General features: G+C 42.3%; 6 protein-coding genes, 1 long non-coding RNA gene and 1 other non-coding gene across 11 annotated transcripts; 4 read left to right on the top strand and 4 right to left on the bottom strand.

The window, feature by feature from the left end:
• Positions 1-11,460: 11,460 nt before the first annotated feature.
• PNLDC1 (PARN like ribonuclease domain containing exonuclease 1) lies at positions 11,461-21,594 on the bottom strand. The gene is made up of 19 exons (XM_072332752.1): positions 21,418-21,594; positions 20,945-21,002; positions 20,750-20,823; positions 20,386-20,419; positions 20,124-20,247; positions 19,387-19,475; positions 18,820-18,920; positions 17,999-18,078; positions 17,145-17,282; positions 16,425-16,494; positions 16,071-16,156; positions 15,831-15,886; positions 14,423-14,490; positions 13,947-14,000; positions 13,690-13,732; positions 13,058-13,157; positions 12,393-12,568; positions 12,131-12,229; positions 11,461-11,607 (listed from the first exon to the last, which is right to left on the bottom strand). The coding sequence occupies exons 1-19, from the start codon at positions 21,491-21,493 to the stop codon at positions 11,535-11,537; spliced, it is 1,599 nt and encodes a 532-aa protein (XP_072188853.1). The 5' UTR covers positions 21,494-21,594; the 3' UTR covers positions 11,461-11,534.
• Positions 21,595-21,864: 270 nt separating this feature from the next.
• MRPL18 (mitochondrial ribosomal protein L18) lies at positions 21,865-24,245 on the bottom strand. Its single transcript, XM_072333626.1, has 4 exons — positions 23,640-24,245; positions 23,261-23,444; positions 22,234-22,468; positions 21,865-22,070 (listed from the first exon to the last, which is right to left on the bottom strand). The coding sequence occupies exons 1-4, from the start codon at positions 23,701-23,703 to the stop codon at positions 21,999-22,001; spliced, it is 555 nt and encodes a 184-aa protein (XP_072189727.1). The 5' UTR covers positions 23,704-24,245; the 3' UTR covers positions 21,865-21,998.
• Positions 24,246-24,412: 167 nt separating this feature from the next.
• On the top strand, positions 24,413-31,686 carry TCP1 (t-complex 1). Its single transcript, XM_072333623.1, has 12 exons — positions 24,413-24,594; positions 25,505-25,590; positions 25,960-26,088; positions 26,577-26,674; positions 26,959-27,069; positions 27,599-27,780; positions 28,397-28,523; positions 28,859-29,034; positions 29,668-29,791; positions 30,555-30,747; positions 31,016-31,179; positions 31,392-31,686. Exons 1-12 carry the CDS (start codon positions 24,522-24,524, stop codon positions 31,603-31,605), a joined length of 1,677 nt encoding a protein of 558 aa, XP_072189724.1. The 5' UTR covers positions 24,413-24,521; the 3' UTR covers positions 31,606-31,686.
• On the top strand, positions 25,034-25,169 carry LOC140250857 (small nucleolar RNA SNORA29). Its single transcript, XR_011903312.1, has one exon. It is a non-coding gene; the product is annotated as a small nucleolar RNA SNORA29 (small nucleolar RNA).
• Positions 31,687-31,698: 12 nt separating the features above from the next.
• ACAT2 (acetyl-CoA acetyltransferase 2) lies at positions 31,699-39,537 on the bottom strand. Its single transcript, XM_072333625.1, has 9 exons — positions 39,278-39,537; positions 39,022-39,156; positions 37,981-38,162; positions 36,955-37,072; positions 36,054-36,197; positions 34,963-35,085; positions 34,510-34,664; positions 32,542-32,652; positions 31,699-32,044 (listed from the first exon to the last, which is right to left on the bottom strand). Exons 1-9 carry the CDS (start codon positions 39,324-39,326, stop codon positions 31,877-31,879), a joined length of 1,185 nt encoding a protein of 394 aa, XP_072189726.1. The 5' UTR covers positions 39,327-39,537; the 3' UTR covers positions 31,699-31,876.
• A 3,316-nt stretch (positions 39,538-42,853) lies between these two features.
• WTAP (WT1 associated protein) lies at positions 42,854-65,888 on the top strand. Of its 2 annotated transcripts, none has more exons than XR_011903246.1 (8): positions 42,854-42,993; positions 46,378-46,415; positions 46,504-46,559; positions 50,951-51,009; positions 52,560-52,687; positions 57,930-58,662; positions 62,811-62,965; positions 64,659-65,882. XR_011903246.1 is itself a non-coding variant. In XM_072333624.1 (8 exons), exons 2-8 carry the CDS (start codon positions 46,386-46,388, stop codon positions 65,240-65,242), a joined length of 1,191 nt encoding a protein of 396 aa, XP_072189725.1. In that variant the 5' UTR covers positions 42,854-42,993; positions 46,378-46,385; the 3' UTR covers positions 65,243-65,888. The 2 variants fall into 2 exon arrangements, 1 of the variants encoding a protein (XP_072189725.1); XM_072333624.1 differs by having other exon boundaries at positions 57,930-58,108; positions 64,659-65,888.
• Positions 65,889-69,306: 3,418 nt separating this feature from the next.
• On the top strand, positions 69,307-78,142 carry SOD2 (superoxide dismutase 2). Its single transcript, XM_072332612.1, has 5 exons — positions 69,307-69,412; positions 69,910-70,112; positions 73,230-73,346; positions 74,635-74,814; positions 75,915-78,142. The coding sequence occupies exons 1-5, from the start codon at positions 69,384-69,386 to the stop codon at positions 76,058-76,060; spliced, it is 675 nt and encodes a 224-aa protein (XP_072188713.1). The 5' UTR covers positions 69,307-69,383; the 3' UTR covers positions 76,061-78,142.
• A 16,732-nt stretch (positions 78,143-94,874) lies between these two features.
• On the bottom strand, positions 94,875-99,181 carry LOC140250615 (uncharacterized). 3 transcript variants are annotated; one of them, XR_011903217.1, is made up of 4 exons: positions 99,108-99,181; positions 98,113-98,207; positions 97,259-97,395; positions 94,875-95,660 (listed from the first exon to the last, which is right to left on the bottom strand). It is a non-coding gene; the product is annotated as an uncharacterized lncRNA (long non-coding RNA). The 3 variants fall into 3 exon arrangements; XR_011903215.1 differs by lacking the exon at positions 94,875-95,660 and adding an exon at positions 96,036-96,318; XR_011903216.1 differs by lacking the exons at positions 94,875-95,660; positions 98,113-98,207 and adding an exon at positions 96,036-96,318.
• Positions 99,182-126,836: the final 27,655 nt, after the last annotated feature.

The raw sequence follows: 126,836 nt of genomic DNA, 5'->3' as shown, positions 1-126,836 counted from the left end.
ACTGTAGCAGATAATGAGACATCAGCCACACAGGCAGGCAAGGCCTCTTCATCAGGGTGCACGTACCCATACTCCAGAAGTCCGTATGGTATACTTCAATATTCGTATACATATCTTACCAAAATTAAACTGGTGTTTTGCAGGTAACAGGTAGGGGAGAAAGAAGACACAATAGGAGACTAAAGCATAGTTGATGGTTTAGGCGCCATGCTAGTGAGGGCTCAAGAGCCACACAAAGCATAGTGCCAAGCGGTGGGACTCATCTCCTGTGGTGGGCAAGTCATTGCAGCCTGCATCTGCTGGATCACAACCACCAGTTAGATGGCTGTATTGTGACAGAGAAGGTGATAGGGGAGAACACAGGCCAGGGCCTGTAAACGTGCATGTTTATTTCCTGACACCTGTATAATAGTCACCTGTGGTTCTAGTGAAGATAATGAACTGTAGTACAGAATTTGCTAGCCTGACAACAGGGAACGAGCCCCAGGCTACTTAGTGCTTCCCCACCAGCTTGGCGATCCCAGCTAACTAGTTTTACTGGGGGGTTCTTGTATCTTCCCAGCTGTAAGCATCCCTGAATGTGGGATCCTGATGGAGCCTCTGCTGTGGGGCACAAACCACTAATACTTCTGAAAGGCAAGCTCAGTGCAGCATGGCTTACATTACATCATCTATGTCGATACATGTGTTCAGGCTCCTCCTTCGATCAAGGCTTTAATGTTTCAGTCTTCACATTTTCATTAGCTGGAAAGAAACAGTTGAGAGGATGGCACTGTCTGTCACATGCCTGCAAATGCAAATCTTCCTTGATATTAAACTTCAGGTGCAGGTTTCCTGAGGGTGTGTTGTGCCAGGCAAAACAATGCCAGGCTTTTCAAGCATTCAGCCCATTGTGTCAGTTGTGAAACATACTTGCCCAGTGGAAACGTGTCATTAAGTGTAATTATACCTTCTGGCTTCAAAGAACAGGCCTTTATTTTAATGCAACAGGAGGCACATGCTCTGCTCTAATTCACAGCCAAGAGCACTCTCAACTACAGTAACCCCCTCAATCTTTGAGTGGCAGTACTCATATTTTTGCTTGTTCCACACATATCTCAAACACATTCCTGTATGACAAGTAGATCAGCCACTTGTATCACTCTTAGACATTCTTGTTGTAGTACCATCAGGCAAGTTATGTATTTGTGCTTTGAAAAGCCTTTCTTTCCACAGAGAATGTTGCATAAAAGTGCTCCTGGAATAGGCACAGGTGGCCCCTCCCTTCTAGGGTCATTTATTTCTCATATGCCAAAGCCAAGCTGTTTGTCTCAGATGAGGAATTGGAAACACTTCTGGGGAAAAGGAGGGAAACCATTTCCTTTTTGAGCCTCAGCCCTAGACTGTTCTGCTCTTGGGTAACTTCCCAAACTGATGGATGTAGAAGCCAGAGATGCCCTCTTGGGGCTATACAAAGGCCTAGATTGCCAAGTCTTCTCTTTGACAGCTGATCTGAAAACAAACAGAACCTTAAAATAGTATTTCTACCATTGCATTGGCTTCAAATTTTCAGCCCTGAGTTGAACTGGACCAGGAAAAAGGGGCAGAATGAGCAGTACTAAAATGAGAGTTGTGCCTTCTTTGTCCTCCATTTTACTCCTTTGTTCACAGTTTCTATTTGTTTATTATTTCCTCTCATCTTCCTTTTGCCTGTGTCTTGACTTTTTTGCTTTGCCCTTGCTCTCATCGCATACTTGGGCTGGAGTTCTCTCAAGATGATGTTAACTTCCTTCTTGTGACCACTTGATTTGCCAGACAAGGATTGAGAGACTGGGGAAATAAAATGGGAAGAATGATGGAAAGGACAAAAAGTGGTGTGCAAAATCAATACAGAGAGCATGCATTTTCAGTATCTCTCTGTGATCTCTCATCACTGCACTTCTACCCAGCATGTTTCTGCATGCAGTCAGTCACACCTTTCTCCTTAACACCACCAGCAATAAAAGCTCTTCTCTTCCTACACATTCATTCCAAATATCACCCACCAACTGCAAGGGCTGTCCTCACATTCTCTTCCACAGTGCTCCTTCTGCCTCAGCCAGATGACTTACTCTGTCTGATTATTTACATGAAGTCTTTATTTGGTACAGGTCTTCCAGGAACCAGGCACATAGGCACGCTCTCACTATGAGCACGGCAGATGTTACTAAACATGTAATTCTTTAGATAGGCAATTACTGTTATCTTAAAAAAAAAATAAAAATAAAAGTTAAAAAAAAAAAATGCTGGCATTATTTGAGATAAAATAAATGATTTTCAAGTGAGCCTGAGAAAAGAGAAGTCAGGCCGAGCTTGTTTTCCAAGTGTAGCAGGCAGGCTTAATGAGTGTTTTCTGTCAGAGGTGCAATGGGTAGACGCTAGTGAGGAATAGTTTCTGAGATGATTATGAGAGTATTTTCCTCAGTACTTACCAAAATCAAATGCTCACCTAGCAGTGGTCAAGGGATCACTTGGGATTGATATCCCTACATATGCATGGACAACTGTCTTTCTCTCTTCCCAAGGCAACCTCAAGCAAAATTGTGAGAAGACAGCTTGTCTGACCCAGCAAAGCATCAGAAAGGAGGAAAGGGAGGAAGGGGAGGAAAGAAAAAGGAAGGAAAAGAGTATATTTTCATTTTTGTCTGTTTTGGAGAGAACACTTTCTGCTCTTGGGAATTCCAGATTTGAGCGCTGTGTCTGTGGCACTGTTATTAATAAAGTCTGCTTATTTAATCTGTTCATGGATATGTCTGGGACTTTCCATTCCTGTAAGACCGGTGAAGCCTTGAGTTTCCTATTAATTTGATTTAGCACATCTTGTCAGAGATGTCTAAGGAAGAAAAGAGCCATCTCCTGCAGAATCCTGGAGTCTGGAGCTGCCTTAAATATTTACAAAAGCAAATGTGTGCCTTTGTGCCCACAGCTCCTCTTCATGGGAGCTGAAAGAGCACACGAGGCTCCCCAGAGCCCCACATCCCACCTCTGCAGGGACAGCAGGTGTGGGCACTGCCAGCGCAGGAAGGGAGATGCAGCAAATGCCTCCTGTCTGACTTTGCTTACAAAAACGCAAGTAATTTGAATTGTGATGCTGGTTTGCTTATTGTTTTTAAATAATGCAATCAAGCACTCAACTTTCTCTGAGTCTTTTAAATTAATTTTTTAATTAACCGAGGGTACAATTTAATATATATAAGCAGCCTAAAAGTTTTGCTGTTTCTTTCAAAATTCAGAGATAAAATGCACCAAAATGAAACTCAAAATCTTTTTCTTTCTTTCTTTCTTTTTCTTTTCTTTCCTTCCCTCTTCCCCCCAGTCCTCACTTTTAGAGACTGATGGTGAGATTTGGCACTGTATTTCAAGCACATTATGCTTCCTCATTTATGCTGACTTAGTCTTGTTTGTTGTGGTACAGATCCCCCAGGCCAAAACAACCACCAGCAAAGCAGCCGGCATGGTAACACAGCCCTCAGAACCGTGGATTCCTCCCAGCCAACCCCGATGCTCCTGGACACACACTACCATCACCACTTCTCAGAAGCTAATGCAAGGCCATGGCTGCGCCTCTTGGACAGGCACCGGCAGCGGGCCAAGGCAGGTCCAAAGCACCGACTTAATTTCCTTCACAACTTTTGTCCTGTGAAGATACCATTGCCTTCCTGTTGCTGTAGCTGTCTAACTGAAGTGTGTGCTCTCCAGGTCAAGCAAGCTAATCCTTTAGGAGAAAACAACGGGAGCAAGGGGCAAAGCCCAGACTGATCTCATGCAGGCACTCCCTGCTGATGGAAGAAACATGAGCTTTCCCTGTGCTTCTTTCTCTCTGTCATTTCCAGAGAGGCCTGGGTGAAAGAGCCTCTTGACTTTGGAGCACGTAAGGAGCAAGTGTGAGATGTGCTGAAGTCAATCTGGCATATTAAAGAACGAATAATGGAAAGGTTTCTTTCTGAAAGGGAAGATGTGGAAGGATCACATAGCGCACAGCCCTGTGTGTGCAAAGCAAAGTCCAACAAGGCAACAGAAGAGAAGTGGCAGGAGGGAGGATGGTGCCTTTCTTAATTCCCTAGTGCGTCTCAGGGCTGTGCTAGTGCACAAGGTAGGCTTTTCAACAGGATGGCTCTGGCATTGAAAGGCATTTGCAAAGCAAAGCGGTGCCATCAACAGAAATTCTATTCATTCCCCATCAAAACTCACTTCTGCTGACATTTGTGACTATTTTCAGTTGCTACAATTAGCACAGCAATTCTTGCAGAAATTTCCTTCTTTCAAGTAAATATTTTACTCTTTTCCTAAGGAAAGGAATTTTAGAGAGCACAAGACAGTAACACAGATGAGCTCTCACGTATCTGCAAGCTTCCCTCTCCCATCTTCTGTTGGATATTGAGAATAATTGAAATAAGCGCACCAGAACTGAAGGAATCTGTGCTGCACACCCAGCTAGATCCTTGCAGACAAATTACAGCAAAGAAGCTCATAACTTGCATGGAAAATGTAGATCCTAATCCTGCAAAGTGCTGAATGATATTGGCTGTTCTTACCATGAAAGCAATAAGAGATGCTTGGTGCTTTGTAGAAAGTTGGTGGGTTTTTTGTTTTTTGTTTTTTTCAAAGCCTGTGTAAATCTGGGCAAACTGCACTAGGCAGCAAAGAAAGCAAGATCAGATGAGACTGTTACATACTTATCCCTGTGTGTATGTATGTATTAAAACAATGCATTAATTGTATCATTAACACCAGTGACAAATCATTTTGATTTATGACTTTGTGTGCTCTATAAAAATGATAAACGTTTGGATTACATAAACATGGCTATAAAAAGCTGTCATGTCTTTTCCTCTGATGACAGTTACGATATTATCAGTCTGGTTTTCATGAACAGTACTTAGTAGCTGACTAAACGTGTGGCAATACAGATAATTAGCTAACATTTTCACATTTGCTGGGTTCTTATCACAAAAGAAGTATTCTTTGTCATTTCAGGGCTGTGTGTTATTAATACCTATCCACAGAAGTAAGGTCAGTAGGTCCACATCATACGGGGTTTTTTTTATTAGTTATTTATTTGCAAGCTCTGCTATTTAAATGAAAATATCTGCTGTGCTATCAGCTCAATACGGCCAGCCTGGACATTTACACAATTGGCAGAATTTTATTTCTAACCCTTGCAGCAGCCCTCTCTAATGAGTAGATTTCTCCCTGCAAGGAACTATTTTTACTTTCCCCCTTTTATGCTTGAGATGAGATCTTTTTCACCCACCTGCAACAAGGAACTGGGAATCACTCAGTACAGTAGTTGTAACAGGATATGCAGAACAGAATGCATAGCAGCTTTAGTTCTGATGTGTTCAATAAACCTGTCTCTCCTTTGGTGAAGTAATTTAATTAACATAATATTCACAGACTGTATCTATTCTCTTCCTAATGCATGGGACTCATAAGAAATTAATTTATTTAAAGTCACTCTAAATTATAATACCTAGTAACCTGGAAATTACCTGATTAGGTGCTGGTATGTTTTCACTAGCTGCAGTAATGCGAACTGATGGCAGAATATTCATTCCCCTCCTACCCACAGAAAAGAGCTCTTGATCAGCAAAGCCTAAGTAGATCAAATCCAATGCTTGGAAAACAGCACATTGTTTCTGAAGGCATCTTTGCCACTTAGTGCTTCCCATGCCATACTGGGTGTAGGTGGGAGTGGTATCATTCTCTGCTTTCTTTGTTTCAAGATGAAGGGGAGGAGACCTACTGCTTTTGTCTTACAACTGTCCATGGCACAGTGAGTTTGTCATTCTTTCCAGCTGCTTTGTGCCATGCGGGCTGACTCTAGTGGACCCACAGTCACCTGTTGAGAAGAATTTCTCAGATATCACTGCTCATCACTGGGCATAGTTCTCTCCACTGGGGACAACACCGGTCCCTTTCTTCTGACAGCCATCAACACAGAGCAGTGTCTGCACACCCTGCTCCTAATGTGGAGCCTCAGCCTGCAGGTGTGCTGCTTTCCTGATCACCAGTGGGATAGAGAACTTCACCAAGTGAAGGTCTGCCAAGCTCTGCTCTCTGAGGGCTCTGGGATAAGCAGTGCAATAGTTACCTCCTAATTTTACCCTCTCTTCATGGTTCTCTCATCTGATGTTGTTCACCACCGCCCAAAAGAACAGGCCACAACAGAGGCCCCAGGTGAGACTTTATATCATATATCATTCTCTCCATCATGGCATTCTTCATCTTTGCCATGCCCATTAGGCTCAGGAGCATTTTGAAACATGGGATTTCTAAATCATTGTCATTCAGACTAGTTTACACTTCTGCTTTGTCCAATCCCATCAGTTGGAGCTGCAGCAGTGCAAATGCTTTGGTCTGTCTCTGTGTGGGGCATGGAGAAGGATGAGGTCTGGAAGCCAGTTCAGATAGCAGTGCAGACAGCCCTGAAAGGTGGGGCAGAGACGGCCATTTGAGATCAGGAGCAGAGTCAGGATTGAGTGGAGAACCCAGGACCTCAGGCAAGAGGTGGGTGTGCATTTTTGACTTCTTGGGACTATAAAAACAGTGAGCCACTATGCAAGAAAACTTCTGAGTCTTGAGCACAAAGCGAAGTGAAGGCCTCACTCCAGCATCTGGGCAGTGCAATGGGAGCACGCCACCAGCTGCATCTTTCAGGAAGGAGGACACAAGCTGGGCTTGTGGAGGCCGAAGTGCAAAGCACATCTTGGACTGCAAAGTCTCTGAGGGTAGCCATGGAGAAAGCCACCTATGTACACTAACCAGAAAGACCTGTTCAAAAGCTGGACCACAGAAACTGAGCATGGTGCTAAAGGCTGTGAAGGACAGAGAACAGCAGGAAAGAAGCACTGCTGCTGGCTGCAGGATGCCCACCCCTCTTGGGGGCTGTGCCAGTCCACGGGCCTGTCTGCTCAAAGGGGCTGTGTGGGCCTTGTGCTGGCATGGCATCTTTTGTCTGGTGCAGATCAGAGGGGGTGTGAGTAAGAAGTATCTATGGGATTACGGAAGAGCTCCAGCTGCCTTTCTGTACCCCATCAACTGCTTTTCAGCTGTACTAATCGTAGAATGGCTTGGGTTGGAAGGGTCCCCAAGTATCATGAAGTTCCAACCTCTGTGCCACAGGCAGGGTTGCTAACTGCTAGATCAAGTACTTGATCAGATTGCCCAGGGTCCTATTCAACCTGGCCTCAAACACATCCAGGGAGGGGGCATCCACAGCCTCTCTGGGAAACCTGTTCCAGCACCTCAATGCTCTCTCAGTAAAAAACTTCCCCCTGACATCTAGCCTAAATCTCCCTTCCTTAGGACCATTCCCCTTTGAGTCCCAATGGGGTCTCCCAGAATCAGAGACTATCAGGGATTGGAAGGGACCTTGAAAGATCACCAACCCAATCTCCCTGCCAGAGCGGGAACACCTACATCAGGTCACACAGGAATGCATCCAGACAGGTTTTGAATGGTTCCAAAGAAAGAGATCCCACAGCCTCTCCCTGTAGCCTTTTTTCCAGGCTGATCCATCCAAGTTCCTTCAGCCTATCTTCACAGGTGAGGTGCTCCAGCCCTTCAGTTATCTTTGTGGCCCTCCTCTGGACCCTCTCCAAAAGTTTCACATATTTCCTGTGTGAGGGGGCCCCAGACTTGGATGCAGTTCTCCATCTGGGGCTTCACGAGGGACAGAGTAGAGGGGGATAGTCACTTCCCTCACCCTGCTGGCCATCCTTCTTCTGATGAATGGCCTTCTGGCCATGATGCACGCAGGATATTCATCAAACTATGAAACATAGGCATCCCTCATCCATTGTGATGCCCCCAGCTGCAGGCACCCTGCAGCATCACTCACTGAGTCCCACATGTGTCCTGTGGCATCAGTTCCCATGACCCAGCAGCCCTATTAGAGCAATGACATCAAGTAGCTCCAGTCCCGCATCCCAGGGGAGGGGCAAGTCTCAAGTGCTGTAGGCAGCTTGTGAGAGCTTGTGAGTTTGGAAATCCTCTTCTATATGCAGGAACAACTACCTCTGCTGAAGGTGTTCCAGGCACAAAAAGAATCAGCTCTGTGGGGTAAGTCAATGTTGCACATCCAGTTATGCTGGCTGTATTTTTTTTAAACAATGGGAAATTATAGCCAGCATGACCTTTGGTAATCAAAAGCCAGAGGCAAAGCAGAAATTTCTAGCAGCGTCTTTTAAAACAAACCCAGAACACGCCACAGCTGCACCCAATCACTAGTGCCAAGTCTTAAGAAACAAATAAAATATTCTGCATTAGTTCAAAGTACATAATGAGGGATTACTGATGATTCTTCCATTGATTTCAATGCTTAGAAATTAAGAGTAACCTCAGGGGTGTCAGTGGTATTACTATTTGGAGTTGCCATTGAAGCAACGAGCAGCAAAAATGTTTGCTTCTTCCATTTATGGCACAATAGATTTTGTTTTATTTTTTGCATAATTGAAGGCTATTTAGGAATTGGGCTCTTTTTTCATTAGCCCCGCTATCAGTACAAACAGAGGGATGTAAGGATGGATCACAGCCCTGCTGAAAAGGTACTGGTGGATGGCCATGAGCCAGCAATGTGCTCTCACAGCCCAGAAAGCCAACTATGCCCCGGGCTGCATGAAAAGAAGTGTGGCCAGCAGGTTGAAGGAGGTGATCCTGCCCCTCTGCTCTGAGATGGTGAGACCTCACCTGGAGTACTGTATTCAGATGTGTAGTCCTCAGTACAGGAGAGGTATGGACCTGTTGGAGCACATCAAGAGGAAGGCCACAAAAACAATCCAAGCAATGAAACATCTCCCTTACAAAGGCAGGCTGTGAGAGCTGGGGCTCTTCAGCCTGGTGAAGAAAAGGCTCTGGGGAGACCTGATGGTATTTTTATTCTTTTAATGTGAGAATACTGAGCTCCTCTGCTCCAGACTTCCACTCTGAGAGTTTAGCAGCAGGAGATGCCCTGAGAGTATACCCAGTGGAACAGAGACATTAACTCAGAAAATAAAACGTATCTAATCAGGAACATTTGACGAAAAGGAAGTATATCAAGAATCAAATTGTTCTTAGAAACAGATAAATTCTGACCCAAAATGTTCCATTTGCAGGGTTAGATTTTATCAGAGATCTTTACAATTGCTTCACTGACTGATGGAATTATTCTTTCCAGACTTACAAGCTAAAGTAAAACTTCCTAACGGTGCTGAGGTTCACAATGACTGCTATTAGGGACTTTGCTGTGGTTTCAGCCCTGACTTCAGGACGCAGCAGGTTTGATTTCTGAGCTACCAGCCCTCAGAGCCACTCAGCAACTTTGAGGTGCACCCCTTGAATGCTGAAGTGATGAGGCAGGTTGTGTCACCTCAAATAGGTTTCACAAGAAGAAGTGCCCCCACTCCTTGTAGAAGGCATGTACGAATGTGCACCACGAGAACTACTTCCAATACTTCCAACTTTGGTTAGTAACAATTTCCTGGTCTAGAGAAAAAACTACAGCTGAGGTCAGAATGGCCATGTTGGCATGTTCAGGGAGATTCTGTCTTGATCTAAAGCTGCTAAATATGAAAAATCTGTTCCCACAGCTAAAATTTGCTGCTCTGATTTGCCAGTCTGGCCCCCAGCTAAACTGTTTCATGGGAATCGACTGCTAGTACATCTGACTGATATCTTCAAAAGGATCAGTGTGAGTGACCCTGGGTTATTACACGCTGGCAACTTGTTTCTGAAAGTCCTCCCCCAAGGGAGGTCAGAATATATATTCAACCTGCTCACATTTCTTCTTCATGTGCATAAGCTGAATGCAAATTTAACTGATAAATAGTAGGAGTATCTAGTGGATCTACAGCGTTTTAAGATCTCCCAACTCTAATGCAGGAAAGCCAAGTCTTGATTTGCTACAACATTTTACTTCAGAAGGCAAGCTTGTGCCTTAGCAGAGGGGAAAGCATTGTCAGACCTAAAGGGCTCTTTCTCAAAAAGGGGTGAGAGGATCTCTGCCTTACTCAGAAGCAAAACTTGTTTGAGTAGAGGATGAATGAGAGAGAAATCAGTAGTGCTAGGAGCTGATTCACTGTTTGTGTCATTTGGAAAAGGAAACGCGAGAAAGGAACCCAAATTTAAAGACAGCACAATCAATTTCTTCGTTACTTAAAGTGCACGGGCTCTTAAAGGCTGTGGTGCTGCTCAGAGGTAACAGCTTCTATTAGCTCACACTCCCTAGACTGTAAAAACGAAAAACAAGAGGCTTTATCTCCCCCACATTTAAGTAGCTAGCTGAAAGTAAGAACTTTCCTAAACCACACAGTTCAGAGCCTGTGCTTTCCTTGTTTCAAGGGGATCCCTAGTGATGGCAAAAGAATGACAGAATAAACAGGGACACACTTGCACTGGTATTTAAAGGAATGCTGTGACAGAAAACCCCATTACTGAAGGGGTTAAAAAAAAAAAACAAACAAGGTCAGATCTGTTACTTGCCTGGCTGGGAGCTATCTAATGAAATGAGAGCTGCAAACCACATGCTGTGCTGAGCTCAGGAACCACATCTGAAGATACAGTGCCCTTTTCTCTGGCACATCATCAGAGCAGCTAACCATAAGCAGCAGAGTGCCAAGCACACTGCAATACTGTCGTTGCTGTAAGGTCCTCTGCAGCAGTAAGCATTTTAGAGTAAACTTAAATGCGGATTCTATATTTTATTTGACTACAGGCATGGTTAAATTAGGTGCTGACCAATGAAATCTAACGACTTATTTGGACATCATGGATCAGCAAGCTGTTTTTAAGAAGGAAATTTGTTTTTTATATGTATAAAAAAAATAGTTCTTAAGCTTGTAGTCCCTGGGCTGACAAATACAGCAGCTGTATCACAGAAAGTGATGCACACCTCGTGGTATCTTTGGCTAAAGGAGCGCTCACATGCTGAGCACTGGAAGCAAAGGGAAATCGATGCCAACTCACCTGACTTGTGTATATTCTACAGACTGGAAGTCAATAAATTCCCTTTAGTTGTGATTATCTTCAGCTCTATCACTGAAAGACACAACACCCACAGCACCGCAAGTCATTTTATATTCTCCATAATACTTCATGAGCCTCCAGAGTGGTTTCTGCATCAACTCTGCCTGTTTCCAATTGGTAAACAGTGACATTTCCCCTGCTTTACAACCGCTGTTAAAAATAGTCTTGTTCATTTCATAACTTCCAGAACTTCAGCACAAATGTGTTCTATGCAGCAGAGCAAGCACTGAGAACAATCTGGCTTATGAATAGCTGCAAAGAACCAACAGAAGATCAAAGTAAATCAGTCATAAAAGAACAATCTGCACCTCTGTGCTTTGAACAGATTACAAAGGAACACAAACTGGACCCAATACATCCTGTTTGAAAACACTTTTCCAGGAAGGCAATTAAAAACACTATTTCTTTTTGCTTGTACTTTATTGAATGAAATGAAAATGAAACAACAAAACAAACATTCGAAAAAATAGAAAAGGATCTGTTCCTCACAGCTCATCTGAGAGAGTCCTTTATGGCGAACAGGAAGGAGCTCTTCCGAGCACAAAGGCCAACAGAGACCAAAGTGCCACAATACCAGAGACTCTAAAAGGCAAGAATGATAAAATGCTGTTAATTTTGTTCTTGTTCAAAACTGATTCTTTTCCAGACTGTGTCAGGCCATAAATGCACCACTGACAAGCACTGCTGTCACTGCCTCTCCAGAGACGTACTCTGAATATGGAATTCTTTCCTACTACTGAGTTTTCAGCTCTTCTATAGAAACTAAAAACACAGCCATCCACACCTGGAGACTCTGCCTCTTCCCACCAGGCTCAGAGCTGGCACTGCAGATAATCAAGGTCATCCTCTGTCTGTTACCATAGCACACGGTTTTGTACTATCTGTGGGGAAACCTTCCCTAGTTAATAAAGATCGAGATTAATGTCCAGCTGCCCAGGAGTGAAAGCTCACAAGCAGCAACCCACAGTCAGCACAGGAGCCTGCTTCTGAATCCCCTGTTCTCTGGGACATGGTTGGAGAGTGGCAGACTGCTTCTGTGGCAGGGCCCAGGCACTGAAAGAAACGCCTTTCCCTCCCTCCTCCCCATTCATGTGATGTAACTCACTTTAACAAGCAGTTCACATGCGGAGAGTGCCTCCAGTGGCTATAGACAGAGATCTGCAGCTTAGGGTGATCTTTGTAATCATGAAGAACACGAATGACACTGTAAGGAGGACAGATGACATTAACCACAACTCACAGGCTGCTTATGGAATCTCACAGATCAGGGCAGGAATCTCTCTGTCTAAATAGAGTGATGCGGTAGGGAGTGGGAGAGAACTTGGATGAAAGGATTAAGGTACAGAAAGGATTTTCTGTTTACTTACTTCTTAAATCTATTGGAGAGCAAAATGAATTGGTTCTCTGAAAGCCGTCTGATATCAAAGCGACAAAGAGGCTGTAATTCCTGATAGATCTGCCTTTCATTCAGCCGTGGCCAACCTCGAACACAGACAACCAAGGGAGGGGGGTATCGGCACGAAGCATCCTCCCCAGAAAAATTCTGGAAAATGTGCAATACTGAGACATATCCACGTCCAGAAATACTGCAGAAACACCGCTAACAGTCAGAAAACATGCAAAATGCAAGGCAAAAATAAGACAGTCCTCTGTACAATACAGCTGACGGTGTGAGATTACGTTTCTTTTGCCCTAGGATTTTTTCTAAATGTGAGTCATAAAAGCAAACTCACAATGATCGTGTAGGGAAAAAAAACAAAGAGAGAAACAACAAGGTCTCTGCCAGAGCACAGCAAGTCAGCACAGCATAAAGGGACTGATGCCATCTTACAGTATAACATCAACAAATTCCATAAGGCAGGAACTGAACTCAGTAACGTTTCGAAAGGTCATCTGTGCCACCTGCACGGAGACAACTTCTGCCAAGGTGGGCCCAGGTAAGGGTGGATTGTTCTCCTCTAAAGAATGCATCAGCTGGGCTACGGACCCACATATCCCACCACCAGGTTACAGACCTGCAATTCATACGCACAATGCTTAAGACGCCACCTCGGATGAAATTCACCTTGTTCAAATACTCGGCTAATATGGTGAGATACTGAGAGAAAGAAGAATTGGCCTTCGCTGCATCACTACATCAGAAAACAAAATGGAACAATGTTTTGTTTCTCCAGCAATGCACTTTCTGAAGCACAGAGCCCTAAATTAGTGAGAAAATGTGTATTTCGAACCTTAGCATCATCTACAGAAGCCAAAAAGCTGCAAGCAGAGGGAAGGGATTTGAAGAGCGACTTAACTGAAGTCACTGAATCACACAGATTTCAAAAGTGGAAACTAATGGAAAATGATTTGACCCTTAACCAAGTGAACTGACCCCGAGAGAGCTCGTCCAAGGATCAAGGATTCACTGCGCCATTTCCCAACCTCTGAGCAATTTCATGGCCGCCAATTTCATTTTCTTAAATGTCAGCTTTGACATAAAGCTACTACTTTCAGATTTATAAAATAACAATCTAATTAGAACAGTGACATTTTCGATAACGCTCTCTTTTATCCAAAAGGAAGGCCTGACCACAAAACGTCAGCCAGAGCCAACTCACGACTTGTATTCCGTAAGACCCATCCACGTCACAATATCTTAATAAACCTTTAAGCTCCACTCACTCTGTTGATCCGCACAGCAGCAGATGAGCTGACTTCAGAAGGACTAGGAGGAACAACGAGGTGGCATTAGAACAAAAATGGAGAAACACAACTAATGGAAATTTCTTTAGGAAGTACAGAACTCACTGAAATTCTAAATTACTGAGAACATCATATAAATAAGAGCTACTTACCATTAAATAAACAACAGAGCCACGGAGCAGGAAAGAAATTGTCACATTTGAACAAAAGTTTCAAGTGTTGAAGAAGCATTTTACCTGAACCACAGAGAAATGCATCATATGCTGCCTCATGAGGAGCCTTCTTCTCAGCTGTAAGTGTCCAACAGAATCAAAAGGAAACAAACACCTGCAGCACACTGTGGAAATTGCTTGGCCACAGAACCTTCATGTTTGCAGGATCCCCATTGCTCAGCTGTTCCCTCCCTCCCCTTAAAGCCCTTACATCCTATGGCACATCTATGATTCTACCAAGCATTTTAAAATGACCCCAACAAAAAGGCAGCACCTATACCAACGTCTGAAGAGCTCAGTGAGATGCACATAAAGAACAAAACTAATTTTCACAAGGACCTAAACCAAATTGTGTTTAATGCTATTGACGGCATGGGAACTGTGTATCAGCAGCTTGGTGTAAATTCAGCAGTCCTACTCGTATTCACTGATGCTGTGCCTGTGGACATCCACAGAGTATAACAAAAACCCCGACTTGGAAGGTGTGCTTAAAAGCGTACCGTATCGCGCAGAGTCACTTGCAAGAGCAATCACTGGACATGCTGGATCCATGGGATTTAGGTCGCTGCTGGAGACAAATGGAGATGTAAGATTTTTGTCCTTCCTCGGTATGTTAGAGACAAAGTTACGTGCCTGTTCTTTAGTAACCTGTGGCTTTGTTTTAGAAAAAGCTACTGAACATTTTAGAAGGAACTTTTAAACTATCCCACAAGAAGGGTGAGATACTTTGCTGACTTAAACTAAGTCCTAAATACTACCTCAGTCTCTTCTTCCATTCAAACCTGCAAAGAAGAATATTTGTTCTAACCACACACAGAAACGTGAATTAAACTGAAAATGGGCCAGCAAAAACTAATTTAGAATTAATTAGAAAAACTAATGGGCCAGATTAAATTGATACCCATGGAATGGGTGAAATAAAACAACAAAAGACACAGGACCTCTGAGAAACTGCAGTCTGAAACAGCTAAAAACAACACCACCACCCACTACAGAATAACAGCAGTTTTATAAGCTCTAATTCTGTATCTGATTTTTGGGAGTGGGGGGGTGAAGGTTACAAGGAGAAATTTTGCTTTTCCAACCAAGTATTCACAATGAACACAAGGAATTTATCCACACAACAAGCATAAAAAAGGTTAAGTGTTCTAATACACCATGGCTAAGCTGATGGAATACAGGATCTACTGATTATCCAATAGATTATTGTACTTAGCGTTGCTGCTTTCAGCTAAGTCCTAAGAGAGGTCTTTTCCTGAGAGCAGGTATTTGAAATCAGTGTTTTCACTGAGAATTGCAACTCACTCATTTCATCACATGCCATCAGCAATATCCAGCTGCACAGCTGTGTATAAGGTTATTTGCAAGAAAAACCTTGAGACCAATTAAATAAAGGTGGAAAGCTGTTACAAAGTTATGAAGTCCTGCTTGGTATTTTGGAATAAAGGAATCTCTACAACCATGTAACTAGAAGCACAGAATATCTCAAGTTAGGAGGAGCCCACAAGGATTATCAAGTCCAACCCCTGGCTCCACATAGAATTCAGTCCCTCTGTCTGAGAGCTGTGTCCAGCTGCTCCTTGAACTCCAGCACTTGGGGCTGTGCCCACTGCCCTGGGCAGCCTGTTCCATGCTCACTAACCCTGATACTCTGCAGTTACACAGCAGAAACTACAATACATCTTACGAACTCCAGTCCCATAGTGCTATATGAAAATTGACTTTAAAAAACATATGCATATATTCCACAATTATTTTATAACAAATAGGAGCAAATCTTTTGCTCTTAAACTTAAGAAGACAAGAAACAAGCTTGAAAGCTTTTGGGAGGAGGCAAACTATGAGCATACAAAATATTTTTCCCACAAAAACAAAGGGACTACAGAAGCTTTATAGCCCACCACTGACCTGCACAAGACCTCATACACCTCCAGAAGATTAGATACCCGAGGAAAATGGTAGTTCTGTAAAACAAATCTAGGTTAGAAAACCACGTGAGTTCATTCACTGATCCTGCTGCCTCATTGAATGGGATCTGAAATCAGACCGTTTCAAGGCAACTCTGTGACCATCGCACGTTCAGGAAAGGTATCATCTTTACTGGATGAAAGAGATCTAAGCCCACATAGAAAGATCTTCCCATCTCACCTTCCAGATAGATTTTGTTACAGTCTTGGTGTCTATGAGGACAGGAAACAGGTGGTGAATATTCTTTTTAAATTCCTCATAGCTTTCTGAAAGCAAAGCACACAAATAAAGACATCATAAAAATGAGCAGAAGCCAATGGTATTTCAAACAGTGAAGAAAAGCAAGTGTACTCAGAGCAAAGATGCGCTGTTCGGGCAGGACACAGAAGAGACGGATGACCAGCACTGCTGCTTGCTAAGCTTTGCAGGTGGCTGGGGTAGTGAAGGGCCACGGTCTCTCACCCTCCCATTCCTGCTGCAAGGGCAGCTGCTGAGGGCACAGGTCCCGGGGACAGCAGATATGCACAGCATTACCTGGCAGGGGGTTGTAGAACTTGTCATGGAGATGACAGAGGTCCATCAGCATGTTGTGTCCCACCAGGGGCTATTGGAAGAACAAACGTAACAACAGCCTGTTGAAACACAGTCTTGCAGAAAGACTCGGACATAGCCAAACTCAGGCCTGCTCAACAGCTGTAACCTTCTCTTCCCAAAAGTAATTCAGGTTGCATGACTTATATCAAGACTAGAACTTTCAGGAAATCAGACTTGCGGGCTCTCTGAAGAGAGATAGTAGTATCTCCCAGTGACCAGATTTACAGTCCTATCCAGAGGAGAAGGGCACTGTCTTCTTATCACCCATAAAGCTCTCCAAAGCTGAAATTCATTCAATAATCTGGATAAAGAACTGCTGCAAAACCATGACAAGAACACAAGGATTGTCACCTGTAATCCCTACAATGGTCTGTGTGGTCCAAGAAACAGGTCTGCCATGTGTTAGAAATCTTAACTCGTCCAAAAGACAAAAATCTGCTCAGCTTTCTTAGATGGCTACTCATACTGTAACAAGGATCGAACACTGCAGACTTTTGTGTTTAACTCAAGTAGACAACAGACAACTAAACAGGATGGTTCACTGAATGAGCTCAGTCATTTAATACAAGCGACTTTATATTTTATCACACCTTTACATTCAGAGCAGCAAGTTAAATGATTAAAAAACAAATAAATGAGAGTAGAGATGGGTCATTTTACCTTTTTAGCTTTAACAATTATCTGGAAAAGGTTGGTAAAGCCCCGGGCAGATGTGAGAATGAGCTCCTTCTGGCAGGAGTCATAAGAAGAGCTTTCCAGAAGGTGACGATGCTGTGGACTCACTTTTTTCACCACTACCTGAAAAAAGACAGTTAGCAGATATCAGCCTCCCACACTACTCGTGTGTACTGCATTGCAGAGGACTCAAGATCCACTTCTAGGCTATGAAAAGTGGAGGGGGGAAAAAAAGAGAAAACACACATCCCTGGGGCCTCAGAACAGCCAGGTTCACTACTCTGTATTGAGGTCAGTGCTCCAGTAATATGAGACCTCTTCTAATGGTGCCTTATTAATGCTTTTCTTTTAAAGAGAATTGCTCCTACCATAGATGTTTTGCACCACAAATAAGCATAATTCAGGGTAACTTTGTGTTCATATTATAAGTTCATGGCACAGAAAAACAGGAAAAAAAGAGCACTGTACAAACTGGACCCTCAAAGGCAGTGTGCTTCAGGTGAGCGGGCTGGGTAAGTCTGTCACTCTACTGACAATGGCTATCAAGCCAAAACAGAACTAAAGCAAAGCAAAAAAGAACAACAACAAAGCCCTCTGTAATGCATTTGTAAGCAACTGACTGTTACCACTATTGTGTCACACTCTAAGATGTCTGCAGCCATAGGTTTAATTCAGAAAATACTGTATCAAATGGAAAATACCAACGTAAAGATGAAAAAGGCACATCCCACTGAAGCTAGACATATAAAAGTAAAAAAGCTTCAAAGCAACTACACGGCAAATGTCGGTCCTACCTAAGTAGAAACTCCCTTTTCAAAAGGTCCAAGGTTACAGCTCACCTCCCTGTCTCCGAGAGGCTGCGTCCAAACGTTTGGGAGAGCTTGTCGCAGTACCAGTTGGACATCAAGCATCTGAGAATCTAAGACAGGATAGAAGTAGTAAAAACTTGAGAGGTGCAAATAATTCTATTCAGGAAAACATTTTTTTCTAGACAGAAGGACTAACCAGCTGGTTCTGCTCCAGGGTACAAAAAACAGTCCTGAATGATACGACCTTAGTGCATTCCTGCACATGTGGTGACAGCAAAAAATAAAAGAGAAAAGTCACATGGAGAACTTCAGTCAAACAAGCTTTTGGGAGGACAAGGAAGAAAGGAAAAGACCAACTGAAAATGAGTAGAGAGAGGAAGACAAAAAAAAAGGCTGCATTTGCAAAAGGTGTCAGAGTAACATGGGCTGCAAGTGGGCTTCTACCCCCACTAGCATTAGGTGCCCTGCGGTTTCATGAGCCTTTCCTGTTGCTGCACAAGGGTGGTAATATACTTTGGATGAAGACCCATCTACTTCTAAATCACCCTGTACAGAAAACAAGCTCACTGCAGACAAATCCAAAGCTTTCCTGTTTCAGAGCAACTATGAATTCTCCAGCTGCTACTCTGAGGCACACAATGGAATCCAGTGACTGCAAAGCAAGCTGTTCTGGTCCAAGCACCCAGACATCCATCTCCGCCACGGAAAAACCCAATGCCACAATGACACAGAAAAACAGAGCTCAGAGACAAATTCCTGACAAGAATGGAGGCACGATAAAGGGAAGAAAAACCAAGATGTTCAGAAGCGAAGAAGCCACAAAGAGCCCATAAGAAAGCACCATTTCATACCGCTCAGATCCTGCAGAATCACTGTGTCCCCTTCCTTGGCTGCTGCTATCCAACAGGTCACCTCATCAATAGCCTTCTTCACCACATTCATATTCAGATCACTAGAGCAGGATCAGGGAAGAAGGAGAAGTGGGGGAAATCGTTTTGTCTGTTTCCATTGATGGAAACCTCACACCCTGCCAAATATCCAGATTGTATCCTATTATCTTTTCCACCTAAGTATCAGGAAGCACTTCTTTACTGTCTAAGTGAAGAAGCACTGGAATAGGTTGCCCAGAGATGCTGTGTAAGGTTTTTGAAGATCTCCCTCCCTCTCTGGTGATCTTCAAAAGCCGCCTGGACGTGGTCATGAGCAAACAGCTCTTAGTTTCCCTGCCTGAGCAGGGGTTGGAGCACATTACTTCCAGAGGTCCCTGCCAGCCTCAGCCATTCCGTGATCTCAGTCCTTCTCAGGACAAACCAGCAAGGCATTCAGATCAAGAGCTTTTACTCATTTTACAAAACGTGATCTGAGAAAAGATAGCTGTCAGCAGTATCACTATGGGAGCCACCTCTCTGAATACTCACCTGCAGACTTTCCAGCTACCTTCTAGGAGACGCTGGCTAAGGATCTTCTCCTGTAACTCATTCATGTACGGGATTCCATCTTTCAGGAACTGAGGGAGAAAAACGCCAGGTTGATTCCTCTCCCCTGGGCTTTCTTGCACCAGGTAAGAGAACAGCATGGCCAGGTTCAAACCTGGCATCTATTACGGACATGAGGGTATGCCTCATTTTAAAAACAGCCTCTTTGTTGGTAATTCAAGATACGTGTTTACATATAGGAAGACATGCATTTTTGTTGTGCTTTCACTTTTCCTTGGAGATAACTCACATGTCAAGACCAAAATCACACTGTGTATGCTACCTGCTTACGATTGCTAACAGTGCTCCTATGCAACAACATAGCCTCAGTTTTAAGGGAAATCTGGCAATTGAAAAGATGCAGGCAAACTGAGAGCTTCCCACACTCATGGTTAGCAAAGGCACCTCTGGAGTCACTCTACTGACTTGCAAGCTCACCAGAGATGCCTCTTGTTCTTCAGAGATGGGAAAACGTGCCTTAGGCTGACAAAGACGTGGTTATTGACCCTAAGGCACTTCAGAAAACCACTGCTCCTTCTTCCCGTTGATAATAAGCCACACTATGTATTCATACATTAGCAAGAAGCTTTTTAACCCAATTGTGTGGACATTAATACTAAGTTTTCCCATAATTGCACTGACTTCCTCTGTTCTAGATTCCTGGCACAGAGACTACCTACCTTATTATAGTCAAAGCCATAGTGAGACAGGAATTGGATGCTAGATGCAGAGAGGGTGAGTTCAACATCCGTAACTCCCAAAGTTGAGGGAAAGAGAAAGAAATTGTATGAATGCACCACATACCTACAACAAGAAGGAAAACTCCACTAGAAGACAAGAAATTGCATAACCCTTCCCAAGAGACTTGTGCATAACAGTACAACCACACTGCCTTCATTTTAAAGGGTAACTCCAAGGCTATGTGGATGCATTTTTACTTACTTATTTGATTCTTCTTCTGAGAATATTGCCAGCCCTGCCAGAGAGAGAAACTTCAATTGAAATGGTGATGTTGGGCTGACATCTACAAACGCTGTGACAATTCATAATGTGATGACCCTGAAGGAGTGCGCCTTTCTCACTCACTAACATCAGACCAGTGAGAAGTATATGGCCCACAAGACTTCAGGTTATTTACAATATCAGAAAGCTGATTCTATTAAACTTCAGAGAAGGTCACGCAACCAACCAAAGCAAACCAACAGCCCCGTGCACAAAACACAAACCCAGCTGCCTGCAGGGCTCAACAGAAGGCTGGAGATGAGGGGGACAAGGGAAGGCTGCTTCCTGCCAGCATGGCACTCACCCAGCTGCGTGATGGTGAAGCGCTGCACGCTCTCCCTGACCTTCTGGTACCGCTCAGCTGGGGAGTCAAACAAGCTGATAGATAATAAACGGGGTGGGGAAGGGGATAGAAGTAAGAAGAGTTGCAGTGCACAGCTTCGCTTCCACAACACCCGAGCAGCAGCCCTTCCCTGAATGTGAAGACCAACAGCCTTACCTGGGCTGGTTATTTTGTTGGAAAGCTGAATATAAGCCAGTAAACTCCATATCCAGGCCTGTTATGAGAGAAGGAATTCCAAAACCACGAATAAAAACACTGAATAAAAGAAGCATGCATTTCACCAGCATCTGGGCATGAACCTCCCCTGAAAGCCAAGAAGAGCAAGCTCCAAAGAAAAGAGATCCACTGCCTCAAAAGCACGACTGCATGAGGGCAGCAGAGCCTCAGAGCAGGGTGCTGCTGCAAGCCAGGAGACGGTTCATAACATGAGAGCAGCATCCTCTGCCCTCCTGTCTGCCACGGCGTCTTCGTGGAGAAGAAGCTGCTGGACCGCCTCTCAAAGCGTTACACACAGCAAGAGAATAGTGCTCAGGAGGCGCAGCCCCAACCAGGAGCAGGCCCGAAGGCGGCGGGGCCGGCAGCGGCCACACAACAGAACCCCCCGCCGCACCCAAGAGCGCAGCGCTCACCCAGAAAGGCGGCGCGGCCGACGCGGTCCCGCAGGCAGGGCAGGCAGCGAGCGAAGTCTGCCGCCCCCACGTCCATGGCTGCCGCCGGGCAGCACGCTCCGCGCAGGCGAGGCAGCACCGCACCGCGCCACGCCTCGCCCGAGAGGCTGCCGGGCCGGAGCAGGCGTACGAAGGCCGGAGCGCCGCGCAGCTGTGCTCATCGGCCTGCAGAGCCGCAATATCACGCAATAAGGCTATGAGGCGCGATTAGGGGAACGGCAGCTTTTCGGTTTTCTTTTTCACGAGGCACTGCACAAAACTTCGTTGCTGTTCTAAACTTTCTAAACTGATTTTGCTACATAAGATGTACAGGGACCAAAGTGATACAGCTGAACCGTGACTGTTCCATTCCACTTTTAGAAGAACAGCGTTGGTACGATAATCAGGAATGAGACACTTCTGTATATCTACAAATATTTTATTATTAGATGCCACGTTGCACCGTGTTCCATCTCCTTCCATTTCCAATCCCTGGCTGTGCCTGGACCCACACCTAAGGAAGCGAGTGCTGTTCCTTGGAAGCTGTCCCGATGGTCTCTGTGTTATTGGTAGATTCTCAGCGGCTCCCGCAGAACGACACCACCCTCCGTCATCGCTTTTTCAAATGCCTGGATCTTGTTGGACAGACAAGAGATGCGAATAGAGAGAAAGCAGTCAGCACCCAAACATCACCACGGACATAGTGCGTGTAGCTTGTCAAGGCTACCTTTTGGACATAAATCAGTGCTTAGAAATGGGAAAAAGGGCAAATGGAAGTACAAGGAGACAAATACTTGCCGAGTCACAACGATGCTCCCAAGGAATAACAGCTTTAAAGTTCACAAAGTTGATCCCTGCTTCCAAACAGCGCTGTGCCATAACACGGCCAAGGTTTCTGCAAGCTGTGACGCCCTTAGGACTGTACAGGTGCCTCTTTATAGCCCACTCTCGAGTAGAGGCAGATAACACAACGTTGCCATTACTGCGTTCCACAAAGGCTTCTACATAATGCTGTGTCCGCTCCAGCCGTAACCTGGGTGAGGGAAAAATGGAACACGCAGTATGACGTCTTTCCCAGGCCTAAAGAGAGAATGCACTGATATACGGTAAGTAACTGAAGTTATTTGCCTTATGAGATAGCATTTGGTGCACTGGAACTATTAATATAATGATTTCTTCATATTGCTTTTATTAACTTGGCAGGCTTTTTTTCTTACTCTATTTGGACATAAAACAGGACTCCTTTGACCAGTTAAAGAGACTGTAGTTCCAAGAGTGACTTTTCAGTAATCACGTGCCCAAATATAGTGCTTCACACGCACTCAGCCCAAAGTCAAGCACTGTGCATCTGTACAACGCTGTGCTGCTGTCTGCACGGGGGAACTGCTCCAGCTGAAAAGCAACCTCAGTTTTGTGTCATACAGCCTCTTGTAGCCTGTTACTATACAGCTGGGAGCAAACTGTCAGGATTGGAAAGAGGACAATCAGTGCTGCTAAGCCATAACAACTACAGTCTATTAACAGCACGGTATTTTCTATTGCGCTATCTGGAAAAAAACAGATTTCCAGATGTGAATGAACTGCACGTAGTTGTTCTCTCAAGAAGAAAATAATGATATTAAATATCAATATTTGATCAACTTTTGTGTGATGATAATCTATCACTCTCTGAACATAAAGGTATCTATCAATTAAGAAACAGCAGAAAGGTTAACTCATTCAATAACCCAAGAAGTACAACGTATGGCAATTACACATAGAATATATGTTTGTAATTCTTATTTATTTAGGAGTCTTCGCCTCCTCTATTGACCTTCTGACTCACCTGTGCCAGAATTCACGCTTTGGCCATGTTGTCTTCCAGCCACGCTCCTTCCTCGCGAGTGCCAACTGCTCCAGGTTCCGAGGGTTCCTGTTGGTGAACTCTGGGGAAACAATCTCATTCTCCCTCGTGTCTATTTCACTCTCAGCTTTGAGGCCAGCTGTAGTTGTTGATGCATAACGGAAACCTTAAAGGAAAGCAGGAATAAAAATAAAGAAGGGACTGAACAAACAAACGAAACCAAAAGAAGTTAGGAACAATACGGCATCCGTTACCGGCGGCGGGACGGAGCAGCCGAGGCAGCCGACCCGGCAGCACAGGGGAAGCGACGCCTCCTACCGGAGAAGGCTGCTTTGGAGAGTGGCAGAGCACTCGATCTTACCCGCTCCGCGCGCCCGGAGCCGGCCAGCCGCCAGCAACGTGCAGCCGCGACCGCACAGCGCCATGGACAGCCGGCGCCCGCCACGACCTCAGGCGACAGTCACCTTCCGGGAGCTCAGAGAGCACTGGGCACCGCCATCTTGGGTGAGGGCGGCACCTTCCCCCGGAAGCCGAGGAGCACTTCCGGGGAGCAGTTCCGCCCACGGGGCCCTGTCGCTCTGGTCGTAGCACGCCCTTTCCGTGTTGGCGGCGTGCGGCTGCGGGCTAACGGGGCAGCCCCGGAGGGGTAGCGGGCTTTGAGTGCTGGCCTCTTGTGGCCCTTGTCTATGGCTAGAAAAGAAAGTAGGGGCTGAAACAATACAAATCTTGGTTTTGCGACTAAGTGAGCAGTGAATTCCCTTAAAAAGCGAAGTAACACGTAAGACCATAGGCGAAAGCATAGGAATGCCACACCACGCGATCGGCGTTAGGTTTGGACCCCTTTTCCACCCGCAGTCCGTGGCAGAGCGGCCCTGCGCGGCCGCAGCCAGCCATCCCCAGCTGCAGCAAGGTCTGCCACAGCCAGCGGCCCCCAACGGCACTCGGACGGCAGTCGGCGCGCATGCGCAAGGCAGCCTCGCGCCGCCCCAGTTTCTAGAACCTCCTAGAAGCGCTGCCGGCTCTCCTCCGGTCCAGTGGCTTTGTTCGACCGCAACGACCAATCACGGCTTGAGACTGGGCTGCACCGCGCACCCGGATTGGACGGGCGGCTACAGCCCCGCCCCTTCAGCGCGCGGCCTGCCCGCGCCCGTCTCGGGCGGAGTTCCCGGCATCCATAGCGGCCCGTTGGCCATTCTGCGGCTCGGCGCTCCGGCTGCTTCTCGCGCCGCGGCCTGGCGGGAAGATGGCGGCGATGGAGGGACCCCTGGCTGTGTTCGGCGAACGGACCAGCGGAGACACCATCCGCACGCAGAACGGTAACGGCCGCGTGCGCCCGGCGGAGCCCGCTGAGCGGGGAGAGAGCACGGAGGTAGTAACATGGCGGTAGTAACATGGCGGTAGCCATGTGCTTCCCCGCCCTGGGCCTGCCGCTCCGTAAGGGTGCTGCCTCCGTGAGGGCGGGCGGCTGCCGGCCTGGGTGTGTGGGTGTGTGTGTGTGTGGGGGGGTTTTGCCGTTCGTCCTTCGGGGAAGGCTACGCATCACGGGATAGTCTGTACTTCTGACAAGGGGAAAAGAAAAGAAGACGAGGAGTTGCTTTCTGTTGATCGTGAGGGTTGTACGGATCTGATGTACACTTAAGGTCCAGATTAAGATCCAGTCTGAGATGCTACACGACGGTAGCTTCTGTAAAAAGCTCCTCTGAAGAGCAGTAGTAATCCTGTTTGAAACTCGAAGTGAGGGCCTGCATTGCAGCTATTCCCATTATACTACCACTTTTTCAATCTCCAGAGGAAGTGGCTATGCTTGTGGGATAGAGGAAACCTTGCCACGGTCTGAAGGAAAAGGTTGATTGTATCTTTTTCCTATATGAAGTTGGCAGAACATCACGTGAACAAGCTGCTACCTTGGATGTTCCATTATTATTTAAGTGCCCGATGGCCCCTCACTTCTGACTTTCATGACTTCAAGTATTTTATGCTTCTTACAGACCTAACTGAGGCAAAGATATACATTATTAGTTGTTATACATCTTATGTTATATGGTTGTACCATGGGTCTGTGCCTACATTGGTACATGCTGCATGTATTTCATACAGCTTAATACCTGTAAACCAAACTAGATTGAAACACGATCCTGAGTTAGTTTACTTTATCTAAAGTTTCTAAAGCACAGATTTCTCGTGCTTTTGGTTTTCTAAAATCTTTTTTTCTTTTCATTTATGCAGTTACTGCTGCATCCGCTATTGCCAACATTGTGAAAAGTTCCCTGGGGCCAGTTGGGCTGGATAAGATGTTGGTGGATGATATTGGGGTAAGTAAGCGAAGTGGGAAATGTTAGGAAGCTTTTAATTCTTGTAGCAGTGCTTCCACCTTGTGTAATTCCTTGGTCTCACGTTCATGTACCTGTTTGGTCTTTGTGTTGTGTGGAGAGGGAGTGGGAGGAGAAGAATGTCAGTAAAATAATATATTCAGGCGGTTCATGCTGTATCACTTCCTTTATTTCTGCCCTCGTAACAATGGGTCACTTGGTTAGAAAGCAGCAATAAACCTTTGATATAAGTAGCCATTTCATAAAACACTAAAAAGAAAAATCAATGTCCTGTTTTGTGAGCGTTGTGAAACATAACAGGGAAAACAACAGACACATATTTTGTACTAATACTTGATTTTTAAAAACTAGGATGTGACCATTACTAATGATGGTGCAACCATTCTGAAACTGCTGGAAGTTGAACATCCTGCTGCGAAAGTCCTTTGTGAGCTGGCAGACTTACAAGACAAAGAAGTTGGTGATGGGACAACCTCAGTGGTATGCAGAGAGTTTCATAGGCAGATGCAACAAATGTCAGTGTTTCATGATCTCAGGTTTTTCTTAAAGTGGGCTGTAGAAGAAAGCAAGCAGTTGTGTGTTTATGTTTCATAGATGCTTGTTTCCTTATGCACTTGGTATGCTGGAATGGAATTTGCTCACTGTTGTTTATTCACTGCTTTTTCCTTTGTCGAAGTCAAGGATAGTTTCTGAATTGATATTCTTGCTTTCTAAACACTGAGAAAGTAAAATGCCTGAGGCTAATGGGTAAGAATGTTGAGTGTAATAACATGTTTCAGGGAATTGAAAATGTTGATGCTGTTTAAAACTGGATGACTTCTTCCCCGAGCTCAGAAAACACGGTTTAAGTTGTTGTTTGTGCTGAGAAGACATTGAACCATTGGGGATTGTACTTCTCTGCTGTACGATAGCAAGTAGTTGTTTTGGTTGTATGAAATACGTATGTTTGGTGTTTGTATTTCAAACAGGTAATCATTGCTGCAGAACTTCTAAAAAATGCTGACGAGCTTGTCAAACAGAAAATCCATCCTACCTCCATTATTGGTGGATACCGACTTGCTTGCAAGTAAGAAACTGATAGAATTGAAATGTATTGCATTTTCAGGTACAATAACTGCGTGCTTTTTGTTTATTTCCAGTTTTATAACTGCGTTAACGAAGATTTTTGTGCAAAGTGGATGCACTCATTTCATTGTAGTTTTAATTCTGTATTTGTGTTCCATTGCATAAAAATGTCCTCTTAGTGGCTGAGAAGAGCAATTGATTTAATTTCTGTGTAACTGAGGGTATGACACTTCTGTCTTTTGCAAGGGTGGCATTTTTAATTGATATTGTATCTTTATTCTACAGGGAAGCAGTTCGCTACATCAATGAAAACCTTGTTATTAACACAGACGAGTTAGGCAGGGAATGCCTAATTAATGCTGCTAAAACATCCATGTCCTCGAAAATTATAGGAATGTATCCTTTAACTTGTTTCAGTTGTTTACGTGTTGGGAGAGCTTGATCAGTTAGGCTGCTTTCCTTCACGGCAGCAGAAAAATGATAGAGTATTCTCCCTTTCATACCAAAGGTGCAAAAATCATTTCACTGGTATTGCTATGGGAAGGCATGTTCAGACCTTTCCAAAGTATTTGAACCTGGATAGGGACATCATAATAGATACAACTGTCTTAATTTGTTCTTTCCTAGTGCCTTGTGCTAGTGGCCTATGCAAAAGAACTGCATGAATGGGAGAACTCAGAAGTTGGGTTATCCGGGGGAGTGAAACTGCAGGAAAGAAGGTTGTGTTTTATTTGATAGTCAGAAAAACCTGTATTCTTAACCTTTGTTTTCCTACCGTTTCAACTTTGAATTCTAAAAAAAAAAAAAGCTAAAATAGAAGTAAATGTAAATAAATGTAAAAAGGTTAGCTTTTTGTTTTCCTTTCTCCGTTCTATAAGCATAACGGTAGTTTTCATCTTCAGTTTAAGCCTTAACTGCATTTTAGTGATGGTGATTTCTTTGCAAATATGGTGGTGGATGCTGCAATGGCAGTTAAATACACAGACCAGAAGGGGCAGGCTCGGTATCCAATCAACTCAGTTAATGTTTTGAAGGCACACGGCCGCAGCCAAAAAGAGAGCATTCTTGTGAATGGTTACGCTCTGAACTGTGTAGTGGGCTCACAGGGTAAGAACACGCTGCTTCATAAAGCTTTTGTGTGAATTTGGTACTCTCTCTGCATGGATCTTCCTACTTGACTGCATTGGTTGTGGAACTTCAGGTTTTTCAATTCCAGGGTGATAAGAGAAAAAGCAAGAAATGTTACCACTTCTGAGTAGTTTCTAGAGTAGAGTTTGGAAGCTAGTAGGATACTCAAAATATTTGTAACAGTTTGTTTTGCTGGGTGTTGACATGGTAACTCTATAGCCTTTGAGAATACAAGTACCTCCCTTCTTGAGAGCCAATGTCAGTTTTCATAGAGGTGCTACGTTTATTAGAGTTGTCTTGTGATTAAGTAACTTTAAAGTATGTAAAACTGATGGGTTAGTTATTGTGGATGTTTGTGTTTTCAGAATAGGCATCCAGTGAAAAGAAACTGAGCTTATACTAGGGACTTTAAAATGTATTTCTGTCACTGAGGTCTCTGTTAGTACTTCTGTATATACTCAGAACTGGAGACTGAAAAATCAAATTGAATAGATATCCGAGATGTAAAAGCAGTGCTATTTTGTAATGTAAACTTGAGAGTCTGTTAGCACAGTTTGACAGCAGCCTTTTTCCTTCTTCCCTTCTCTGTCCTCAGGTATGACAAAAAGAATAGTTAATGCAAAAATTGCGTGCCTTGACTTCAGCCTGCAGAAAGCAAAAATGAAGCTTGGTGTTCAGGTTGTTATCACAGACCCCGAGAAGCTGGACCAGATAAGGCAAAGGTGTGTGCAAGGTTCAATAACAACCAGTGGGATTGTAGTGGATTATTTGATCTCTTCAGTTCTGGTGGCTTGATGTAATTTTGACTGAATACAAGCAACAGAAGTGTTTAAAAAGTTGATGTCTCCCAACAAATAACACACATTAATTGGGGAAAAAAAAAAGTTTATTTCTGGAGGCAGAACTTAGTCTTAAGTCCAATCAAAGAAATCCACTTACGCTTGTGTAGTGGCTCCTTCTTGCAGAGCTCTGCATGAAGATCTCAAGGCATTGGTTATCGGAACTTAATTGCAAGCTTCTGAATCTGTGTTTGTAATTTTTTACTTTGCCCTTGCAGAGAATCAGATATCACAAAAGAAAGGATCCAGAAGATTTTGGCCACCGGTGCCAACGTTATTCTAACCACTGGAGGTATTGATGACATGTGTCTGAAATACTTCGTTGATGCTGGTGCCATGGCAGTACGAAGAGTTGTAAAGAAGGATCTCAAGCGTATCGCTAAGGCATCGGGAGGTATGTGTGTGTGAAAATGCTTTTCAAGTAAAATGTGCTGTAACTAATCTTGGGAAGTATGGCTTCTTAGCCATGCAGGCTCTGCAAAGAGAGGATGAGGATAGCTGAGCCACTCCTGTGGTGTTTTTACTTCACTGTTTCTTTTGAGTGAGCATCGGAGTAGGTGGTTGAAGGGATTGCCCGAGGAAGGTTTACGGTGTGGAAAAATAGATGCTGCTTTGTGCTGGGGAAAAGTATTCTATAAATAGTTCAAGATGAATGAAGAACTGCTGCAGCATTTACTGCGTAATTAAATGGCAAAAACAAATCTGGCCCTGTGCGTATTTTCTGTCAGTTCTTAACTGTTTAAGAAAGTATTTTCATTAACAGTAAAGTACAAGACTGGTTCTTAGTAAAATAAGTGCTGTAAAAATGGAGCAAAACCAGCAGCTCTGACAAAATGCATTAAGTCTCATTGCTGTGTGAAAATGAACTTTTGCTACCTGAGAGGTGCTGTTGATTTCGTTCACTTAATTTTGCTCATTCTGCTCGTATTTGTGTTTCTGATGTTCTTTCCATGTGCGGCTTCTGGAAAGCTGGCAAAGAATGTATTGGTACTGAATACTAATTTCACATCTTGTTTGTTTGTTAAAGCAACCATATGTTCAACCCTTGCAAACCTCGAAGGTGAAGAAAGCTTTGAGGCACTAATGCTGGGGCAGGCAGAAGAGGTGATTCAAGAGAGAATCTGTGATGATGAACTGATCTTAATCAAGAAGTAAGGACCACCTTTAGAGTATGCAATTTTGTGCACGGTTTTCTCTTGGATTTGAGATAAAAATCTCATTTATTTGTTGCCATTCTATCTCGGAGCCGTGAGTGGTTATAAGCAGGGGAAAGAAAGTCCACTGTGTACGAGAGGTGAAAGTAACAGTATTTCATCTTGTCTGCTGGAGCTGGACAGCTGTTATGTCAAACATAATGTATCAATCTCATTGTTAGATAGGCTGTACTTAACATTTGGTTTGTCGTAGTTTCTTTAACAAGAACACACTTGCATACTGACCGCTTCTGATCTCAGTATTCAACTTACTGTAGTCTCTTTTTGTAGCTGTTTCTGAGGGAATCAAATGTTCTGGCTGTGGCACTTAAGCAGTTGTATGACTGCACGTACTGCTCATGATCTCACTTAATGGCTATGCAGAAGAGCGCTCTGCTTTCTCCTGTACTCTCCCTCCTATTCCTCAATTGTCCTGGCACCAGAAATGCTACATTGATTAAAGTGTCTGCTTTTTGTGTATCTTCCTCTAAAGGACTGCATCTCAATATAGGTTCTTACCTAGTAGAACATAAGCTATTGACTTAGTATGCCACAATAGACATACTCTGCAGGGAAGCATAACAGTAGTAAGGTAGAACTTCTAAAAGCTGAGAAAAATCTGGCTCCACTGAGCTTGTTTTTATAAGAAGAACGTTTAGCGAGAGGAGTCTGGATTTGTATTTCTTTTTCACCAAAGCTGTCTTATTCCTTTATTCCACAGCACAAAGGCTCGTACTTCAGCATCGATCATTTTACGAGGAGCTAATGACTTCATGTGTGATGAAATGGAACGGTCTATACATGATGCTCTCTGTGTTGTTAAAAGAGTACTGGAATCCAAGTCTGTTGTTCCAGGTGGTGGTGCTGTAGAGGCAGCGCTTTCAATCTATCTTGAGAATTATGCAACAAGTATGGTAAGTCTCACTCAGACAAGTAACAGCGCACACGTGCTTTCTTAGGACAGTGTGAATATTCTGTATTCTACCAGAAGGCAGTTTGGTGGTTCTTGAAAATGTACTCGTTTTACAGAATCATTAGAAAACGTGAATTACTTTTTCTGATGGTTAGACTAAATGTGAAAGATGTTCTGCATGGTTTGACCTGTTGTCTTCATCGTGGCTGTGCTTTGTTTTTTTTAATTCCCTAACAACAGTTAGTTTTAAAACTTTGCTCTCTTTGTAGGGATCGCGTGAACAACTTGCAATAGCAGAATTTGCAAGATCCCTCTTAATAATTCCAAATACGTTGGCAGTAAATGCTGCTCAGGATGCTACAGATCTCGTTGCGAAGTTGAGAGCATTCCATAATGAGGCTCAAGTTAATCCCGATCGCAAAAACCTGAAATGGCAAGTATCCCCAGGGCGGTGGGTGAGTCACGTGGAAAACTCTTCTGGCAGCTTAGGGAGCAAAATGGTGTAGGTTAGAACTGAAGATCAGAGGGAGAATTCAGTTCCTACGTGTGTGTTAGCAGGACCTAGTATTAATGAAATGATAAGACTCCAGATTGATTTCTACTTTTTCTGCCTTTCCATCTGATGATAAGAGTTCTTCTTTCCAGGATCGGTCTTGACTTGGTCAACGGGAAGCCTCGCGATAATAAGCAAGCTGGTGTCTTTGAACCAACCATGGTCAAAACTAAGAGCTTGAAGTTTGCAACAGAAGCTGCAATTACTATTCTTCGAATTGATGATCTTATCAAACTGCACCCCGAACCTAAAGAGGACAGAGGGTGCTATGAAGATGCGGTTCACTCTGGAGCACTTGAAGAATAATTAGGCTTTATTTATGTTTATCTAACCTACACTTCCCACTCTTGTAACTGAAATGTTAATAAAACAAGTGGTTGAACGCTGCTCTTTTTTTTTGCAGAAAAATTTATTTTAAGAAGTAGAAATTACTGTGTAGTAACCAGGAATCTTTAGTTGACAAGACAATGATGAATGAGAACAAAAAGCATTGTAGTAAGCCTCTGTAATTGCGGGGAAAACAAAAACATGTAAGTCGCATGATTAGAAGGTTGGTAGTAAGCTCTGAGGCAGTTGCTCATCTCTCAACGCACATAGCTATTCCCATTCCTCCTCCTATGCAGAGAGCAGCAACACCACGTTTTCCACCTGTTCGTTCCAGTGTGTGTAGCAGAGTCACAAGGATGCGGCATCCGGAGGCACCCAGAGGGTGACCCAGAGCAATAGCTCCACCTTGGCTGTTGATCTGAAGGGGAGAAAAAAGCATAAGGTCAGGTTCAGGAGTCCTTTAGCTTGCTTGAGTTTTGGCATCAATGACATCACTGAGTAGTCTCCAGAAGTGACTAAAGTCATGTGCTCCACCTCAAGGAACACTAGGTCCTTGGTGTAAAAGCTGCTACAAATTAGCATTTCTTCCCCAAGTTGCCCATCCAGTCATCCATTTTTATTCTCTGTAGCTGTTAATGGTAGTAGCTAGTGTGAACTTAGGGAGGAGAGAGTAATAACTGCAATTCTTAGCATTCCTGGAAGGAAACTGACAAATACGTTTCAGTCTTAGCTACATACACTGCTACCAGAAGAAAGCTGTTGCCTAGTCCGGTAGGAAACAATTTGCCTGCTACAAAGCAGGCCTACAGCTGAGTAGCTGAAGGAAATGTCTAATGTGAAACTGACTATGGTGCTGTTCAACTCTGAATACAATCCAAACAGAATTGAGAAAACAAGACCTCATTCGTTTATTACCTTTTCTGGATTTACTTTCAGTTCTCTTGCTATTGCAATCGATAGTGATGCAAAGGCTTCATTAATTTCAAACCAGTCAACTTGGTCCAGAGTCCAGCTGGCTTTCTCAATCTGAGAGAACAAAACAGAAACTTTAGTAGAAGCTTTTCTATGTTTTCCTCAGCACCCGAGGAAGCTGTCAATGAGACTCGTATCAGTGATACAGATTCACCACTATTAAAAAGCCAAAGGAAAATAAAGGTTTTTTTCATAGCTGTGGTTCTCTTGAGGACAACTGACAACATCATTTCATGGTGTCTGCAAAAAAAAGAAGTCCAATGTGTTTGCTGTTGGTAAAACATGCAGGTTAATGTTTCACAGCTGTTGGTGCTGTTAACAACTGCAGGGAGTCAAACTGTGCATGGTGCCCTTAGCAGAACAAACGATGTTTTCAGAAGTACCTTTTAGCTGATTAAAAGCAAGTTTTTACAAAGACAAGTCTGATTTTGTTAGAGATTCCGAATGGCTAACACGGTTTTTCAATGCAGGTGTTTCATTCCTGAAATGACCATTAGTGATGGGCATTGGGTAATAGCTCCGCTATCCTGCCTTTAATGAGAAGCTGCCATTCAAAGCTTTCAAGGTGCCATTTGAGAAGACAGTTTGATAAATGCTTTCAAACAAGAAACTTGTGGCTTAATTGCCTACTTCGGTACAGGCTCAGGCCTGTTCTCTGCATTTAAATATTTACTTCCACTGGCTGTTTCTAACAGCAATGCTTTATCAGCAGAATCACTTGCAACGTTTTGCAACCAGCTCGGCCAACTGACACATCTCTCCCTAGTCAAGGATGAGGGGCCTCTTCGTACTGGATACACGCTGGGTAAAAGAGCCAACCTACCCAACCTCCTGAGAAAGTGCAGCACTAAGCAGCACAGCTTAGTCGCTCCCCAGAGAAACCGCTACTAAGAAGCTCTGAAGCAAACTCATTGGGCGGGTGGGAAGTATTTCATTATGCACGTTATTACAAAGTCCATATTAAGAAGTGCCCTTTTTCAGAGTACTTTAGGTAGAGCTAAATACATGTCCGTGATTGCCTATCCTACAGTTTAAACTGAAAACATGCATTGCGCGTACAAAAATACCCCAGCATTTATGGCACTGATTTGGAAGAACAGGTCGGATTAAGAAATGCTTCCCATGAAAAGCCACAGAGGCTGTGTGACCACACTAGGTTGCTGTGTTACTAACCAGGACATCTCAAAGACTAACAAAATAAGGTCTGCACGGCATAAATAAAACTCGGAAGGGGATACTAAAGGAGACCCATCCTTATCAGCTGTGGGAGAGCGCTCTCCTCCTTCTTGACTTCAATAGCAGTTCAAAAGCAAATAATCAGCTAGGGTTGCCATGGGCTACATCTGTACAAGCAAGCAGCATGGTGCCACAGGAGGTTCTCATAATTGAAGTGCTTAGGGGACTGGACACAGGGTGCATCAGTGGAGGTAATACTGGCTCGAGCACATTAGATGTGGTTCTGGAATGCACCTTCTTGATTCATTTCATGTGAATGGAAATTGAGCTTTTACAGAGCAGCACTTCTGTAGGGCAAATCAAAGCACAAAGGACAAAACTATTCGCTAAAGCAGATGCACTCACTGCTCATCCTTTCAGCACGCACTACTGCAAACACAACTAGGTAATAGTATGAATATGAACCTGGCCAGACAAAGGATCAGAACCATGTTATGGCAGAACCAAGTCATCTCCAGATTAGGTCAGTATACTCCTCCATTAAATTTGATCTTCATGCTCCTAAGTGATCAAGGAGGCCTATAAACTTGACTACATTATGTTCCAAATGCTACACTTACATCTACAGATTCTTTTTCAGTGAGTTGGCATCTCCAAAAAATGAAAGGAAATTACAAGTTGTTATTATTATTATTATTATTTTAGTAATGGACAGACAGATAAACAATTACTTACAGCTTTCTTTATTGCTGAAATGGGCCCTACTCCCATTATAGATGGATCTATACCCGTCTGAGCCCAAGATACAATCCGGGCCATAGGCATAAGACCTCTCCTAGCAGCTTCGGATTTCTTCATTAGAATCACAGCTGCAGCTCCATCATTTAAACCTGTGAAACAACAAACAGCTGCTGTATGTTTGCTGGGTAACTGCAATCAAGCATTGCTATTATTGTCCAAATACTTGTGTTGCTTCACAGAAGGCAAGCAAGCAAACAAAACACATCTCAGGAAAGAAGTCCTTCTCCACAGTTATATTTGAGTTCTACATATGTTGTCAAACACTGCCACTTCCTTTAAAGCGTATCTAGTAGTGACCACACAGTAGCCACACCTCTCCCATGCCCTTCCTTAAGCTACACACAGCTATTACAGTTTTCCATTTCAGTTTTAACCCGACCGACCAACCTGAAGCATTAGCTGCTGTTACCGTCCCGGTTCCATCGGTCAGAAAACAGGGCTTTAACTTTGCCACTGCTTCCAAGTTGCTCCCATGTCGAGGGTATTCATCTGTTTTAACTTCTATAGGACCTGCAAAAGCAGAGCATTAGGTTCACGGGAGACCCTGGTCACATGTACATACACCTTAAACACAGAGCTGACAGAACCAACAGGGTGATTGGGAATTGATGCCATATTCCTTTTTACCAACAGATCAGTGCACATTAAAGCTCCCTCCAGCTGGGTTTTGTGAAATGAATGCTAACAAGCAAAATACTGTCTAGCTGTACAAAAAAAACATTCATTGTTCTGGCTCTTCCTAATAGAACCGCTTCTCCTCCAAGAAGGCGGCTATTGTAGGAATATCATTGGAAAGACCAGTCAAGTAACATGAAACAGTATCTAAACTGGTTTCAGGGAAGTCCTGAAGGCTTAATAATGTCAGAACTTCTCCCACAGGAGCTGCTCAGTGCAAACACTGAACAGCTGATTCATCGTTCCTCCATGAAAAATTCAGGATTTGCATCCAGCTCACAAAAGGACCAGAGGAATTGCCCTATTAGGCCATAAGAGGCCTGCTTAAACCCTCAGCAAACCTAAAGAGAAGCACACCTAATGTCCGTAACTGGACCTAGTTAATCAATGAGTAATTCTAACTACTGTTTAATATATATTTTACTCGGCGGTCAAGACTTGCCATATCAACACGACTGATTTAGGTTTTCTGTAACAACATGAAAATACTGATTTTAATACAGCATCCAAAGTTGAGAACCTATGTTAAGCGTGACATAGGCCTGGACTGTAATTACTTCTCTGGTAAAACAGACAGCAGTAGTATTTGCATAGAGCTACATTTGGATATTCCACATTTGCATCGCTTCTCCCTCATTTCAAAAAATAAGGGTTGGAAATTGGAAAAGAGAGCAAAGACTTACAGACTTATGGAACCACGTACATATCAGGCTGCCTAACCGGAAAACAACTGATTAGAAGAGACATAGTAGAAGACATCTTTTTTCTTTAAAATTAGCTGCAGCTATCCACTTATCACCTACCTTTTTTGGAAGGCACAAGAACAGGAACAATTTCCTTAACAAAATAGCCAGCTTTCTGTGCTGCCTCTGTCCTGTTTTGTGACTGTACAGCAAGTTGGTCTTGTTCCCCTCTGCTGACTTGCCACTGATTGGCCACATTTTCAGCTGAAATTAGAATAAAACGCAGATTACTGACAGTACCTCCTACAGCTGTAAGCTTTAAAGTGGAAAGCACACAGGTTGTCATTAATGTTTGCTGTAGCAAGCGGCTAAACTCACTGAACAGTTTTCACTCTGACTTCTTGTTTTGGCCGCTCATGATTCTCTACTGTATTTCATTTTGCGGGTGTACATTTCTGTGCAGGATCTCCTCCCACTGGTAAATCAAGCTAAATACAAACGCCAACAAGCTTTTCTAATTGCTTATCTGGCTCAGATCAGAACTCTCAACAAGCAGTTGGCTGACTATGCCATCCAGGACGCAATAACCCAAGGTTGCAAAACTACACGCATCCACAGTACATTTCACCTAATTCCTCCCCACCGTAAACCTGTGTGGCTGAATGCTTCAGTTAGGAATTAATTTGGTTACTTTTTCTGAAGTTAATTTAAATTGCTCAGAAGCAAAAGAGGTGCAGTGAGATGAGCTGCCAATGGGCATAAGCCAAGCAGTCTGAATATGGACCCTTCCAGGTCAGTATTTTATTAGCTAAGATAGAAAAAATATAGAAAGTTCAAAAAGGTTGTTTTACATGCCAATGTCTTCAATGCTTTTCAGCATTAGGGCTCGTTCTCTTTTTCATTACTACAACTTAACTATAGCTTGAAATTTCTTAGCACAGGCTTCAGAAACTCACTAAGCATGAATTCTTCTCCCACCTTCCCAGTTAAATGTTTGATTTTCAGGACTGTCACCACTTACCAGTTATACCCATATGATACTGATAAAAAGCGTCTGTAAGGCCATCGTGGATTATAGTATCCTGCAAGGAAGCCTCTCCCATTTTTACCCCAGCTCGCATGTGAATTGAATGAGGAGCCTGCAAGGAAGGTATTTCAGGAGGTGTTAGATTGTTTCTATCAGTGATAAGCAACTAGCCAAGACAGCTGCAGGTAGCAATCCCAGCTCAGCTTTACTTCTCACAGACTCCCTTATACACATACCCCTCCTGCCCCCAAAACCACCCACCTTAAGTCCTTTTCTCACACTGCAGGATAGAATGAGAAATAAGGGGAAAATTAGGGTCCTTGGCCAGTCAAAACACAGAGTTCCCCAGCTGGCTGCTCTGTCTCTCCTTCCAAGGTCTGATAGCTGGCATGGTGCTTGGCCTGTGCATTTTTCCCAGGCATCAGATCACCAAGCAGCAAATGTTTCCTCAGTACAGACAGAATCACAGTACTGTGGGGCAAGACAGCCCGTGTATCCTTCTAAATATTTCCCACTGTGCTCTGCTACCAGGGAGCACCAATCTCACCCTCAGCAGTAGAAAGCCAGTGGGCCTTTGCATTAGATCACTTCCCAAGCACCAATCCATGACACAACCTTAAACTGAAAATCTTGAAAGCACTTTGCTTCCTTCCCAAGCTCAAATTACTTATTGACTGATCAGTCTGCACGTGAATAACATTGCCAGTTATTCATTCTTTGAGCCCCTCACAGCACAGAAACCTTCTCTCATTGCCAGCTGTTACAAGCAAGTAATTCATCACTACAGGGCCAGATGGCAATTAAAATAGAACTTTAAATGTAGCGTGTGTTTGCACAGCATCTTTACAGTAGCTACAGAATCATTAAATAAAAGCTACCAAGTCCACTTTTACATGTGTAAATTCACATTCAGGTGCAGAAACCGCCTCCAAAGCATTAACCTTGGAACACCCGGCTTCAACATCACTTTACTGCTGTCCTCAGTAAACCAGAAAATGAGAGTGTGATCTCTTGCTTTACCTTGCTCATGCTTTCCATGCCTCCTGCGACCACAATACTGGACTCTCCTGTCATTATGGACTGTGCCCCCAGACAGACCGCCTTCAGGCCAGACCCACAGATCATTTGACAGCTCCATGCCGGCACAGAGTAAGGGATTCCTGCTCCAACACTCGCCTGCCGAGCTGGGTTCTGGCCAGCACCTGTAAGAACAGACAGGAGATGACCTTGCACACTCTTGAAATGAAGCACAGTTCTTGCCACTTTCTACGACTGTACTCCAATTCCCCCAAAATGCAGAGCTTGTCCTATTATCAGCTGGTAGATAAAGCTTCTGGCAGCAATCTGTGCACTGCAGCTCAGCTACCTCCTTCATTACACGGGCCATTTGCTACTGATATTTCATATTTGCAACCCTGCTTTTGCTGTGGGTGAGATGAAGCATTAACTACTGAGCATCAAATCAGCACCAACCTGTTGTACATGCATAAGATGTGTACAGTGTTTAAACTGCTGCTAGCTGAAGAGTTTCTTTCAGATGCCTTCTGCATGTTAAGAACAGTTTCTCCTATAAACTCCCTTGAAAACCAAAAGCACATTTATGCAAGGTCAGCCACAAAAGCTCCCATTCTTGCCTGCAACCTTGATGTAGAGAATAGGAGCACTACATTCAGCTACAATGTTCTTCATCTACATCTCCTCCAGGCCAAAGTTGACGCCAGCTCTTTTGTGTGCAAAAGAATGGATACAGAGGATGCACCATACAGTGAGCTAAACACATACAGAAATCCAAACCAGCTTTAAACGTGATGTTAAACTATTCGCTTCTTTTATTTTCTTCCTCTTGTTTAAAGCACAGCCTGCCCGGTGATCCTACTGCTTAAACATCACCGCACAACGAACAGGCAGCCGCACCTAAGCGACCAATTTCCTGCCTGCCGTAGTTCCTTCATCCGCAAGCAAACACGGGATGCCGCAGGTGGGTCCTGGGCAGCCTTTGTCACACCGTCACATCCACGAGAAGCGACGCCCGAGGTTTGAACGGGCGCGGCCGTGCCCTACCTGCGGTCAGCACCTGGCCCAGCACCACCTCCGACACCTCCTCGGGGCCCAGCCCGGCCCGCCGCAGCGCCTCGCGGATGACGGCGGCGGCCAACTCGTGCGCGGGCAGCGCGGACAGCGCGCCGTTGAAGGAGCCTGGAGGGGAGAGAGGGGACAGCCGTCACCGCCCGCAGCCCCGGCCACGCCGCGCCCACCGGGCACCCGGCCCCGGAGGGACACCCGGCCCCGGAGGGTCACCCGTCGCCCGGCCTCTCACCGATAGCGGTCCGGACGGCCGCGACGAACACGATAGGATCGGCGCTCATGGCGGCGGCGACGGAGCTGAGGCGACGATCGTCAGCGAGTGTGCACGGAGCCGGGACCGGAGCCGGGGCCGCCCCTCGCGTGTTGTCGGCGCCGCCCCTCGCCTGCTGCAGGGCGGGAGGCGGTGGGGGCCGGTCCCCGCCGGAGGGAGCAGGGCTAGAATGGAGGGAGGAGCTGCCATCGCCGCTCGGAGGAGGCAGCCGAGGTTTGAGGAAAAAAGGGTGGGTGGGCTGAAAACAACGGCCTGTTTCATAGCTGAGCTTTCCAGCCCTTACTCCTCCCGTGCTGAGTCACGGCCGTTGCTTTGCAGAGCAGTTTCCCAGCGCCAGGATACCCCGATGATAACTTCTTGGTACAGGCACTAAGGGAGCTGGCGAGGAAGGTGTCCTTCTGGATTAGTTGCTTGTAAACAGGGTCCCATCGTTGAACTGGCCATAGACAGCCATCTTGGCCAAAGGGACCACCATCAAGTAGCCAAGTTGGAAGTCTTTGGTGATAGGAAAACTCTCCAGTGCTTCACTTGGATGTGGGGGGAGCAGACTTCGGGCTGCTCAGGAAACTGGTTAGCAAGGTGCCCCGGGAAACTGCTTCTGAAGGCTTTGGGATCCATCAGTGCTGGTAAACTTTCAAGAGCCACCTCCTCAGAGCACAGGAACAGGCAGCTCTGAAATCATGTGTTAGAAATCACGCAGGTGGGGCAGAAGGTCGGCTTGGCTGAGCAGGGATCTTCTCGGGCTTAGGTGGAAACATAAAATACGTGGCCACCAGACACAAGGTGGGGCAACATGGGAGGACAACAGTGTGAGAAGACTACACTTCCACCCTGCCCTTCCACCCCCTATGAGGAGATATAGCTGCCATGAGGCCTCCCCTCAGCTCCTCTGCTCTGCGCTGAGCAAACCAAGGGGCCTTACTATTTCTCATACACGTCGCCCTCCAGACTTTTCTCCATCTTCATACCTGTAACTAGATGGGTAACTTCATCATAAAAGAAGACTGAGATAATTAAAGTTAGTTGACCATGGGAAGCCAGCTGATGTAATCGTGTAGGAGGATTTCAGCAAGGCTTTTGATACTGTTTTTCATGGTATCCTTCTGAACAAAATGTCCAGCTTACAGCTAGGCAAAAATACAATGTGTTGGGTAAAGAATAGGCATTTATTAGAGGACAACTAACGTTGGTGTACAAAGGTGGCACTAAGATACCTAGTTTATCAGCTGGCCCATATGCCAATAACGTCATTCTTCACACAATATTTGATTTCAATTTGAGGTCATCAATGCAAACAGAACATCAACATTGTAAGATGAGGTCAGATTAACATAAAATGTCAGCAGGTATACAAAGTCCAAATACACAAATACAGCTAAAAGTGAGTTTTATGGGATTTCTTTGCATTTAAAGCTTTGCAAGTATCAGCATAAATAGTGACTAGGACATAAAATATGGAATCAATCCCCTTTCTCCCCACACTTGATCTCTACCTGCTATTAGATGGAAGGGGTTTGAATGTGGAGGCCTAGTAAACTCTTGACAGCTGATCTGCTTCAGTTTTGTTCTCAGCCACAAACATCAGAACTGTTTTCCAACTCAAGAGGAGTGGGAGACCAGGCTGTAATAAAGGGACAACCTGAAATCAGTAAGTGATATCCTGGGGTTTGGGTCTTTTGGTTCTTCTGTTTGTCTTACACCATCCTATTTAACTCTGCTTGGACACAGCATCCAGGATTGAGATTCAAATACATCAAAGGAATGCTTAAGAGGAAAACAAAACAAAAATAGCACAAAGACAAATGATTAGGAAACTTGTATAGTAGAGATTAAAGTTATTTAAACTACAACAAAAAGGATGACAAAGCATTAATAAGCAGCTTGAATTCAGCGTAGTTAATGAGCAGCATAAAATCCAATAACAACCTACTGCCTTTAACACGGCTTAAAAATGGCTGGAATCAATACCTAGCTTTCTATCCTTAGTTAACTAAGTACACATCTGTACTTCAGATGCAAGCATTACACTGTCTGTTAAGCATCCCAAACCTGAGCTTAACTGAGTCACCATTTGGCTGTAACTGTAGCCTAACTGATTGCTGTTTAGGTGATGTCTTGAGGAGATGCTCCGCAACATACAGGTGTGAATATATTCCTGACCGCTGCATTGCATGCAGCAACTCACAGGTGTGCAGTGGTATCACAAGCCTTGCAGTCAAGCACTGAGCTGTGTGCCAACAGTGCTGCTAGGAGTCATCACATCACCTAGAAACAAGGAACAAGCTACTACAGCTACCCCCCCACTATGCACACAACTCAGTGCAGATATTAGTGTGTTTATAACAGGAGCACAAAGCAAAGCTCCAAAATGCATTATGTGCATTTTTAGCATTGCAGTGTTTAAATTAATGCATGAGAAAATTGGGCCAGTTTGGTTGAAGTCCGTAGTATTTAGTCCAGTATTTAACACCTGTGATCGCTTTGTGTTCATCTTCAATGTTTAAAGCAAACACCTGCCAAGGATTTGTGGAGGAAGCAGGGCAGGAAATCCCAAAGCGCAATCACAGTCCCTGTTTTTTAGCTCAGATCTGAGATAAAGCTTTCAAAGAACTCAAGCTTTGTGTTGCTGGGGTCACCACTCACGTGAAACTTGCTTTTTTGTGTAACCACACCAAATCTCTGTATGCATGCCTTGGGCTTCAAGGCCTTTCTATCGCTAACTCAGAAGCATCCGTTTCCCTGTATAAATACAGAATAGGGAATACGTACGTTGGAATCCCTCCAACGCTTTGTTACCAATTAACACAGCCACGAGGCTGGATTTCTAGCACACCTTCAGCAAGCAGTCAGCGAGGCGCAGAGAACCGACTTCAGCTGGGGGTTGACAACTTCCAGGAGCCCCTTCCAGCCCAGTGACTCCGTGACGCTAACAAACACAGCAGCGAACGAAAGCTTTCTTTTCCCAGCCGGGCAGCGGCAGAGAACCCCGAGCTCCCAGCACGCAGCCTGAGGGGATCCCAACGAGATCCCGCAGTTCAGAAGCTCCACCGCGGGCCATCCCTCCGGGCCGCGGTATCCTTCCGCCCGCCCCATGATGCCCCGCGCTAAACGCGCGTCCCGCCCCTCCGCCGTTTAACTGACGGTTTTTAAACCAACGTTCCGATAACCGAGGAAGCAGCCGCAGGGTTACAGCGAACCCAGCCAGCCCGCCGCCTTCCGCGAGAGAGGCGCGTTCCCCAGGGGAGCCTCTCAGCAGCCGGGCCGGACCCGCCGGGGGCCGCGCCGCCAGTGGAGTCGGCACGACCGCGCCGGTCACTGCGGCGGCTCCGCTCCCGCCGCGCAGCGCGTGTTGCGCGCGCAGCCGCCGCCCTGTGGCGCGGGGCGGCCGGTGGGCGGAGCGGCCGGGCGCTCATTTCCTCCTTGGGCGCCATTTTGTAGCGCAGAGAATCCGCAAATAAAGAGCGGGCGGGAGCGGCGCGCGGGGACGCGCGGGCGGGGGGAACGCGGCGGCGACCCCGGCTGCGGAGCGGCGGGCCCGGCGGAGCCGGCGACGGGCGCGGGAGGCGGCGGACGGCCAAGTACGAGCGGCGGCGGCGTTCGGCCCTCGATGTGACGGGTCCGGCCCAGGCAATCGAGCGCGCTGCCGAGAGAGCGGGCCTCCGCACCGCTGGCGGGAGGTGAGTGGACGAGCGAGCGCCGTTTCGCCGTGGGCGGCGGCGGGGCCCGGCGAGCGGCGGGGCACCTGGAGGTCCGGCCCTCACCTCGGGCGGGAGTGGAGCGGAAGCGCGTAGAGCCATTTTGTGCGAGGCCCGGCGTCCCGCGGGGAGTCTCCTCCCCCACCCTCGACCGCGCCGCGCCCCGGCGCCGTCCGCCTCAGAGGGGGCGGGTAGGGCCGCGCCGGGCCGGGGGGGCCGCGGGGTTTGCAGCTGCGGCGGGCCCGGGCCGCGGGGTTCGGCGCATAAGGTGGGGCTGAGCCGGAGGGGAGGGGCGGGGGCGGGCGCCGAGGCGGTGTGAAATCATCCCGCGGCGGAGCGTGAAGTGTATGTACGTGTGTGTGTGTGTATGTATGTGTGTGTGGAGATGGGGGGGTACCTTTTTGCCCTTCTCGCGGAAGCCTAGATGCTTTTTTAGGGATTTCCCCCCAACGCTTATTTACGTATCGTTAAAGGAACTGGCAGTTACTCAAAGCATAACTAGGGAAGCAGCAGCTCGCTCATGTCTGTGCTTAACTACTTAGCTTCTTTGACTTCCTTTTTCTGTTTAAATCCCCAGCTTGATAAAAGTTTTCAGTGAAAGCTGTGCTGGCTATTAGGGCTTCCAAAAGCGCTTTCTCAATTTTGGACATCTTGTGCTTAAATTGCCATTAAAACCCTGATGAAATTCTGTGAGGACTCTGATAATACTCGTGAGAACGTGGAATACGGGGCGTAGCTTTAAATAGAGAAGATGCAGAGAAAGTAACAGCTGACATTGCCCAAACAGTTGTGGAAGTGCTTAGCTGGGGTGCTATGATTGAGCTGCTAATCGTGTAAATAAACTTTAAGAATGGGCTATATGAGAATGCTGTTTTCAATTTATTTTCATTTTTTTTGTTCATTACAGAAAATTATACTTGATGTTTTCTTGAAAAACATTTCCAAACTGTGGCAGAGAGCTCAGCTCTTTTTCAGAGGGTGGGTGAGCGATAGAGTGCGTCACTGCACAGCACTTGGGAAGCCACTGAGTTGAGTTTAGAGTGGATGCTTGCATGGGAGTTGGGAGGTGAAATTCACATATACACAAAGAGCGCTGTTATCTATCTGTATATGCAGTCAACCTAAGTTTTCTGAGGTAATTTATTGGATTCTTTTAGTAAACTTTTTTTGTGATGGTGTTTTTTTTGTCTATCCACTGCAAATGATAACAGCTGATAGTAAGACTGCCTTCTGTAGTGCAGTGGCCTGTAGCATCCATCTTCCTCACTGTTGTTGAAGGATCTTCAACAGACGGCCAGAGTTAGCTTTGCTGTAAATGTTGGAGTAGAGGTGTGAGTAGCCTGGTGTGCTGCTGATGAAGAGAGCTGAGTGCTGGGAGCTTGTGCTCACCCTGGATGTGCAAGGTAGCCTAGCCTTAGAGTATCAAACTTAGATTTTCTCCACACTTGTTGCAACACTCAAGTGCTTCTAAGTTACATGCTGCTGCAGAGTTCATGAGCCGCCAAGTGTTTGGACAGACTTAGCTTTTTTATTTTTTTGGTATTTGCACGCTGCTTTTATTTTTTGGAGGAACTTGCGATTAAATAACTGCATCATCTGTGCATGATTTAATTGGCGCTAACTGTAATTGTAGTTCTCTTGAACATAGGAAATTGTGCTTCTCTCTGTCAGGGACTGCAGTGGTGCTGAAGTTTTCAAGGCTGGAACTTCTGAATACGGAAGCAGTAAAAGATTCCTAAATGTTTTTTAGGAAGATTGTAATTGAAGTAGTAGGCAACTTAAGTACAGGGGTCGCTAGCATTCTTTTTCCAGTCTCTAAGTTATTCTGTATTAGTTTGAATGAGTGAGTTGAGCACCATCGAGTTCGTATTTAGCCTCCTGAATATATATTCAAGGTACATGTTAAGTGAATCAGGAGCTGTGCCAGAAGTTAAAGCACTGAGGAGTGGGTAGGAGAGGACTGTTCTATCTTGGGGAAGCACTTCAATTCTGTCATGAAGGCTACGAACAGGAAGCTGCCATTCATCAGTGAGATGCTTCTACTACATGTTTTTAGAGCTATTCCCGCGGGTTCTGATGTCAGTTTCTATTTTATGAAGGGCTTAGACTCTGTTTCCTCTGTGTGCACTGCCTGTTGTCTTCTTAGGGTTTTCTTTGAAAGAAAAAGAAACTTTATTTGAATGGAGCTCTGTGTATTTGTTGGTAGTTAGTAGGTTTCTGTAAGGTGCAGCGGTTGTGCTTCACTTGGCGTGTATTTGTATTATTGACAGGGATGGGGCCCTTAGGATTTGTAAAAGTTCAATTAGTTCCCTGAGTGCCTTTGAATATACCAAAGGTGCTTTGTGCGAGTCCTTTTGAAACCAGTTCTTTGAATTGAAGTGTGTTGTTTTCATGGAGTTGTGTTCATGACTGAGGAGTTGGCCATGTACTTTTTTGAGTATATGTGAGTTGCAGCAGCTTTACAAAGTTGTCAAATCTCAATACTGTTTGCAGCTTTCTATTGGAAGGCACATTGCAAAGATACATGCCTCTAAAGAATTTCGGCTTCCTTGTTAAATATGCTTTAATGCTGTCTAAGGGTTTTTGTGGGCTTGATTTTTAATGCTGTCTCATTTAAAAATAAACAAATCTCTATTTGCAGGTAAGAAAGCATGTCTAGTAACTCAAGGAAGTGTGAATATTTAACTTAGCACAAATGCAGTTCTGTTATGGTACATGCACACAGGATGAATTGAATTTGATAGTTACCCAAGCCATTAACTGACACACTGCCTTCCTTAAAAATAACCATGAGGGCTTTAATAATAATACTGCTTAATATTTATTTATCATAATCTTAAAAGTAAGAGTTGAAAGCACATAATGTAACCCAAACTTTACAGTTAACGTTTGAAATAATTTGCTTTATTCTAAAATGGTACTAAAGTAGTAGTGTTAATTGCTTTTCTAGTTGATGTTATCCCCTTCCTTGTGAAACACTGCATTAAGTAGTTTTGGACATGCAGGAAATGCCACTTTGCTTATATTTATTTAAATTAACAAGGTCTGATGTTTTGTTCTTAGGTAAGTTGAAAACATTTTACTGGCAGCATTTTTAGATGCTAAGGAAAGCTTTGGCTAACTGCTCAAAAGAAGTCCCCTGATTTTGTATCACAGTATCGTGCGAGTTGGAAGGGACCTTAGAGATTTGTATCTCGATGACAACAGTAAACTTGTCTTGGTTGTGCTATGGCTATGTGTTGTGTGGAGTCAATGTTTCAGTAATCTAATGTCAGAAAGAGAAATTAAGAGTAGAACTGCAGGTGTCTTACTGAGTATTTCATACACAGTAGTAACTAAACTAACACTCCTTTTCCCCCCTTTCAGAGTTCACAATGACGAATGAAGAACCTCTCCCAAAGAAGGTATGTTCAAAAAATATTTGTGACCTTCCCCCTTCCCCCAAGTAGTCATGATAACTTGTTAAGTTGTGCTTCTCCTTTTGCTCCACAGGTTCGCCTTAGTGAAGCAGATTTTAAGGTTTTACCTAGAGATGAACTTATCCTAAGGTAAAGCATCAGTTTGTTTGTTTTTTTCCTATGGCAACACTTCATTGTCACCTACCTCTCCCATGGTTTTCAGCACTCTTGTTCTGAAAACATACAGCATTTTCACAGTGTATCTCTTTAATGCTTTCACACTCAGTAATATTTTTATATGTAGTTTGTGTCCTTCAGGAAAAAGCGTTTCCCCTCAAAGTCCTGAGCATTGTTTTCTAATGCATAAGTAGGAGTTGTTTTTGTCTTCACTTACTACTTTAGAAGTCAAGGTTGCATACGTTCCTTGCTAGATAGCATGTTATTTTTAACCATCACAAGAAGTAAGCTACTTGTTTTAGACTCTCCTGGTCCATGCAGTTGTCTTCTCAGCACATTTGGGTATTAACAGTAAAATGCCAAAAACAAGATTAGCACATAGAACTTGCATGTAGAAGAGCCCAGCTATGTTTTTCATCTTACTGAAAATCAAGGGTTGCCGTGGAAAACAAATCAATGATTGTCATATGGACCACTTGATTAAAGAAACAGATTGAGCAACGGTTATACAGAGTCCGTGCACCTGAATTTCCTGATTGATAAACAAGGAACTAAGTGAACTGATAATCTGTGGGTCACTTACCTGCTGGAGTAGTTTGTGCATTTTGGAAAGCTTTAGCTCTTGACTTTTTGTACATTGTAAGTTACTTGCATTATTGCAGTCTCCTGAGATGGCTAGATGTTGCCATTTCGTGGATGAGTTTAAAGGGCTAAATTATGTATCAACATAAGGATACAGGTCCAGTGCAGCTGGCGCTTTTATTCCACTGGGATCAGTGTTGTCATTCTTTGTATGTTTCAAACTGGTCTCTGGTTTAACTCCTCGGATATCTGTTCTTTTGGTAGTGAAGGGTAAGCTGTTTACACAGAAAAATGCTTCTTTGGTATTCAGCAGTTTATAGAATCATAGAATCATGATGTTGGAAAGAAGCTACAAGATCATCTAGTCCAGCTGTCCTCCCATTACCGTTGCTACCACGAGCTACTAAATTATATCTCATAGCTCCTCATCCAGATGCCTCTTGAACACTGCCAGGGATGGTGACTCCAGCACCTTCCTGGGCAGCCATTGCAGTGCCTGAGCACTCTCTGAGAGAAAAAGTTTACGCCTTGGGAACCTTGAACAGAAATTTCCATACTCAAAAATATCTCTGGGGATGTTCTAGATTACTCTCTGCTATAGAAGAAGTTGATATCTGTTGTTTATTTAAAGGAGAACATGGTGGAATCTGCTCAAGGAGCTGAAGTATGTGAGCAAATAAACTGAGCGGATGAAGAGACAGGAGGGAATGGACTGATGACAGCTGTGTTGTTATTGCCATCATCTTAATGTAGATGAAACAATTTTTGTTCTCAGAAAGGCCTTATTGCTTTAGGGAGAGTAACTGTCTTTATTGAAGTGCCTTTCTGGCCATGTCCATTTTGTTTGCATTCAGCAGTCCTGCAAACACTTCAAAATTTGATTTGGTATGTATGTGAAAGATTTACACTAATGTTGATTTTGTTGATGACTTCATGTGAAGCTGGCAATTACTGCACTTACTTACTGTCACTTATGTGCTGTTTTGTGTTGAAACTTCTCTAATATTTTCCACAAAGCATGTCATTGAGGCTTGATTGCTGTCACTTCCACTGACTAAAAGTGAACAGGAGCAACAGGACTTGTCTGGCTTTTGGGGCATTTCCTTCATGCATTGTGGTATCATCCCTTTATCTTCCCCTTCTCCTATTCAGTAGGTTAGGCGCTTGGAAGCTCCTGTCAGTCTGTGAAGGGGGAAGAGCCAGGAAAATGTTAGCAAAGCACTCTGTAGTTATAGCTTAAAAAAACTTACATGATTTCCTTGGGTTGTTTAGCTTAGTAGTCAGTATGTATGATGTTGAAGTATCTGTATTTACTCAAGCAGTGGGTGAAACACAGTGCTTTTACTGACTTCTACTCAGTGTGACAGACAGCCAGTTTTGGAATGACTTAGTCTCAGTGCTGTTTTTTTCCTTCAGGATGGCTTCTGAAATGTTCTCAAGAAATGCTTTGTTGATATGATTTGTAAATATTTTGACTTTAAGAAAAAGTCTTGATTAATACTGCATTGCATCAGGTATTTTTGTAGTTAAAAGAGCTGCAACTGCAAATTGAGTTGGAAAGGAATTGATCCACCTTCAGTGTGGGCCCGTGAACTACTTGTTTCACGTGAATAATTGTAAACTTGTTATTTCATTGTCTGTTTGGATGCTTTTAGCTTAGTCGATTGTTTTAATGATTTAAAAGAGGTCTAATTGTATGAGGTAAAACTGCTTTGGATCTTTGTCTTTGTAATTGTTAGCTTTTTGGTTTGCCCGAAGGGAGGTAAAAATCTGATTGCTGGAATAGAGTTTGAGATGTGTAATTGAACCAGAATTACTGAGACCACATCCGTGTACAAACATTGAAGCTGCTTTAGCAGAAATCTTCTGATTTTTGAACTTCATGACTGGATGGAGTTTGACTTGATGGCTGGAGTTTTCTCTGTCTGTGAGTTGATCACAGGATTATTCTGTACAGTTTCTTAAACATACTTGGAGAGGAGCTGCTGCGATACTTGCCAGGTTTCATCTGTTTTGACAAAGCATGGATAACTTTGTCTTGAAGGTCACTTTTCTGGAGGAGTTGGTAGTCGTGTGACTTGGAAAATCCATGACATGTTCTAATAACAGTCTGTGTTCTTTTCCAGGAATCGAGTTCTTGCTTAAATGCAAGGACTTACTGAGAGGTGACCTAGAGATGGTGGCTCTGACTTGCATGGTGACCACAGGCCATATGTTTTCTTTTTGGTTGTGGTCTGTGACATCTGCCTAACTTGTGTTTCAGGGCTTTGATTTTGCTCACCTTGTATAGCTCAACAGATCACAGTTTTGGCAGAGCTGTTATTTTCAGGCTGTGAGAGATAACTCAGCCAAGTAACGCTGCATCTGTATTTGAAGGCTTGCTTTTTTATTCTTTCATGGAATTAATTCATGAAAAATACAGGTTCTTTCTGTATTTGCTATTTAGTGGTCTGTTTCAGTTTCCCTTTTTCAGAGCTGTCGTTCTGAGTGAATGCTATACTTGCAGTGGTCAAACTATGAAACCTTTGTTTCTATCCAGGAGTTCTTTATTTAAAAGCAGTTGAAACACTCTGTTTAAGGGTTTGATGGGAATGCTGTTGCTCTCCTGCAGATCTTAAATGATTGAATGCATGCTCATTGCTACTTCAGCTAAAGAGATTTTATTTTTACTGCTGGAAGGAGGAGATCTTCTGCATGCTTTTGTGTTTTTCAGTGATGTGATCTCACATACTGATATAGATCCAGGTGCTTTATGGGCCATTTCTGGACTGCTTGTTTATTAAACCATCCTGATCTTATAGTTTGGAGGTAGTATTGTAGGTTTGGAAGTAGTTATGATATGACTCTGGCATAGAGTGGTGGGGAGGGAAAGGGCAGATTGGGAGGGAGGGAAGAGAAACCATCTCTTTCTCTAGTGATAAAGCTTATTATCTTGTGAAATCATAATGTTGTCAAGAAGACATGCAGTTAGTAGTACTCCTGTGCTCCCCTCCCTTCTCCCCTCCCCCCAGAAAACCCAAAGAACAAAAAAACACAACACAACTCAAACCCAATGTCAACAACCAAACAGAAAGGACCAAAAGAAAAGCAACAGGAACAAAAACCAGCAATGCACCATTCTTGTTGATCAGACATGTCATGGTAAACTTAACTGTAGGCTTTATTTGCTATTGATTTGGTGGCTGATATCAAATGCAGTGCTGTTTCTCAGTGTGAGGTTCTCTGAATCTGGGTGGCTCACTTTAACAGCATAATGTCAAGGAGTTATTTAATTGGTTGGCTGTTCAGTAAATATTGCCAGTATGGTCTTGCCTTAAATGAGCTGGAATAACCGCTTAACCTAGACTGCAGGCTGTAGCGTACCATTGATATATACTTCTACTTGCTTTCCTGTTTACTTGGTAACAGTTGGGTGTTATCCTTGTGTTATGGCCTCTGTTACAGAATTGTTTGCATTGTTCTGCTTTGAGAATAAGAGGCTTCCTGGGTACTTTGCACAGATAACTAAGTAATAAGTCTTTGATTCTAGTGTTTGTCAAAAATATTAAGTAGTAATATTAAGTAGTTTTTAAGATATAAATGTTGAGTAGTAACAAAGAACTTCTTTTCTATCCTTTCCTGATGCAGAGTGGAGTTACATTTTTCAATAAAATGTTTTTTTATTCAACTATGTGGTTACCTCTGGACATTTTCTAATTTTATTGTAAATATATGAGCTAAAAGTTTAGGAATTAGATGTTAATAAACAGCTTCAGAAAAAAATGTTTTTCTTTCTGCAATAGGTGGAAACAGTATGAAGCATATGTGCAAGCTTTGGAGGGCAAGTACACAGACCTTAATTGTAAGTAGGCAAAGTTTCAACGTTGTGTGAGCTGCCTCAATGTTTTGAATGTTTGTGTAAAGCACAGTGGTCAAATAATGTCATGTTACTGCTAAAAATTAACAAATATTCACCAGAAGTATTATGTCATGTTATTTTTTTTTTTTAAGCAAAATCCCTATTTTTCCCAGTAGGAGTTTTCAGACTTCCCCAGTTTTTCAAGCAACTTCTTTTTCTTTGCCAATCTTAAATGACTTCTCAAAATTCTGCTTTTGCATTTGTGAGGCTGTCAATAACATGGACTCTTAGGAAAAAAACACAACCCTACAAATACCTCTATTGTCAGAATTCTCACAGTAATAAAAGCTTGCCTCTATCAAAATACTGTGGATGAATACCCAACTGATTATTGATCTGACTGGTTTGAATGAGCAATTTGAATGTCGATTTTATGTAGTCTTTAAACTTTGGGCTGCTTTTCAGTCTTTTGAAAGTTAGACTATTGGAAAACTTCATCCTATTCTTAATAGAGAAGGTCTGAATACCTTCTGGAAGTGTTCCGATTTACCAGTCTGAAGTCAGTTTTAAAAGTTATGTGAGCAGTTTGAGACTCTCTTCCTGTTTTCTGTTCACCTTAGCAATCCCAATATCCAAAATCTTGGCAACAGGAATTTTGAAGGAGTCTTTTTTTTGTTGTTGTTGTTGTCAGTCCAAGCAGATGTTCCCTCTTACCTCTCTTGTTACATCTTCTGTCTACTGCCATTATGTGCTTTATTAATTAGTACTGTTATGTGCAGTAACAGCAAATTAGAAATAATAGATCTGAAGCAAGTTCTGATGTTTATAGTTCATACTTAAAGCAGGTCTAGTAGTTGTCTACAATAAAAAAAAACAACACACACACACACACACACACACACACACACACACAAAAAGCCCCATCCTTAATTATTCCAGCTTTCAGTCATTTTATATTTGACAGGTAGCAGAGTAAATGTTTTCTATTTGTATCAGGCCTCTTACATGTGTTCTGGTTTGGATGGACAGCTTGTAACTGTGGCCTTCTTCCATATTTCACATGTTAACTTGTGACAGTTGAAGTCATACTTGTGACTGATGGGTCATCTCCGAAGTTCTCTGCTGACTTACTGTCCGCACACAGAGTGTTGAAACCACTTTGAGAACTGATCACACATGGCACAATTCTAGACGTGGAATTTGTTATAAATGTTAGGAGAGTGCAGCTTCCCCACTTTCATAGTGCAGGTAGTAGTGGTGAAGGATGGAACAGTTGTTTAATTAATCAAAAGTTAATTCCCATATAAAGCATGGAAATGTTTTCAGGTTTAATAGTAAGGAAGGATGTGTGTATTTAAAATGGAATTTAGTCAAGCCTTTTCAAACACTTAATGATACTTTGATCTTTTTGTTGCTCATGCTTATAGTCACAGTTAATTTAACTCTCTTGCTGCCTATGAATTTGTCAGCTTTTTTTTTTAAGCTTTCTTTAAAAAATGCTTAGGAAAGGATGCTTTAAAACCTGTGCTTTTTGTTTTATTGATTTTTATCAGCTAACGATGTGACGGGATTGAGAGAATCTGAAGAGAAACTGAAACAGCAACAGCAAGAATCTGCCCGAAGAGAAAATATTCTGGTCATGAGGCTGGCAACTAAAGAACAGGAGATGCAAGAGTGTACTGTAAGTATTTAGAAAGAGGTGTTGTAGGCTGTTACAGGAGTTAATGAAGAGTACTTACACTGTATTTTTCATGTATCAGTAGCATTGTAGTTTCTGTGCTTAAAAAAATGGCAGGGTATTAAGCTTTCACAAAATTAGTAAATAACATTCTGTAAAGTGTTTTGTAATGTTTTCTTTTTTTAACATTGGTTATTTTGATTGATTTTCAGCAGCAGTTATGCTTGGAAGAGCATTGCAATGCTTACTGTACATACTTACCACAAATGTTACTTCTGACTATCTCTGAATGCAGGAAGAAATTGAAACCTGAGGATAAGATTCAGTATATTGGATTTTATCTAGAGTTTTTCAGGCTGGTGTCTGTGCTGTATTCACATAACTATTTTCTGCATCCATTTGGTGGTTAGAGAGGCCTTTTGAAATGTGTCAGATCTGCTTCTTGGATTTCTAATTTTCTTTGTACTGAATGCTTTTGTTGTTACTGTTACTTTTTTCTCTCTCCTCTATTTCTGTTGGTTTTCTGTTTTGTTTTGGTTTCTTGAAACAGTGCGTTGCCACTTTGGGACTTCTAATGGTTTTGGATTATCTTCTTAACTTCATTTGTACCTGCTACTTTAATTGGTGGTTCCTGAGAGGGGATTGTAAAAAAGCTTCTTAATGCTAGTTTTTGTAACATACTCGTGAGAGCTTCTCTTAGGAAGAATATAAGCTCTCTGAAAGACCAATAACTAGTTCTGTCACTTCTGTTATTTCCTTCTTTTAGCCTTCCTTTCTTCTTTTCTGTAGGAGCCCTGAGCTGTCAGGTATTGCAAGTAGTGCAAGACTTAGCCCTGTATGCTTTACTTTCCCAAGACTGTAAGATGACATACATTAGTCTGTACTAAGTATTTGTTTGGAAAGCAACAGGTGAAGGAGTGAAACTTATTTTGCAATGGTTAATAAATAAACATATATATATATCACTGGAGCTCAGAGGGATTTGTGGTTGTTGTCTAGTCCAGACTACCTACTCAGTGCAGGTTACTAAGAGCTATGACAGGTTTTCAGTACCTCCTGGAATGGGGACTCTACAGTCTTTCGGGGCACCCTGTGCCACTGTTCAACCACTTTCACAGTATAAAGTGTTTTCTTACAGTCAAGTGGAATTTCTTGTCTTTCAATTTGTGCCCATTGCCTTCTATCCTTTCAGTGGGCATCACTGAGAAGAGCCTGGCTTCGCCTTCTTTACTCCCCCCACCAGGTATTTATGCACATTGGTAAGATCCCTCCCGGCCCTTTTTTTTCTCCAGGCTGAACAGTCCCAGATCTCTCAGCCTCTGCTTGTATGCTTCAAGCTCTTCATTTTGTTCTTTGTATAACCCTTCATTGGCTTCACCCTAGTAGGCCTGTATCTCTTATTTGGAAGTGCAGAGCTGAACCCAGTGCTCCAGTTGTCTCACCAGTGCTGAGTAGAGAGAGAGAATGGCCTCCTTCACCCTGCTGGCAGTGTTCCTCCTAGTGTAGCCTGAGGCGAACATGCGTGTAGTTCTAAGAAGCATTGGGGGATTTCTTGGCTTGTGTTATCAGATGTAATTTTCCCTGGAAGGTGATAGTAGCAAAATAAATCATTACATGTAAGCTGTAAAGCTAAGCTATAAGTTGCTAAATCATTAAATAAGTGAACAAAAACTAGTCACCACATCATAAATGAATATGTTAAGTAACATATCAGTAAAGTAACTTCCTTAATTTTTAGCAGTTAACTGTTTTAAAATCCATATTTATATACAAAGTATTCCTGTGACACTGAGTTATTTGTATGTGAACCTTTTCTATCATATCTTCAGTGTCTGTGTTGTGAAGTTTCTTAAAAATTAGAGGTAATTATTTGCTATATAATACCTACTGGTCATATATATATATATAGATATATTTAATGTATTTGGTGGGGCAGGCTTTATTTGTGCAAAATTAGCACATTCGAGTCTTGCAAATTTAAATGGAGAAAATGTAAAATACTGTACTGCACCATATTCATATAGTAATAGTTTATAGACATTAGTGATTTTTCTGATTTTGAAGGTATAAAGCACTTTGCTATTTAAAATTCACTGGTCCTGTTTTAAAATAGGATGTGATAGACTCTGTCTTGGTTCTCTTTTAATTTTCACTCTTCTTTCATTTTAATGACAAAACACAGCAAAATCTCATTAGCTTCTAAAAGTCACCAGCTTCAAGTGTTCTTGAAGCTTTGCAGGCTTGTATGTCCAAGTAGCAATCACTGTTTAATAATAATAGTTATGATTGTAGTATTAGAGGAACACGATGGTAATTGAGTGCGTGCTTCCTTTCTCTGTTGTGCCCTGTTCCAAGTCTGGTCGCAGAGTATATGGATTTCTTTGAGGTAGGAGCTTACAGAGTCTGACTGGTGTTGCAAACTTACTTTGTGTAATTCAGATGGACTACTTAAAGGACTGCTTTGTGGTTTACAGATTTAATATTTCAAATACCCCATTGTTCACAGCTTTTTACCTTGCCCTCTCCCCCCCCAAAAAAATAATAAATTGCTGCTAATGGGAGGTAGGAAAGGACAGGTAAAGTATTGTAAAGTGTTTACTATTGTCTCTCCATAGAACTTTACTTTTAGCAGAAACGATGACTTACTTTAGGGAAAGGCTTTAACCCACTCCCAAGCTGCTGCTTAGCTGCTGTGGTAGACAGGCATTAGGAAGTTGTTGCTACTCAGTAGTTCTTCCTGCGGCACAGATAGCAATAATGAACGTAGACTTATAGGTGCAGATGGATTTGTAGTACTGTGAAAGTATTTATTACTAATTTTATTGTGATTTAGGTTATAAATCTGTTGGTTTTTCTTCATTATCAAGTTCTCTCCCTTCCACTTCTTCCTTACACAAAGTATTCATACTCATGCTTACTTAGGTGACTTGTGCTTCTTGTCAAGCACTTGCTTTCTGTTTAAGTTCTTCATGTCAGAGTGTCTGTTCTTTGTTGGACATCTTTGGACAGCCTTGCTGAAGGGCTTCAAGAATGTGAAAAGCAGTGTCTTTAAAAAAAAAAAAAAAAAAAAAAAGTCCACCCAAAACTAAAATGTGTGTAACTTAGTGTCCTCCATGAAAAGAGAATGCTGAAGTGGGTATGTATATAGTACCGCTTTACATGATCAGAGGGCTGGAGCCACCTGTCCTAAGAAGAAAGGTTGAGGGAACTGGGCTTGTTTAGCTTGGAGAAGAGAAGGTTCTGGGGAGTCCTCATTGTGGCCTTCTGGTACTTGAAGGGAGCGTACTGGAGTGTATAAACAGAAGGGGAGTGGCTGTTTACAGGGTGGATAGTGATAGGACAAGGGGGGATGGTTTTAAACTGAGACGGGAGGTTTAGGTTAGATATTAGGAGGAAGTTTTTCCTCAAAGAGGGTGGTGATGCCCTGGAACAGGCTGCCCAAGGAGGCTGTGGATGCCTCATCCCTGGAGGCATTCAAGGCCGGGCTGGATGTGGCTCTGGGCAGACTGGTCTGGTGGTTGGCAACCCTGCACGTTGCAGGGAGGGTTGAAACTACATGGTCGTTGTAGTCCTTTTCAACCCAGCCAATCTATGACTCTGTAATATCATTAAGTTAAGTAACTTAGTAAATGAGCAAAACTTTGTGCATTCAGTGAGGTGAAATTTCTGTGGGGGATGCAATTCTATACAAGAAATGTTAGGATAATCTTAGTTTGGGCTTCCTTTTTATAAGTAATGTTTATATGGATGGATTCTTGACTGTTATATTTCTTGAAAGTTTTTTTTTTTTTTACTTGGTGCTTTACTCCCTTTCTATTTCTGGATACATGGAAGTTTGTCTACTTAATTGTTTTTAAGAAGTTCTATTATTTCAAATTTTTTTTTCCTGAGTAGCTAAATATTTATATTTTGATTGCATCGAATGAATATGGCATCAGTTTAAAGTATTTAATCCATTTCAGTAGCTTTAGAATCACATATATTTGAAAAAGAATCCAGGTATTGGTGTTATTTGGTACATAAGTTAAACCACATCTTCCGAAACCTGTAAGTGACTCTGAGGTCACTACTACACATTTTTTTGTAAATTAAACTATTGTTTATACTATATATATATTATATACTATATATATATTGTTTATACTTACACTTTTCTTTTCATTGTTGCTGCGTGAAAGCTTTCCATGGAAGTGGTTAAGCTGACTGCTATTGACTGTGTTGTGTTCTAAGCAAAGCGAGGAGTGGGGGGCGGCTTAACTCTTTCCCTTGATTTTGCTGGTAATGGCTTGTACTGTTGCTCATTTTAACTACTGCTGTTGACTTGATGAGGAGATTTGTGTGCAGCAGAAGACAGACCCCTGACTTTGAATTAATGTTTTCCTATTCTTGTGTAAACGTACCTCTAGGTGACCAAGAAATGTTTAAGATGAGGAGCATCATAAACTGAACTTAAGAATGAGTAGTTTCTATGCAGGCCGAGATGATTTTACTTACTTAGCTGAAAGAAGATTTAAGAAACTTTCAAAAAATACATTAATCCAGTATAAATATAATGAAGTTTTGATAAGTGCACTGTATTCAACAGAAATTGTTATCCAAATTTCAGGAGCAAATATAAGACTGCTTCCAGGGTTTTGCTTACTGCAAGAGAATCAAATCAGTCTAAACTTACTTAATTGATGTGAGTGGTTCTAAATGAACCACTTCAAAAACAAGAAGAAAAAGGTGACAACTTGCAGCATAGTTACCACACTTATAAAAACACAGTCATATAGAAACACCTTGCAGTAAAGCTATGTAAAGATATTACCAACACTAACTTTGGTGTTCTGGAATAACTTTCTTTGAAGTTAATGTGGATATCAAGTCATCTGTTCTAAGCAGGCAACTCTTTTTATGAATATTTTTATTTGAAAACATATAAGCAGTTTTAAAAGAAAGGGAGAACTACAGTGTTCAGGCAAACGTTGACTGATATATAGAAAACTGCTTGAAACAAAATAAAAAGATCAGCCTTGAAAGTTGCTTTGGAGATCTTGGCTTGATTGGGAGATTGGGTGAATGTGCTTATTGGTAAGGGCACAGGCGGGCAGAAATTATCTTTATCCTGTCCTTAACAGGTTAGAATGTTGTAAGAAGGCGAGTTTCTTCAATCATCTTTGGAGTAACTATTTTTAATCCTGTCTAAATGATCATAAATGTATGGAATGATGTATAAATAAATCTCTTCTCTTATTTTGTGCAGAATCAGATTCAGTACCTCAAGCAAGTCCAGCAGCCTAGTGTTGCCCAACTGCGATCAACAATGGTGGACCCAGCCATCAACTTGTTTTTCCTAAAAATGAAAGGTGAACTGGAACAGACTAAAGACAAACTGGAACAAGCCCAAAATGAACTGAGTGCCTGGAAATTTACGCCTGATAGGTAAACAAAACAAATACTCCCCAGTCAAGACTTCCCTGACAGTCCCACTACGAGAATGCTATGGTGGGACAGCCAAGTACTCGTTTCCACACCAAGACTCAGACGTTTTGAGGCAAAAGCCACATTCTTATACTGTCCAGCTTGTAATGCTTAATGTAAAACTTACCAGATGAACCTTGTGTTTCAGCTTTTTTCTCCCCCTTTGCTTCAGAGGCCTGACGGCGTCGGACTATTCCGAAGAAATTACCATCTCCGAAAAAAAAAATATTTTCTAGAACACGTAGACATTGCAAAATTGTTCTATTTGAAGAAAATAGAGGGAAAAACAGAAGTCTTTAGTCTGTGGCACACTGTGTCTACAGACAGTTTGGAGGAAAGAACCTAGAGATTATAAATCATGAATTGAACATGCAAAATTCCCGTAAAATGTAGAAGTGGAATATGCTTCGCTCTTAACCTTGAGCCTAGTGACTTAGAGACACTAAGTCAGTTTTCCAATAAGACTGTGGACTTCCTGCTTGGTTCACTGAACTGCTGGGTCAAAACTCGATGAGGTGAATTTTGCATTAAAGAGTTTACTTGCTAACCAGTTTTGAATAGCCACGAGAGCGCTATTTGATATCACGTCAGTGGTAGTGTACACATTTGACTGTTAAGCATTTGGGCTCTGTGACACCTGACGGAGCCTTAAGTCAATGTTGCTAAATAATGAACTGTTCTGGATGGTTGGTAATGCTGTGGACGCCTCAAAATTAGGACTGTACAAGAACATACGTTCTATCTAATTGCAGGTTTAAAGTTGTTGGAAACAGTATATATTTCATCACAACTAGCATGTATAAGAAAAACTAGTTGTGATAAGTATTACACTGCATGTTTTCATGCAGAAATGAGATTTTTTTGATCTTCTATATTAACTGATCTCAAATGCTCTATATGGAAGGCACACAATGACAGCTGTCTTCAGTGTTGTGGGGTGTTTTTATTCCTTTGTACACCTGTTTTTTTTTGTATTGCACTTATATATAAAATGTGCCTTGAAATAGTTGTAATATATAGTTCAAGGAACACTATCGGTTATATTGTTGTACTGTGAAACTCCTGGGACGAACGAGAATCAACCAGGTTGTTGTTTCTGCTTTGTCTCGTTCTCTGAATTAAACAAACAAAAAAAGACACTATTTTAACAAAGCACAACAAGTTAAATGCATGCATTTTCCTCGGTGGAATCAGTGAAGGAACCTTTGCTACTCTGTTGATGCTTCTGTTCTGTTGTCCCAAGTTATTTGTAAGAGTAGCAACAGGGGACAGCTGGGAGTGCAGATCTGAGGTGTGTAAAGTGAAATTCAGATTTGGTATAGCGTTTGTATATTTATTTTTTATCTTGGCAAATTGAGCTCTAGTAAACCAAGGTTTTGATTTTTCACGTCAGTTGGATGATATTCTATGACTGATTCTAGAAAAATGCAGTTTTAAGTTAAAAAGATTCAGCTGTCACAGAAGGTGATGTATTCTCTTGCAATGATTTTAACTAAGGTAATGTTGCATATTTTTAACTTAAAAGTATCACCTGTGCTTTAGATGGATTAATATGGGATTGAAGATTAGCGTACTTACGCAAATTTATTTTTTTACATGAGTAATGATTTAACAGCAAAGGAAAACCATCTAGAAAAACTGTAAGTGATGCATCTGGGATTATTTTGCTATAGCAGAGTCTAAGCTTTTAATGATCTAGCATCAAAACAGAGGTAAGACTTGCGTTAATAAACTGTTAATGTGTCGCCAAGGCATTTGTAAAGCTTATTATAATGTGCTGATAGAGTCATGCCATGTAGATTGCTTGTTTTACTTGGGGTTCAGAAATGATTCAAATGCCATTAATTACAGCTTGATGGGTTTCCTCAAGTTCTCAGACTCTTTAAGTGAGACACAAGTAACTATTACCAGTTTCCTGATAAACAAGGAAGGTATCAATTTTTTGTCACTTCTGTGGCTATATTGTGCTTTAATATGCATCATATAATTTTAAGTCACAGTGGTGTGAATGTGCATAATTAAATATGCAGTAGTTGGAGTAGAGAAGATATAGATTTATTTCCTGGTATAGAATTGAAGCTATCTTCATCACTGGTCATGATTTTATTGATTTTTTTTTTTTTTTTTTCCTAATATTTATGAAAGGGCAAAGAAATGGTTAAATCATGTAAAGCATCTATAGAATTTTTAATTCTTTGCCCTTTTCCCCCCTCTTGGTTTTAATTCTTTTTCCTTATATGTAACCACTCTTATTTCATGGTATCTGTTTCATGGTATCTGACCTAGTATTTAAAAGAGCCGATGCTTCTATTCACATCACCAACTTTGTGTGTTCTTGAGGTAATATGCTGACTGCAGCGCTAAGCAGTATTAGTTCTGGACCTTAACCAAAGATAAGAGTGTACACTATAATCCTTGCTAATGCCTAGGGAGAAAAATAGAAGAGCATACGATTGAGGGAATGGTTATGTTAAGCTATTTTAAATGTCATTATACATACAACGTACACTTGAATTAAAAACAAGTAATACCAATTGCAAAAAGATTAATACAACAAACACTGGCTTTCTGAAACTTAACCATTTAATTCTTCCAGGTTTTGTTGCATGTATGTTCAAGTGGATTTGTGGAAATAATGCCAAGTTTTAGTTTTAAAGCTAGTAGGAATTACTTTTTATAGCTACTGGATTTGATATTCTTGCATGTGTTGTGTTCTGTGTAAATTGCAAGGGAAGGCTACTTGGTGCCACGCTAACTCAGAACATCTGGAAAAAACTTGATGGAAAGAAATAGCATTATAGGTAACTATGCAAATTTCTATACAGGTAATAAATACTTTACATTTTGGCAGGAATTACATGAAGGAACTGATGAGATTTTTAAAACTGTCCCAATGTCCGGCTACCTGGTACTTCTAATTCTGCAGGTGACATTTTGTGGAGAGAAAAAACAGTAAATGACTTCAGCACTGTGAACTCCTTAAACTTGCAGTGAATGATGAATACAGTAACAAGGATTTGCAAATGCCTAAAAATCAATGCACATCTGCCTAAAAGCTTTTGGGGTTGCATCACATTGGTCATCTCCAAAGTGGTCCTGCTGCTTTGCACAGAATGAACATCTCTAAGAAAACTTGCATCTTGTGTTACATGGATTGTATTATAGCTCAACACAATTTAAACTTCAAGGACCCGACATTGGACATCACATCAAGAAAGAAAACAGGTTGCTGCCTTTAGCAGAATTGCAGGCTTCCAGGACCTTATGCAGCCAGATTCCTTCTGGAGCAGCCCTTCTGAGAGATTTGGGAGAGTCAGTTGGAAAATGTTCTGTGAGGCAGAGTTTGCAGAGCTTAAAATTGTTTAAGGCTTTAATGTTTAAAAGGTAGTTGATAAGAAAATTACTATTTACAATTCTTTTTGTTGCTTGTATTGGTTGCAGGAGAAAAAGAAACTATGGCTGTGAATCACAGTAGTGGAAGTTTCCTATTGTTTTTTTTAATCCTCAAAATTTCTTTCTTTGTCACTTAAAACTTAAATGACCCTCTTGCTCTTGGAAAGTAATGCAAATCCTGCCCTTGAATTCACAACAAACCTGTTCATGGTTTATATTTTTATTTTTTATATATATATTTTTTTGCTACAGGGCTTATGCTTCTGTAGAAATAGACAGATTCGTTGTGTTGCTGAGCCTTGTAAAAGAACTGATTGTGGTCACTATTCTGGGTTTGGCAGACAGTTTTTGAAGGACTTTTGAACTCTTCCTCATTTATGGAGTCAGCCACATTGCCTATATATTAATTTGCATACTACTTCCTATAATGCTTAACAGTACAGTTTTATTCGTGATGATTAAAGATGTGATGTTACCTATTTAGCAGACAAAATCTTGACAGTTCAGAGTACTTTTTTCTACCCACTTCTCAAAGAAACTGGGTATTCTAAAACATCTATGATCTGAACTTGTCATTCTAAATGAGTGTTACTGCTTCCTTAATTTCCTGCCAACTTTTAACTGCATTTTACTTTCTCCTCATCATCTAAGATGTGCTTAGCAAAAGCTGACTATAGGAATCACTGTACGCTGCTGTCAGATATACAAATTGAGTTGAAAAGCAGACATGCAACTCTTAAGCATTCAAAAGAATGTCCTAACCTCTCAGAGGGAAAGTGGATGTCACTATAAACATAATGATCATTTTCTTAATATTTTTCCACAACTTTGTTCTTAGTTTTACTCATGTGATAAAGGGAAAAGGCTTTTGTTAATAGTTTAGTTTACACACTTTTTTAATGCAGTAATTAATCTTTAAAATTGCAAGGCACATCCTTAATCACTTAACTCAGTTGAGAATTAGCACATGCAAGATTGTGTGGGCTGATAATCCAGTTTCTGGTATCAAAAAAAGAACAATGCTTGTTCATGTTTGCAGTAATAAAACTTGACTTCAGCTTTATGGGACACCAACAGAAGATCAACTGACGCTGGAACAGCATGTGGTAATATAGGGAGATTTTCTGCTATGACAATTATGTTGAGACATAATGTTCCATGAATTGTGACATGCAGAAATTGTATCTCCTTTTTGTCTGTAATTGTGATTGAGGAAGGTTACAGAAGGTTTTGTATTCAATTTGTGATAGATTGGTTCTTTCCTTTGCAGCCAAACAGGCAAAAAGTTAATGGCGAAGTGTCGAATGCTTATCCAGGAGAATCAAGAGCTTGGAAGGCAGCTGTCCCAAGGACGTATTGCACAGCTTGAGGCAGAGTTGGCTTTACAGAAGAAATATAGTGAGGAACTTAAAAGCAGTCAGGATGGTAAGGGATTTTCTTAAGAAAATAGAAGTTGCCTTGCACTTCTGCTAGCTTAATTTTCTGATGATATGGGTACTTTTCAAAGTCGATGCTGCCCTTTAATTGTGGCAAAAAGTAAAACATGACTGTTTGAAGTCTCTACTGGTAGTCTTAAAAAAAAATATGCCACCAAAAATTAGAACAGGGGCTAAACTTTGGACTACTGGTGGGATTTGCAGCTCCTTGTAATGCAGGATTTGAACATGAAACTAGACTTTGTAGGTCTTGCTATTTAACGTGGGATATTAAGGTAAGCATGCACTGAAAACAGAAAGCTTGTTAACTGACTTATTTTGGAATTACTTGGGGGGGGGGAAGAAAAGAATGTAAGAAGAATAAAGATGCAGTTTTTGATTAAGCAACTCAGATTAATTAAAATGTTCCATATTTGTATTCATGATCCAAATTTTACAGCATTGTAAATTCGAATTAGCTGTAAACTCTGGCATCTTGTACATTTTTAATGGCAGGGAAATGCAAGTTTTGAAAATCTTAAACAGAAAATTCACAGATTCTGTGTTCCTTGAGATGCTTGATGGAAGTACTTGTAGTCTGGTAGATTAGACAATAGATATCTGATTAGTACACTAAATCTTGAGAGGAGCTAATTAATTAAACCCAGGTATCTTTGTTTCGCACCTGGCGTCTGTAAGGTAGCATGGATGCGATTTAGCATTTGTCTAATATACCTTGTTTGGTTTTTCTTTTTAAGGATATGGTGTTTTTTAGTAGCAAGTAGCTTTAGTAGCTACTGTTCATAAACTTAGTAAGTACCTTACCTAGTTCATAACCAAAGCAAACGTAGACATTTCTTTAACGATTTTTGCTCTTGAGTGCAGTGAAGTAAACTGCAGAACTACCATGTTTTTAGGCCCCGACTTCTTCCTCATATGAGCAATGACAATGATAATCCTGATATTTTCCTAGTGATTTTTTTCCATGCTAACTGGCATTTAATTTTGATTTTTACAGCCATAAGCAGTTTGCATGTTACTTGCTCAGTTATGTAAATGTGCAGTTGAATTCAGGCTGCCGTGTTTATCCTTCAGGTCAAATTCTTTATGGTCCAAAATGCAGTCCCAGTTGTAAAAGATTTTTTTCTTCTGTACATAAGAACTTTGTGGAATTAACTTTTGTTGATAGTAAATTCAACAGAAGTTTTACCCTTCCTGCTTGTGTCATGTTACACAGGATTAAATGTATTAGAAGCAGCCAAAGCTGACATTTCCTTGACATGTGCCTACAATTTTTGTGTCACTGGGTAGGTTTTTGTGATTATTCAGAGCTATCACATGCAGATAAGCTTTACAATCACTTTTACAGTATTTCTGCAATGCCCTGCACTTCAGTAAAAGTAGATATGTTAGAATCTACTTGCAAAATAGGAATTATTGGAATTGAGCTGCTTTCTGTGCATCTTCTTGTCCAGAAATGAATTTCCTCTCATATATTCCAAGTCATAAAAATAAAAAGTATAGTTGACAGTTTAACATTTCCTTCAGAGGCAGGATATCAAAATGGTGTGCATATCTAATGATTGAAAAAGTTGATTAACTTCAGCATAAAATATTGCTACAGGATTTAAGTTTTCTTGTCTGACATTCAAGCTATATGTGGGTTATTAAGTATTTGCAACACATGTGTTTTCTTTGTTTAGAATTGAATGACTTCATCATCCAACTTGATGAGGAGGTAGAGGGTATGCAGAGTACCATTCTAGTGCTTCAGCAGCAGTTGAAGGAGACTCGCCAGCAGTTGGCGCAGTACCAGCAGCAGCAGTCCCAGGCCTCCAACCCAGGTACCAGCAGGACTCCATCTTCTGAGCCTACAGACCAGGGAGAGGCTGTGGGTAAAGACTGCAGCCGTCTGGCTAACGGACCAAGCAATGGTAGCTCCTCCCATCAGCGGACGTCTGGGCCTGGATTTTATAGGGAGGGTAGCAGCACAGAAGATGACTTCCCAGCTTCTCCAGGGAATGGTAATAAGCTGTCCAACCACTCTGAAGATAGAACTGGTAGAGGAGGTGGTAGCTACATAAACCAGCTCAGTACTGGGTATGAAAGTGTAGACTCTCCCACTGGCAGTGAAAACTCTCTCACTCACCATTCAAATGACACAGACTCCAATCATGATCCTCAAGAGGAGAAAACAGTAAGCGTGAAAGGTAACAGAACTACGGGTTCTCGACATGTCCAGAATGGTTTGGACTCCAATGTAAATGTGCAGGGTTCAGTTTTGTAACATTTTTCTGCAGCATTTTTATACAGTGTCATTTAAATTGGGAGAGGATACTGTTCAGAAGCCGTTTAAATTAGTGCATACTTGTCACAATTTTTGCCTTTTTGTGGATTTCTTTTTGCTTCAATACCTCTGCCACTTTGGGAATTTTAACAGTTAATTACGTTGAATGTTGCTAAAAGGACATTTGTGTAGCTCAAGTTATTTTTATATGAGTTAATGTGAAGTTGAAATGGAAATTATTTCCATAAAGTATAACATAAATGATGTCTGTACAAATCTGTGTATATCTAGAACCTGTGCTGTGTAAGGGCATTCTTACTCATACTGTTATACTTAACACCACCTTCGAGATTTGTCATAATAGCTGTGGGTTTATGACTGCCAAGTTTGCCCAGTACAGTAGTTTTATCACTAAAAGATGGACTTGCTGAAGGAGTCCTTTAGTAGTTTCAGTGTTAATTACAGTTTTTCCCACCATACATCTGTGCATTTTCTCCTTAGGTGACCGAATGTTTATGAATTGTGTGCATAGTTACTCAGTTTTTAAGAACTGTTGTATCCTGTTTATGCATATTGCTCTGTGACTCCAATATTATCTTACCTGTACTGACCAAACCTAAATAAAAACTTTTAATAATGTAATTTCCTCATTGTTCTCCCTTGGCTTACACGGCTTACTTGTATGCGGTGTCATACTTTTTTTTGATTGAATTTGTTTCTGCGCCAATCCTATCTAATCCATCTTATGCCAAGCACCTGTGCTTATAACTATCATGTTAATTTCAGGCCAGCCTTTTAGTATTTATTCTACAGAGATTTCTTTTTTCCTTATAGTTTAAAATAAATAAATAAACAATTAATAAAAGCAGGCTTCATAGTTAGAAACTAGTTCTTGTTAAAACTTAGGAAGTATGCGGGAGGTCAATGTGTCGTAATTTAGTTTGTACTTCTAAGAGGTTGAATTACTTCTTAAGATTGATACTATTTTTGATTGGTCTGCAGGAGGGGGAGCAGAGCTTAGTGAACTGACTTAGCAGGTGTTACAAGCAGGGGGGAGAACACACTGCTGTTGAACAAAGCAAGTTTGGAATTTCTCAGAACCTGAATTGTTGGTGATTGTTTTCTGTCTGCTCGTTTGTGGTTGTAGCAACGTGCAAGGTGATGAAAAGGGTACCAACTTCTGCAAGCACTGTTCATAGGGGAAAAAGGAGAGTATTTAACTGTACTTTTAGGTAGACTTAAGTCTGGTTTCAGCATTTTTCTAATTGAGAATCTTGCAATGCCCAGACAGCTAATGCAGTTCCCTCACATGCATCTGCTAAATTTATATTAAATAGCTTCCAGTTTGCCATTTACTTTGGGAATGCAGGAACTGTTGTTTGAAAGTAATATTTCTCTAAAGTTAGGAGATACTTGGATGTAGCTACAGTTTAGATAGTAAAATCATGGATTATAGAAGGGCTCCCATGGTATTAAATGAGAACTACTAGCACCTCTAGTATTACTGTCCACAAAAAGTAGAATTAGTTGCAACTACTAGTAGCCTTTGTGTATGTCGGAAACATAGTAGTCTATGTACTGCTACTTTAGTAGAGCTTAATTAGACGTTTAAAACAACTCTGCAGTCAGTGGAAGCATTGATTCCATTGGTGATAGCTCATGTTTTTTTTTGGAATATTACTTCAGCCCTTATTGCCTGAAAAATAGCAGTTAATGGACAGTTGGGCAAATAGAAATTACGTGACAAAAAAAAAGTATCGGCATCCAAAGGTAATTTCTGTTTTACAAAAATCCCTGATAACATAAATATGTATTTGCTGGTGCTTTACATTTGGCTTTAATATTACCTGATTATAGTGTGCATATATATATGTACTTAAGATACTTTGTGTATATTATTATAAGTTTAAAAGGGTAGTAATAATGATAGACAGTTACAATGACTTGATAATACGTATGGTAGAAAGCCTTGTGAGAATGGTGGTGGTTATGCTCTATCATGTAACCGGCTTGCTTTTTTGCAATGCTTATTGCAGAGCAGTAGTGAAATGCAGTATAATAATACACAGATAAATGTTAAAATCAGTAACGTTCACATTCTGGCTGTCGATACATACAGCCTATGGTATGGCTCTTAATAATCCTGGAGATGACTGCTGGTGCATTGTTTTCAGGAAAATCCTGTTTTCAGATTGGTTTTGATTAAGATAATTCATCTTGCTTCGTACCTACTGATAAACTTAGAGAGTTTTGCTGCTCAGCTTTCTAGAGTACAGCTGGCTGATAAGTAAAACTGAAGTTTGCATGGTATTCTTGAGCCCTTTAAAAGGGTACCAAGGGGGAAACTACTGTTCTGTACACCTGTGCATTGCAATGCACTTCGATTCCCTTTGTGGATCTCTCCACGTGGATTTGTTGGCAATTTGCAAGATGAGGTAAGTTATTCTAAACACAGTCATTCAGGCTTCACCCCTTCTGCTGTTTTTTTTTTCTTTAGTCCTGTAAATGTAGGTTAAGATCTCTGAACATAAATGCTTATATAAATAAGACGGAAAGAAAAAACAATAATGGTTTGTGGTAGCAAAGATGTTTTCCCCAGTAATTTGAATTAAACTTATCTAGTGTTAGTCTTCATTTTGCAGAATGCTTCATTACTGAGGGAAAGACTCTTCATTGGCCTTAGGAGAGAAGTAATTTTTCATGTTTTTTTCAACTCCTTTGCACTAACTATTTAATACTGATTATTTTAGCTGATGGAGTTAAGGTGCGTGAAGCGTTCTCACGAGCATTAAGGGCCACGGATGTTGGGAGAAAATGGATATTGGAAAGTGAGATATACAGAGAAGTGAGAAAGAAAACTGAAATGGAACAAAAAGAGTAAGTAGATCAAATAGATGAAAAAGTGTTTGTAAGTGCCTCGTTCCCAGCAGTTGAGGTGGGTAGCTCCTAATGGCATCTAACCTTTGAAGGGGAGTGCCAGGCTGCTTGAAAGCTCTGGTTACAGGCTGCTGCCCTGCCTCCGCAGTACTGACACAGGGGTTTCCAGTGCCTCTGCTGTATGCCCAGGCATAGCAGGATGAAGTGACAGATGAAGTCAGAAGACCTTTGTATTTGCTTCCTGTTTAGAAATCTCCACCTAAGAAACTGACTTGTTTCACACTGTGGTATGCTAAAAATGTTGAAATGTGAAGCATTCTACATACCTGCTCCACCAACCATTGCATTTAAAGTCAAGGGATGGCTATGTTTGATGTGTCTGTTATATTAAAAAACAAAGGAGGATGCCTTTGACTCCTGATGTCAAAGGGAACTGCTGTGGTGCATTCAATGGGCCTGCTATAGAGCCTGCTGCCAAGCCTTGCTCCAGCAGGCTCTCAGAGCTGAGCTGCCTGCTTCAGGCAGCAAGTGCCCACGTCACAGCTCTTCTGCACAGGTAAGACCTGCACACAGCAACATGCAGGCTTCTTTTTAGAGAGTTTTACTTTGTTCACTTACCTCATTGGATGTTTTTACTCCTGGTTCTAGAGCTATCACTGGGAGCATTGTGCCTATTGGTCTCACTAGCATTGCTTAGAAAGATGACCTTTCCTATTTCTGCTTGATTTTAATCTCTGAAATGTCTAGTGGCTGATCTAAGCAACTTTTTCTTCTGTGAATGAATTAAGCATGCTGTATGTAACTTTTTTTCCTATGTACTATTTCAATCAGTCTTAATACATTGCAACTGACCCCCACAAGTGGTGCACCTATCTAGTTAGTCTCTGTGTTACCTGTAGACTTACTTATCTTCCCATGGTCACAGCTACCACTAGGACTGTTTGCTCAACACCTGACCCTAACGGGATGGAATCCTGTTAACTCAGGCTTTAGCAATGAGCTGCTGTTCACTGCTCTGATGTACCACTGCTCTGGTAAGCAAGACAGTGGATCCACCTTCAACCCCTTCTAGCTTGCGCTGCACGGCGTATTAAAGGCGCGTGTCTTTCAAATACAAAAAGCGATTAACAAGCACTTGCAACCAGGCCTATTGACCCTCCCTCAGACACCCGCCCCGCCTCGTCCCGCCGGCACACCCCGCCCCAGCAGTGTGGGCGCAGGCGCGGTGTGCCGTCGGTGCAGTGGCCGCAGCGAGCTGGCCGCCATGTTGTGCCGCTTGGCCTCGGCGGGCAGGTGAGAGCCGTGCCGCGCCGCCGCTGGGAGGGAGGAGAGGTCGGGGCGCCGTGCTCGCCGCCGCCCTGCAGCGTGAGGGGCAGCCGGGCCGTGGGCTTCCGTGTCCGGGCCGCGGGAGGGGGCGGAGGAGGTGTCACCCTTTGCTGTCCCTTCCATTTCATTAAGAGGGGGTGGTGGTCCAGCGATGGCCCTGCGAGGTGCAGCCGAGCCGGGCAGCGCGGCTGGAACTGGCCTCTCTAGGGCTGTGGGATTTCGACCTTTTTTCATATCAAGGTCACCGGTGCATGGGCCCTCGGGGCTGACCTTCCTCCCAGCCCGGAGCGCTTCCTGTCGTTGCGGCGCAATAACGTGGGTTAGGAGGTGGCAGCTCTACATTGAGAAGCCCCGCTGACCTTCACGTGGGCAGCTGGCCGTAGCAGGCCAGTTTTTCACTCTGCTAGAGGCGGTAAAGCGCAAGTACTGCACGAGACTGCTTCCTTCTCTCGTTTCTCATCTAGAAGCAGGGCTGTGCTGGTAGCACCATTGGGGTGCTCGGTCGCAAGGCAGAAGCACACTCTTCCTGACCTACCGTACGACTATGGTGCGCTGGAGCCCCACATCAGTGCAGAGATCATGCAGCTGCACCACAGCAAACACCACGCCACCTACGTGAACAACCTGAATGTTACAGAGGAGAAATACAAGGAGGCACTGGCAAAAGGTGTGTATGTCCGTCAGCAGCAGGTGAGGGGAGCCAGTGTGAGCTGTTGTGGATTTACACAACAGAGTCAGTAGGAAGTTGTCCCTGCTTGAATAAAGAATGTTGATTACCTGTGGAAGTTTAGAGGTTTTCAAGTGGCCTCGTGAGCCTAATAATAACTTGTGCAGTCTGAACAAATGAGGTTTGATGAAGAATCAAGCACACAAGATTGGCTGCTGCGGTAGAGCCAGGAAAGCTGTATTCCAGAGGTTAATTAGTGAGGAAGGAAACCAAAGTATAGGAAGCAGCATATCTACTGCAGATGTGGTTACTGCTTTCAGATGACTAAGGATTCATCCCCCAGCAGGGAAAGAATTTCTGACTAGCAGAAACATGCCATTTTATGGACCCTTGGAAGTATTTAAAGGAAAAACAAAAACCCTGTGTCCTTTGGTAGGCTTTTACTGCTTGCTCTCGGTGATAGTGTGTCTGCAGGTAGAACTTAATAAAGATTTTGAAGGTACTATTCTGCAGCATATTGGTGATGATCACACACATCAAAGCAGACAAATATTTGCTTGCAGCATTTTTGTGTGTGTTTTGGGTTGGCTTCTTAGGTGATGTCCTTGTGTAGAACCTGTAGTGTTTTGAACCTCATTAGTAAGATTAAGGCCAGGTTTTAGGAAAGGGTAAAGTCTGAATGGTCACCTCTTCTTGTCAATATTGTCATTCTCTTTCCACACTAAAAAAACTGAGCCTGGCCCAAACTACTGCACAGCAGTTTGTTTACACAGCAGATCTCATGACTGTTTAATATCTCCTCTGGATAATAGAACTTCGAAGCTGACTTTTTTCAGCAATAGTAAGTAGTTTTCAGATCATCTTTAACATTTTCTTAACCTATCTATAACTGCTCAGATAACTCAGAAGCTGTCTTGAGTCGAGTCTGTTGTCTCCTGTTACCAGGTCTTCTGAAAATGAGTCTGCATGTCTCTGATAAGGTCCTGCCCGGCAACCAATAGCTTTATTCCAGAAAACCTTCAGCATAAGCTGGTTCTGATTACTTCTTCATCAAAATGTTCTGTGTGTTGCTGGTTGAAGGCTATAATCACAGAACTTATTTTCACTGAAAACTTAGAACTGCCAGAATTTTTCTGTACTCTTCTGGCAGTCATTTGACCTGTGGTGCTTTACTTTGCTCTTAGAGTGGAAAGCAATTATTCAGTAGATTGAGAAATTGAGCTTACAGATCTCTTGAGCTGAACCTGTCCAGCGTGGCTGTGTTAAGGAGTGTGGTAAGCTGGAGCCAAGGGTCAGGGGCTTTATATGCAGCTAGATTCCAAGATACTTGGTGGTATCTTAAGAGTGAGTTACCTTTCTCTATCCTCTTTTCCAGTGCCAAGTTCAGCAGGACTGACTTGACAGTGCCACAAATACTGTGCTTTAAGACAGTGATCAGATGCCATCACTGCCACATAGTGGTCTTGGGGAGTAGGTTCCTATGGTGGGATAAACAACAATGAAGACATTACAAATGTCCTGGGTTATTTTTGGACTTGTGGCCTGTAGGATGATGTGGATGAGCTTAGTTTCTTAAAGGCATGTACAATTCAAGGAAAGCTTCCTGAAGATTCTGTTGAACTGGATGTGAGAGGTGTGTCTCATCCTCAGCTTGATACCTAAGTGCAGCAAGTAGTGTCAGTACTAGCTCCACTGCATGCTTTGTGCCAGTCCTGGTCCTTTTGGTTTTGTTGCTTGAGTATGATGCAAATACACTAATTAGATGTTAGTTACTGAGTGGTTTTTAACTTACAGATATTTTTCTGAATGATAAAAATTCGACTCTCTTGCACCTGAAAATGAATTCTTGTTGGAACAAAATTATTCTTAAAGAAAGATAATAGAAAACTGCAGGTTTTTTGTCTCGAGGAAACTTTTAACAATGACAGTGATTGTTTCCATCAAAAATAGAAAGCCAGGGGTTGTGTGATTGAGCACGGCTGTGATTTGTTTTAACAAAGCCTTGAATGCAGTATATTGGGAATCTTGTGAGTCATTCGAACTTAACAGCTTCATCTGGATATTTTATTTCTGTGAGACTTGTGGTTTCTTAAGGATATGAGGAACTGCTGAGAACTTGTAATTCTGTAAACAAAAACAAAACAAAAAAACCTTTCTCAACAGGTGTGCTACTGCTTCGTGCCTGTCCTGAGATGGCTTATTCCTTCCTATAGGAAGATTAATACTACTCATTCCTTGAAGTCAGTGGGGGGGAGCAGCTGCCTGTGCTGATTCCATATTCCATATTGGAGTAGTGGAAAAAGCCTCAAACAATTGCGGTGTTCCAATTCTTTTAAAGACAAAAATAACATTCAGAATTCTTGTGCCAAGGTGGTGTAACACCTGTTGGACACATAAGGCACAAGTGAGTTCTTTAAGGAATATGACATGTTTTGATGGAGGTTCAGGGCCCCTGGTCTTGGGTAGTACGAGGGTTAGGTTGTATGCAGGGCTGTAAGCAAGGGTTAGGGTTACTTCTAAGCTAATTAGATATGCTGTGGATGCATCTTGATGAACCTTGATTTTTTTCTTGAAGTTAAAGTCTACCTGGACTGAGAAATTATGGGGAGTTCACCAGTATTAAATAGTGGTATTTAGGTGCAGAGTTCTGTCATGTCTGTTTACGCTCTTTAAGGCGTTTAAGAAATTAAGAAATTCTTAGTTTGAAAATCAGCAGCTTGGAGGATAAACAGTGTTCTTGTCTAGTAATAGTAATAGTAAACAATTTTCTAGTGCTAGATCCTTATTTCATTCTTGTACTACTATTGGTTTTGTTTAGCTGTAGAATGACAGTAGATACTTTGCTACTGTAGAGGCATGAATTGCCTGACAGGTGCAGTATTGGCACATCACATGCAGTTACATCATAAGAAGAGGTCAAAGATAAAGAAAGCTTTAATGCAGTTTGACAGTGACCGTCTAAAATGTGAGTAAGAGTCACAAATCCTACCTTTTCCATAGACATGTTACAGGCTAGTAAGACTTGGAAGATTTGGGGTATTGGTGGTGACCTAATGACAACTTAATGGCTGCTGTGGTGATATTATTCATCTATTTATGTATCTTCTGCATCCTCAGGTGATGTTACAGCTCAGGTGTCGCTTCAGCCTGCACTGAAATTCAATGGTGGGGGTCATATCAATCATACCATCTTCTGGACAAATCTTTCTCCCAGTGGAGGAGGAGAGCCTAAAGGTTAGTGCTTGTTATGGGTGTTCATTGAGTCAGTCTTAATTGACCAGCAGAACTGATGATCTTTTTTCTCTTTGAAAGGGTTTAAGTCTTTCTTTTCTTTATTTTCTTGAGTTTATTTGCCTTTCTATATGACAACTGCTGTAGTTCTGTGGAATTCAAGGTCTCGTGCATGCAAGTGAAAACTACAAAAAGATAACTGCTGATTATGTTTTTAAAGATGATTATATGTACATTGCAAAATACTTGACTATTGCTGTATATTGCCCTTTTCCTCTTCATAAGATAAAATACACTTATCCAGAACTGTGCTAATTGAGATTGCATTCACTTAGTTCACAGAAAAGAAGGAAATATGCTGCAGACTACCCAGTTTAGTGACTGGACGTATGTTCCATTTTCAGTTAGGGATGGCTTAGCAGTTAAAACTTAAAGGATGAAATCCCATTTGGGAGGATAGAGAAATGGTAATCTACAAGTGATCCTCAGTTAAAGGCAGTGGTCCTATAATACAGATCTCACAAAGGCTGCTGTGATAAACTTGAGCGTTTTCAAATGAGATGTATATCAGATGGTGTTCTTGGGAAAGATCGTAGAATCAGAGAATCATTAAGGTTGAAAAAGACCACTGAGATCATCCAGTCCAACCATCAGCCTAATCACGACATGCCTATTAAACCATATCCCTCAGTACCATACCACATCGCCATGTTTCTTGGTTGCATCTAGGGAAGGTGACTCCACCACTTCCCTGGGCAGCTTGTTCTAGTGCTTGACCGCTCTTTCAGGGAAGAAAGTTTTCCTAATATCCAACCTGAAGAGATGTGTTAAAGCCTTACCTTTGTCTGCAGTTTCTGTGGAGTTACTGTGAAAGGTGGTAAGCTTAAATTTCATCTCTCAGTTGTAGTTGGATGGTTTGAGTCTTCTGTAGGAGGCCTGATGAAGCCTGTCTGAAGATGCACTTCCAGCTGTCACCAAGAAATTTTTAGATCTGAGGGCAGAAGGAATGAAGAATGTAGAATTTTCCAGCATTGCACTGTATGTTCAATTGATAGCACTGTGACTGTCTTTGATAACAGCGTGTTTGAGTACTGTTCTAATTGCTTTCTTGACTGCTGTCTGGAGCAGGTTGGGACAGAATTGTTAATGATGCATCTATTCTGTCTAGACAGTTCCCCGAGAGCCCAAATGCATCTGCATCTCTCTTCTATTTCCAGATGACATCTGGGAATTGAAATATGTTAAATACCTGAAATTCAGTGATGTTTCTGTGCTTTTTTTTTTTTTTAAGGAGAATTGATGGAAGCCATCAAACGGGACTTTGGTTCTTTCGCAAACTTCAAGGAGAAACTAACAGCTGTATCAGTTGGTGTTCAAGGATCAGGCTGGGGGTGGCTTGGCTATAATAAGGAGCAGGGACGTCTACAGATAGCAGCCTGTGCAAATCAAGATCCTTTGCAAGGAACAACAGGTCAGGTTTCTTTCTTCCTCCCTTCACTTTTGGTAGATTTCAGAGGCAAGTGTATGGGGCATAGATGGGACATACTGTGAAAGAACACTGAGTGTTAAATTTAGGTTAGGCTCCTCTGGACTGTTTCTGAGTTACAGGAGTAGCTTGCCTGTTAAGAGTATTGGGAAGATCAAGTGTCTTACCTTTAGATTGTTTTCTCTTATGAGGATCTATTTACGGAACTGATGGTGTAGGCCAGACACCAGGAGAGGGGAAGATGTGTGTAATATCTCTTGTTATGAAACAGACTAAGTTTAAAACAGAAAACTTAGTACGTGCTTCTCTATTATTGATAGATAGTGATGAATGTCAATTAAGTAAGGCTTAGATGGGGACATCGCTTAGGGCTAGGCAGGCAGCTGGGATCACTTCTAAAGGTATGTTTGTTTGCTTAGAGAGACACAGTGGTGATGAAGACAGCTTGGACACGCTCCACAGAGGAAAGAGCTAATGCCCAATGAGAATCCTGCTGGTGATGGCTGTTGTCCAAATCCAGTTACAGATGTCATTAGAACATGTTCTGTGGAATTCATAGAGAATGATAAGGATTATCACATGTTTTCCATGTTTATTTTGGCTATAGTGGTCTGTGCCCTGCTTATCAGTGGGGAAAAAAGAAAAAAAGAACAGTTTTAGTGTTGAGACATAGAGTATAACGGGGATATTTTACCCTCTCGCACACATTGAAAACTGCCTACTAAAAATTCAGCTAGAAGGATGTTTTAGCGCAAAAGCAGTGAAAGCAGTGAAATGGTAACTTACATTTAAAGCATTGGAAGCAAATACTCATGTCAAGAGAGCTCTTTGTGGTGGCTCAGTCCCGGAAAATGCTGATGTTACTTGGTGTGTGGAAGGGTATCCATAGGTGTGTATTCTAATAATTTAGTTTGTACAGTGTGTGTGGAGAGCAGTCAGGTCTGTAAAACATTTTAGTGAGTGCCTGTGTGCAGGAGAGCTCTCTGTTTCTGCAGCTGATGCAATTTGGTAATTGCAAAATAAGACTTTGCAGTGGAGCTTTTCTTCACAGACTTAAAAAAAAATGTTATCCTCCTTTTTTACAGGTCTCATTCCATTGCTGGGAATTGATGTATGGGAACATGCCTATTATCTTCAGTATAAAAATGTTCGACCTGATTATTTGAAAGCTATCTGGAATGTGATCAACTGGGAGAATGTATCTTCGAGATATGCATCTTGCAAAAAGTAGAGTGGAATTCTTGCACAGACTACTAAAACGGCAGCAATTCTACTTTTGTTTCACTCTTGTAGTAATTTCTGTGGCATACAAATGAATTGCTCTAATACAGAAAACACTTAAGCTCATCCCACAAAAGCATTTCATAATCAAACAACATGTCTGCTTGTCTAATCCTATGGAAAGTGTTTGCTTAGGTTTTTGAAGCTTTAAACTGTTGTGCAACAAAGGGAAGAAGACACTTTAAGTAATCTGTTCCATTGCATATAGAAACATAGCTCACTTTGCTGAAGCTTAATGAGGTGATGGATTTCTTTGTTGCACATAAATACCTAAGTGGAAACGCACACTTTGTGTTACTATGAACAAATAAAACTCAAATGAAGACTCTAATGTAACCATCTATTAACAGACTCATCTTTGGTAGCAGCTGGTCTGGTTACTAGACTTGAAAAGGGCTGGGGAAGATGTGTGCTGTTTGCAATTTTCTATATTACAGGCAATGGAACTTTCTTAGAAATCAAGAAAATAGGAAGCAGAAAATAGACATTGTGGTTCCTGCCTGACTTGACAATCTTCAGTCATCCCTACCCTTTCCTGGGTCTCTTGTATGAGATCTTGTATGAGATGTGGTGTAGCAGTATAATAGCTCTTGAAATGCTGTCTTGGGCAAGAGGTTACAGTACTGATCAGGCTAAATTGTTTATATAGGAACTGAATAACAGCATGTGGTATCTGTTCCATACTAGTTGTTTGAATATATCCTGAAACTACTTTTAGCTTTAGAGACTGATTAAAAGCATAGAATCTGCAAGAATAAACTGTCTATCCATAGCAGCGGTCCTGAAGCAGTAGTATCAGGTTAAACTCTTGAGGCAGGAATGAAGTACTGTGTGGTATTACAGAAGAGGTTGGTGTGTTTGGGTTTCTTTGTTAATTCTGTTGCGGATAGTCAGATGGAATGCTGCTGAATATATGTAGCATCTTGTGCATGAATTTTGAGTGTTTCCAGAATACTCCTTTAAATTAAGGATGGATTGTCAGAGAAATAAGAAATGTGTTTGCGTTAGCAGACTGCTAGGCCCCTGTTTTGAAGTATTGTGCAAGATAAAAGTGGAGATGTTAATAAAAATAGAAATGCATTTAATCAGCTCATGCAGGGGGAGAAACTGCTACCACCATAGGAGCAATCTTTAGTCTCTAACCAGAACTCTGAATGTTCATTGTAAATTAAAGTGTGTTACACAGTGTGACTTACCTTGCATTTAAAATGCTTGAGGGGTTTCTGTTCTACTGTGTGATCTTCTCTAGGCCTAATTCTCATCTCAGATACGCAGCTTGGGCTGCTTAAGTCTGAATTGCCTTATGTATTGTTTAAAACATGTATTTGTCACAGCTTCCACAACCTTGGTTTTCTTCTGCTAGTGAGCAGTGGTAAAGTACCTCTACTGGTCATCAGTGTGGCAGCTTTGACTTGCATTAAAAAAAAACAACACAAAGAAAAGAAACAAAAAACCCAACATAACAAACAAAAAAGACAGTCTGTTGAAGGGGTCCATGCTTTTACTGTCCCAGTTCCACTATATGTCTGGAGAGCTGGTCTTTGTCATGAATTACGCATGGCTGTTCTTCCTTAGAACAGTGGTCTCCAATAATAAGTCTAGGACCACACTTGTCCTCTGGTGCAAAACTCCATGCAGAAAGAATTACACTTTTAGGAATCACTTTTATTAAATGAACCTAAATCTTTGCTGTAATTATCTACTGGGATAGAGAGTTATCTCTCTACACTTGCTTAGTGTTTGGACCTGCTGTCTTTTGTGCACTTCAGAATGCTTAAAGTAACTCAAATTGCCATCTGTCCTATACTTTTCCTGATAGATCACTACTGAGGCAAATCCTTTTCAAGAATTTAATGTTAGTTACAGAAATGCCAGATACTGCTGACAGCTTCTAGGGGAGGAAAGAAACAGTATTTACCATAGCTTATAGATTCTGTGTAGTCCTAGGTATTAGTAGCTACCTGTAAATGTAAAGCTTAATTTAAGCAAGTTTATTGCTGAATGTGCTGGTATATAAAACTTAGGCTTATCCAGTTGTGTTTTGGGTTGTTTTTTGTTTTTGTTTTGTTTTTTTGGCTTTTTTTTATGCTGTTGGGTTTGCATCTGGATTAGTATAAGCTGATGGTTAGGTTTCAGTTGTTAGTCTTCAGCTTACTGAGGGTCCTGCAGAGAAGCCGGATTGAGTGAGGTGGGGAGAGAGCAGCAGTGGCGTTTTTCTTGATGAAGAACGGGGAGTTCAGGTGAGAGGAGAATCTTTTATTTCCACGCTTTCCAGAGAAAATACCTTCAAAGAATGGATGAGACGTGTTGTGTTTACCATGGAATCTACTTAAAGTTGAAGGAAACAACAGGTTTGTTTGTTTCTACCGGGACAACATAATGTGGTGAAATACCATATAGCAAAGAGATCCAAGAACCTTCCCCAAGAAGAAGTGAATGCTGAGGTTATGCTTTGTTAACAAGTGCCATAATGCATTGGGTATCAGGTTGGTACTGTGTGCTCCTTAAGAGCAAAGATGGATGTGCCTGCATTCTGATGGTGTAAGAGGGAATGTTTAAGCTTTGCAGGAAGCCTGCATTGTCTTCAGGCCGCAAGGATGCAAACCCATAGAGATCTTCTCAGTTAGGCCCGGCTATTGCTGAAGCTCTGAAGCCCAACACATGCTGGTAAGGCTCAGTTTGTGCTGTGTTCCTGGTTGAGAACAGACTTCTCTTGCTTACAGTCAGCTGGTGAGTTTGTCCCAATGTCTTTGAGCATAGAAAGTTAAAATCTGTATACAACCAGGAATGTCTGTGGAACAGGAAGAAAATCTACTAAATGCTGAAGGCACATGGTAACAGTGAAGCAATGAAAAGTTTCAGTGCCTGTTCCATTAACAATTATAAAGGACCGGAGCTGTGTATGTCTGTGGTGTGAAGGAAGGGCTGGGTTAAGCTATGAACCACTCCTATGGCGGGGAACCAGAGCTGCGCACTCACCGCTAGGTGGGGGTGTGTATCTACTTTATTAGGATTTCTCAGCGGTGTTTCCCAGTGGAAGATAGGTAAAGAAGCACAAAAGGGGAACTGTTTGGGATGCTGCTTCCACTTTGTAGATAGGGCAGCTCTTGTCTCTGAAGTTGTCAGTAAGTGCTATGTGGGGAGGAGATGGTGCTGCTGTAGAGAAGACAATTTAGTAAATACAGGCAAATATGGGTCGTCCTGTAACTGGAGACAGGCGTGCAGAGCCTAGGGAGAGGTGCTACTAGTTAAAAGAAAGATGTGACCTGGCTGCCTCATCACTCTCTAGCTTTGTCTATGTGGGGATGTGCGTTGTCTGTGACATCCTGAGCAGCCTTTCAAACCCAGAGGTTCAACAGCAGGGGGTGAAGTCTCTTGGTTGCTGTAATGAATACAAAGTTGCAAAGAACTCGGCAGGCTACCTGAGGCACCGAGGTTGCACAGTTACAGTTGTGCTGCCTTGCAGGGTGGTTACTGCTCTGCAGAATCTCAACCTTGTCACTGGATCATCTCACCTGAAGAGATGAGTACAGTGGCAAATCAGCACACCTCCTGCCCTGGGACCTGCAGAGCAGCTAGTGTCCAGGTTACCAATTACAGCACCACAGGAGCTGAGCTCAGACAGACCCATCCCAATGAGTTTTTGAGCATCTCTCAGGACTGACGGCAATTCCTGGAACACAGAGAACTTGCTTAGAAGACAATGTTGTACAGGAATTCGATTTGTTTTCCTTTATTTAATCTTCTTTGGGAGAAATTTAGGAGTTTTCATGCTGTTATTGTAGACATTTTTTTTTCACCACTCAAGTGTGTTGGAGGTCTGGAAACCAGAAGGTATAGAAGAAAGAACATCTGTTAATATAAGAGTCAGGATTTGAAGGTAATCCCGTAGTTCTGAGAACAGCTAATTCATTCTGTCACAGAATTTGGCTTCAGCAGGAATGGTAATATTGCCATTTCTGTTACGACTCTAGAAACTCTGACCTGAAGGAGCTAAAAGAAAGGGCTCCCAGCTTGCAGCAGTTTTGAAATTTGGCTATGGTCAATACTGGCCAGAATAAAAAAGCTTGTCTGTATTTCCAGGAATCCAGAAGCTCACCAGGCCCCGCAGCTGCCAGAGAAGTCTGATGTTCCTGTCTGTCCCAGCAGCTGTCATGGGCTTCAAGCCTTGAGCTTCTTTAAAGGTCTTTCAAGTAGAGCTGCTTCAAACTAAGTTTTGGGACTCAACAAGGCAGCATTTAGGAAAGTTCTCCCTCTCCCAATATATCTTATATCTGTATTTTGACTTAAAGACACTTGGTGTTTCTATTTCTAGCCACTCATCCCTCAAGCAGAATTCTGTTGAGAAAGACATGGGAGGAGGGGAAATGCAAGCTTTCAAAGGGTGCATCATGGAGTGCTGTGTTTGTCTTCTCCCTCTCATAAAAGATGGACACAGACCTGGCTAACCAGCCACTCTGGCTGAGGAGATCTTGACACTTGGGTCCTTGGAATTGTTGTAGTTTATTTCCCAAGCTGATGAGGCCAACTTGAATTTTGTCAGAAATGATGTGCTCTCTTCTTCCAATTGAGTTACCTCACCTCCACTGAAGATTTCAGGCTACTTCAAAAGACCTTGGATTTGATTACAATAACCTCTATTGATGTTTTCAAGGAAGAAATGCTCGCAAGTTTCTCCTTATTCATGTTTCCTACAAAAGAACAAGAATCACAGAAACAAAACTTTCACGTTGGTTTTGGGGGAGGGATGGAAGAGTATTATTCTCAGAACTAAGTGTGGGCTTGATGCCTGTTTGCATAACTAAATGAGACGAGAACAGTAAACTGGAATTAGCCTGTCTGAAGGTCAAAAGCTCCAGAGGGAGTTCTTCCCTTGTCTACAAGGGATCCAGGTCAGTTAAAAGCAGTTCAAAGCCAGCACTGCTGCTTTTCTGTGATATCTAGCTGGGAATTGGAGTTGTTCCTAGATTTTGTTTTATCCTAAGCATAAGTTATAGTAGTTAAGTGGTTGTTGTTGTCCATCTGTTGATACTCGTTGCTGTTCCAGTTTCATTCTCTGCAGCTGTTTTAGAGCTGTGCAGTGCACACTGTGTGTGACAGGCAAAGCTGTGCTTTTCATGGGTGAAAGCACAGGATATTAATTGGAACTGAATGTTTTTGTTCCAGATGTGCTTGTCTGTCATAGACACTGGGATGAATACAGGTGTGAGCTGGTAATGAGGCATCAGTCTTGAATGTGGTCCCTGGGAGTAACAACTTCTGATTCTGGGTCTGACTAGTCCAGATTTTTCTCCAGTGAGATCTGATTTCAGCTTCACTAGAAGGAATTTTGCTTCTGTGGCCTGAAGTGAAGTATCCCAGGGCCTATCTCATGTTGTGATGTAGGACTTTCCTTTGCCTGAGCCCTTTGCATCAGCAGCTGGAATGTCTCAACAGCGCTGTGATCTTCCCACTATGTTTGTTACTCCAAATCATGTGGAGCTCACTGCAAGTTTTGCATGGGCAACAAAAGCAAAGCTCTCCTTGGCCAGCTGAGATTATGAACCCAGATGCTGTACCCAGGAGCATGTTTGAGGCCGGCTGCAGGATGATGCTGTAGGCTGGGTCTCTGGGCAGGTCCCAGTGTGGAGGCAGTGATGCAGGAAAGTACTCATCTGGCTGCTGCTCACTTGGAACTTCTTGCAGATGCTGAGCTGGACCTGACATCTGGAAATCCTACCCGTGCTGTCCAGCTATGGTTCCTTGAAGACTACGAATTTGAAAGGGCTAATGTGTATGTGCCTAAACATGTCGTCATAATCTTATCTGTGTGTGTTGTTCTGTTAACCTCTACTAGGTGCTTAGAGAAAAAATGGCAAAAAAAAACAAAACAAAACAATCCAGCTGATTGCAATTTAATCTTGCAATCCAACATCTGCTTGCCAGACTCAAGAGGCAGTGTAATCCCCGTTCATGTGGTTTTCATTCTTTGATTTCTCACTAAGACCAAGTGCTGGAGAGGGTCTCACCCCCTGTGGCAGTGGGCAAGCTGATAATGTATTGGCAGGACAGAAGGTATCTACCATTGGACCTTGTTTACATGCCAGTGTTACCAGATTAATCAGAGTGACAGTATATGTGCATTGTTCTTGTACTGCTTTATTACTGAAGCCTCCGCCTAAGGAAGCTATTGATTGGGATGGAATTGCTTTTGCTGTTACCCAGGCAGGCCATATAGGTGAAGTGCTGGTTCTGTGCATTCATGAGTCACAAAACATGAAGGCCAGTGGGTGTATTACAGGTCAGGTCAGGCAAGATCTCCACCCTTCACTACTGTAATTTCCAGATGGGGCTCTGGTTATGAACAGTTTTCCTGTTAGCTACTGAACTGATTTTAGAGAAATAAAAGAATTGTTGTTTTCCTCCCCCTGCAGTGAAATGAGACCTCCTATCTTCTTGAGTTATTTCTGGATGACAGTCCCATTCATTGGAGAAGCTTCAAGGTGGGTGCTGTAGCTTTGTCTCTGCTGTCTGGGTGGTAGGCTGTTAGGACATTCCTTAAAAATGCAGAAGAAAAACAGTGAATTCTTTGCTGCTTAAGTGGATCTAATATGCATCTGCCACCAGAGTGCTCTACCCGGCTATCCCAGTAGCATTTTGGAGGTGATGAAATCTGAGTTCCTGCAAAGTTTTGGGGATGTTTGGTAGCAGTCAGACAGATATGACCCTCTCCAGCCCGTGTCTGAGCTACTCACCTAAAATGAGGTGGTGGGTTTCAAAAAGAATACTGCAGGCAGCGTACTGACTGCTTGAGGGAAGCTGCATGCCCACGCCATGGGCTCATTCTACTAATTTAGCCTCCTGTCCTCTTTCTGACTCCAACTGCTTGATGTCTTCAGTTGAGCTGGCAAGACATTTTGAATCAGTCAACAGCTGACATTCAGTGAATAAGTTATGTGCTTCCTCAAGTCTAGCCCAGAGCGTTTTCCAGCTCCATGAAACTCCTTTCTGTTGGTTTGAGAGGGGAACAGAAATGGAGCATATTCTATGACTGAGTTAAAAAATGTTTAATGGCAGCTAAACAAGAGCTCTGATTTAGTGATTTTCATCAGGCTCAAATTTAGACTTCATCATTTACAGATATTTAGACTGCAGACTTGGTGTTGCTGGTTTTCATCTTTTTCCTTCCCCAAAATAATTTACAATGAATTAGTTCATCTCATGTCAGCATGGCCATAGTGGTGGCAGTTGGCAGTGATGCTTGGGTTATGCTAGCTTGAATGCAAAATTAAATACAGTGGCAAGTAGGAATCGGCGACATGAAAAACAAGGGAAAAAAAGGGGGGAAGAAGCTTCATGGAACCCTGCAGGTCAAAATGAGACCTATTGGAAAGTTACAAGATTGTTATTTTATGTTGATATTTTTCAGGAAAAAACAGACTATAGGCAGAAAAGTGGCATAATTTTCAGGGGGGAATAAAGCAACACAGAGACCCGGATGAGGGAATGAACTCCATCCTTATCTAGATTGCTGATGATACAAAGCTGAGAGGAGTGACTGACACACTGGAAGGCCGTGCTGCCATTCAGTGAGAGCTGTGCAGACTGGAGAGTTGGGTGGTGAGGAGCCTGGTGAGGCTGAACAAGAAAAGTGCAGAGTCCTACACCTGGAGAGGAACAACTGCATGCAGCAGTAGAGGTGAGGGGCTGACCTGCTGGAAAGGAGCTCTATGGAGAGGGACCTGCGGGTCCTGTTGGTCAACAGGTTGGTCATGAGCCAGCAGTGTGCCCTTGTGGCCAAGAACAATAGTGAGGTGCATTAAAAAAAAGATTGTCCAGCAGATTGAGGGAGGTGATCCTCCCCCCTCTACTCTGCCCTTGTGAGGCTACATCTGGAATACTGTGTCCAGTTCTGGGCTCCTCAATTCAAGAAAGGCAGGAAACTTCTGAAGGGAGTCCAGAGGAGAACCACAAAGGTGATGAGGGCCCTGGAGCATCTCCCTTATGAAGAAAGGCTGAGAGACCTGGAATTGTTCAGTGTGGGGAAGACTAAGAGGAGATTTTATCAATGCTTATAAATACCTAATAGGTAGGAAACAAGTGGGTAGGGCCTGGCTCTTTTTGATGGTGGCCATTGACAGGACAAGGGACAAAGGGCACAAACTGGAACACAGAAAGTTCCATCTGCATGTAAGGAAAAAATTTGCTTTGTGGGTGACAGAGCACTGGAAGAAGCTGCCCAGAGAGGCTGTGGAGTTTCCTTCTCTGGGAATACTCAAAACCCACCTGGATGCTTTCCTGTACCACCTTTTCTAGGAACCTGCCTTAGCAGAGGGTTGGATTATATCCCCAGAGGTCCCTTCCAACCCTCGTGATTCTGTGAACACAATCTCAGCCTCTCGTGGAGAAATGATTGGAAGAGACAGAGAAGAGAGATCCTCTGTTTTGTCTTTTGTACCTATACAACAGCCCAATTGGACAAGACCTTCAAAGGTCACAGAGACCAACTGCCTGATCACTTCAGAGCTAACCAAAAGTTAAAGCATATTATTGAGGGCGTTGTCTGAATATCTCTTGACCACACCACCCTGCTGTGTTTGTACAAAGAAAATTATTTAATCATCTGTAGTAACTTCATGATGGAAGATTTAAAGCTGTTCACAGAAGGCAGTATGACAAACATCTACTCAAAACTACCCATCCATCTACTTTGACCTTATTTGTCAAGCAGCAGAGAGCAGAAAAATGTTGCTGCTCCTGCTAAACCATGTCTGATTTGTGTGTAGTTAGAGAAAGCACGAATACCTTGAGTAATGTTTTTTGTATTTGAATTGGGAATTGAAAGAGACCTTAGGGGCTCCATCCAGAATGACACCAGTCTATGAATATCTGATTGATAATGCTGGATTAGAACAGCTGCAAGTGGATGGGCTGTGAGCTCTTCCTTCATTGCAATTTAACAAATAAGTGTTAAGAAAGTTAATTTGGCAAGAAGTTCTGTTTAAACAATTACTGCTGGATCTGCAGTAGTGTCTAGAAGGTCATTCCCTGAACTGTTGGCCTGAGATGAGGTTTATATTAAAAGAAGGCTCTTTGTAAGTAGAGCCCAGAGGCTGTTCATTGGCTTTGTGTAGGACAGATGATGCTGTCTGCTTGCTTTCCCTAAGGCACAGCCATAAATACTGCTGTAGTAATGCGAGATCATAGAAAAATCTGAAGTAGTTTTTGCTCTGAGGGATGTTGTCTCAGAAGAAGCTTGAATAGCAGTATGTGTTCTCTAATAAGGAGATCTAATTCATCTTTTTGAGCTTACCTAGTTAATATATTGGCTACAGCTGAAGTATTTTTACACATATGGACAAAAGTTCATATCCAGTGTCTAGAAGAAGGTATACAGAAGTATTCCTGAAAGATGAATGGGTGATGCTGGCAAAATACTGCTATGTTGCACACAAGTACTCATATTCTGAAGATACCTGCCACATAACTACCATGTGTTTGAATGTAATCACTCATGTCATGGCTTAGTTCATGCAAGGATTCATATGAAATGGATGATCATGGTGTCTCTTTGTGTTTTAAAACTTAAATTTCAGGTATTTTCCATTTATTTCTCTATTTCTGCCTTCATTGGCTTTGAGTGCCCTGATCCAGTCCTTGCCTCCCTCTTATTAATTTGTATCATCCTGTAGATTATCCCGGGGGATGCTTGTGGCTCTTCTGAGCCCCTGTGCTGAAATGAATGGAACCACTGGATGTTCCAAGGCCAACTTAATCCCATAGGATACATGAATTCCTCAAAAACAGACATGATCTCTGTCTCAAAACAACAACTAATCCCCAGTCAAATCGTGCTGATGTAATATATATACTTTTTTTTTCCAGTAGACTAAGGAGTCTGGATAGGAAACTCTCATGAGAAAACTACAAAACTGTGGTACTAATGGGGGCAGAAGATTCATATTGCTAAGAAGTTGAATTATTTATAGTGAACTGTGGGGGTTTCTGTAAACAAACAAATGACAAAAAAGCCCAACAACTAATTCATGTCCCTATGCCTTGCTTTTTATAACCTGAGATGCCAGAAGTCATATCCTTACATGGTCTCTCACTGATTGCATGGACATGAACATCACCCAGAGGTGAGATTTTTCTTGATGCTAATCTATGAGCCCGCTTTAGTTCTCCAGCATTCCTTTGTGACCATCATCTTGGTACTCTCAAGTCTCCTTGTCGTGCCTTCACCAGTACTGTGTGCAGAGAATGAAAGCACCTACTAGTGATGCAGCATCCCATGAGATCTGCAGAGAATTTCAGGATGTTGTTTTCTGGAGAAAGGAAGTTAAGAGAAGTGCTGTACTAGAGAGACTCAGAAATACTTCTTGGTGATCACATTGAAACTTCAGAAAAGGCTGAAGTGGAAAGCCTCATCTCAGAAGCAGACCCTCTAAAAGCACAAACACAATGCCTAACAAAAGTCCTGTGGAGGGACAGCTGGGTGGCACATTTTTTCTTCTCTATGCAGAGTAAGTGTATTGCTGCTCAGAGACGAAGTGTACTCCATCAAAACACGTCTCTCCTTCCACTGTAGAACATGAAACTTTGTTCTACAAGGAATCAGAGTGGAGCTCTTCTCATGCCTTTCACAGATTTTATGCTAAACAATTCTTTTGGGTCCACGGAGAAGCCAAAGGTGATGATTTTTAGGTTGATGACTGCACAGAAGTCTGTGGAGAAGAAGTATCCTGCTGTTGTGCAAGGTAGGCTCCATCCCAAGGGCTGCCTTATACAAGTCTGGGGTAGTGTTGTTGCAGCAGGTCATTTTTCTTATTGGTTCCTGGGGACAAGCTTGCCCTGTTACTTGTGACCATGCCACCTCTCTTGGAGCCCTTCGGTCTGCTTTCCCTCCCAGCTTCTGTTTTGCTGGTAGGCATTAAACCAGAGTGGTAGGTGGCCAGCTATGCTGTTTGAGAACAGTGCTTAGTGTAATATTATCTTTTTGGCCAATGTTTCTTTTAAATGTACTACCCCGCTTTTCTTTAATAGCCGTAACTGTTGGAAGAAAAATGCAAAGAAAAAAAAAAAAGAGACAAACTGGAAAACTAGGAAATATAAACTTAAATCTGCAGCCTATGTGAAGTTACACAACGGCATGATTTTCAGTAACAAACCTTGTGTGAAGGGCTGAAATTTCTTTCTTTTTTTCAGTAGTGAGAAAGTCGACAGACAAATCCAAAATGAAAAGAGAAGAAAATCACACTCCCATATGAATTGCCAAGTGAGCGCATAATAGCTGCACTTATTTTATTAGCCTTCTGACCTTTCCTTTCTCTGATGAGGTTTCTTTTTCCTATTAGCTCTACTAGGATGTCTACTGAGATGGCAACAAAACAAACACTGTTTTTGTTGGCTAATTCATCTTTTCTCTGTGCAGGGATCACAGACATGGACGCCACAAGCTGACGCCTGCCTTGCAGCATGCACGAGAGCCACTCTGTGCCATTGGGTACTGGGAAGAACGCTGCCATGTTGAAGGCAGTGCAGCCATTCTTCAACAGCAATTCAAGTCATGATTGACTTGGAGCCTGCAAGTAGTTTCTTTGCCTCCAATGGAGGAATGTCATTTTGTTTGACACCATTCATGTATTTTTTGCACAGATACGGTATTTCTTCTTCACTTCTTTAGCAACTGCTCCACAGCATTGCTTTCTCTGGAAATTATTAGTGCCAGACTGTGTGGGAAGGGCTTGGTACTTCCTGTCCCTGCTGTTTCTGGGGAAGACTGGTTTGCTGCGAAGTGCTACTGGAGAGAAACGGGTGAGATAACTGTGGCAGCACTTGCCCGAAGTCCTCAGTTTGATGTCCTTAATTTACCCATCAGTGTAACCAGCTGCTCAGCATCAGTGGAACCAAGTGTTTCAGTTTTCTACTAAAGCAGTAAGGGTTGGCTGTCCTGCTGCCATAGAGCAGGACTATGGAATTCTTGGACTTATATGGAAATCTGAGGAAACTTCAGAAATAATTCTGGAATATGCCCAGCAGACTGCATGGTAACAGAGGAGCTGGCTGAAGAATTTATAGCTGTGGAGAGAGAATCATAATCTTTTTTCTAAAGAAATGTTGATCCGGGGAAGGGAAAAAACAGCTCAGAATGCTAATGGAGAATCTGTCAATTATTTTTTTTCTCTGGTGGGTGACTTATGTGGAATCTATACCCCCATAAATCACAGAAATAAAACAACACAGCTGAAATTAACCAACATCATTTAGACAGGATTTGGGGTGAGGATCACACCAGCTTTCTATAATGCCAAGACTGCAGTGCCACGTTGTTCTAATGTCAGTCACTTCCAGCAGATAAGGTTACATCTAAACCACAACCCATCTTGAATTTCAGAAGAGCCAAACCAACCCGTTTAGGAATGGCTAAATTCCTACTTCTCTAGTTTAAGTGGCAGCTTGATAGATGTGATCTATTTGACGTTAACTCCAGGGAAATGTAGCCAATTTTTCTTTAGTTTAGCCTAAGGGAAAAAGTGTATTAAATCTTTGCACGTTGACATTTAAATTCTTTTCAGAACAATATCACACCATTTTAGAATTTAAGGTTGGATCGGTTGCTGTTATACATTTACTCTACGTAATTAATTTGTTCTATTAATTATTTCCAGACTCTTACTACTCAGGAACCTTAATTGCTTGCTGTGATCCATAGTACCAGATACTCTCGAAAACATAGTGCCAGTTTAAAAGAAAAGTAAAAAGAAAAAAAAGAAAATCCACCCTGCTTTCTTTCTGTGTCCAATAGATAACTAGAAGGAAAGTGTGAAGCTGCATGCCTGCACACCAGGTGACTTTCAAGCATCGTGTCAAGGTCATGCCAGCAACCCTAGCAGCCACATTCACCTCCTTGTGATTTAATGCTGATCTCACCTCCCCATGTTTTTGAACATTCCATAATGCTGCTTGTCGTGGGCAGAACAGCAGAGAGCACATTTCCTCTGGGCCTGTGGCACTAAGAGTTAAGCCAGGATGCAAGCTGGCATGGACTTTTTTGGTGTTTGTGTTGAGAGGGCCTTTAGGAATTGCCTCCTGGGAGCAGTTGCCCAGAAGGCTCCAATAGTTGAAAGAATGGTTAAGGATGTCTTCAGCTGTTTTTCCTTTCTGTTTCGTACATCTGATGCAGGCTTGTTAATGGGGTTCCCTTGGACCACCACAGCCGAACAAAACTGGTGTGAACGTGTAGCTATCCTGTTCTGTGTTATCCTCCTAGGTGCTGTTCTTACAAGGCAAGAAGCTGTGCTTCTCTGTGCACAGATGTTCCTGCAAAATCCCATTTAAAAGACAGAGAAGATTACGATTGCTCACCTGTTTCCAAAGTGTAGGCTAGACCCAGGCAATGGCTTTAGTTACACTGATTTGACCAAGTGCATTGTTGGAGTATGTCAAGAATGTATGTTATCATTATACACTGAAAATATATATGTTCCGTAGATGCTGAAGACTTGATGGGCTAAGCTAGAAATATTTGAGTGTTGCAAAACATTGTATGTCTTCAAATAGCTGGGCTACTTCTGTATTTCTCAAATAACTGAGTCTGTAAAGTTTTCTGCTGCTTAACTAGATTGCTTTTGGTGTCAGTTAATGTTATGTTTTATTAAGTCAATGTGCTGGTTTCCTGCCAGCCATATTTCATGTTTTACAGACAAGTCATCTCTATAGGGTACTGTTAGAAAATATTTTATAACATCTCATGTCTATTTGCAAACCACAAACAGTCTCTCTGGTAAAACAAAATGCATTCAATTATCTTAATTTTTACTAATTTCACTTTTCTCTGAAAAGTCCCTTCTGATGTGGAGGGTGCAGCTGTAGAGGAGGAAGCCAAGAGCAGCCCAGAGAGAAAACACTGGTGTTGGCTGAGTGGTGGGAGCCATGGCAGGGCAGGAGGAGAGTGGGGCTGACAGCACAGGGAGGGCTCTGTGCTCCAGCTGTGACTTACAGCTCCACCAGTCCCTGCAGCACTGAGGTAGTCAACTAGCGGAGGGTGAGACTGTCCCACTTGCATGTGAAAAGGGCACAGATGGAGGTACCAGCCCTTGCTGATGGCTTTGGAGTGGGCTCATGTGATGACTCTGCAGCAGCCTCCCTGCAATTGCTCTAGAGAAGTGAATACTGTGGAGTGAGGTAAGCAAAGCGATGCCAATAAAAACCATGCTGCTGTTTCACTTTCTCTTCTATAGATATGCGGACTGGCACAGCCCTGCTCTTTGGGATCTGCCCAGAAGCCTTTTATTGCTTTCCTTTCTTGAGGAAAAGGGTGGAACAAGCAGACTGACCCAGGAAAGCTGATCATATTGCCTTTGGGGTCTATGTGGCTTGTAATGTTGGGAGGTTGGTTAACATCAAAACAGTTGTTTGTTAACATCAAACTCAGCAAAGGAGTTGTCTTCAGCTTGGAGCTCCATTTGGGATACCAAATATCTTGACCAACCTCTTCAGCACTCTTTAATAGAAGGCAGCTACTTCAAATACTGTATTTTGAAGGTCCCAAATTATTACTATGGTTCTTTGCAATTTATTTTCCATATGATTTTGTTTTAAATTCTGCGTGTGGCCCTATGGCCAAAAGACTTATTCATCTCTGCAGGCACATGGATGTAAAATAAACCCTGCAAGGTAAAAGCTCTGAATCATGTGAGAAGTTGAATCATTCTGTTGGAAGCAGGGGATACCGAGTGGAAAGAACAATTCTGAGCACATTCTGTCACTGCAAGGTGTGAAGTTTGTGTTGGATATGATTCCTATTTATGTTTGTATTCTAAAACTGTCAAAAATCCAAGCTTAAGTTTGCTCTTCTTCACACAGTGGAACAAAGCATTCATTCCACCTTAGGCCTGGATGCCTTGAAGGCTTCCTATTCCTCCAAGCAGCCTTTCCAGGGAAGCGACAACTTCTCTACCTCCTCAAAGGTGGTAATTTACCAGTTACTATCAGGAGCAAATCAGCATCAAATTGAGGAATTATTATTTTTTAATTGCCAATTAAAATAGATCTGGAGAGTTTATCAACAAGAACAAAATTAAATAAAATAACCCCATGTGCTCTTCACCCCCTCTCCCCTTTGTTCCCTCAGGCTCAGTCAGTCCTTAATTTCTTGCTCCTCTTTCTCTGCTGCAACAAACTGTGAAGTATTTGTTCCTTGGGCACTGGCTATGCTTTATGATCAATAGACACCCACACTGGGAGATCGATTCCCTGAGAATGGAGAGCAACGTGTTTGTTGTTACTCCTCACTTCCCTCTCCATTCAGATGTTGGAGCGATTTTGTGCTTGTTAGCCTGGTCAGTGTGTTTTCCTGTAAGTGCTGCTTTACATACAGAAGACACACAGATGGGGAAAAAAAAAGGAAGAAAAAAGCAGTGATTGGTAAGACAACAAACTGATAAATGACAAATAACTCCATTGACCAAACTTGCTGCAAAATGAATCTACAAGAATATAAGAGCTACCAAGCAGGTCAGGACAGAGGTTCGCTCCTCTGTGGGCTAGTTTTGCCCTACCACTGCTGATACTGGATGCAAAGGGATGCTTCTCCATTCTCCAGCAGCTTCTGTCTGAGCTAGAAAGGAGTGTATTTTTTTGTATTTGTATTAGCTCTTGGTGTGTTTATGGTTTACCAACTTCCAAAGCTACATCTTGAACCCAAATAGACTTTTATAGCTGCAGCATCTTATGCCCAGCATTTGAGGTGGAAAGAAACTAATGCTGGGTTCCTCGTGACATGAACAGAATTAGATGTTTTATCTGCACTTTTACCACAGTCAGCAGTGAGACCCAGACACCTACACAGCCTTCTTGCATAGACTATTTCTTTTTTGGTAACAATATGAGGCAAATGACACGAGATTAAATATTTAGTGATTATAGATACAATATATGCCAGGATTTTGATAAACGTGGTCTGCAGCTGTGTCTGCCTCCTGAGGTCCCCATGTACCCAAAGAGCTATAATTCCTATTGTGGAGTTTCACACTGTATTTCTATGTGGTTATTTTCCCTACTGGCATGTTTCATTTACAGCAGCTGCTCTTCTCTTCCAAGATCCAGGAGAAAAGAGGAGAGGATGCTGGATTCCTTAAGGGATCTTTTGAAGCATTGTGACATTTCACAGCTGCTGTAAGAAAGTGCCATCAAAAGGAGAGTATTAAAATCCAGAACAGAGCATCTACCCACTTGGGGCACAATTCTTGCCTCTCCAAGTGAAGGCTCTCTGCCAGCTCCCCTCATTGCCTTAGGAGCATGCTGTGAATGTTCTCTGGATGAGGGGTGTATGTAACCACTCACTGGAAATCTACTGTCTTTTGGGGTAAGGGCATCATGCTATCTCTAGACCAAAGCTGGAGGAAGTCTTTGAATGTCACATCCTCCAGCCCCACTATTGATGTGGCACTAAGGTTAAGTCAAATCTGCCACATCACTGTGTGTAGTCATCTGTTTTTATATCACCTGGCAACAGTGGGATGAGCTTTACTACCTTCATAGCCCTCAGCTTTCTGCCAGAGAGCTGATGTGTTCTGTTGCACAGCCAGAACCTCTGACCACCTGGTGGTAGGAGAGGTAATACTGGGGTGCTGGCAGGGGCACGCAACCACCTTCACTTGTCACTCTCCCCACTGTTAGGACAGGTGACCTGCTGGCTTGGAACAGATGTCTGAATTGCAGACAGTAAAACTGGGTGAAATGACATTCATGTTTGGTCCAACTTTTCTAACCACGTGCGTTTGACTCACAGGGCTTTTATACAAAACGAAAGCTGAGATCTTCATCTAATCCAGATGCTTGCAGGAGTGGGGACTTCATTAAATGCTTAGAATCAGCAACTCATGATACAACTGCAAAAGTTGGCAGTGCTGAATTTCTGTTTGCCAGCGTTTTTAGAAGCCGGGTTAAGCAGTGAACAGTGGCGAGAACTGCAATTTTCCCCTCCACTTTAGAAATGGTTGTAACTCTCTGTAATATCCCTGGGACCCACCTGCTGACATTCTTTGGTAACGTTTTCTGACTGATTACTTTATACAAGCACTTAACGGCTCTCACTGGGTAAGTTCTAGTTTACTAATGACAAATTCAGAGTAGAAAGCAGACATCAGTGCCCACAGAAGAAAAACAAAGGCCAAATTGTATGTAATTTGCAATAAGATGATGCATTTAGCTCTGTTTAACATATGTTAGCGATGAGGGCAGTGGTGTTAGGTTTAATTGGACACAGAAAAAATGATGAGGATTAGTCCCACTGGAATTGACGCTGGTTAATCTCCAGGAAGATTCACAAATGTTTAAATAGATTGAAGGCAAATGGGGGGAAAAAGGAAGGGGAAAAAAATTTAAAAAAAAAAAAAAAAAAAAAAAAAAAAAAAAAAAAAGGAAAGAAAAAGAAAGTCTGTTTTCTTATTTTTATCACACAGATTCCATTTTTGGGCCCCCCTTGGCCCTTTATGATGCTGCACTGAAAGAGCATCTGCACCTCTGATGGTAAAAGTGTCTGCACAGATGGCTCCAGCTTTGTTCAGCCATGAGGCTGAGGATCCCAGAGGCAGAACTTTTGTTAAAGCTGAGCTAGAAAGGCAGTAAGATCACTCTCTTAAGTTATTTTTTTTCCTTCAAGGTTCCCTCATTGGAGGTAAGTACAGATTTACCTTCTCCTGGTGGGGAGGTGATGTGCTTACAGATGTAACCTGCAGTTACACCCTCACAGCTGCTGTGAACTGAGGTGAGCTGCCCTGAACAAACAGCAGTGCAAAGTGGATTGCCAACCAGTGTATATATATGGGCCCCTGTCTGCAGAATTAGCCAAATTTCCCAGTGCAATGGCTACAGCAGCTCTGTGCTTTATGCAAAATCAAATGGGTGGCCTCAATACAGACCCCAAGGGAACACCACTCATATCAAACATTCTCCATACGCTCAGAGCCATGCTTGGCAATCAGTAGAAAGCTGCTTAGCCTGAAGGAGAGAAACAAAATCAATTACAGAGTAACTTTTGATGAGTATATATTGCATCATCAACACACTGGCTTTAACCTCTGTCTCAAGTACTAGAGGTACTTTACCTTCACTTACAATTACTTCAGTTCTGCTTTCCATTCAACTGGACCTGACAATACACAAATTTCTTTTGCTCAGACCCTTATTTGAAACCCAAATTACTTCTCAAATAATCTGCTTGGAAGCAAAAAACCATCCCTATTGTGATCCTCATGGAATATCCTTTCCAGCTTGGGATATTCTATGGTTCTATAGAAAACAAGATAAAACTAAACAATGCCTTTACATCTGTGCAAATCATATTTCTCATCCATATGAGAAAACTCAAAGTGACACTTCTGTTCAAGGAATAGCTGAACGTCAGGCAGATATAAGTAAGGGGAGCTGTAACGGAGTATTAAGAAAACCAAATAAAATGTCATCAGTGTCAGAGTCTCTGCGGAAATGGGGATTTTTTGGGGGTGCAACACACAGAAGGGGAAAGAAATCATAAGAATCTTGTGAAGGCTTTAGCAAGCAAAGGCATGTTGGGAATCTGGATTGGAAAAGGCAGTAGAGGAAGAGGAACTTCTTGCTGATCTTATTATTGCTGAAAAAGTACACTTCAGGCTTTGAAGAGCTGAGCCAAATAAAGCTGAAAAAGGCAGAATAAATGGATACAGCGCATAGAAAGGTTTCACTCAAAATGAGCAGCAAAAAGAGTGTGCTATGTACCCAGCAGAAAGGGAGTTAAAGAAGCAAGTGAAGGAGCAACCAGTGGAAGTCCAGGAATGGCTATATCTGTCTGCGTATCTGCTGTAAGTAAGTGGGCGTTAGCATACAGCGGGAAATGAATTGTTAGTCTGCAAGAACCTAATGGCAGTAATCCTGAAGCTGGGCTGGTGCAGGGAAAGACAGGGTGGGGGTCTGCTTTCCAACACTACACATGCTGAGAAGCAGGGGGCCTTCAGCAGCCAAGAGGCATCTCTCTGCTAAAGCAGAGGTGCTTCTCTGCTATAGACTGAGCAAGCCACTTCACCATAACATAACACAGAATGTTGCACTACACAAAGCAAAGGAATGAATGTCCCTCCTCGATCCCCTTGCTAAGAAATGGGAGGTCACTGAGGGGCCAGGTACTGGTGATGGGATCAAGGAAGAGATTTTAAGAAAGAGCAGATGGTGACATATTTTAAAGAGGTTATAAAAAGGGGAATCCTTGGGGCAGATGTTTTCTCAAAGACATCGGAACAAAGCAATGCAATGAGTAGGAAATATGTGGAAAATATGTGGCTGTTAAAAGATGGCAGCTGCCACATGGTTCAGATTAATGGCAGTGACTGTAAAGACAAAGCGCAGCAGCAGGTGAGTCAGGCCTCAGCAGAGCTGCAGCTGTGCAACAACTGGTCCTGAGTCCTCCATTCACTTTACAATGATGGAAACACCTGGAAAGGTGACTTCAGACCTCACAGTCTTCATCTTAAACATCAAATCCTACAGCAGCCTCTTCTTTATGTCTTTTTTATTTGAAGGGGTAAGAAGACCTGGAAAGACAATAGTCAAGCAAAGAAACTGGCCAAAAAATGTATACAAAGGATTTTGGAAACAAAGAGCATGAGCCTGTGGATATACAGATATGGTGTTCTACACGCAGTAGCTGCATGATGGGGGCAGCCCCAGTCCCTGTTACAGAAAAGCCAGTGGTGCTGGCTACCATCTGAAAGGATGGAGCCACTTGGAATCACCAGGCTGTCAGTATAAGCACTTGGGGTTTTGGCAAGCCCACTACTGCTCTGTGGTTTGGGCAACAGGAGCTGAAGTAGGGCAGGTTCCTGAAGAGTGTTAGACTCATTTTGCTTGGCTCCTGCTCAGCAAGATCCGTTTTATTAGTTTTCCTCTCAGTACAGTGCAATTTTTATGCTTCATTTTTACTGTATAGGAATTGTCTGCACATTTTGGAGAGAATGGTTGCAAAACAATAATAGTAATAATAAATAAATTATTTCTGTTGCTTCAAAGCATAAGTCTCAAAAAGAGCCTATGAGGTTTCTTAGGTCTAGCACTGAAAACGTGGCACTTGTGCAGACATGATGTCCTCTCCTGAGACAGAGTGGCAAGGAGATGATGTCAAAAAGCAACAGGGCTTCTAGGGGTTTCTCCTTGCAAGGTAGTGAACAGGATCTGCTTTTTCTGAAACATTACCTATGAACAGAATATGGTTCATCATTAACATTCGGCCAATAACATTTTTCATTGGGTTGTCTGAAATCTGGCCAGAAGCTTAGGCAGGCACTGGACTTAAGAATGTGTTTCTAAGATTTTATTACAGAACTTTAAAAGTGGTCACAAATTAATATATGTTTAAGGGTAGAAAGTGAACTTTAATTTAAACATTTGAACACAAATGTGGGTGTCAGTTGTACGATGAACTTGTTTATAAGTCAATGCCAGAATCAAATTGGAAGAGACCCACAAGATTCTTCAAGTCCAACCCCTGGCTCCACATAAGACCACCCACAATTCAAACCCCATGTCTGAGAACATTGTCCAAAAGCTCCTTGAACTCCAGCAGTCCAGGATCATGACCAGTGCCCTGGTCAGCCCATTCTACACCCACCACCCTCATCCCCAGCTGCCCCTACCCTGGCAAACAGCTCCATGCTGTTGTCCCTGGCCCCGTTACTGTCAGAGAGCAAAGCTCAGCTCTGCCCCCCTGCTTCCTGTGAGGAAGCTGCAGAATCCAGCACTCGCTCTGGTTAAACATGCTATTAGTGACTACCCAAGCCCTACAGTTTGTCAAGATCTCTTTGTGAGGCTCTCTACCCTAGAGGGATTGATGACAATGCTGAAGAGAACTAGCCTTGAAATGAAGCCCTGAAGAACACCACTAGCAACCATCCACCAGCTGGATGTAATGCCATTTACTGTGACCCTTTGAGCACGGCCCATCAGACAATTATTCACCTATCCTGTTATGTTTTAGCCTAGCTACATACCAGACAATTTGTCCAAAAGAATGCTGTGAGAACAGCTTTGAAAACACTGCTGAAATCCAAGAAATTAACATCAGCTGGACCATTCCCTTGGTCAACTTGGGTAACCTTGTCATGAAGGGAGATTCAGTTCATTAAACTGGACTTACCCCTTGTGAACTGAGGCTGTCTGCAATCAGCAATTGCATCATCTTTCAGGTGTTTTTCAGTAACTCCCAGAATGAGTTCCCAGTAATTTCCAAGATGTTGAAATGAGACTTCTTTTACTTACATACATCCTCAGGTGCTGTATTCAGAATCATCAGCATGAACATAAAGAAATCATGATACAGTACTCTGAAGCCCTGTTACAAGCCCACCCCACCTATCTCCCCTCAGAATAAAGTGCACCTGTTGCATTCATATCATCAGCTTTACAACCAGTGTCCACCTTACAATTTACCTGCATTCAACATGTGCCTTAGTTGCATGTCTGCTGCTCCTGAAGATTTCTATAGCCTTCTGTATCCATTGCAGTGCCTACTGAGAGCTTTGTAAGACCCTTCCAGGTAAACTGTAATAGGGTGCACATTGGTTCTCCACAACATCCTTCAACTTATTTATCCTCTACCTCCTTAGCTCTTTAGAGACTTATGCTGCAGTGACCACAATGGTAATTTCATGTCTGTATCCAGCATCTGCAGATATCACATTAATGATGTTTTCTAAAGTGGCTTTTGTTCCCACCTTTTAACATCAGGACAGCTGAAGATTTGGAACATTGGCATCAAGTATATTAGAAACATCCCTGACAACTGGTCTGTAGCATCCTGACTTACCTAAGAGAGAACATGAGTTTGTTATGTTCCACTGTTACCAACAACAAACTCTTCCCTGACTCATAGAGAAAACATGAATTGAGGGAAGGCATTCTACCATTTGGTTAGCTGCAGGGAATGGATAATTTAATCAGAAAAACTGATTTCAGTGCACAGCAATCAGAAGCACAGCTGGAAGCCTTTACCTGTTGTTTGAATCAAGAAGCTGGCTGCCATCTCCTACCCACCAACCATGATGGAAACTTGCAGGAAGAGGCAAAAGCTGTCTGACATGGTGGAGCTGAGAGCAAAGAGAATGGAAAACTTGGACTAAAGCCATGGTTCCCAGGATGTTGCTATTTCTTTTAAGCCTCTGGCAGGTTTGCGCTCATTGAAAGTAAACCCAAACAGCTAGCAGCTTTTGGCTAAGTCTTGCGCTTGTCCCCCTGAGCTCTTCTAAGGACACATCAGACTCCTGTCTTTGTTGGTGTCTCTGAGCAGCCCTTCTACAGGAGAAGGCAAAGGCACAGCACTTATATTTCTGTTTATTTCATTAGGGGAAAAATTCACCTCTGGACAAATGTATTTTCAGTCTGATGCTATGGTAATGACTTTGCAAGTTAGCAGAATTGGCATGTTTATACTTCATATGAAACCTCTGAATATTTCAGTGTTCTTCCACTGAAGGAGGAAAACCCAGCCAGTCACCTCAAACCTACAGCCTGGAAAAATAATGCTCACCCTCTTAACAGATAATACAATCTGTGCCAAAGTCTCTGCATACCTATCCTTAAACAGCATCCCATAGGAGACAGCAAGTGCTTTAAGAATAAGGACTACTTAGAGGCAGATTTGCCATCATGGGAAGTGGATTTTTCCTACGCATACAAACATAGCCATATGTATGTATGTGTCTATTTTATGTATACAGATGCATATATATGGTTATGTTTGTGTCTATTTTGTGTATGCAGATGATTTCTGTATAACCAAGTGTATCTGCTCATTCATATAGCTCTGAAGCTGACTACTGAGGCCTACAGGCCTTCAGTTCAGCCAAGCAATGTTATAGTCATCCCATCCTGCTCACTGTCATCTCCTGCCCCAAAGTCAGGTCTTGGTAAGGACTAGTGTAAAACTTGTAGAGCCATGAGCAAGACTTTGGACTCAACTATCCTTGTTGCCTTAACCTGTCACTTACCTCTGCAGCTGTGGGACAGACACGGTCTCCTGCCTCCAGCTGTCCATACTCTAGATGCTGCCTTGCTTCAGGGCTAAGGAGAGGAGGAAAAAAGAGAGAGGAGGGTGCTGACATCACCACCAGGGTAATTCAGAGGGACTTTGAAATAAGGAGCTGAGCACTGACATACCACAAGGCAAGCACATGCTGGCACATGTTGGGCAGCCACAACAAAGTGGTCACTGAAAGTGCTGGAATAGCTGATGCTGTAAATGCATGGCCAGAGTTTCTGATCTAAGACAGTGTCTCACTTTCAGGGGTCAGTTGTGAGTGTGTGACGTTCCCCTCAGGGGCTGAAGCCAGGCATCAGTCCTTTGCCAGTTTGCCACTGGCCACCAGGTGACAAGGCTGAAGGTTGAGGCAGGTGCCCATTCGGTAGGATGTTACCCAGGCAGTGTAGTGCTGTGTGGTGAATGATGAGGAGGACCCATTGCTGACCCCCACAGAAAATCAGCGCCTTTCCCAGTCTCTTTGAACTGCGCTGGCTGAGCAACCTTACTGTTTTTGTACATCTGCGATGGCAACGCAGAGTCGAGGACAAGCCCAGCAGCCTGCTCTGACCCAACACAGCCACTCCTACTCTTGTTTCATTCAAAACGATGTCCACAACCTCTAAAGAATCAAAGCAAACAATTCTTAAAGCAAAGTTTTGATACATTGTTGCTGTTCCCTAACACCCTGTATGTTCTTCTTCCTTCTTCTCTTTTGCTTTGATCCAGGACTTGAAAGAGTTTAGAGAATCGTTCCATTATGTGTTTATATAACACCTTAACAAGCCGAGCACTGCTCTGTGCCTAGCACTTGCTTGATATTGATTACTAATATTTATTTATACTCCTGAAATAGACCACAAGGCAGTAAGTTTGACGTTCACGTAAACATCCTAAGTAAGAAATAACAAAGCTCCAGTTTTCACAGCTGAGAGAATGTCAGATGCTCTATTAAGGAATCACTAATAATAACAGCCTAAACAGTAACAGATATTGTGATCTGGATCTTAAACACCATATGCTTACTAAAAACATGGCTTTGGAAATCCACTGACACCAGATGAGATAAGGGGTAAGGTACACAGAAGAGGTTGCTGCAGCTGAACACGTGCAGAAAACCAAACAGCTTCAGCATCTTGCTCCTCACCAGCTTGCGCTCATGTGCATGCCTTATACAGGGAGCTACTTTCACCTTGGCTTTTAACCAGTAATGGCTCCAAGAGACAGAGTCTTTCTCCTATTCCCTGCATACCCTCAACAAGACCTTTGTATTGCACTCCCTGAGCTCTGAATAGCTTCACTGCATGTGCGTGCTTGCACAGTCATGTAGCTCTTCCTCCAAAAAAACCAGTCTATTAAAAATACTTGATACACACAGGCAGCCATGATCACTGTTGAACTACATAATGCAAGCTCAGAGCTACCAATGAGTGATTCCACCCAGGCCAGCAGGAAGCCCAGGTATCTCTGAGAAGGCTCATAAGGCACCTGAAGGAATGAGCAAGAAATTGCCAAGGTTCATGGGGATGTTGGTGGGTTGCAGCATGCCTGCATTTGGTCCTTGGTGTCTTCCCTGCAGCAAGGAGCTAGAATGAGTCTTATCACATATAAGAGGTAGCTCCTGCTCCATCCTTGCTGACCAGGGAAGAAAAGTTGTTAAACACTAGCACTGAAGATTCAGTTGTCTGTGTCATATTCATATAAAGAGTTGGAGAAGGACCTTTTCCTTTACTCTATTAAAAAATATTTGGCACAGCTTTCCAGGAAACAAACAAACAAAACCCTCACATTCCTTTCCTGTTAGGTCTGGATATGCACAATAGATTCTTGCACTTATTTTAAGAAAGAAAGAATGGAAGGTGAAGAGCCATTTCCTATGGGGAAGAGACAAAAGGAATGTGATTTTGCTAGTGCACTTCACATCTTGAGGCCAGGCTATACTGAAGGACAGCTCTCTCAGCTCACATACACAGCCTGTCACATAGATGAGACTCCAGCTCAGGATGGAGGTGAGTAACACAGCTCCTACCACTCTATCAGTTCTTCAGGAGATGGAAAACAGGTTACCTACTACATGTGCCTGGTGAGCATAACAGTCAAACAAGAGGGTACAAAACAAGCCAGATAGTGCTTGGAGAAGTCATCCCTCTCAGCAGCTCCTTCTGCAAAACCAACTTTCTTATATGCAAATGCCATTTATGATGTTGGTAACCATGTAAAACATGACATTAGCAGCCCCTAAATGGCATGAGGGGTTCTTCATCAGCCTCTTAAACAAGTACACCTTTAAGCTAAAACACTTTTTGTGACATCTGTAATGGTTCAACGTGATGGAAAGACGTGATGGAAAGTACAGCTATAATAGCAGAGTGGAGCAATCCTAGGCTGCAGTAAATGAGAATGAGCACAAATGCAGGAGTCACAAACACAAAAATAAAGGAAGAAAAACTGCTTACCATTGGAAGGCCTCAGGTAGACAGAGACTTCCAGCAAGATGCCCTTATCTCTACCACAAACCCTTAAATGAGGTCTGGGAAGGGGTGGAGCCAGGATCCACCCCTTCTGATCACTAAAGTCACTTACATGCACCTGAGCACCCCTGGTTTGTCTCTGCCTTCCCACCAGGTGCTCAATCACTGTTTCAGGTCATAACTTGGTATTTCCACTGCAGCACCTTTATCATGTATTGTGAATGGGAGGACAGTAAAACCAAATTTGTTTAGTTGGAGAGAGTAGGCGTGAAAGTGGTGGGTAAGCCCAGCCCCACAGGACTAGTAGCAGGGACTGAGCTTTAGGCTTGATACTTGATCCTTGACATTCATTGACACTACTACACTGACCCCATGCTCACAACTATCTCCTGGACTTCACAACTGCTTTTAGAAAACTCCAGACTCTTAGTAGATGTCCAGAAATCATCAGTGCAGGGTACTGACAGACAGGTAGGGCATCGACCGTGGGTCCCCATGCTGAACTTGTTCCAATTGCAAGTCCCACACTGTGCTATATGATTCTTCTTTCAGGCTCTTGTTTTGCTGGTCTGGAACTGTCTCTGTCTCCACAGGTGTTTGAAACATGGTTTCCTTTCATGCTGATATGAACAAAAATTTCCTTCAAACCATCCTCATAAATGTCAGCCTGAGCCCTGCCAGGGCCAAACCTGTGATCCAATGGGAGATCCTGTCTTTGTAAGTAAAATGCCAGTTTGCATCTTCTGGTTTTATGTAAGTATAGACACGCTTTCAATATCACACACAATAAAAAGCCATGCTCCTTTCCCTGGGAATTCATTATTTCTTAAGCACACACAAAGCCCGTAAAGCTTCTTGGGATTTTATTCTTGGCTAAGAATACCATCCATATTTTAATATATAGTGATCTTAGGACCCTATGAGATATTTATATGGAAGAATGATTTATACATGAACTGTTGAGCTGATCTTTACATTGAGCCCCCCAAGACTATTATACTTCTCTCTCAGCTGTGGAAGAGAATGACTGTACTCTGGGCTTACACAAAATCTGAGTGAAGAATTGACTCTGAGCACCTGCAATGCTAGACATTTTTTACTGGATCACTCCTTTTAACACTTCAATGAGCTCCAATAAGCACGGAAATGTAGCAGCAGTTACTGTGGACTTGAAGGACTCATCTCTCACTGGTATCCTTTCAAAATCTTACCACTATTGCTTTCCAGTATAGGATTACAAGGAACTTGGCTCCTCTGTGCTTTCTCACGTCAAAAATATTGTAGCCTCCAGAAAGCACAGGATCTGACTAATCCTTCCTAATTAAAACATCTGTGGTTCGGACTGCACTTCTCACCACTGAATCCCTTTCCACTGCATTTTCCTCAGGGGAGAAAAAGATGCTGCCAGCAGAGGCATCTCCTGCACACTCCTGCCCCAGTGCCCACAGTCCTGGCTGCACCGCAGGGAGGACAAGCTCCTGCCTGCAGCCCCTCACATCTCATATGATGCCTTGCACACCACAGCCCTGAGTGCTAGAAATGAAATAGCATCTGGACAAGCCTGGACTGAGAGTACAAAGAAGGATTTGACAGTTTATCTGGGAAAGCAGCTCCTGGGACTGCTTAATGAGCACCTGTGACACCAAGGGCAGGGAACAGAGTTAGCAGATCTACAGCCTTGCAGGTCCCTTGGCCTCTTCCCAGGCTGACAAAGACTCACAGGAGGTATCATATCCTTTCAGATGGGAGAACAGAGGGCTGTCCTATTGGTCACTTTCCTGTGACAGTAAGCTAGGACCTATGTGTGCTGGGCCATTTCTGAATCATATGAAATCTGGAGTCTTGTAATATCTTGTATGTAGAGTGCCTGAGAGCAAAACAAGACGGACCTCAGCAAGCTGCTAGGAGTTGTATGCATGCTGGAAGGCTTGGGAGCCCTGGCATTTCCTGGAGAGGTTTTCCGTGATGAGTACATGGGGAAGGAGATTAAGAAGGTCTCCTTGGCTGGTTTCCTTCAGATCCTCCAAAGATACTTCTTCTGCACTTGGCAGGGGGCCACAGGGAGCAGAGATGGAGTTAGGCACGGCTCTGATACCAATTTCAAATCCGAAAATGACTGTTGTTTTTTCTCTGCACAAAGGTATTTATGGAATGTAAGAGACTGTGGGTCCAAAGTGTGCCCCAAATCATACTGCCTGCCTCCTCCTGGGACAGTGACTTCAGTGGGGTGGATGCTGTATGCTAGGAACTCCGTAAGATGTCATGACATTTTTTGGGAGTACTTGAGGTCTCCCAGCTCACCATTTTTGCACTTATATTAAAAGCTATAGATTTCTTTTAACTTTCTAGTCAATCTGAGTTAATACACTGAGAGAGAGAATAATGTGTTTCTGAGTGGTATGTTTTAACGTAATGATCGACTGCTCTTTGTCTTTGGACAGATCTTGATTTTGCAATGTCCTGTGAGACTGAAATACTTAAACACAAGTTACTTACTTGTGGACATATCTTTTTTTTGTCCTACATGAATTGTTCCAGCCTGCTCTACATTGCTGCATTTACACAAAATCAGCCCATTTCATTTACATGAAAATTCAAGGCTGACAATTCCATTCCTATCATGCTTAACTGGACATGATGGATACTTGTTCATTGATGACTTTAGCAGAGCTAAAGGCTCAGTTCTTCAGTGACCTTTTTTTATGTGAAGGAATGGAGAAGTTCCAAGGAACTGGCGACACACAATTTGCAAGAGCTGCCCCTTCGGGGCAAAGTTATTCTTCTTACAGTAAACCTAACAGAGCTTCAGTGAAGGTATATTCTGACCCACACAATAGGAATTATGAGTTGTATAAATTTAGATAAACAATGTCTAATATCCTTTGTGGCCACCTGCAGGTTACTGCCCATGAAATAATAAGGGGTCTCCCATTCTTAAAGTTTGATCCAGAGTATTGTAGATTTGGCTGGGAGTACGGAAAGCTGGAGATTTATAGATGCTAACAAAAGATGACATTGTACATCTGGACTGATCTCTAGCTTGTTCTGAGTGCAAAAAAAAAAAAAAAAAAAAAAAAAAAAAAAAAGCATGTTTTAGGCAGGGATGCTCTTCTGCACATTTCAGTGCCCTTGTCTGCATGTAAGCAGTGGTTGAATTGTGGCCAAGTCCAGGCCTTGGGTTACCCTATTCCCTTTTGCATGGCTCTTCCCACTAGGGACATGTCCAGAAGGGTCTTTCAGGACTGTGTGATTGCCTTTGTACAGCTGAGGTGACTGAGGTGGAAACAGAAGAGGCTTCTGCTGCTTGCGGACCACACAGAAATGGTTGGTATTATCAGAAATTGTGACAATTGTCAGTATTGTCAGAAGCACCATGCCTGTTCTCCAGAAGGTTTTTCTGGTGTGAGAGCATCACATCTTGTGAAGCCTTGAAGTCAAGGGCAGCTGGTGGTCACTAGAAGCTGGAATTTTCAGGTTCCAGGAAAAAAAGAAATGGCTCTTTTCTCCCATGAACCCTCTTTGTTAAATGAATGACTTATTTGTGTAGAGTCCTCAAATTTCTCAGCCTTTGGGAAATTATGATACCATTACCTCATCCTCCTATTGTCCATTCTAATGCTTCTCCTCTCCTAGTGTTTTTCCTACAGTAATGCCTGCTTTAAAGTATTTATGGTAGGGAAAATAATAATAATAAAAAAATCTCTCATGGGAAACACATTTAGAAGATGGGATTTCACATATATAAAATTCAGACTACTAAACCCTTGGAATGAAGGACTCCCTAGCAAAAAAAATGAGCTACGGAAACTGAGTTTTCTTCTAGCTCTTGTAAGGTCTGCAGTAACCTCTGGAAAAGTGCAGGCTGCTCGGAGGATGACCAGTTAACTGCAAAAAAATCCCAAGAAAGATTGCAGTCAAAATTCCAGGCTTTTCTGAAAGGACTGAATAAAAAGCATCTGTCTGAGCTAGCGCATAATCTCTTTTGATCTGAGTTCAGATATGAGGTTTTATAGTGGTTTATGTCAATTGGGGTATGAAACTATCATAACATGCAAATGGTACTAAGTTTATTGCATCAAAGTCGATAGTATATAATGATTTTACTCCATGGGGTTGCAGCAAAAGCCACCCAAATATTTTTAGCACATATTAGAGGAACAGGCTTCAGGGCGGATCCCTCCTTTGCTATGTGTTTATTTCTGCTTTTATCATTTTGAGGCAAAAGTGATTAACTTTGTCTTCTTGCAGAACAATTATACTATTGATTGAATAACCCAAGAAGCTTTAAGTCAGATATCCTTGTATCAGTGTGAGATACGTAGCCACAGATAACATCAGTCTTGAAAAAAACATGTAGACTTTTATCTTGTGAAGTTTTTGCTCTCTGCATCTGAGCTGCTCTTAAAATTCCTTGGTGAGCTCCCAAACAGCTCTGGTTTGCGTTGCTGGTGGCAGCTCCCATGCCATATCTCAGCCACCTGAGCCTGGTGCTGGGAGTCTTCATCCTCACCCCAGGACTCACTTAGAGACTAACACATTCAGAGGCTGCTTCCATTATCAGTGTGTACAGTTCCCATTGCTATTGATAAAATCTAGGGCTTCTCATTTCATAGCGCTTATTCTATATTCTTCTTCCTCTGCAATGCTGTGGGGAATAAATTATCCCTGTTTTGATTTTGGCTTGCTCTGAACAAACAGCGTTTTTGGTTTGGAAGGAATACCTCATCTTCAGTTTTCTTTAATCATTAACATTAGAATTAAGTTTCCAAGCAGGCTGTTTTTCGTTAACCCCAGCACTTCCTTCCTTCTCTTTTATGTGTGCTGGTGACTCACCCAGAGCAGAGGCACAATAAAGGTGAGTTGCAGGGTTGTTTGTAATATGTATTGGAGGATTTCTAAACTCATCCAGCCTTTTCCTTGGTTGAAAAACTCCAACACAGCTGTCTTGGGTGGGGTTGGAACCCAGTGACCTTTTGCAGTGAATAAGTGTTGAATCTAAGAATTAACATTTTCTATTACATCTTGATTGTTCAACCCAGACAGACCTGTGCTTAAGTTCAAACTGCCTAAGATCTGATCTTTTCCTCTCCTTTCCTCATGTCTACATCTAAGGGTTGTGATCTGCTCCACAGTATTACATCACAGGTCTGGAAGCGGTCTTTGCTTATTGAATTGTATCTACTCCAATTGAAAGCAAACTCTGTTCTTAGCAAACATTTACCTAGGTAAGACAATATTTGAAACCTACTTGGCTGTCCCACACCTTGTCTCATAGATGGCTAAAAGACTCCTGACACTTAAAGTTCTGCTGGATCTACTTGCCAGTGTTTCTGTGTTACTGTTGCTCTTTCTTCTAACAATTCCACCCGCTATGTTCTGATAAATGCATTTTTAGAGAGCAATCAAACATATTCAGCCTTGCTTTTCAGTTCATTTCACGTAGAATAATTTCTCCAGTCACTTTATCTCCCTGGCAGTCTTTCTTTGCACTGCTGCAATTTCATTTACTTTTTTGTTTTTAGAATGGGGATAGCCCAAATTGCGCACAGCGTTACAGATGGGGTGCCATACAGATTTTGTGTAATCTCGTTGACTCATTACTTCTTGTATGGGAAATATTTGATTCATCTTACGGTCATGCCTGCACTTCTTATAGATTCACCACTTCTGTGGCTTGACATCACCCTGAACAATACACTGAAGTCTTTCTTTTCAGCTTCAAACGAATTATCTTCTGGGCAGTTGCAGGTATCCCTCTTATTAGATCCTAAGTATACTTTCCATTTCTGATGCCCCAGACTTCAAGGTCAGGTATTTTTTCCCAAATGATATCGCAGTCCTTCTCTCTTGGCAGTTTCTTTCTGTGCTGTTTTAGTGGCAAATTTCATTAACACACGATGAACTGTAGTTAAAGCATACAGATGATTGCTAAAGTGTTACCATAAGATCCAATACATTCTGCTGGATAATCTCCACTAATAACTTCCCATCAGTACAATCATGCCCTTTCTGTGGAGCCTGTTCTCTGCTTTCAGCCAATGTACTATCTCTTGTAATAATTTCCCCAAGCATTACATGCCCAAGAAAATGTTCTACTTAAGGCCAAAATAATGGGTCTACCATCTTCCAAAATCTTGTATCCCAAAAATCAAATCGATCAATTTTAGATTTTATTCCCTTTTCCTCTTGTCACTGTACCTTTAATTGTTTTGACTTCACCACTTTCCAGTTCCAAAGACCAGAATTCAGGGAGAAGGAATGTATGTTCAATCTGCATTTCCTGCAATGTCTTCTTTCAAATTTACTTACACTGTGGTTTAGAGTAACAGCTCTTTCTATCTACCACTATTCCTATCCAGTGCATTTTCGAGATGACCGCCACTACTCAAAGCTCAGATTTTGGTCCTTGTCAAACAGCCTTCAGTTCAACCTGTGCATTAGACTCTCTTTTTTGTCCTTCTGCTCTTTCCATATGTGATGATGGAAAACTTGCTTCATTTCTTCCTAACTTCTTGCCTTTTAAATTTCAGTACCTATACTTCTTCAGTTCTTAATCTTAGTCAGAAATTTCTTTATTAACTAATTATTCTTTCTCCTTCTCTATATACTTTTAGCACTTCATTTGGTTAGGTGCATTCCTTTTGCATAAGATGTATACATTTTCACTATCTGAAACATAGGCTGGAGATAGTTGTTCTACCCATGACAAAAGCTCTTCAAACAGATGTCTAGAGTAATTTGCATTTGAATGGATTTTGTAAAAGCAAAGTGTTACCCCTTTTTTAGTTCCCTTCACACTAATTTTAAGTTGTTTCTTAGTTTAATGGTGGCATACAAATGAAATAAATATCAGTTAAGGATGGCTTAACTGAGCTGATTGTTTGACTGTGTGATAACCAGGTAACGAGATAAATCTAATTTTATAGAAGACAGTAAGTGTGCAGTAAGAATGTAGGTTTCAGTTCGTGGTCCTTTGCTAAAGAGAGACATAAAGTTGCAAGTATTTTGGCAAATGCTGTTATTTTTGCGTATTAGAATGATCTAATCCTAAAGTCAGACTGTCTTTGCAAAGTGATGCCTGTGTCTGTTTAACTTTTATCACAGCTTTTATCTTCCTGCTTTTTCTTCCTCATTCTAAGGAAAGCACATTAAAAATAAAGTGGCCTTGCCAGGACTGGCAACCACCTGTGATGTCCTGTGTGGCTGGAGGCTGAGCCATCTTTGTCATGTCTCCAGGCCATTAACAGAGCTGACAGGTCCACAGTCTCCAGGAGGTTCTCCATGAGTGAAGCTGGCTACTGGAAAGGAATATGGGGACACACAGATCGGAACTTCACCAGCACATGGCATTGTCATCTTCCCAGTGACAGATGCCTCACTGCACTGGATGTCTGGGGACACAGTGTCTCTCCTTGCTTCTGAGAGGCTGCAGCAGCTTCCACCAGCGTGCCAGGTATGGGCAACCGTGAAGGTTCTGGCAAGCCTTGGGTAACAGTGAGCTACTGCTTTCATCTGCATCTCCCATCATTACACTTTATCCTCTAATTTATTCTGCATAAGAAGCGGGGAAAGAAAAAGAAATGACTGGCAACTGTGTTGAGTATTGCACCTCAAGTATGGGATTTCTGTAGGGAAAAAGCCTCCACATGAGACTTATTCCTGTATATTAACCTCAGGTAATGTATGCATTCTTTTATTTTATTTTATTTTATTTTATTTTATTTTATTTTATTTTATTTTATTTTATTTTATTTTATTTTATTTTTTTAAGTCCCCTGATATACAGTACCTTTTAATTTACTTCAGGACACACAATTAACAAAGTACTTTGAAATGTGGGCTAAGTCATACAAAAGAACTGCAAAATCCAAAGGCAACAGGATTTTTTCCACTGAGGGGACCTGAATGTGCAGAAGTGCACCTGAAGGATGGTGTAGAACCAAGCAGTGCAGTATAACTGAACATGCACTGGTACTAGCCTCCAAGAACAAACGTGAGCACAAATTCTCTCCTTCAGGCAGGAGAAGCCCATGGAATGACAGAGATCTGATGAAAAAACTGATGCTTGGATAAATGAGCCATAGATATTGCATCTGTTAAAATATGTTCTACCAAAGGACCACTTCTCCAATAAGGACAGAGAAATGTGTGAAGGAAAAGAGCAGAAAGAGCCTATTTCCTGCCCATGTAGCTGTATTGTATGCCAAGAAAGTCATAGTGCTGCATGAGTGCTTGCGGCTCTTCTTCATAGTCTCTGCTTCAGACAATCAGAGCTGATGAGGACTGACTGTAAAGTGCACTTTTGTTTTCTAACACAGCCTCTTTGGAAAATGTGATGTTACAATATTGGCCAGTCAGTTGGTCTGCCATTTTTGGTTGGTCTCTTCTGTTGTAACATGATGATACTAGTTTTTTTCTTCGCTTTTCATCTGCTATCAGAAAGATCAGGGTACAAAGCGCTGACTTTCTCCTAAACCTTTGGATCCCATTGGGATTTCCCATTTCTGGGTCTACTTATTCCACATTTGAGGTTTCCTTCCTGGCAGTTTTTGGCATCTTCTGTAGAGCTGTGCCTCTGTTTTATTGGTATGCATTTCTCTTGCAGCATTCACTGGATATCCGACTTCCTCACAAACATAAACAGTCATTTCACAATAACCCTGCTAGAAAAGGAAGAATTATCACTTTTACTTAGATTACAAATGCAGGGGCTTTCATAGTGACCACAAACATGCAGCTGTTGAAGACTGACTTTCCCATAGGGAATACACTGTGTTCTTGTCCAGAGGAGTTGAATCCTTTCTGAGTGGGTAGAGGTTCCTCTGCTTACATGGGGTGCGGCAGAAGCTACTGGGGTCCATCCCTGGAGAATTGCAGTCACTAATTTAGGTGGCTGCTGAGAAAGGATATTCCCTTGTTTTGGCCGATGAGCGTTCAGGGTTAGTTCAATACATTTATACATTTTTATTTTAACTTTATTTTTTTTAATAATAAGAAGGAAGGGATGTGTTCAGTTTGTAAACACAAATGCAAACACATTCGGTAACTAAGCAGTTTGGCGAGTGTTCTGCTGATGAAGGATGAAGTTTGCTGTTAGGCTCTGGAATAACAGCATATGGCAGTAGACTGAACATTTGTCATTGAGTGATTTCATCTTCTGTGCTAAAGTAGACTACCCAGCATGGAGACTGATATTTTACAGTCAGACATGACAAAGGGAAAAGTTAATCCTTCAGCCAAAGAATAACATACTGATTAGACTTCCCACTTCAAGCTGTATGAATATGCATTTAGACCACGCTGATCTTAATATTTCAAGACCTGGGTGCAGCTCCTAACAAATATCAGCTCCTAGGAATGTTAAAAATGCTTTTATTTTCAAAGAAAATAAACATTTTTTTTCTTTGCTTTTATGACTAACATCTTTTAATATTAAGATTCAGAGATAAAAAGGACTGAAATAATTGATGGGAGTTGATACTGTATGTTTGCATATTACATTCTTTTTAGTGTAGACACTGAAAATAGATTAGGTTATTACTGACTTTGTTTCCAGAAAATGTCAGCATCAGATTCCAATTAACACATTGCTCTGTCTAAAACCAGCCTTCCTTTGTGAGATGCAGAACTGAAGGGACACCATCAAAGCTTAAAGTACGTATTTGCCTCACAGACATGTCCTGAAGAAGGTACCTTGTAAGACACAACTAGAGGAAGAAATGCAGAAACAGGAGAAAGCTGTATTGTTTTTTCTTGACATAACATTGCTGCACTGACACTGTACTTCTGCTGGTTGCCAGTGTGTGGAGGCTGAAGAATGTTTTTGCATCTGAGGTAGTTAAAAACTCCTTTCTATGCCATCATTTTTTCCCTTCATTACTCTAAAACAAAACAAATCCCATTGATTGCTAAATGTTTTAAAGGAGTCATCAAGGAGTTGCTCTGCTTACTAAATGCCTTTATTTATTCAAGTCTAATTCATATGCTACTGACATTTTCTTGTTTTTCTTTTTCTAGGAAAGATTCAAGTGGTTCTTTAAACCAAGACCTTCGCAGTGCCTTAATGGATCGGATATATTGTTTATACTGTAAATCTCTTAATCTCCTGACAATGCATTATATCATTAATGGCAAATCTTCATGAGTCTGACTTTGTGGGTCCTGCATAGCATTTAATAATGCTGTTTCTGATGGCTAGACATGTAAAGAGTGGGCACCCAGGGGCAAAGACTTATATGGCTCTGAGAAAGACACTTCTAAGGAAACCAGTCTTTATATCTTCATGGGCATAACGGCTCCAGGGGTTGTGAATCTTTCCTATATACTTTCCTATATACTTTAACTCGAGGCTGAACAACTGTTACTTAATGGGACAGAATATGAACAAGAATGTTTTCAATGTTCATGTCACATTCTATGAATTTGAGTTTATTTTGCTCTGCAGCAACCAACTACTTGGCATTAGCTGGAAGCATCAAGGATCTGACTTCTGCCCCTAGTTATGTTTCTGCTTCACTGCACCACTGACCCTGAGTCCAATGTCCCACCTCATATCTCCTCTCTTGGCTTGTCACTGGCTGTATACTTAGTGTGGATGAGTGTAATTTGGTGAGCATTTTCTGATTTGTGGTGGGACTCCAGGACACATCTGTTATAAGCAAGAAGAGTTTCTTAATCATTTGGGAATTTCTGGAAATTTTGACTCTTCTTGCAGATTGGTAAAAATCTGCTTCCAAAAAGCAATGTATTTCCTTACTCAAAACACAGACAGCAGAAGCTTCAAAAGCAAGGGAAGAGCTCCAGCATTCTCTAATCCAGTGGGTTTGGTGTGTGCCAGCAGTCATGTGTAATTGTCCTCAAACAGACACATGCACCACCGCTACAGACTCCCTCAGAAAACTTCTCTCAACAGATCCTGCCCTCAGAGTCGCCCCTACAACATGTGGTAGTGCACGGAGTTCACTTGTCAGAACTCGGTTGTCTGTGTGCTCAGAAGATTACAAAGAGGATAAAGTGAGTTATATTTATTCCCTCTGATTTAATACTATATCAGCACTGCTTTCATTTAGTATTCTTATATTGGTAAAATGTGGGCTTTTGTTGCAAGATTTACTTCTTAGCAATAAAAAACCTGATATAAACCAGAGTTTGAGTAGTCTTTTATTTTGCAACAGACCATCTTTAAATCTAGTGGGATAACTGTGCTGGCAGAGAGCACAGATATCTGTGTGCAGTATAGATTTGGACTCTTTTTCTCCAGAACATGGGGGCAGAAAGTTTTACAGCTGGAATGCTGCAAAATCCCTTGTGTGGCCATCTGCCCTCCCCACATAGGCGCCATGAGGAGGACATGGGCACATGAGCACACAACCACTGATCAAGCGAAGTATGAACTTGCAACAGATCAGCTTTCTGATAAGCAACTTAATGACTCTTTCAAACTTGAAGAGATTTTCTCTCTGATCCTGGTAGGTTAACTCCCTCAAAAGGCCCTTCTGATGCCTTTGATCTTGCCTGTAGTACACAAGTGCCCTTGTCCCGCAGAAGGGGCAGAATCTGCTGCCTCATGACCAAGCTATCAAGAGTGTCAAAAGAGATTTCTCTGGTAAAGGTAGGGACCAACTCTGCTACTATTGCTTCATTTCATCCAATTTCTTCTTTCTCTCTCATTTTATTTTATTTTTGTTGGTGGTGGTGGTTTACACTTTCTATCTTCTCTGTTTATTTTTCTCTCTGCTCATCACTGCTTGCATTTTTCTCCTCTTTCTTTCTTTCTTTCTTTCTTTCTTTCTTTCTTTCTTTCTTTCTTTCTTTCTTTCTTTCTTTCTTTCTTTCTTTCTTTCTTTCTTTCTTTCTTTCTTTCTTTCTTTCTTTCTTTCTTTCTTTCTTTCTTTCTTTCTTTCTTTCTTTCTTTCTTTCTTTCTTTCTTTCTTTCTTTCTTTCTTTCTTTCTTTCTTTCTTTCTTTCTTTCTTTCTTTCTTTCTTTCTTTCTTTCTTTCTTTCTCATTTTTCCTGCCTGTTTTCCATGAAGTTTTTCCTTTCTTTGCCTTTCTCATGCACTGCCTTTTCTAAGGTTATTTCTTCGCTCTCCATTCACTTCCTTCTGTCTATCTCTTTCAGCCACATTACAACAGCAAGGAGCAGCTCACAGAGGCAAGACCAGCTGGGATACGTCCCAGAGAGAGCACATGTTGCCCAGAACATAGAGCAGAGATGTCTTGAAATGGTTTTGGTTTTGAGCATGTGTTACAGATAGGGAGGGAGAGGGGCTTTTTTCAACAGGCCTGCTCAATTGGCACGCATGTCACAGCCAGGGAAGGCAGCAGAAGGAAGACAACTCTGAATGCATGGTGAAAGGAAATCCAGAGAGGAGATACGGCTTTGCAATGCAAGGCAGCAAGCCAAGGAGAAATCTTTGAGATGAGGGCAGAGCTCTGTGCTGTGCATATCAGGCCCAGCATGATGAGGCCTGATTTTATATATGGGAAGGAAGCAAATGCTGAGCGTGGTCTTGCTTCTGACCAAACCCTGCCTGCTGGATATATTTTTCAGGAGAACGTTTCCTGGCTTGCTCCTCATGATTCTTCTGTTACAGGATGAAAATGGGCATTCACAGAACATATGCAGAAGTGCTGAGGAGCACGTGGGAGTCGTGAAAAGGAACTATGAGTAAAAGAAAACTCATAGAGGTGGAGCTGGGGACTGAGTTAAAGGACAGTATAAATAGAATCATCCACCAGATGGAAGGCTTTTCTGAGTGAGTGTAAGCATCAACAGCAGTTGTGACAGGCACTGCTGACTGTGGTTGTTTCTGGATGCCCACAAGCCATCAGCCATATAACATAGTTTGTGCTCTGCTGGAGGTACTTGTATCTGTTCAGAAACACCCACTCTGACTTTCCTCTTCCTCTCACAGTTCAGTGTTGTGGAAGAGTGTGTAACACCCTGTGGTGAAGAGGAGGGGTAGCCTGAGGAGTATCAGGAGTTTATAGTTTAGGTTACTTAGTGTGGGAAGGGGGAAAGGGATGCTGAGACTTTGCTCCTAGACTGCACTGAGTAGGATGGAACAGTGTAGAAAGAATGCTGGAGGGAGGCCACTGGTGATACTGGACTCCAGGGAAAGCTTTCATATATGTGTGTAAGGGAGATCAAGGGGACAGAGATCTGCTGTGCAACGGCATGTTTAGGCTATTCCCACATTACAAAGAAGCCCTGCACATATTTGGTTTTGGCTTCTGTTACTCTGCAGTCCTTCCTCAGGTGGCCACCCCCTCCTCCCAGTGAAGTCCATCTGTTTGGCCATGAACCTCACGACTTTTGGCTCTGTAGGATGCAGCATGTCACGAAACCCCAGAGCGTGCCTTTCTCAGCCTCGATGAGACTCCAAGCTCAGCACTCCAGCACTGCTGAACATCTATCTCCAGCTGTTTCTTGACAAACGACTCATGCCTGAGTCAGAGCCCATTACAACTCTGCCTTGAGGGGTGCACTGCCCATGGGGAGGGAGATGTCTCTGGCTCTGAATTTGTTCTTCTGGAGAGAGCTTTTAGTCATGGTCAAAGCAGCTTTCCAGGAGAGCACACAGCTCTTTGTGCTGAGGAAATGTGGGACCTCTGGACAACGTAGTCAGCTAGCACCTCTGGAATGCTTCTGAGATTCCTCAGAACCCAGACTGGTGCTGAACCTCTTGAGGTGCCACAGTTCAGCAGCAAGTCCCAAATGTGTCTCATCTGCCAAGGTGGAGGGAACTGTTCCCTGATGCTACAGTGTCTGGGAACAACCATGCCATGGGCTCTGAGGCTGGTCCAGTCAGGGACTCCTTAAAACTGGGGAAGGCACTGTGGAGATCTGGTCTATCACACCTCCATCCTGCCCCAGCCTGAGGGACAACATTTCTTTGCTGCTGGGGAGGCTCAAAGAAAGGAAATCTGGTGCAGCAACCAGGGCCTAGGCCAGGCTGTGGGTAACAAGCATGCTGCAGTGCAGAGACATGATGTCATTTCTTCATGAGTGGCTGGGAGGACTCCTGGTCTGGCATGTGAGTTTCATTACCAGTCAGGGTGTACAGCAGTGCTTTCCAGAGACGTGCCCTGTAGAGTGGGAAGAAAGGCAGTGCAGTACATCTCTCCTTTCAGAGTTCTCTCCAGTTCAGAGAGAGTGGTCAGTGTGGACACTACCTCAATAAGAACATCTTCAGTATCATGGCAGGAAGGCACTGTTAGGTACCTGAGTGGTTCAAGGAGAATTTGGTTCCTGACTTCAGAGCTCTGCTTCTGACTTGAATGGATGTACTTGAGATGGCCTGCTTTCCCTTAAATGTCACACCTGCCAAATATAAATATCCTTTAGGACTACATGCACGAGTGCAGTCATTACACATGAACTCTCCTCTAAAACAACACTGTACAGATTGCAAGTCCAGTTTTCAGCTTTCTTGTGCAATGTCAACCAGTCTTGGTACTTTTATAACATCTCTCTTTTAGGATCTCTTCACTGACTCCAGCTTCATATATATTTTAGTACAATCTTCTACCTCTCTCCTCTTTCTCTGCCACCTCCAGTTCTTTACTATTCCTGCTGCTGTGGTACTGAGCCTCCCTGCAGCTGTTAGCTCTCAAGAACAGAGACTGCAGACCCTGCAACTCCTCTTCAGCCCACAAACAGAGGTGCTCAGCAAGGATGGGCCCGAGCTCTCACACTGTTTTTGAGTGGGACACCTCAGCCTCTCAGTTCCGTTTCCTTGCATTTCACAAGAGTTAACCTAGTTAGCCTAAAGTTCAGATAAAACCAACCGTTCTGACAGCATGCAAATCTATGTTGAGGTCTTTAAAGATCAGTAAGCTTCTGAGTATCTGTAAGCAAGTCTTTCAGTGGAGACTGTCAGAGAAATATAGTATGTGTATAGCACTGTTACTGGCTTAGTTTGCAATAACTCAACGTAGAGAATAGACTAGTGGGGCTGTGGGTGTGGCTGTCAGAAAAGTGAAGGCATTTCTCACTTAATTTGATGATTTCATTTATTACCTTTTGCGGATATGAATTCACAGAATTCAGCAACAGGTCTGTGATTTTTCATGAGGCAGAACTGCTTTTCAAGCTGTTACCTCTTGCTGGCATGGTTGTTTTTTTGTGGACATGCCACAGGATGTGTAATGCTATGGTGTTTTCAGCTGAAGTCACAGACAGCAAATAGAAAGCTCTGAGTTATGATCATACGATACCATAACCTGCCTTGAAGGGTGAGGGAGATTGGTTAGCCAAAAGCTGCACAGATGGCTTTAAAATATCACAGAATGAGTTTTGTTTGGAACAGCTTTGAAGACCTCTTCTGGAAATCTTGGGCTTCAAGCATCTTACGTCAGCCAAGAAGATGTAAAAAGCATTGGACAGGTTGGCGCTTCAGGCGACATTTAGAAACCATGGTTATAAATGTAACCTGACCAAATAAAAAAAACCTACTTCTTCACACAATTGTATACCACCCTTTTATGCTAAAGAAGAAAGAAACAGGCTGTGAGGTAGCTCAGTGATATACTTTCAGCTCAGTTTTCTGAAGAGTCTATAATCACAATTCCTGAGTAGTTGTGATGACATCTGAGTCAGCAAGTTTGTTCCAATAAGTGCATTGCTGTCTGAAAACAAACAAAAAGCAAATGCGGAATTACTTTAGCCAGACTGCAACAAACTGAATTGGGTGAAACAAGCCAGATCAGAAAATTAATGTTTGTTGGATAGATTCATTATTGGTAGGGATGCTTTTCTTTTGATTGGCAGAATGCCCATCTCCATTTATTAGAATTATTACAGAGGTGCATCTGAGCTAAAGAGAAATAATGTTCTTCACACCTGGCTAACAGTTTGGTGACATGGGTGGGATGCTCAGACAAGCCATTATATAATTATCGGCAGTTTCTGGGTTTTAGAAAAACTTACCATTTTGTACTCAGAGAAAGGAGATACTATGTATTCTGAATATTCAAAACTGCATCAGCTTAGGGTAAAATCTTGCTGAGATCTTCCAGGTTTCCTGCTTTCTGAGCCAAACCTTTGCACAGATGTAACTGCAAGTTAGACAGACCTATGGAGTTTTAAGGATTCAGTCCAGAACCAAAACTTGAAGGGAAACCTGGGGCTCATAGGTTAATCTGCTGCCTCCCTTGTATCCCAGAGAAACAGGTATTTTTGGTTTGGGTTTGGCTCAGCATCTATGCAGCTGGTGTTCTGGAAGACCACATAAGAAGCAAACCAAACCCATCAAATTAATCATCATGCCATTTTACTTGTTGATTTATAAGCAGAGGAAAACACTGATCATGTTTCACCTATTTGCCTTTTGCAAGTTTCCCACAATACAGGTAATGTGTTCTATGCCTTATACTCCGTATTGTTTGGCAGTAGCCTCATGAGATCCTTTTTGGGAGTATATGTCTTTGTTCTACCTTGGAGGTCTCTCATGTGGGTCTTCTGGATTTTTTTGCCTGTTCTTCTCAGCTACATAAAGCTTATTTTGCCAGGAACTTGGAAGAAGAAACAGGCAACAGGAAACACTCGAGACATGATGGCTCAAAGAAAAACAATCCCCAGCTGTTTGCCTTCAGCTTCTGAGTCTCTGATGTACCTGCTTGTACCTCTGGCCCTTGGCCACCAACCACCTTCCAGCCCTTCCTCTCCTGCTTCTCCTCCACCAGCTTCCCATTGCCTGCTGAAAAGACAGGGATTTACCTCCAAATTTCTAAGCTATTTTTGAGGCTAGTTTCCTCCTTGGTGATTAAGCCATAACCGCTGCAAGAATGGCCTCTATATACATAGTTAAGATGCGTTTTCTCCCACATGACAGCTCTTCTTCTGTGATCACCAGTGAACTGCTCGCGCCTCCTTCTGTCTCCTGATCGCACTGACCCTCTGCCCAAAGCCCAGACAAAAGCAAGCTCCCTGGCTGCATGAGAAGGGCTGAGGTGGCCACCGAGGTATCCTTGAGCCATTCCTAGAGCTGGAACAGCTCAGGATCTGTTGGCCTGTCAGTATCCTCGCATCTGTCATTACACAACCATATAATGCTACTAATTAAATCATTTGTTGACACGCGTTTGATTTTCAGCTCATTTACAACACTAGCTTCACTGAAAGAAAATTTGATTTAATTATCACTGTAAGTTCTTTCCACAAAACATTCTGCATTATTTTGAAATTCCTGGCTGTGAATGAACATTTTTGTAAGCCTCTAGTGAAGCAATGTTAGATTGCCCTTATCCTTCCTTTTCACTGTCAAACAAATCAAAGCAAACACGTCTCTGCAAATTTTAAATAACTTTCTCCTTAACCTTTTTGTATAAATCTTAAAGTACACTTCAAGTAAAACTATGTTGATTTATTTTTTACAAGTTCCTAGGCATAACGTGGTTTTATTTGTAGATCAGAATGTGCTAAAACTATTCAGAGTCACATAGCTTGGGCAGGTCCCACCTCATTCCTGCTCTTGCTGCAGCCTTGGAATCTGGGACCTTTTATCAAACACATAACAAGTCTGGTAAACACAAGATATCTTCCTGGGGGGTTGCAGCTGGACGTGATCTCCTTGCCTTGCGTTCCCTGCTGTGGGTAGCTGCAAACTGGCTGGCCTCAGGAGCACTGAGCCCAAGGCCACATCCCAAAATACGGCAGAAGCAGGGATCCCTGGTCAGCTCCAGACCTCCCGGTCATTGCTCCAGGACTGAATTTTTTAGACTGGTGTAGTAAAAAGTGGGAGAAGTGGGTTCCCCATGATCCTCTGTACAGAGGTATTCAGCCTGCTGGGAGAGTGAAGGCCAGAGACCCTACGTTACATACATTGTGTTTTGGTAATGAAATAATCCTATACCTCCGCACCATCTTTTTTTCTCAGGATGATGATCTCATGTTTCTGAATGGCAGACCCATTGCTACAGAGCCTAAGCACTTGTGGTCATTAATTTTTTTTATCCTGCTGCAATAGCTGTGAGATCTGTGTCTGTTTCTCCATTTTAATTCACATAGAAGGTATGAGATTTCTGTGATAGGTTTTCCTAGATACCTTGAATATTTGGGCCAGATCTCTACAAGAGAAGTATAATATTCTACAGGGCTCCAATGTCACTTCTACAGGAGAGGTAGAAACAAAGCAAATTAACCCCTGTTTCTTCATGAGGGTATCGACACTGACAGTGAATAAGACCCTGCAGTGTGCCTGCTCTGGGCTGAGAAAAAGCTGTGTAAACACTGTCATTGCAGTGTGAAGATCCATCCTGAGAGCCAGCCCTAGCAAGAGTGCCCAGCAGGACTGGGGGTGGTGGTGCAGGGACCAGTGCAGCCCTAACCACATCCATGCTGCTTTGCTGGACCCTGGCTGTGGGCTGATAAAGTCTCAGCACAATGCTGTGCCGATGTAGTGAGCACCATGCAGCGATACACTGACTTCAACTAGAATTGATCTTGTTTTAGCAAAAACCCTCAGGATACTCAGCTGTGGATGCATTCCCCTCCTCCCTTGGATGCAAGGCATCCCAGTGGTGTGTGAGGTGGGGGAGCAGATTGCTGTCAGGGTGTTGGCCTCACTCCTTCAGAGCTTCCACGACAGCACACACACATCCAGCCCGGATGGAGCTACTGCCTCCTTTGAAATGACAATTTGTTCTTTGTTTTGTATGTTTTCCAGATGTTACCTGCTGGCTTCAGGCAGAGGGGAAAAATTAATGTGAAGAAACTATTTTAGTAATTTGCCTGGAAAGCCAGGTGCCTCTCCAAGCAGCTTGAACCACTTTTTAAAACTTCAGTAGAAAGAGAGTGAGGATTTCACCACAGGCAACTGTAAAACAGAGCAACCAGCTACCAGAGTGTCTTGAGAAAGAGTGTTTTGCCCTCAGGCTGAAGCCAAAACAAGCTGAACCCCTCTCCACCCATCAGCTGCCTACAAGACCAAGAAACACAAGCTCAGGTCTTGCCCTCCTGGTTGGTGGCTGTAGTTGGGTACAGGAGGCCGTGAAACAGATATTTTTGTGTCCCTGCCTTAGCGTCACAATGAGATGGCCCCAGTTTTCTGCTTTAGCTACAAAGCTGGTGAGGGGTCTGGAGCATGGGTCTTATGAGAAGCAGCTGCAGAAGGTGGGATTGTTGAGCTTGGAGAAGGTTCAGGGGAGACCTCATTGCTCTCTACAACTGCTTGAAAGGAGGTTGTAGTGTGGTGGGGGTCAGCCTCTTCTGGGTAACAGTGACAGAAAGAGAGGTAGTGCCCTTAAGTTGCACCAAGGGAGGTTCAGTTTGGGCATTATGAAAAATTTCTTATCAGGAAGAGCAGTGAGGTGTTGGAACAGGCTGCCCAGGGAGGTGGTGGAGTCACTGTCCCTAGAGGTGTTCAAGAAAGGTAGAGGTGTGGCACTGAGGGATGCAGTTTAGTGGGTATGTGGCTATGGATTGATGGTTGGACTTGACCTTAGAGGTCTTATCCAATCTTAATGATTCGATGCAGAAATAATACGGTGCAGAGTGGATATTATCATTGGGTTGATAGGGCATCATCCTTAACATATTAACCAACCTCTGGATGAAGCCCTCTAAAGAAAGTAGAGGCTGCTGGCCCACCACTTGGAGGCTGATGACTTTGAGATGGCAGTTTTACATTTTAGTTCGCTTTCATGCAACAACTTAAAGCTAGTCTATATAATTTCTTTCTTGCATTTGATCTCTGTCTCCTTTCCCCCAAGCCAAACCAGTTTTGCTGTAACGTAAGAGCTCTTTTGTTGATGAAGCAGAGTGGGCAAAATGCAATATATCTTAATACACCTGGTATAATAAGTTTTTATGAGGAAATAACAAATAAAAGGCTTCTTGAGTAGAAAAGGTAAACAAATAGCTTTAAATTAAAAATATACCATTAAAGAACTTGTAATCACTATAAAACATGGAAAAAATATGTCCATACAACATGCAGTAGTGTCATATTTTCCCCTATTAATACACATTAAAACAGATACACATTAAAATGGTGGTACTACATTTTGGTGAGCCTGTTTTTAGGAATGTGATCCTCATGCTGCTTGAGAGTGCTGAGCAGTCCCTTATATTCATTAGTTAAGTAAACAGACATGTAAAATAGCACCTTTCTTGCCAGTGCCTAAAGAAACAGAGATTGGTTTCTGGCAACTATAAATTAATCCCATTGCTTCCTGGAAGTCTGTCAGACTGAAGGGACTTTTTTTCTTCTCTTTTGAGTCAGGAAATATGCTATTTTGAGAGAAGAATATCCTTGCATTCTTGGCTCCCTTTTTTTGCTGGCCTGGAGTGCAGAGAATCAAGGCAGGTTTAGGTATTTTTGAGTAAATGCAAAAAAGATTGAAGGGGATATTTTCCTCCTGGGATTAAGGTACACACCAACATTCCCTCCCATCCTGTCCCCAGGCACTACTGTATTAGATAGTTTTACAGTGGTGCCCAAGATTTAGAGAGAAATCACTGTAAAAAATGAACTACTAATACAAGTATTTATACACCTCTTCAGTTACTTCTTCAAGAAGTACTTCATGAAGCCAATTAAATTTTTTCAAATGATAAAAAATAGTTTCTCAGTGGAAATTAATGTTTTTCTTGAAATCTCAGTGTTCATTTCTTCCAAGGAAAGAGCCATTAATCCTCTCTTTGTTGTTTGAATTTCAGCAGGTAAAGATTATTTTCTGGTTTTGCTCTTTATCTTCACTCTCACAAACTTTTTTTTATTGGCAATGGAGAGAGAAAGAAAAGGTGGAAAAACAGCAAAATGTAAACCATTATGAACAGGAAAAGGTACAAATGCAGGCTATACCAATCTATCTATCTATCTGTCTGTCTGTCTGTCTGTCTGTCTATCTATCTATCTACCTGGACTGTGTCCAGGCCTGGGGCCTCCAGCACAAGAAAGACACAGAGCTCTTGGAATGGGTCCAGAGGAGGGCCACTAAGATGGTCAGAGGGCTGGAACACTTCTCCTGTGAGGTTGTAACTAGATGATTTTGAGGTCCTTTTCCACGCAGGCCATTCTATGATTCTGTGATCTTTCTATCTCAGCCACATCCAATGACCTGCAGGACTTCAGTAAGCAAAGAGTAACAGCTGTGTCACTCCTGGGCAGCTACTCCCATTCTTTTCTGAGTCCACACAAAGAAAAGAAACCAAAAACATCACTATTTTGGATGGCATACTCCACTCATCTTTTGCTTGTTCTCGTAGTTGTCCCTGTTCCTTGCTACTGGACAACTGGCATTGCTTGTTGGGGTGTTTGGAGTGGGCAGTGCACTACGTGACAATCCATGGGCACATCATTGTGGCTCACTGCGTGGACTACTACAGCATGGCTGGTGCAATATTTGCTCTTGAGAAAGGCTTCTGCTCTCTTCCCTCTCTACAGCTCTCTCTCTGTCTGTGTAAAACATTTCACTGCTTCAAACACTGATATTCCCATTGCCTCTCTGCAGCCCCCTGCCAATCCTTCTAACCCCACTGCAGGAGCTGGCAAGGCAGGGGTGGCATGTTGCAACCTTAACTTTTATCCTGAGGGAAATCTCACCAAAGTAAGGCTGGATAGTGCTGGAAGAGCCACTTGGAATTCAGTTGCCACTTGAGCATGCATTTCTCTGTGCAATTTGACCATTACAGCCAATTCTTGATGCACAACTAGAGATGACCAAGAAATTAGATTGAATGTGGGTTCAGAACTTGTGCATAACCAGCCCAGGAACACAAACCATTCATCTGCTACTAAACCTACCAAGTTCACTGAATCAAAGTCTATTTTCAGATTCAGACCTAGACTATGATCTAGTTTCGTACATAAATCCTGGAAAAAAATTCCTAGTCCTTGGCAGTTTAACCTTTTGTTTCAGTTTAATAAATATCTCCTTTCAGCACACTGTAGATTTGCAAACATTGATTCACATCCTCCTGCCAGCAATGAGTAATCTGGCAGGCAGCTCTGTGCCTGCCCTTCCTCCCTCACAAAGCAGACTTTAACAAAACACCAAAGCGCTGGGTACAGATCATTTAGAGAATTCTTAATCGACCAGTGATAACTTCTTCCTGTGAAGCCAAAGCTGTGTTATGGACTATATTGTATGGTTTTCAGGAAGCTTGTTATCTGAGTGGAACAAATGCAGTCTGGCGCATTACATTTTCCTGGAAATTTTTGAAATTTTTGTGAACTTTTTTTTTTTTTTTTTAAAGTCAAGTTTAATAAATTCAGTATTGTTCCTTCTGTAATTTTGCTGGGATTTATTTCCTTTGCAATTTTTATTCCCTCTCCTCTTTTCCACAAGATGCTTAGGGACATCTTGTAATTCAACATAGAATAATGCCCTGTTTCCTCCTTGCAGAGATAGTGAATTGCAGACGACCGAGGGATGTTCAGTATGTAAAGGGGGGAAGTGGTGCTGCCATGCAGGCTCTGCACTGCACAGTGAGGAGAGAGCAGAAAACATGCTTGCCATGATGTGAAATGGCACAGACAGGGTCAACTCTATTCTCATATCTTTAACAGAGCAGGAAAGAAATTGCATATTTAATTGTCTTATTAGATATTTAAAGTTAACACAATCTGTAAACTGAATGATTGTGGTTATGACTGCATGTGCACAGACTCTCACAAGCATGTGCAACGTTTCTCTGTGTCTGCAGTCTCACAGGACTTCATCTCTGTATCTTCATGGTCTTTCCTTTTTACATTCTACTTTATGAAATCACATGTTATCCTCAACTTCCTAATTTCAGCTGAATTCTTAACACTTCCTCAGAAGCTCAAGCAGGCCTGGAGATGAATGCCGGGGGCATGAATTTCCATCCTCTCATCTATAACCACTGTATCATCTGTGTCCAAGATCTTACCCAGGTCCATCCAAAAAGCATGGAAACTTCTCCTTGCTGCATCAATTTGAAGAGCCCTCTAGCACTGGGTTCATCTGGTACTGACAAACAGATTCATGATTCCCAGAATAAGAGTAGCAGTTCACTGGAACTTTGCACTTTGGGTCAAGCTACTATTTTTCCCCCTCTGTTTTTTGCACTTGTTACATTTACAGACAACAGCAATGTTTGTTTTCAGCCTTGTCTTGCTTTTGGTTGGAAAACCAAATTTACCATCTTTAGATGGCCTTTCTATAATCCTGTGGTCATCACCTGCTGTGCTTTCACTTTATCTATTATGTAGTGGTTGCTTGGGTGCCTCTTTGAGAATGATGGGATTGGATTTGGCCCCTTGAAAAATCAAAGCAGAGAAGTGCTGGATCACTGGGATGGTCTCAAGTAAGCTGATGCTACCATCATGGAGATGAGTACATCGACTTTCATGTTGCAAACACCTTCTTCATGATAAGGTTGGTAAGAAACATCCTTCCTGACTAATTCAAGAGAGCCACTGAGCAGGAATGAAAGAAACCAGTGGGAAAACAGATGCACAGGAATGGTAGCTCGACTGAACTATCTGAGCCTGACTGAACTATCTGAGAGCAGGAGAGGAAAACAAAACTTTTTCACCTGCAGTTAAAACCACAACATTTGCTGATGTTACATATGGATACTGTAAAAAATATTTTTCTGTGATCACCATAACAACAAAAGCAAACAAACAAACAAACAAAAAACAACATGGAATGGAAGAATTATCTGCAACAGAAAGTATGTTTTAGCATCTTTTGGTTGCAACAAAGTGTAGTGGGAAAATGCAGTCTGAAAATAGTAAATTGATGGGGAAATAGGCCAAACATGAATATTTTTTTTAAATTTTTGCCTTATAGTTTGCATTAGGCCCATAAATTAGAGTACTCTTTGCCTTTCTCAGTTGTTAACTTAATTGCAAGTAGGAGATAAAAAGCTGGCAGGAACACAAAAATGTTAACAAACAGTGTATTTCTGTAGAACGTACCCATCAAGTATGTATTCAGACAAATAGGACATTCATAAATTGTACAAAACAAAAAGACAGACTAAGCAGACTGAATACAGTTCATGCTGGAATGAGGATGTTAAACTGGCAAATGACCCCAAAACTTTGCTACCTGGGGGAAATTTTAGAGCTGAACAGATTGATTATGGCATTCTTTCTTCATTAGAGACAGTCAACATCATGAACCAACACTGAATCCAATTGGTCTGTTACTAGTGATGACCAATCTCCATCCTCCATGGAAGAAGCTCATAGGAGTCCCATGGCTGGATCACCACATGTAGAGGAGGGGTTGTGTTGAGTCCCTGCTGCAAAGGAAACAATTCAGTTAATAGGGAGTCACCTGAACCCAGAAAAACATTTCTGCTCAGATTCCTGGCATTCTCATCAACTCTCTACAGATTTTGCTTGAATCTTCCAGTGTACTGTTGCATGATGTAGGTATTACAATATCACCATGTACTGTAACACTTAGTAACATTTTGGACATAGGATAATTGGCACCCAAAAGATTGATAGATGCCAGTAAGACAGTGTGTCTCCACTAACAGCTGCTTCCCAAATCACATTTGATTACAGATCTGAGGTAGCTTATGAAGGACACTGAGGGCAGGGAGACTTCTCTCTAATTTTCTAGGTTTCAGCCTCCTCATCCAGTCTCCTTCCAGAGATCCTCATATGCAGCAACAATGCTGAGGAAAAGCAGCCATGCAATTAACCCCTTCCTAGCTCTGGTAACAGGGAGATGAGATAGAGGTACAGGTACTGTGAGAACAGATGTTGCAAAGTACAACAAAACTTGCAAAAAATTGCAAAAGGTGGCATCAACAATGTGCAGATTAATCTTATTGTCATAGATACCATGAAAGTGCCAACAGCAACCAATTTCAGTGTTGTATGCATTTAAGATCACTGTCTTGTGGTTGCCTGGTATGACTATGGCTATGGTGACACTTCCTCGTGAGAGCAGACTTGTAAGTGACTATTACTCTCTTGCCTAGTATTCCCCTGGAAACAAACTCCCCAAACAAACTACAAGTAAATAAAATACTCAGAAAGTGATGTTGTGTGTCTTCAGTCAAGGCAAAAGTGAGGAAACACTGACCCTTCAGAAAACTTCCACTAACAGAAAAGCCAAACTCCCACTAACTCCATCCAAAGGAACTGGATGTGTTTCATGTAAGTTGCAATAATAAATGAGGGAGCACATAAAATTCAAGATGTGGTGAAATATCATGATGTGGTCTTTAGACTGATAGGGTCAAGGTTTTCCATGGATAAAGGGAAGGCATCTCAAATTTACCAAATGAAA

The sequence above is a fragment of the Excalfactoria chinensis genome, chromosome 3, assembly GCF_039878825.1.
Source record: "Excalfactoria chinensis isolate bCotChi1 chromosome 3, bCotChi1.hap2, whole genome shotgun sequence".
Lineage (NCBI taxonomy): Eukaryota > Metazoa > Chordata > Aves > Galliformes > Phasianidae > Excalfactoria > Excalfactoria chinensis.
This window is presented reverse-complemented; position numbering and strand designations above follow the sequence as displayed.

Coding starts and splice junctions, on each gene's coding strand:
- PNLDC1 (XM_072332752.1), bottom strand. CDS start 21,493: ATGGACGTGGGGGCGGCAGACTTCGCTCGCTGCCTGCCCTGCCTGCGG. Junction 20,248..20,385: donor TCAGAAGAAGAATCAAATAA/GTAAGTAAAAAT, acceptor TTCTTGTTGTAG/GTATGTGGTGCATTCATACA. Junction 19,476..20,123: donor ATGGCTTTGACTATAATAAG/GTAGGTAGTCTC, acceptor TTTCTCCCTCAG/TTCCTGAAAGATGGAATCCC.
- MRPL18 (XM_072333626.1), bottom strand. CDS start 23,703: ATGGCGCTGTGCGGTCGCGGCTGCACGTTGCTGGCGGCTGGCCGGCTC. Junction 22,469..23,260: donor AAGCGTGAATTCTGGCACAG/GTGAGTCAGAAG, acceptor TCCCTCACCCAG/GTTACGGCTGGAGCGGACAC. Junction 22,071..22,233: donor GGGAGCATCGTTGTGACTCG/GCAAGTATTTGT, acceptor CTGTCCAACAAG/ATCCAGGCATTTGAAAAAGC.
- TCP1 (XM_072333623.1), top strand. CDS start 24,522: ATGGCGGCGATGGAGGGACCCCTGGCTGTGTTCGGCGAACGGACCAGC. Junction 28,524..28,858: donor CTGGACCAGATAAGGCAAAG/GTGTGTGCAAGG, acceptor TTGCCCTTGCAG/AGAATCAGATATCACAAAAG. Junction 29,792..30,554: donor GAACTGATCTTAATCAAGAA/GTAAGGACCACC, acceptor TTTATTCCACAG/CACAAAGGCTCGTACTTCAG.
- ACAT2 (XM_072333625.1), bottom strand. CDS start 39,326: ATGAGCGCCGATCCTATCGTGTTCGTCGCGGCCGTCCGGACCGCTATC. Junction 39,157..39,277: donor GGCCGTCCGGACCGCTATCG/GTGAGAGGCCGG, acceptor TCTCCCCTCCAG/GCTCCTTCAACGGCGCGCTG. Junction 37,073..37,980: donor GCATGGAAAGCATGAGCAAG/GTAAAGCAAGAG, acceptor CCTTCCTTGCAG/GCTCCTCATTCAATTCACAT.
- WTAP (XM_072333624.1), top strand. CDS start 46,386: ATGACGAATGAAGAACCTCTCCCAAAGAAG. Junction 51,010..52,559: donor CAAGTACACAGACCTTAATT/GTAAGTAGGCAA, acceptor GATTTTTATCAG/CTAACGATGTGACGGGATTG. Junction 62,966..64,658: donor ACTTAAAAGCAGTCAGGATG/GTAAGGGATTTT, acceptor TTCTTTGTTTAG/AATTGAATGACTTCATCATC.
- SOD2 (XM_072332612.1), top strand. CDS start 69,384: ATGTTGTGCCGCTTGGCCTCGGCGGGCAG. Junction 69,413..69,909: donor CGCTTGGCCTCGGCGGGCAG/GTGAGAGCCGTG, acceptor TTTCTCATCTAG/AAGCAGGGCTGTGCTGGTAG. Junction 70,113..73,229: donor CAAGGAGGCACTGGCAAAAG/GTGTGTATGTCC, acceptor CTGCATCCTCAG/GTGATGTTACAGCTCAGGTG.